General features: G+C 35.9%; 6 protein-coding genes across 16 annotated transcripts; 4 read left to right on the top strand and 2 right to left on the bottom strand.

Annotated features, from left to right (window-relative positions):
• The first annotated feature begins 24,289 nt into the window (after positions 1 to 24,289).
• LOC120091268 (zinc finger CCCH domain-containing protein 48-like) lies at positions 24,290 to 31,651 on the top strand. Of its 2 annotated transcripts, none has more exons than XM_039049223.1 (9): positions 24,290 to 25,110; positions 25,241 to 25,336; positions 27,340 to 27,429; positions 27,624 to 27,725; positions 29,798 to 29,989; positions 30,081 to 30,200; positions 30,308 to 30,367; positions 30,910 to 31,007; positions 31,161 to 31,651. In XM_039049223.1, the coding sequence occupies exons 1-9, from the start codon at positions 24,673 to 24,675 to the stop codon at positions 31,306 to 31,308; spliced, it is 1,344 nt and encodes a 447-aa protein (XP_038905151.1). In that variant the 5' UTR covers positions 24,290 to 24,672; the 3' UTR covers positions 31,309 to 31,651. The 2 variants fall into 2 exon arrangements, with proteins under 2 accessions (XP_038905151.1, XP_038905152.1); XM_039049224.1 differs by having other exon boundaries at positions 24,291 to 25,110; positions 29,843 to 29,989.
• Positions 31,652 to 33,150: 1,499 nt separating this feature from the next.
• LOC120091254 (syntaxin-132-like) lies at positions 33,151 to 67,318 on the top strand. Its single transcript, XM_039049203.1, has 13 exons — positions 33,151 to 33,384; positions 36,166 to 36,276; positions 36,408 to 36,464; positions 48,846 to 48,894; positions 51,645 to 51,733; positions 51,896 to 51,969; positions 65,129 to 65,171; positions 65,254 to 65,314; positions 65,404 to 65,429; positions 65,524 to 65,601; positions 65,807 to 65,887; positions 66,743 to 66,808; positions 66,925 to 67,318. The coding sequence occupies exons 1-13, from the start codon at positions 33,367 to 33,369 to the stop codon at positions 67,096 to 67,098; spliced, it is 927 nt and encodes a 308-aa protein (XP_038905131.1). The 5' UTR covers positions 33,151 to 33,366; the 3' UTR covers positions 67,099 to 67,318.
• Positions 67,319 to 74,276: 6,958 nt separating this feature from the next.
• Positions 74,277 to 74,774, bottom strand: LOC120090711. The gene has a single exon (XM_039048428.1). It carries the CDS (start codon positions 74,772 to 74,774, stop codon positions 74,277 to 74,279), a length of 498 nt encoding a protein of 165 aa, XP_038904356.1.
• A 1,000-nt stretch (positions 74,775 to 75,774) lies between these two features.
• Positions 75,775 to 78,031, top strand: LOC120091844 (transcription termination factor MTERF4, chloroplastic). 6 transcript variants are annotated; one of them, XM_039049992.1, is made up of 2 exons: positions 75,775 to 75,909; positions 76,305 to 78,031. In XM_039049992.1, exon 2 carries the CDS (start codon positions 76,334 to 76,336, stop codon positions 77,873 to 77,875), a length of 1,542 nt encoding a protein of 513 aa, XP_038905920.1. In that variant the 5' UTR covers positions 75,775 to 75,909; positions 76,305 to 76,333; the 3' UTR covers positions 77,876 to 78,031. The 6 variants fall into 6 exon arrangements, with proteins under 6 accessions (XP_038905920.1, XP_038905923.1, XP_038905921.1 ...); XM_039049995.1 differs by having other exon boundaries at positions 75,793 to 75,909; positions 75,982 to 78,031; XM_039049993.1 differs by having other exon boundaries at positions 75,794 to 76,151.
• Positions 78,032 to 79,900: 1,869 nt separating this feature from the next.
• Positions 79,901 to 94,544, bottom strand: LOC120091386 (protein EMBRYO SAC DEVELOPMENT ARREST 30). 5 transcript variants are annotated; one of them, XM_039049390.1, is made up of 12 exons: positions 94,424 to 94,498; positions 94,224 to 94,304; positions 93,719 to 94,040; positions 93,547 to 93,631; positions 89,284 to 89,354; positions 89,117 to 89,205; positions 88,769 to 89,012; positions 87,121 to 87,233; positions 86,779 to 86,869; positions 86,536 to 86,664; positions 84,001 to 84,554; positions 79,901 to 80,564 (listed from the first exon to the last, which is right to left on the bottom strand). In XM_039049390.1, the coding sequence occupies exons 3-12, from the start codon at positions 93,878 to 93,880 to the stop codon at positions 80,129 to 80,131; spliced, it is 1,974 nt and encodes a 657-aa protein (XP_038905318.1). In that variant the 5' UTR covers positions 93,881 to 94,040; positions 94,224 to 94,304; positions 94,424 to 94,498; the 3' UTR covers positions 79,901 to 80,128. The 5 variants fall into 5 exon arrangements, with proteins under 5 accessions (XP_038905318.1, XP_038905320.1, XP_038905321.1 ...); XM_039049392.1 differs by having other exon boundaries at positions 93,719 to 93,924; positions 94,424 to 94,464; XM_039049393.1 differs by lacking the exon at positions 94,224 to 94,304 and having other exon boundaries at positions 93,719 to 93,924; positions 94,424 to 94,544.
• Positions 94,545 to 119,985: 25,441 nt separating this feature from the next.
• On the top strand, positions 119,986 to 120,594 carry LOC120090710. The gene is made up of 3 exons (XM_039048427.1): positions 119,986 to 120,005; positions 120,114 to 120,198; positions 120,370 to 120,594. The coding sequence occupies exons 1-3, from the start codon at positions 119,986 to 119,988 to the stop codon at positions 120,592 to 120,594; spliced, it is 330 nt and encodes a 109-aa protein (XP_038904355.1).
• Positions 120,595 to 144,179: the final 23,585 nt, after the last annotated feature.

Below are 144,179 nucleotides of genomic sequence, written 5' to 3'. Positions count from 1 at the left end.
TATCCAACATAAAGATAAATACTCTTCTAGAAATTTCATGGCATCGTAGATGTTGAATGAAACTACATCACCATCAAATTCTACAGATAGAGAACCTTTATCAACATCTATTTTAGTCTTTGCAGTTTTCATAAAGGGACTACCAAGCAAAATAGTAGAAGACAATGTCGAACATACTTCATCCATTTTAAGAATGTAAAAGTCCACAAGAAAGATTAAGTCTTTAACTCTGAGCAAAATATCTTTAACAATGCCTAGGGATTGAATATATGATCTATCTGCTAATTGTATGCATACATTTGTTCTTTGCCAATCATTTAGCTTAAGGTCCTCGTAGACATGATAATGCATCACATTTATCGAGGCACCTAAGTCTAACATAGCTTGTGAGTTAATCCTATCCCCTATAATACATGGCAAAGTGAACATACCTAGATGCCTACACTTCTCTGGCATGTTCTTTTTCAATAAAGAAAAAACGTTTTGACTAACTGTCACCCTTTCTTTTTTCCTTACCCTTACTCTTCTTTGTGCACAAATCATTTAAAAATTTTGCATACCTCAAAACTTGTTGAATTGTGTTAAGTAGAGGAATATATATCTAGACTTTCTGAAATATTTTCATAAGCTCCTCGTTTTTATTCTCTTCCTTCAGTCTAGCTAAACTACTAAGAAAAGGTGCCTTAAGAATATAGGGCTCAATAATAAATGGAGTATAGATACATGCCTTGGGAAAAATAGGTGATTCTTTTTAGTCTTTTGCTTTACCTTTTTTTTCTTCCTTTACCTTTTCTTGTGTTTTCTTACGAGGTTGAATGAGAGGATCGACCGTGGTGAAGGGTGAGATGGGGATCTCCTTCCCACTCCTCAAAGTAATGGCACTTACATTAACATGGTCTGGTTGAGCTAGTAACCTGCCGGATGCTTTGCTTTCTAATCTACTCATTACTGTCATCAATTGGGTGATTTGAGTTCCCAAATTGGACAAGCTCGTTCTTGTTTATTGTTGAAGAGACTTTATTTCTTGTTGCAAAGACTTGGTTTCTTGTGAAAGTTGAATTGAATCCTTTTGTAATTGATGGATGTCCATTTGGAATTTAAGAGAGTGGTCAGCAAGAGTTTTAACTATATACTCTAGTGACATACTTGAGGATGAGGAAGATGATAATTGATTCCTATTATCAAATTGCCCTTATGTTCCCCACTTAAAATTAGGGTGATCCCACCATTCTTTGTTGTAAGTTTAACCATGAGGGTCATATTTTCTTTGAAAACCATCAACCGCATCGACTTGAGCTTGGGAATAAGCATCAGATGAGTGTCCAATCGCACTACAAGCTTCGCATGTCTTTATTTGAAGAACTCCACCTTGGGCAAGCTATGTAAAACGAAAGACGAGGTTAAAAACTTGAGATTGTAATTCACTTACTTCTTTAGAATTTGAAGATTTAGAGTCAAGAGTTCTAGATCCAAAGTTTTGGGAGTTTTCCGCCATGGTCGAAATCAACTAGCTTACCTCGGTGGGTGTTTTGTCGACCAATGCACCTCCCACTACTGCATCTATATTGCTTTTATCAAAAGGAAGCAAACCTAAGCAAAAGTATTAAATCAAATATTGATCACTAATTTGGTGATGCAAGAAAGAAGCACAAAGTTGTTTACAACGCTCTCAGTATTTGTATAAAGACTCATACAATTTGTTTAATCTCATAAATTTCTTTCATAATATTATGAGCTCTAGAAGCCGAAAAAAAATTCTCTAGAAACTTTTTCTTCAAACCGTTCCACGTGGTTATCGAACTAGCGGGCAAGTAATAGAGTCAATCCTTAGCCATATCATTCAAAAAGAAAGGAAATACTCTAAGGTTAAGTTGCTCTTGGGTGGCTCTGTGGGGGCCCATCTCATCGCATACAATGGAAATCTTTGATATGCTTGTGGGGATCCTCATTAGGGTTGCCCTTAAAAATAAGTAACAAATGTATTAGCCTGGGTTTTAATTTGAAAGGCACGGTTATATTCGGATATATAATACAAAATCGGTTATTGGGTATAATTCGGCTCCCGCTAACTCTTTAAGAGTACGTTCCCTACCTTCTTCACCCATATTAGCTTCTTGTGCTAGGACTTCCTCTTCTTCTTGTTAATTATCTTGCTCTTGTTGATTCTCCTCTTCTTGAACTTGCTCCTCAAACTCTTCCTCTCCTTGTCTTCTTCTTCTCTCCCTTCAAAGTCACCGTTCTTCACGATCGATATCTACAACAAAGTAAAGCAAGCAACACCTGGAGGAGCGGGTCATATGACAGAGGAATTAAATCACAAATGATCTTTTTTTTTGTAACATCCCAAGTTTTAGGAAATTTTAAGTTAATTATCGCAAATTATTGAGTTAAAGATTTTCTCTAATCTTTGGAATTTGGGATCAAACTGTTATAATTGAAGAAGCTTAATTGGTTAATGTGGATTCTTATGTGTAGAGATTTAAATTAATTGGAAGGGATAATTGAATTATTTGGATAAGAAATGTTGAGTTTTGTGAAATTTGAAAGGGAAAAAAGGGAAATTGTAGTTTTAAAATTTTACTCTCTTTAATTTTGGAGTTTGGATCCAAAATTTAATTAAAGAATTAGGAGAAGATAATTGGTTATTTAGATCAAGTATCTAAAAAAATCTGTTAATTTGAATTTAAGTTAATTTGGAAAGTTTGAATTTAATTTTTGGGATTTAGAATTTTTGGAAATAAGTGATTTAAAGTTGATGAATTTATTTTGAGGTTTATTTAATTAATTGGAGAAGAGGGGAAAGATTTGAATTTGATGTGATATATTTATCAAGGAAAGAATATATATGCGTTTTGAAATTTAAGAAAAGAAAAGGAAAGTTTTTTGGTGGGTTATGGAGGAAAGGAAAATAAATATATCTATATATATATGGAATTGGAGTTGGCTAAAGGGTTAAAGAAAGAGAAAAGAAGAATATATATATATATATATATTAAAGATCTTTGGAAAGCATGCATTGAAACCCTCTCACCCCCATTTTCTTCGCGCATAAAGACCCCTCAGACCAATCGGACACTAGTTTGAGAGATTGAAGGTAGTTTTGGAACAAACTATACTTTGGGCTTGATTCAAGATTCATCTAAGCTAAGAGAAAGATAAAGCCACTTAGGTGTAGTTTGAGGTAAGTAATCTTACTATTGGAACTGCCTTTGTGTCGGGCGATAAACTTAAGATTTATTTTGAAGATTTTAAGGCTGTTTATAGAGATAATTTTGATTGTTCTGAGATTGAATGGACTACCTAGAAAAGATATATGAGCATGTGATAATATGTCTGAAGCATGTTAATGTATGAGCATGATATAGAACTTTATGAGACATATTAAAAGGATGATTGAGCATGACCCTAAATTATGAGTTAAGCGACAGTACTACCGGAATGTCTTGAAGCTAGGCGAAAGTTGGAGCATTTGTTTATGTACATATTTATGTGATTTATTATGTATGCTATATGATGTATTATGAAATTCCGAACGTGTGATTGCTTACATGATTTAGTGCATGAGAGTGATGTGTTACAGTTGATCCATTTAAAACTAGATTTAATATGTATGTTGAGGTTAATTAACATGAGGTTGATGAGGAGATTTTAGAGGACTCGGGATTAAGTGAATGTTATATGTAATATGAAGTTAGATGCAATCTCCTTTCCTTTCCAGACTATGTGACCGCATAAAAGTGATGCATGCCTGAGGGCGTACATGAAAGAGATGTTCTAGGGCTGGTATGTATGAAAGTGATACATACCTAGAGGGTACTGGAGGTGTACATAAGAGGTGCATGCTCAGTGGGTTATGTGTATAGGAAAGAGGTGTATACATAACCATGTGTACAAAAGAGGTATGCATCCCTACATTCATAGAGATGATATGGGGTGTACGAAAGAGGTACACACTCAGTGGATTATGTGTATACGGAAAAGGTGTATACATAACCATGTATACAAAAGAGGTACACACTCAGTGGGTTATGTGTATACGAAAGAGGTGTATACATAATCATGTGTACAAAAGAGGTACACATTAAGTGGGTTATGTGAATACGAAAGAGGTGTATGCATGACCATGTGTACGAAAGAGGTATACGTCCCTACAATCATAGAAAGGACCTGGGGTGTACATAAGAGGTGCACTCTAGAGGGAAAAAAAAAAGAGTAACCCATGTAAGGGAAATTTTGAGGTCCCACTAGTAGAGAGTTTCAGTTATGTTGCATTTATTGGACATAAATGCTTAGCCTAATCCCGGTAGTGGGGTTACTTACTGAGTATTTTATACTCACCCTTTCTCATGTTTATGTTTTAGGTAAGAGTAGGGACGTGCCGGCGAATGACAAGCGGAATCCGTGATCGAGTCACTGGGACCAGTTTTATGCTTCCGCTCATGATGTTTAGATTTTTTTCATGTTTTTCCACTTTCAGTCTTCATGTTTGAAACTTACTGATTAGTATTCGTTTCCAAACTTTTACAGTTTTCTAGACTCATTAAATTTCTAATTATGATTTATGGGTACCCTTTCATTTGACTTTTATTTAGTTTTAATGAAAATCTTTTATTTGACTTTATTTATTTAGCATTTATTTCGCTATAAAAATGCATCATTTTAAATTTCATGCATGCATGTGTATAGTAACGGCCTAGCTCGAGTCCTAGGGAGTCGGGTCGTTACATTTTTTTTCTTAGATTTTTTTTAAAAAAATTGAAATTTTACTAATTAGTTGCGTTGGTTCCTCGACAACGTCAATTTGTTAGGCGAAATTTAATGTCACTCTTAAACCCCTAACGTAAGCAAATAAAATTTGTAATTCACTGGACCTACTTCTTATACTAACTAGTAGCATAAACGATAAGTTTGGGGTCTAACCTCAGAGAACCTAATGACTAATTATCTCAATTTAAGAATTCCTTGGATAAAAGAGGTTTTTTGGTTTGTAAAGAAATTAAAAGAAAGAAAGATGCAAGATTTGATTATCGTGAGACATAAAATTGAGCACAAGATTAAATTTAAAATTCTCTATGTAAAAGTTCTTGGGAAATAGGTTCATTAGGGTCAATTCTATCATTGAATTCAAAAAGATTATGAAAATTACATAATTCCACAACCTATTAGGCTAAAGATTTAATAGCCCAATTTGCCAACAGAAATTACGATCTTTATTAACCGTAAATTATTCAAAATCACTTCCTTGACAGCAGTTTTCATGATTTATCCTAAGCATTAATCTAGACTTTTCTTTATTATGACATTCTTTAAATCAGAAAGCCTAGACTTAAAGAACAATTTGTTGGATGAAACTAAATTAGATTACTCATGCAAGAATTTAGAAAAAGTCTTTATTCATTACAAGAAAACCTAATTTGTGTAACTTTATCTACCATTATGCAAAGTAGCCAAGTAGAATTTGCAAACAAGAAATCAATAGATCTGAGTTTTCAATTCATTTATATCAATTTCTATTAAGAATACATTCAAGAATCATCTAAGAATCATCCAAGAATCATGAATTTCATAAGGAAAAATACAAAATTCTTAAGAAAAAACCCTAACTTTCTAATTTCCAAGATATGGCTTACCTTAGCCTTCCATGGTCTTGATTATTCAATCAATCAAAGAGAATTTATAAGAATTGAATGAAAGTATTGAAAAATAGATGAAAAAATAGTGAAAATTTGACAAAGTTCTCTTAAGGTGCTATGAAAATCTCCCTAATTTCGTCTCTCTCTCGTGCAAAAACTAGAAAAATCTACGCAGCGTCACGACTCTAATGATAGCGTTGCAATGCTCTTGCCACATTCAAAACTCGAGCATAAGGTAGGGTAGCAATGCTCTCATTACGTTGGCTTGCGATAAAGCCCCTGTGTATATTTCTTGAATTTCTATCAATATATGTAGCATCGCGACACTGGGTCTTATTTTATATCTCCACATAAAGTTCAAGTACTCATACAACAGTCATGGGTCTTATTTTATTAGATTTAGACTATCATACAATTTATGAGATCAATAAAAAGTATATTGATAATAGAAAATATTTATCATTTTACAAACTGTGAGTTTTTAGGACATAAAACCCAACAATACTCCCACTTGGACTAAAACTCCAATGGATCAATATATATAAATATATACAATGTTGAGTTTACATGGAGAGAATAAAATGTACAAATACAATAAACTAGGGCATCACAATACCCATCAATTCTCCCACATGCCCTAGTGATACAAAACTCGTAGACCTAGTCCTACTAGGTGACCCTCGAACACTTTTGCCGAGAGGGCCTTCGTAAATAGATCAGCTAAGTTATCTTGGGAAGCAATTTGAGTGATAATGACGTCTCCTCTGTGTACAATCTCCCTGATGAGATGGTACTTCCGTTCGATATGCTTCCCCACTGTGTACTTCTGTTCGATATCGTGGTTCCTTTGAATTTGCAACTGCTCCACTATTGTCACAATAGAGAATGACAGGTAGGTGCATGTTAGGAACTACTTCCAGATCTGTCAGGAACTTTCTGAGCCATACTGCTTCTTTTGCTGCTTCGCTTGCAGCTACATACTCAGCTTCCATTGTGGAGTCCACAATACAACTTTGCTTGATGTTCCTCCACACAACTGCTCCTTCGTTAAAAGTGAATACTGACCTCGAAGTTGATTTCCTCGAATCAATATCGGTCTAAAAGTCAGAATTAGTGTATCCAGTACGGATCAGATCCTTAGGACCATACATGAGCATATAATCTCTCGTTCTCCGAAGATACTTGAGAATATTTTTAACAGCAGTCCAATGGTCATGACCAGGATTGGACAGAAATCTGCTGACAATTCCTACGACATAGCATATGTCGGAATGAGTACACAATATTGCATACATCAAACTCCCAACTGCAGATGCATATGGAACTCGATTCATCTCCTCAACTTCTTGAGGTGTCTTAGGACTCTGCTCCTTAGACAAGTGAATTCCATGCCTAAAAGGTAAAGATCCTTTCTTGGAATTTTGCATTTTATACCTAGACAACATCTTTTTCTATATAAGATGCTTGAGATAATGCCAATGTTCTGTTCTTGTGATTCCGAACTATTTGGATTCCAAGAATATACTATGCTTCTCCCAAATCTTTCATTTGGAATTGTGAAGCCAGCCATCTCTTAACGTCAGCTAGATATTCTACCTCATTCCAATGAGTAGAATATCATCAACATACAACACCAGAAAAGCGACAGTTTTGTTGATGATCTTCTTATATACACAAGGTTCGTCAACATTTTGTTCAAAGCCATAAGATTTGATCGTAGCGTCAAATATCATATTCCAGGATCTAGAAGCTTATTTTAATCCATAAATGGATCGATTAAGCTTGAAAACTTTCTGCTCTTGACCCTACAGTATAAACCCTTCTGGTTGAGACATATAGATACTCTCTTCAAGATAGCCATTCAGAAAAGCTGTCTTGACATCTATTTGCCATATTTCATAATCATAAAATGTGGCTATGGACAAGAGTATTCTAATAGATTTTATCATGGCAACTGGAGAGAAGGTTTCTTCAAAATCTAACCCCTCTCTTTAAGTAAACCCTTTTGCCACTAGTCTAGCTTTGTAGGTCTGTACCTTACCAGCTTGGTTTCGTTTTCTCTTGTAGATCCACTTGCAACCGATGGGTTTTACCCCTTCCGGTTGATCTACAAGATCCCAAACAAAATTGAAATACATAGATTCCATTTCAAGGTCCATAGCTTTAATCCATTGGTCTTTGTTCACATCGTTCATTGCTTGATTAAAAGACAATGGATCCTCTAGACCATCATCTGGTATGATGACTTGAGTTTCAGTTAAACCCATGTACCGGTCAGGCTGTTGCACAACTCTCCCACTACGACGAGGCATTCTCAACTCTTGAGAAGGATGTGAAGTATCAGTTTCATCAACAACTCTTGTTGACAGACCTACTCGATCAACAGCTCTTATTGATACATTTTTTGTTTCTCTGGACGTTTCTTCTATTACTAGCTTATTGCAAGGTTGATGGTTCTTTATATAATCTTCCTCTAGGAAGGTTGCATTTGTCGATATAAATACTTTATCTTCCTGAGGATCATAAAAGAGATCACCTTTTGTTTCTTTTGGGTAGCCTACAAATAGGCATACTTTTGAACGGTGTTCCAGCTTTTTAGGATTCTACACCAACACATGTGTTGGACAACCCCAAATCCTAAAGTGACATAGATTTTCTTTACGTCCCATCAAGAGCTCGTAAGGTGTTTCAGAAACGCTTTTCGAGGGAACTATGTTCACAATATACACCACAGTCTCATCTGTGTGTCTCCAAAAAGAATTTGGTAACTGAGCGTAACTCATCATGGAACGAACCATGTCCAACAAGGTTCTGTTTTTCCACTCTGCCACACCATTCTGCTGGGGTGTGCTAGGGGCTGTGAGTTGAGACTGAATTCCATGTTCTATTAAATACTTCTGGAATTGTGTGTTCATATACTCACAACCTCGATCCGATCAAAGTACTTTAATCTTTTTGCCTAATTAGTTCTGAACCTCAGCTTTATACTCTTTGAACTTTTCAAAAGTTTCATACTTTTGGTGCATTAGGTAAATATGCCCATACCTTGAATAATCATCTATAAAACAGATGAAATATTCAAGCCCTCCTCTTGCTCTAACATTTAGAGGCCCACAAAGGTTTGAGTGAATCAGCTCTAGGGGTTCTTTGGCTCTAAGACCTTCTCTAGAAAAAAGATCTTTTTGACATTTTACCCGGACTCACATGGTGTTAATGAATTGTCTTCCAACGTGTTTAAAAGACCGTTCTTAACCAATCTCTCAATCCTGTTGAGATTTATGGGTCCTAGTCTCAAGTGCCAAAGATAGGCATTTGGGGAAATCTTCCTCTTCTTATGAATCCCAGCCGTTTAAAACATCTCTATGTTCAAAACAGCTTTGACCTTAGTTGGTTTTAACATGTACAAGTTATTTTCTAATTTTGCAGAGCAAATTTGTTTATTTCCCATTTTGATGAACACTTCACCATTTTCGAAATAAACTTTATAATTTTGTTCTAGCAAACAAGAGACAGAAGTTAGATTCCTTTTCATAGAAGGAATATAATATATATTTTTCAAATAAATGTACTTATCTCCTATAAATAACTTCATATCTCCTACTGCTTTGGCTGAAACAATCCCCGGTCCCTACCTTAAAGATTGTTTCACCTTCTATCAACTGTTTCCAAGAACATGTTTCCTATGAGATAGTAAATACATGATTAGCGGCACCTAAATCAATTATCCAGATTTTATCGTTTTCGACTAAACATGCTTCAATAACAAGTAAATCATATTTATCTTGCTATTCGAATTCAGCATTCTCATCTACATAATTCATAATTTCATATGAGTTAGGAGATAGAGGACAATCCTCTATTTAAACTCTTTTGGTATAATCAACCGCTAGTAATTTGTTTGTTGATTTGATTTTACTGTTATGTACATCGGAAGCGAGTATTACAGAATTCGACATGCTGATAAAATTCAAACAAATTCTAATTAGCAAATTGTAACTAAATCCAAAGTCAAGTTTTAGCAAAAATTAATAGCGTACCCATAACCATTATTTATTTGCAATGATATTTTAGTGAGTCAGAATATGTGCTACTGTGGGGGAGTCGAATACTCCTTCACTAAAACAAACAATTTTGACCAAACACAATCCGGAATAACTCTTATTCCTATTGTCTCCGGAATAACTCTTATTCCTATTGTCTCCGGAATAACTCTTATTCCTACAGTCGTTTAGTTATCGTTTTCAGTCAAGATCTTTATTAACAACTTAGTAATTCTTGTAAGTGTGACCCGCCATTTTCAGATCCTATAAAACACTATGAATTTGCCTTCGAAATAGAAGATAACATCCAAGATGGAACTATAAGACCCTATTCATTTTACTAAAGTTTGGGTTGTTCTGAATCCTATGTTACAACCCTCCGTGGGGATAGCCGTCGCTAAATGACTAGTAAAGGGCCGCTTAAAGCTAACCAGCAGGCGCAACATAGGAATCTCACGGTTCAAACTAATGGAGGAGACCACGGGATATATTGACACATATCCTTCACTCACTTACTATGAACTACTTCCTCTGTTTACCTTGATATTGACTCATACAAAACACTTTCCGTAGGGAGGTCACTCCCAGGGTGACACGAAGCATCATATGAATCTCACGATGTAAACTATATGGGGATGTGGCAGCTGAAATCTATTAATCGTATAATAGACTTATATTTGAACAACTTCCTCTTATTCACCAAAATCTAGATTTAAGCTAAAAAAAACTCTCCGTAGGGAGGTCACTCCCAGGGTGACACGAAGTACCACTTAAATCTGGATTGTGAACTCTTAGAGATGTGAGAGTTAAAAATAACGTATCGTATATGTTATTAATCTCCCACTGAAGTTTTCGAATAACTCTATCATATAGAAGTTATTAAACTGCCACTGAAGTGTTCTATTTTGGGTAGATTTATACTTAGATTCTTTTCGGCTAATAAAACAACCCTAAGTCTATGTGGTTTATCCTAGTATAACTCTTATAATTGGATTTTAACCTACGATGTCTAGGTGATAAACCATTTTATTACCTCACATCACTCACGTATGCTCATAAAATTGATTACCAACGCTCAATAATTCAGCCATAATCCCCAGGTAGGAGGTGTTCCGTAAACCGTCAACTTAAGAACCCCTAGACTTAGACGGGATTATATACCGGTTAAGTTGGTAAACTTGGTTTTATAAGTTTTAACAATTAAAACAGGTGGTCAACCTACGTGAGCATGCAGCTGTTATTTATGGATTTTAAATGTCTAACCCAATTTTATAACAACTTATAAAACTTTAGACATGCTAAACATCCACAACATACATGAGGCATTCAATATTTAATATAACATTTATATTAAATACGAGAAACCCTAACATGCATACTATATATTATAACAATTATAACATACTTTCAATGCATGTTACATGCTTCCTATGGTGGGATTTTAAATCAAAATGGCATACTATATGCACATACAAGATTTATTAAATTATAACATACATCAAATGCATAAATAATTAAACACCGACTGATATGGTTTTAGTTTTGACAAAAAAACAAGCAAACAGAATCCTAACTATTACAAAACAGCTCCCGGACTGCTCGAACTGCTCCAAAACGAACTCAGGTAGCTTGAACCGGACCTGACTGTCTGAACCGGACCAGCCAAGTCTGAACCAGACCAACCAAGAACCATTCAAAGCTGAACCGGACCAGACCACAAGAGAACCGGTCGAACCGGCAGCCCTTGCACATGTTCAACATCTTGCTAAGTCTCATCGTTTAGAAATGACGACTATCGTCTAGCATTTTTCCAGATCGTTTAGTAAATGCTTGATCGTTTAGCGCGCGTAAAAAGGTAAACGATCGTTTAATGTCATCGTATAGCATTCAATGCATCGCCCAGCTACCGCACAAAGGTATGCGATCGCATAGCAACTCAACACATCGCTTAGTTGCTGCATAGAAGTAAACGATCGCATAGTGCTATCGCATAGCAATTCAATGCATCGTTTATCTCCCAATCAAATATAAATGATCGCAGTAAGCGATCGCTCAGGGCTATCGTATAGCTCTTCATAACTATCGCTTAGTTATATCGTATAGAACCAAACGATCGCTTAACACCATCATCTAGCGGTACATGTCATCATTCAATATCCGTTGTGTAGCTAAACGATCACTTAGCTCCATCGTATAGAACATCATCGCGTCGTTCAACATCGTAGGTAAGCAATTTGTTTAGTTTCATCGCATAGAAACTTCAACGCATCGTTTAGCACTTCGTCTACACAATCGCTTAGCTCCGCATCTAAACGATTGCTCAGTACAATCACGTAGCACTTCATCGCATTTTTTAGCACGCATCATTGCTAAACGATCGATAGTACTATCATATAGTAAATTCAACGTATCGTATAGCAAATTGAATGCATCGTTTAGCTCCCGCAGGTACACGATCGTCTAGCGTTTAACATCACAACGACCAGCGTCCATTGCTATACATTCGTCTAGAATTTCTTTACATCGTGTAGCGTCTGAAGCTAGACAATCGTTTAGCAACTGGAACCTCAGCGAAGACAAGAACAGAGGCTGATTTTTTGGAGCTGCAACTCGGCCCCTTCGCTTGTTTCTTCGATTTACAGCTTAATTTCAATTCTAATGACTCCAAATAAATTACAGACTCTTGGGAACACATTAAACCTCATCAAGCAAGAGCCAATTACAAATTTAAATGAGAAATTAAAGAGAATTAAACAGCCAAAACTCATAAAACTATATCAGTGTATCAGTTTCATATTTCTCATATAAAACACCCACCAAACCAAAATTAAACTGAATTGAATGCTTATTTGATGCTCTGATACCAATTGTAAGATTGTATCAATTGTAGCGGAAGCTCAAGGATCATCTAAGCATTCAAATTCACTAATTTTGATAAAATATAAAACATGCTTTTACAGAAAAATGGGTTTCAAGACATACCTCTTGTAGAACTTCTTCAAAGCTCCATCTCCAGCTGCTATCTTCTCCATATCTTGTTGTAGACCACCTCAAGATCTTCCCCACTATTCCTCTTGGTAACTCCTAGATTTGAGTTGTGGGACTCAAAACAAGCTTGCAATCAAAGGATGAAAGAGAAAAAGCTCATTGCCAGCAACGTTTTTTTTCTTTTGTTGAAGAACCTTTCTTCAAAACCGAATTTTCTCTCAAATCTGTAGATTGCATGCCGATTTTACTTCCAATCTTCATTCAATATATTGCAGATCAACATGCCAAAGAGAAGAGCTGCCATGAGTTTACAGCTCCATGCTTGGAGAAGATAAGGCAAAATATGTTTAGCTTCATGAGTGAGCTAGTTCAGATGGATAATGGAAAAAACATTTTTTACATTTAAGTGTTTTAGTTTTTCCAAATTTTTTCAATTTTATCTTAAAAATCAAAAATGATTTAAAAATCTATTTGCATTTTAAAAATGAAATTTAATTAATTCATAAATTAATTAATAAATAAAACTTAATTCATTTTATATCAAATATTAATTAATTTTAACAACATATCCATTTTTTATATTTAAATCATATTTAAATATATAAATTCTCCTATTCTATTTAATTCTAAAATTAAACATAATTATATCTCATATAATTACTAATTTCCTTAATTCTAATTTGAACGTTTCAAATTAACTTATCACGCTATTCTAGAGCTAGTCCATTACGAGCTAGTAGAGGGACCTCGGGGACCTACAAATCATGGGCTCCAACGATCCGAGATTAATTGGCTAAACTCATTAGACCAAATGAATCGCCATTCATTAATTAATGGGTCATTCCACTAAAACCCATAATTGCACTCCCTTCACTATAGATATATTATGTCCACATGATTTAACCATAATTAGCAAGTCGACCCTTCGCAGGTTGCTTGTAATAACGGCTAGATCAAATATCTATTTTACCCCCGAGATTACGTCTTTTTCCTCAAGTCCCTACTGATCCTCTAATGAATAACTGGTTTGTGATCCAATCACCAAATCAAACTCTCTCAACCCAGTGAAAGGGTGAGGCCCCTTGTTCAAGATATGGATTTAGTACTTGAGAGAATAACCTTTCTCCTATCCCTAAATCGGGTAGGTGTGAACTTCTTCTTGCACCCTATGTCCCCAGCTATCTATCCGGTCTTACCCCTGAAATAAGAGTCTTATTGAGTCGGCGTTGTTGAGCCAACCCTCAACTATACAAATCTAAGAGCAATCCCGAATAAACAGGAGTTCATAGTTAGCACAGGATTAAGATCGAGTTACCTAGGTCATCTAGGTGAAATAGTCAGTCTTAAATAGTAAACAACGTTATAAAGTAAGAGTGACTTATTTCTTGGTCCTGATCTTATGCAAACTCATTGCATAGGATGCCCCCACTCCTCATGTCATAACATGTACGAATTAGGATCACATCGTATGTAGAACTTTACAACTATTTGTAACAACTACAGAGTAGGCCGCATCCAATGGTGTTACCAGAATAAGGTACCCAACCTCATTCATGTACCATAGATCATTTTGACTATTTACTCGAACCCGATCCACTCTTATGTCTCCACATAAAGTTCAAGTACTCATACAATAGTCATGGGTCTTAGTTTATTGGATTTAGACTTTCATACAATTTATGAGATCAATAACAAGTATATTGATAATAGAAAATGTTTATCATTTTACAAACTGTGAGTTTTTAGGATATAAAACCCAACACTTACTATAAACACTTTCTCCATTCACCTTGATATTGACCTATTCAAACACATTCTTTAGGGGAGCACAAGCAAACGGTACCATGAGGCCGAACATAGATCTCACGGTGTGAATTATTAGAGAGTATGTAAAAAGAAATTAGCATATCATATATATCATTTTCTTCCCAATGAGTGTTTTAAACTTAGGTGTTCGTTACTTAGGATATTTTGGCTAACAATTTATCTAAGTTTGTTGTTAAATTGGCCTAATATAACTTTTGGATAGTTTAACGACATATGATTTTTATTTATTAAACACTTTAATAAACTAAACTATTTATTGCATGCTTATAAAATACTTGTCTAATTCACTTTCCAGGTCGGTTTCAAGTAGAGGTGTTCCGTTTTCGTCAGCTTAAATATCCCAGCCTTAAACAGAACCTTCCTTAGACAAAGGTCCCTTATAGACAATTATTTTATAAATGTTAATCTTTTATTATTTCCAATTTAACCCTATTAAAAAGAAAATAAAAGATTAACATATCTCTAATCACATTAGAAATATTTTAACATAGGTCTAGATGGATTAATTTTAAACCATTTAAAATTAACTTTAAACCTAACTCTTGATTATAGATTTTAATTCTAATCATTAAACTTATAACACTTATAAAATTAATGAAATAATTAAAACCTATAATCATGCTTCTACTAACATTAATTAAATATAACACTTATATTTACTAGGTAATGTCATACTCAATGCAATTCCATTTTCATTATATAATATAACACTTATATTATAAACTAATGAAAATAAACACATCCATCATACAAACCATATAATATAACTTTTACACTATAGTATGACGCATGGACATGTTAAGTATACATGCAATCATATAATATAACATTTATATTCAATGTGATGCATGAACATGCTTAGGATATATCATGCAACTATATAATATAACAATTATATTAAATATAATGCATGATATAAAATGTTTATTCTATGGTGGGATTTTAAACTATATGACATACATTATGCTATATAATAAAAATAATCTTACATCAACAAGTAAAATCAATTAAACAACAAAATTGGACAAAAAATTGGCACTCCTAAGAATTAATTAAATTAATAAATAATTCTATTAATTTAATTAATTAAAAATAATTAAATTACATAAAATAAAGAAAAACAAGTAAAAAAAAACTTCTCTGCTCCACGTCGACCTCAAATCCACAACCTCTAGAAGGTTGGGTGCACGCGCATAAACACCTCTCTCTGGCCTTTGTTTCCGGAGCGCAGCAGTGCTACGATAAGAATGCAGCGGTGCTCGGTGGAAACCCATGCAGTGTCGCTGTGCTCTATGACAAGCATCATGACGTTCTACACGATTTTTCCCAAGCGTCGTTGCGCTTTGGGCCAGAATGCTACTGATTTGCTTTGTTTTTCACCAATTTTGCTTCGTATTGAAGTCTCCTTCATGGTAACTCTTCACTACGAATGACACGGACTTACAAACTTGATAGTAATAATTTAAACACCCAAAACAACGAGCCCTTACATCTTTAAATGGATTAAAGCAGTAAAACTAAGTGTCAATTTTTTAAAACATCCAACTTGCAAACCACATCCACAATGTAGTGCAAAAATCCCACCATCTCTATAATTTTAATTTCCAAAAAAAAAAAAATCAGAGACATGATTTGGCTTTGATACCAATTGAAGGAATTTAATTCCCACAGCGAAAGCGGGTGATTTCTTTGTGTCAATGAATTCATTTTTTGGAACTATTTAAAATATAGAGAAGAAACAGTGCAGAGGACAAACAGTAAACTAAGCATGCTTTCTTAATTCACATAGAGGAAAGGGAAAGAGAGAACACTTACCCTTGAAGAAAATATTCTTCACATTTTTCCTCTCACTAGAAGATCACGAACTTCTCTACCAAAACTCATGAGCACAGCAAGCACGAACACAGTAGAGTCTCCAAAGATGAACACCACCACAAGAGACTTCCTCAATGTTCTCAAGGTGAGAAATCAAGGCAAAGGTGTGGGCTTGCCTTCTTAATTTTGATGAGGGGAAAAATGGGATTTCTTAGATAAATCTTACCGAGAGGAAGAAAATGGAATTATGCAAAGAGAACTCAATTGTGTTTCATGTAATCAACTACTTCCAATTCCTTCTTCTTTTTCCTGTATATGAGAGATTAGGGGAGTTATAAAATAACTCCCTTCACAACGTGAAATAACTTCCAAGGGAATTATTTTACAATTTAATTATATTACATTAATATAATTAATAAAACTATATATTATATCATATATAATACATAATCTATAGTTTATATTATATTATATATAATATAAACTAACTTTGTATTCTTTCTTATAACCTATAGTTTTGATATGAATCATATTCACATTAATGTTAACCTATAGTTTTTTATGAATCTTATTCATATAATTAATATTTGAATCATATTCAAATATTTATCTCTCTCGTTAAATTTTATATTATAATATATCCAAATACATTATATTAATTGTATCTCATACAATTAATTTCTTTTAATTAATTTAAACAATTAAAATTAATCCAAAATTAATTGATTCTCATTAACCCTTATTGAGCTAGCAAAGGGACCTTATGGACCTACAATTGATCACTTCACTAAAGACCAACAGTTGCACTCTTCACTAAAGACCAACAGTTGCACTCTTCCCGCTGTAGATATATTTCTATGTCCATTGGATATAACCAATCAACAGTAAATCGACCATTCACAAATTGCTCATAACTAAAGCTAAATCAAATTTATCCATTTACTACAGACATTTCAAGCTGTCATCGTATGTGCCCAGTACCCCGCCAGTTCCGAAAGGTTAAAGATGACGCGCTTGATTGACGTCGTGACCGGGTGCCGGAATTCATTAGTCAAAACCAAATTGTCTTGCAAGGGGGATTTTACGGTTCTTCCGGAAGCACGTACGTTGCCCGTAACATCAGAATGTCACATCGCATGGGGATCAGATCAGACACTATCTTTGATGCTATGAACCCTGAATCCCAATTTTACACTTAAGTATGTTTTCTTATTTAAATTGTCTTAATTTTCACTTAATTGTGTGTCTTTATTTAAATTTGTATAAATAAATTGAGTAGGTTGATGAGAAAGTTAGTGTGGAATGGTGAAGAAGGAATGGGGATTTGAAAAAGAGAAATATGGAAATAAAGTTTGGGAAATTTGGGAAATTTGGTAAAAATTGGCTAAGTATGGAAATTTTGTGTGAAATGTGTGTTGTGCACAAAACACTGGAAGGCAAGTGACTGGTGGCACAATCGTGTAGAAATTACACGGAGACAAACAATGTTCGCAGTAGCTAAGAGCGAGATCGTTGAGAATGAGATCAGCGAGATCGTTGAGAGCGAGATCATTGAGATCGAGACCAGCGAGATTGGAGAAGAAATGGGAGAGAGCAAGATTGGATAGAAGATGAGAGAGAGCGAGACCAGCGAGAAAGCTGGAGAGAGCGAGAGTGGAGAGAAAAGTTGGAGAGAAAGCTGGAGAGAGCGAGAGTGAAGAGAGCGAGATTTTGAGCGAGAAAGGGGGAAAGAGCGAGAGTGGAGAGAGTGAGACTAGCGAGAAAGTGGGAGAGAGTGACACTGCTAAGAGTGGAGAGAGTGACACTGCCGAGAGCGGAAAGAGCGAGAGCGCCTATGCGTTAGCCTTGTTTCGTCCGATTCGAACGTCACGCCCACGCCTCGCCTATGCATTGAACGGCCAAGCAAGCTTCTGGACGATATATTTAGACACGTTGGGGTGGATTATGCATGTAAAAACCCTAATTTGAATACAAACAAAGCTTGAAGACGTAAGGGCAAATGTCAATTAAAATTTAAGTCTCCGATTAAGAGAAATTCTTAAACCCTAAGAAATTGTGTTGGATGCGTTTGGGAAGAACACATTGAACCAAGGTGAAGTCAGCTTACGTTGATAAAGGAAGGATTAAACATTTGGCTATGCAGCCAAGTAGGTGCTGTCAAATCCTTTAAAGACAGCTCAGTATCTGCTCTGCCACTCAAGGACCAAAAGACTTGTAACCGTTTGCTATGTGGTTACTGTTAATATTGTACACATGTTACTATTGTTCATATAGAGACTAGGGTTTGTGGGTTTTGGGACTTGTAAATCTAATGTTGTAAATACTCTAAACATATTAAGTTTCTAAGTTAATAAATTGTGGTTCTAAAGACGTCTTGTTGCATATAATTTGTATTTGGTATTAGAGTTATTCCGCAAGAGTTTTTAGGTAGTAAGTGTCAGCCTAAGGGTTGATAACTGCTGCAGTCACGCCCTTCTCTAAGCTAAGAGGGTGATCTGGGGCGGGGTGTGACAGATGCATTTTCACAACAACAATAAGTAGCAAGGGCCCTTTTCATCGACCTTGTCGACCAATCATACAAGATTTAGGGCATCTCTTAAATACCATGCTTGTAGGGCTGCCACATTTCAAACATGATCTACTTATATGTCACCACATACATGTTTGAACTACATTAAATAATCTAGGATCTTAGTTTATTGATTTTGGGTTAACCAACTAAGTGTCAAATAAAATAACACTTTATTTTATTAAATAAATAATTTGTTCATACAAATAATTTACAAACTACGAAACCACGAGATTTAAAGCATCAACCAAATGAGTTGTAAGGGTTCAAGGATTAGAGGAACTTTCGTTATTGACACAAGAGTTGATATTTCTAATATAAAAAACTTTTAAGTTTTCTAAAAAAAGGAATTTAGTATAAAAAAAAACTAGTTTTCTATAAATAAAAAAAAGACAATAATAAAAAACAAATTTAGGTTTTCGTAAAAAACAACTCTTAACATAAATTTTCTAGTCGTCGCCTCAATAAAAAAAATTAAAAAATCAACAACATTTTCTTTTGATAATTGATATTTTTTCAACCTAAATTTTCATTCTCAAATCTCAATAACATTCTATTGAAAAGATGTTAACTTTTATTTTTTAACCTAATTTTTTATTTGTATTATTTAGTATATATTTATTTTAATTAATTTCAAAGTTAAAGCTACAAGATAATATTCATACCATTCACAAGTAAGTTTCAATTTTTCTCAATCTTTTTAATTTCATACTTTTAAATCTATCTAAATCAAAATAATTTTATTTGATAATACTTTTGTAGGGTTAACTTTATATCAATATGAAGAGATATTTTAAAAGAAAAATAACAATAGAAATTATAGAACCATCATCTTAAAAAAGAAAGCATACCTTTGATTATGATATATCTTATATAGTTCAAGTTCATAGGGCATATTTACAACAATGTCCTTATCACCTCATAATCATGTTTTTCAATTCAAGAAATTTGGATCGATTTCAAAACATGAAAACTCATATAGGATAATTGTAATATGTATTAAAATTAGTTCATCTACGGAGCTATGAATGTTTTTTTACATTTTTTTTATGGTTTTTAATTACATAGTGCCCCCTATAAAAAATTCCTGGCTCCAATACTCTACTCGATCTTCTCACAACATATGCAATAATAAGTCTAGTATAGTTCATAAAAAACATATACTTCCTATAATCTTTGCATATTCAGATCGAGAAACACTATCGTCCTTATTCTTAAGACTCATACTAGTATCATAAGATGTTCTTACAACAGCGTCAACAAGCTATCAAACCTCTTTAACAATTTTCAATGTGTGATCGATATAAAGAAAATTCATTCTCAGTAACATAAGCATCACATTAGTCTCACATAATTCTTTCATTTCAAATTATACGGACATAAATAACTTAGTATCATTAATTACATTTATGTTACCAAAGATCAAATCAACATACAAAAAAAATCACACAATCTACTCAAATAAATTTGAGTAAACACGTGTATCAAAGGATATTTACTAATGTACTGTTAAGATTCTCACACTATTATTTGGTAGCTCGTCCATTTGAAGTATTATTCAAATGCTATTAAAATATTTTATTGTAGTTATTTTAAATATTTAGTCATATGAAAATATGCATCAAAATATTTGAAGATCCATTAAAATCTAACCAGTTTATTTCCTTTAACAAATTCTACTAAATCCATAAAGATCAATTTTCAAGATCCTAGATAGGCTCAATAAAATAAAGACTTTATACTTTCAATCAATTAAAATTATATATATATACCTATGTACCCATTATCACTTCCTTATTTTAACCAATGTGGAACTTTGGTCACATTTCTAACAATCCTCCCTTTGAACAAAGAACCAATTGAGCCTCCCTTAATGTAGCCACTATTCCATAGAGTTTAGCCATGGATCACACTATGACTACTTAGAAGCTTCCATTACATCTTTGTTCGATACCTGAGGATTATATCAACATGGCTAAACTAGGGACACGACTCTGATACTATTTATTAGGGACAACAACTCTCCAAATATCTTCAAAATAGTATGTTATTGTATCTACTTTGGACATAAGCCCTCATGTCTTATAAAATATCACATATTTTATAGGTCATGCAATATTTCAAATTACTATCAAATTCTACAAGCTCCCTAAATAATGAATTTTCATATTTTCATGTTACGAACAAATAATGTTACATGGCCAAACTAAATTATAAGTAATTATAATACTTTTCAGCTTCAAGGAAATTAATGACCAAACATAATATTTTTTTAACATGAATCATGCATAAACTTTGTAAAAATAACACATGTAGCTAGCATTATTTAGACTTGATCACAATACCATTAACTATAAACCAATATGTTTGCAAATGAAATATTCAAATATATACTTATCAAATATATATTGAATGTCATGCTCAAATATAGCAATGAAATAGATTACTAAATTCTTATGTCATATATTTTAAGATTGAGATATCTTTAAGCTTAAAAAGAAAATAAAACGTCTCTCTATTACAAACACATATGAAAATCACCATAAATTAGTCCACTAAAAGTGAAAATTCAATATGTTGAGTTCTCCCCAAAATTCTCAAACCATGTCTTCAATTGGACGATTTAGTCGACACACCATAAAAAAAGTTCAAAATAAAATTCATTCACGAGGATCAATGAAAGTATTATCACATTCTGGTTTCTGGGAGATTCATTATAAAAATCTCTTGTTCAAGCTAAATTGGAGACAAAATCATCTAGAGAAAATTTAATAGTTTTACGTTACACTTATGTAAAAAATTACCAACCAAAATATTTTTAATACATTTGAAAATTTTATTTGATTCAAATTTGAATCAAATCAAGAAAACCAAAAGACCCTCATATACAACAATTTATTTGGGTTATTATTTCCTTAATTTATTCTACCAAAAATTTCTTTCCTAAACATAACTAAATTTGAAAACAATAATCTTCAAATGCGTAGAAAACTCACAGATAAACAATAACAATCATAATTTCTATTTGCAAAAATTATTTCCAAATTAATACCGACAAAAATCCATGTCATTTAGTTGATTCCCAGAAGTATTTGTGTAAATGAATTCTGCTCAATTATGTTTTTGAGCTACATGTATCTTAATAAATTGTAAAAGAAAATTAAATTAGTACCTTGTCAACACTAGTATCCATGGTGAGAGGTCTAGAAAGAAACCATCTCCAACACCTTTGGTCAATCATGGAATGCAAAGATATAATGGTCAGCCCCATTTATTTTATTCCAAAGATTCATCAAGGTTTAAGTCTCAACATCGAATTGGAAATCAAATTTCCAATCGGAATTATTAAAATAAATTTAATTTTCAGAACAGAAGAAGTTCACAAATGATAAACCAAGTAGACCCACAACAAATTTGAAAATTGCCCATGAGTATATCTGAACAAAGTATCACCTTCATAAGTAGGAATTCATAACTTACTTAAGAGTCAAGTCATGTCACCTATGATCACTTATTTTGGATAGTTAAACAATTTTTTTTATTAATGTTCATTAAATATTCTAATAAACTTTAATCAATAATTGTATACTTGTAGCAAATCTATCTAATTCACCTTCTGAGTCAATTTTTAGGTAGGGGTGTTCTGTTTCCATCAGCTTAAATACCCTAACCTAGACAGAAGTAGCCTTAGACAAAGGCTCCTTATTGATACATTTATTACAATTTTAATCTTTTGTTAAAACCAATTTAATCCTATTAAATTGATTAAAATGATTAAATTAATTTCTAATCATATTAGAAATATTATGAACTTAGGTCTATGTGAATCACATTTTAAACTATTTAAAAAATGATTTTAACCTAAGTTTGCATGCAATCCATTGATTTTAATTTCTAATTTCATTTAATTATAACAATTATAAAGTCAAATGAAATAAATTAAAACCATACATTGCATAAAATGACGTACTTAGTAAAATTATAACATTTATAAAATTACTTGAAGTATTGTCATGCTTCATGCAATCTCAATTTTAAATTTCATTACTTAATCATACATAACGATTATATACGAAAGTAATGAAATTATTAATAACATACATACATTCATATATCAAAACTATATATTATAACTCTTATAATATAAATGATGCATAACTATGTTGTTAATACATGCAAATATATATTATAACATTTATAAGATTTGATGCATGGGCATGAAATTAAATCATGCAAAATATATTATAATATTTATAATATTTATGGTGTATGAAATAATGCATTACCTATGGTTGGATTTTTCTATATGACATATTATGACATATATAACAAAAATAAATCATACATCCAATACATAATTTAAAATTAAATAAACAACACATTAATGGATCGAGATTGACTTTCAACAAAGTTAATTAAATTAATATAACTTTTATATTAATTTAATTAATTAAACCTAAAAAATTACATTAAAAAATGAAAAAAATTGCAAAAACCGTCGGGACCGGACCAAATCTCCCACTAAAAAATTGTTTGCTCCGAAAATGGCCTGTCTCTTCCAGATCGCAAGTTTTATAATATGCCTAAAAACAACGGGCCCTAACAAAACAATTTGTAAAATATAAAGCGGTAAACAGAAATCAATCCCGAAAACATTCAATATGTGCAAAAACCACATTCATTAACATAAATTCAGAATTTAAACCGTACACACCATAAACTATGTTATTTCATTCCGAAAAATTGAAAAGTTGGGAACAAAAAAACCTGAATCTGATACCAATTGAAGGACTGTGAAGTTTTAAGTGGAAGCCGGAATCGGTCCCAATTCAAAATTTTATATAGTGTCTCTACATGCAGGTTTAAGTTCTTGGATGTTTGTTTATTGATTTTGTAGGTAAATGCTACTAAATGTCGAATAAAATACCTTAGATTTTATTAAAAAAAATAAATTGTTTGTACAATACAATTACAAACGACAAGATTCATGAGATTTAGGGCATCCCAACCGTTTGTGTCGTGGATAAACCCACTATCAAATTTAAATCTTTCAAGATGGGACAACTTCTACCTCTTTCTCTCAAACTATTTTTTCCTTTTGGTATAGCTAAAAATCCAAAGTCATTTCCAATATGAAGTCATTGAAAATATTGGAAGAAGGAATAATTGATTATTTTAACTACAAATTGCAAATAATGATACTTAAGCAAAATGAAAGGCTTAAATAATGACCCTAATTCCCCATTTGCTTAACACACTCCCAAACTGGCCATTAAACTTATTCTAAATTAGAACTCTAAACACCCTACCTTTAAAAAAACTAAAATTAGATATAAATAAAGTGAAAATACATATAATTTTGTTCCCTTTAAATGACAAATATAACCTTATCGTACATCTTACGCATTCTTCTTATACACCGCGTCATCTCAGCTTCAATGTCCATCTCCATCTCCATCTCCATCTCCATCTCCATTAAACCCCCACTGTACTTCCCAATTTCAATCTCTGCTCCAATTTCTATTCTAGGGTTTCTCTGACACTTCCAAATTTATCCCTCCCCTCTTTCCATCTCAATCTCCCAATTCCTCTCTTGATTTTCCCCAAATCCCCAACTTCATGATCGTACTCGACATTCTCTCTTCTCTGCCTTGCCAGCGCCTGCTACGTCCTTGAAGTCGAAGATTCCTCTTCTTTGATCCCTACTGTTCCAGATTGTTTCACGTCCGATTGGTACTTCGAGTTTTGGAGGATACCCATTTTTGTGATCTGGGCTGACTGGGGTTTTCGATTTTGAGGTATGGATGTCGATGGAGGCGGTAAGCGCGTTTTTCAGAGGCTGGGCGCACCTTCCGGAGATTCTAGGAATCAGAAGGTCTGTTACCATTGGAGGGCGGGTAAATGTAATCGCTATCCATGTCCTTTTCTTCACCGAGAGTTAAATGGCCCTCCACATGCGGCTTCGAATGGAGCTGCTAATGCTGCCCCGAAGAGGGGTCATGGATTCGCCTCTGATGATTCGAGTTTTTCTGTTCCCCGACGGAGTCCCAATTTTAGCGGCGGCTCGACGTGGGGACGAGTTCATGGTGGTGGCAATAAAATAGTTAGAAAGACAGAGAAGCTTTGTAATTTTTGGGTTCAGGGGAACTGTGGTTATGGTGATAAGTGTAGATACTTGCATTCTTGGAGTTTGGGGGAAAGTTTTTCGCATCTAACGCAGCTCGATGGGCATCAGAAGGCAAGTGATATGTGTCGAAAACAAACTTGAATTCCCATTTATGCGGAGAATTGTGATTGTCTTGTCCTAGATTTCTTTTATTGACTGCAAGTATGGGACTTAATATTTCCTTCACTTATACTTTTTATAGGTTATAACTGGGATTGCTTTTCCATCTGGTTCTGATAAGCTTTATACTGGTAGTAAAGATGAGACCGTCAGGGTCTGGGACTGCCAGTCCGGGCAGGTTCGTTGCCGACCTACACTTAAGTTGTCCCTGTTCTTATATCCTCCTCCCTCTCTCACACACACGTCTTTATTAGAAATATTATATCACTTAGAGTACTGTTTACTGTGAACATTGATGTACGCTAGTTCTGTTTCTATTCAGATCCGAGAGCAATTTTATTGATGAGAGATTACATGAACATTAACGTGATAATACTATATTTGGAAAGCTAAATCGCAATAAGCTTCTTAGGAACTACTGAAGGCTTAGTTCTTGATGTTTGTTAATTGGATGTCAGAGGTAGGCTGTGAGCTAAGAGTGACTAGATAGGTCATGTAAATTGACCCTTTCTCTGCATGCATTTTTATCATACTTTTTTTTAGTAGATTACTTGGTTGGGGAGTAGACAAGTAACTTGGTGGAAGGGTTTGGAGTGGGAAGGTAAATATCCACGTTTACTCATCAGTTTCACCATTATATTTTGCTAGTAAATAGGAGTCTTTCATTAATACTAATAGAACTCTTTCCAATTTTTAGGAGTCCTTTTGGGGCGTTGGCTCCTGTCTTGCCCTATTACCATTTTTCTCACGACTGATTTGGCTTTATCTTTAACATTAAATTTTTGGCATGTGTTTTTCTACACTTGGGCATTGAAAAGATTAATAAGTGCATGTTTGTGAATGATTTTAAAATCATTAAAATCACTTTTGCCATTTTTAAAATCACTCTAGAGTACACTTTTAATTACTAAAGTTAATTTAATATATTGAATTTTACACTTTTAAATGCAATTTTTATATCATCAAAATTAGTTTTGAAGAATTAAAAACATGTTTCATAGTCATTTTGAAAATGACAAAAGTGATTTTAACTATTTTTAAATTACTCCCGTACGTACCCTAAGTGGGTGTCTCATGAGAAACAAGAGGTTCTTTATTCAATGATGAAAGTGGCATACCTAACCTTTTTAATATATCATTGCACCGCCCCTTTGTTTTGTCCATGTTTAGAATGCTGGTTGTTTTAAAAAATATCACGAGGCTCATAAGAAGCTCCATGTAAGAGGGTTTCCAATGACATTCATTTGAGGATTTGTTTCCCATTTTGCAAATCCATCAAAGTGATTTCGCTAAAACCATCTAGGGTTTCATGTTGTCTTCAACTATCGTTGTTGTGAATTGTCTCTTTGGAGACATCTGATAAAATTGGAATTATTGTCTCATGATTTGCCAGAGGAAATGCTCTAGTTCTTGTTTTGTGAGGAAAGAAAGTAGTGTCATATTATTTGTTATATTATATATTTAGGTTTTTTTATCAAAATAATATTATAATCATTTTATCTTTTCCTATATAGAAGATTTATGTATATATTTCTTTGTTCTGTGTATACAAAAAATTATTGCCAATTTTTGTGCCTTGTGTTTAAGCCTCAAGGAACTACTGCACTTCAGTGTATTGTGAGCTTTAGAAAACACCGAAAGGGAGAATTCTTTGCCTAGGCAGTGCTAAGGCAAATGTACCCTAAGGAATTTTTATTATTGTTAAAGTATAGTGGATTGCTTTATCAAGAACTTTGAGGTTGGGGTTAGCACACGTAAGACGTAACTCTGGGTCTCAGTTACTGTTGTTCTTCATTTTTGATTTGGGGCAATTGTGCCTTACATTTAGATGTTCCATCTAGTTTTTTTGTCTTTATTTTTCCATCCAAATTCATGTCTTTTAGAATGTGGAGTAAGACATTATATAATAAAATTTGACGTGGAATTTTAGTTTTGAAACAAAAATGCAAATACTAGAAATTTGAACTTCCAACACCAGTTACCATTATCACCAATTATAAGGCTTCAAGTCAAGTTGGTGATGCTTTTATTTTTTTATTTTTAATTTTTTATTTACAGTTGAGTAGATTACTTCATTAGTAACTTTAGGGCTGGCAAACGCTACTTTTCTGTTGATCACTAATTTTCTGACGTGTTAGTATTTGACTTGTGTTTTCTGAAATATTTTGCATTTCTTTGCAGTGCATGGCCGTTATTAATCTTGGCGGAGAAGTTGGTTCCATGATTGCTGAAGGCCCTTGGGTATTTGTAGGCATACCTAATTTTGTTAAAGTGAGTTGGAATGAATCTGATATGAAATTTTATTTTCTGCTGTGCTGTTACTGTGTTATTTTACACAACTGATGAAGTGTATGTCTGTAACTGTGTTTTAGCCTATTGGATGTACATATCTTGCTCATTCAGGATATCCTTTAATACCAATGTATGGTGACGTGAACTAACTCGGAATTTTATATGATTTGAAGGCATGGAACATTCAGACTTCAGCTGATCTGAGTCTTAGTGGACCCGTTGGCCTAGTTTATGCCCTTGTTGTGGGCAATGATTTACTCTTTGCTGGTACACAGGTATTCTCATTACTTTTGAATTGCATCTGTGAGAATTTTAGCGATGAGCTCTCTTGTTTATTAACTCATCCCCAGACTGTAACAATGAGACAGCTGTCTCTTACTACCCTGACCATATGATACAGCTGTCTTTTGCTACCCTGAGTAATGATATTGATCGATAAGTTTGTTGTTTTTTATCTGCGGTAATCCTGTTTGAGGAAGAAAGTAAATTCTGTGGTTTGATGCTATTAAAGCTCATATTCGGGATGGGAATTGTGAATGAAAAGAAATAGAAGAACATTTCAGGATTCTTTTGTAGATGATAGTGTCCTATGCGGAGGGTCAATATTGTTTCAAAATGGAGCTTCATTTATAATTTTTTCCCCAAAAAATTTTCCTCCTTTTTAAAATTGTGCTTATTAGAATAGTTTTATGAAAAACTCCTTGATTTCTTTGAGGATGTTATAAAGTTATATAAACAAGGGAGACAATCAATTTATACCTCTAAACTTAGGGGTTGTATGATGTCAGTGAATCAATGTAGACCCTCCGTGATTAGTTTATAACTATTTAAGTTGATTTTATCTAAAATCAACGAAATCACCTAAATAAAATTATTCTTCCTGAATCCTACCAAAGTAATAAAAATTAGGGAAAATATCAAATTATACTCCTCAACTTTGGGGTTGTATCAATTAAAACCCCAAACTAATAATTGTATCAACTTAAACTCTAAACTTTCATACGTGAATCAATTTAGACTCTTTGGTCGTGATTTGTAGCAATTTTTGTTTGGTTCTATCCAAATTCAGCTCATAATCACCTAAATAAAATTATTCTTCTCCAAAATTTCCATCAAAGTAGTAAGAAAAATTATCACGTAATTCTTTCAAAATAAGTGAAGAAAAATAGAGGAAGATGAGTAAATGACAAATCACTTAAATATGATGAAAAACTGCTAATATTTATTTGATTCTTGCATTTCTTTCTAATTTACATTAACTATTTCGTGTAAAGAAGTCTTATACCCTTGTAAAGTTTATGTATTAATGGGCATGAATCAGAATTCTAATGGAGGGTCTAAGTTTATCCACTTTATGAAAGTTTAGAGTTTAAATTGACCATTTACTTTGGGTCTGTGCGTTTGTTGCCTCCCATGTGGAACAGGTTCTTTAGGATCTTTGGGATTGCGTTTGCTCATTATAGAGATTGTTGTTCGATGTTTGAGGATGTGCTTTTGAATCCTCCCTTTCTTGACAAAGGAACGGTTCTTTGGCAGTCGTCTCTTTTTTTTTTTTTTTTACTATGTGTGGGGCATTTGGCTGGAGAGGAATAATATAAATTTTTGGGAGGTCAAGCACTCTGGAGAGGACCTTTGGAATGTGATTAGGTTTAACTTATCCCTGGGAGTCTGTTAATATGCTTTTTTGTAATTAATTAGCATAGTATTGTTAATATTTTCTTTGGATTGGAGACCTTTCTTGTAACTGGGTGTGTCGGTTGTTTTGTTTTTTGGGCTTGTTTTTGTTTGCCCTTGTATGTTGTTTCATCCATCTCATTGAAGGTTAGTTTCTTATGGAAAAAAAATTGATACAATTCTTAGTTTGGAGTTTTAATTAATGCAACCCTTTAAGGTATAAAATTGATTTTTTTGCTAAAAAATATCAAAGGAAGACAGAGAAGATAGAAAAAACCACTAATATCCTTTTGGTTTTAGTTGTTCTCTTTAAAAATATGTTAGTCCCTTCATTTGAAAAAGTATACAAGTGTGAAAATTATGTATTAGCGGCTTTGAAATAGACTTCTGATTAGGGTCAAAATTGATTCATTTGTAAGCAATCAATGTTCTAATTGATACAATCAATAGTTTGAGGTGTTAATTGATACTATCTCCAATGTTTAGAAGGTATAAATTGAAATTTTCTCAAAATAATATAAAAATGTCATGAACTTGTGGCTTTTGAATTTTGGTGGCTATGCTTGCTTTGAAGATTGTACCATTTCTTATTTTCTCATGCGTCTCATTTTTGTATGGAAATGATTCCTTCTGATTGTTGTACATCCATGGATTTCACCTGGATATTTTTTAGGTTAAGTCTTCCAAGTTTAATCATAATGCTTACCCTTCCACACAGGATGGGTCCATATTGGCATGGAAATTTAATGTAGCAACCAACTGCTTTGAGCCAGCTGCATCACTCAATGGCCACACCCTTCCTGTTGTTTCTTTAGTCGTGGGAGCTAATAGGCTCTACTCTGGTTCCATGGACCATTCTATTAAAGTGAGTTGAATTCGAGTATGTCATCTTTTCTCTAGTTACAGTTTGTTTTCCTCTATCAATTTGATTCTTATTCTTATTCTTTTTCTTTTAGGTATGGAGTTTGGAATCTTTACAATGTCTACAGACACTGTCAGATCATACATCAGTTGTAATGTCTGTACTTTGCTGGGAGCAATTTCTTTTGTCGTGTTCACTAGATAAAACTATAAAGGTTTGTCTCATTTACATGCTGAGTTTCTAATACATGAGGTGGTAGCACTGTTCATGTTCAGCTACGACTAGAAAATAATGTAATGGTTCAACTTGTCTTACCCGCAGGTTTGGGCTGCTACAGAAAGTGGAAACTTGGAAGTAACTTACACGCAAAAAGAAGACCATGTACGTGTGGTTTTCTGTTTTCTTCGCTGTTATCAAAATTATTATTATTATTATTATTATTATTATTATTTTTGGATAATACACAACTTTATTAAAGAAAGTGTATAAAGGATGAGAATAAGTTACGCTTAGATGCTTTATTATTGCTGCCATTGCATATTTATTTGATCTAAAAAAGGCTGTCATCATTGGTGTGCACGTCACTGCCAGGATTGTCCTCAAATTCAGATGCATCTTCTTGGAATTAGATGGTGATCTAATTATATGAGTGCTTTTTTAGAACCAGTGTAAGGCATAGGATCAACTGATAGTATGGATCTGAAATGGCTCCTACTGAAACTGAGAAATGAATGACTCCTTTATCCTCTTTCCTTCATTAAAGGGGAAACTTTTTGCATTTTTAGAAATTTTGGCTTCATTAGTGATTATAGTTCCAACTCAGTTTATTTTGGTGTCTGGGACAGCCATTTGGAAACAGTGGGATGATACCCTCATTCAACATGTTCAATTCACTTACATGACGTGATGATGATCTTTTTCAGGGCCTGCTTACTCTCTGTGGGATGCATGATTTAGATGGGAAGCCTATTTTGTTATGTTCGAGCAACGACAACTCTGTTCGCCTTTATGATCTGCCATCGTGAGCATCTTTACCCATGTTTATTATGTTTCTTGTTTTGATTCTAGGGTCTTGATTTTCTCTCTGTTTTTTGTTCTTTTTTTTTCAAATGTATATTGAAAACAGTGTTTTGTTAAAATCCATACCAATTAGCGCCTGTCTTCTTGGTGATAGGTTCTCTGAGAGGGGTAAAATATATTCCAAGGAAGAAATTAGATCAATTCAAGCTGGTCCAGGAGGCATCTTCTTTACCGGTGATGGGACCGGGCAAGTGAAAGTATGGACGTGGTTGGCTGAACAAGCTGCGGCAGCGAGCATGTAACATGTTATGAGCAAAACATAACATAGTGTAATGTAATTTGGTCTTGGTCTTCATCAGCTTGGTCCGATAAGTTTATACCTTTTTTTTGGGGAGGGGATAGTTCTTTTCTAGTGTACAAGTTGCAGAGGCAGTTGAGGTTGAGAATGCAATTTTTTATTTGTTAGTTTTAAGTGAGAAGCAGCAGACCATTAAGAGGAAATTGCTACACAATGATCGAAGTGTCTGTATTTGCAGAGTGATGAAAAGTTGTATGTGGCGCATCAAGAAATATAGCGCTGAATAAGTTCCACAGCTTGCTTGCTAAAGAAAATTATTCCCCAATTCAATCCCTGCCTTTTTGTTTTGTTTTTATGTTGTCTTTGGGCTGGGGCATGGCTTGTCAAATATCAAGTGAAGGTAGAAAGAGGTTGAACAATTTTGGCCTTTTGCCATCTTTTTTAGGTTAGTTGCAAGCAATTAGGTCCCCATATAACACAATTTAAAAGAATAGATTTAGGGGATGTCATTCACAAAACCCTCAGATCTGGATTTTAATAGAAAAAGGGGTAATAAGTAGGGGGCAAAAATATTCTTAAATTTGCAAATTTTGCAAATTTGAGCAAAAAAAAAAAAAAAAAAAAAAGGTTCATTTCTGTATTTTTTATTATTCCAATTTTGTCCCGATTAGTGAATCAGCATGTAATCTGTAATAAACCTGTTATATGTGTACTTGACATGTCTTATGTATATTTTTAAGGTGTTAGGTGCTGTACTTTATGGAATTTTAATGCTGATTTTAGATTCCGTTTGCTATCTGATGGTGTGCTGCAACACACTACAGTAAGAGATAACCTGGAATACATTCCTAAAAGAGCTTTTATAATTTCCAAACTCCAGTTCTTAAGTAGGATCTAACATATGTTTATGAAAGTTTGAAGCATGTAATTAGCTCAAAATTTCCATGTTTAACTATAAGTCAAAAAGCTAAAAAGAGCATTATTCGACTGGTATAGTATTTGTATTATCAATCTTGAAGTCAGATATTTTATTCTTTTACCCCATATATTGTCCAAAAAAATGTCAAAAGCAAGCCAAAAGTGTAGGTATACACTCTTGTCCTTAAGATATGAGGTTACCTATTTCTATCATCTTTTTAGAACCAAAACTGATAACCCTCCTGAGGAGAGGCTTATTGTCTAGAAAGTTGAAGAATTTAACTATGGGGAATCTGACCCCTTTTTTCGCATTAAATAAAGTCTCTACTCTTACTTGTGTTTATTGCAATGAAGATCATCTCTTCAAAAATTATCCTTACAATCTGGCTTTATAATTTATGAGGAGATACAACAACAAGAGAGAGAAAAAAAGGAAAATATTTTCCATGTCACTTTGTCATATTAATAATTTAACATCCACGATTTTATTCAATATTAAATTTAAAAGTTTTTTTTAAGGGGAATAAACTGATTCTCAATAATTCAAGATCAAAAGAGTCAATATATTGACTAAATGTACCTATTCTTTAAAACTGAGGATACAAAGGATGTTTTTTTTCCTACATTTTAATTAAAGGCATTATAAGAAAGAAGAGACTAAGAGTCCCAATTGGAACTCCCCCATTAAATTTAATTTCGGTAAAAGCGAAAACAGCGGGAAGGTTACTTTAGTCAATTCAGTTACCAAAAAACATAGTTTAATTAATACGTAAAGATGACTTACTTGATAAGAAAATCGTATATTGATTATTGACTTCCTTGAGCTTGAACCATTTTTCACTATTATCCGATTTTTATAATATTCAATTATTATAATCATATAATAAAATATCTATATTTATAATTTCATTTGTAAAGAAGAAAAAAAGAATGTATATTAAAAGGGGAAGGACCTTCGCTTCCGCTCTGTCTCTGATCTGTCGCTCTCTCTCTCTCTCTGTTGCTGTTCCAAGTTTTGAACCTCTACGTCGGATTCTCTCTGTTTCAGGAGCATTGAAAGCTCTGTTCCTGTAGCCATTTCTTTCCCTCTTGGAGCTTTCATTCTCACACATTTCTCCGCCTGACTTCCGAGCTCGCTTTCATAATGAACGATCTTCTTTCGGTAATTTCTCCCCTGCCCAATTTTTCAATTTCTTTTTCTTTGTATTGAATTTTGTTGTTTTACAGATTGTTTTCTTTTTGCTCGATGATTTTGGAAGGTTTGATTTGTGGGTTTCGTCTTGAATTTGATCCAAGCTTCGTTTCGCTTTTCCGATTTGTTCGATCCACTTTGCTTTTCTTTACAAGATAAAGGAATTAGACGTGTTTTTGGTTGAATTTCGCTTGTGGTTGCTAAGTATAGTTTAGAGCTTGTGGAGCTTATGGGCGAGTTCAATTTGTGTATTCTAGACACTGCTCGAGGGCTTGGCAAAACATAATTCTATCTCTGGCGACCAACTACCCTGTTATCTTTTGTTTATCTACTGGTTAGGGAAAGGAGACGATGACATCGTAGCTCTTTAGTTCGCTACTTAATTTCCAATTTCTCTGTTGCTAGAAGTGATTTTTGACTTGTTACTATGTGTTTGTTGACTCCTCACTTCTCCTTTCACAAAAAAATTTCGTATTGTTCGTACACTGATTTATTTGGACGATTCTGTATGATAAAAATTAGATGGCTAGGTCAGGACATATAATTGAGAGCTTTTGGACTGAACCAAAGGGCGCAGAAAATGATTGGATGTTTTTGGTGTGACATTATCCTTTATCCAGTGTGTCCAATGTAGCCGTTGGTTCTGCTGGTTAACCACATTATGTGGTCATCAGGAGTGTCAGTATTTTGATTCTCAAAAGTTTATCAAGAATTGCCCGTTGATTTTAGTTTAGAATTGAGTAAAAGGAATTCTTCCATAAGATACCCATTTTCAGTTCGGGGCAAGAGCTTAGAATAGCATGGTCGCATGAGTGGATCGTTTAATACCTTGCATCATCATGGAAACTTTCTATAATGAACTTGCTTGATTAATTATTGTCTCCATTTCCAATTCTTTGTCTGTTGTTGTCTATATGGGGATGGTGAAGGAGAAAAATCTGAAAGTCTAAGTGCTAATGGTTGCTTCTTGGTTCTAGTTACCATTATCTCAGCTTTTTGTTCCCAGCCAAGCAAGAGTGAAGAAACAGGTTCAGGATACAATGCTTAGCTCCTTTCAAAATCTGATTTCAGGATGGAACTTTTTTTCTTTTTTTCCCTCCCTGCGGGGGTTCGGTTTCAAACTGATCTTGAGAACTCACACCTCCAGAGAAGGTGATTTAGGTTTTCCTCTGCCTTCCAACAAAGAATACAACAGAAAGTCCCACTAACAGAAGCAACATCCTCGTAAGCAGATCCAATGTGTTTAGGCGGCCAAGTAAGACTTGCCAAACAAAGAGCTTGACAAGGTGTTGTTAGAAGTTGGGAACTTGAAGGCTCATAACAAGGTGGTGTTAGCTAAATGGCTTTGGCGTTTCTCCCTTAAATCAGCTCTCTATGGCATAGGATCATTGTTAGCAAATTTGGTTGAGTTAGGTTCTTAGCTCTATTTGAAACTTAGAAGGCAATTTCTAAGAGCTTCCTTCGTTTGCTCATTTGGTTCATTGTGTAGGGTACATATGTACTTTTGGGAAGATCACTAGGTGGGAAATAGACCTCTTTGCTCTTTATTTCCTTGTCTTTACCACTTGTATTCCTTTAAAAATCATTTGGCTTCTGAGATTGTTGTTTGGTCAGGAAGCTCCCATTCTTTCTCTTTTAGGTTTCGTCGCCCTTTATCCGAGTGGGTTGTTCAAAGTGGGTAGTTTGAAACAAAGAGGAATTATTTGCTCTTTCGGGCTTGAGATTTCTCTTTGGCTTACTTATTTTGGTTTTCCATGTCCATCTAGTTTTCTTTAAATCAATGAAAAGTGTTACTCATTTCTTGGGGAAAAACAGATCTGGAGGTGGGAAGGGGTGTAGGATTTAACTAAATGTTTAGTTCCTAGTTGGTGCATCCTTTTTGAGGATTTTGGTTCTTTAATTCTTTTATTATTTATTTCAATTGGAGCACTTTCTTGTTTGCTTCATTGGTCTCTGATGCATCATTGTGCTGAATCAATTATGGGAAAGTTCAGTATAAAATGAAAGTTAACTGAAGACTTAAGTAAAAGGATATGTTTGAGCTTCACAGTGGAATTTTTATTTTGCTATGATATTTTATCCTTCATTGATGATTTGATATTGTATCTCAACATTTATTTCATTTTAGGATGTATTTACCTTATCCTTCTCATTTTAGGATGAATCAATTATGGGAAAGTTCAGTATAAAATGAAAGTTAGCTGAAGACTTAAGTACGAGGATGTGTTTGAGCTTCCCAGTGGAATTTTTATTTTGCTATGATATTTTATCCTTCACTGATGCTTTCATATTGTATCTCAACATTTATTTCATTTTAGGATGTATTTACTTTATCGTTTTCATTTTAGGATGAATCAATTATGGGAAAGTTCAGTATAAAATGAAAGTTAACTGAGGACTTAAGTACGAGGATGTGTTTGAGCTTCCCAGTGGAATTTTTATTTTACTATGATATTTTATCCTTCACTGATGCTTTGATATTGTATCTCATCATTTATTTCATTTTAGGATGTATTTACTTTATCATTTTCATTTTAGGATATATTTACTTTATCCTCTAATCAGATGTACCTGTTAAATCAAAGTTATAACTTTTTGCGGTTTTGGGAGAGATTTTGAATTAATTTATAAATGACCAAAATACAAACAAGGAAATTAGCTATTAAAATCTAAACTGAACAAAGATAAAATATTTTGCAAAGAAGGAATGAATCTACACTTTCATTAACTGAACTTGATAATGTTTTGCAGGATTCCTTTGAGATCCCTCGGGGTCGTCAACCTTCTAGAGGTGGAGACATTGAGCTAGGGTCAAATGTTCCGGCAAGTGGAGGGGATGGCTTGGAGGATTTCTTTAAAAAGGTATTTGAATAATCTCTTTTGCCTCTTATTGTTGAGCAAATAGTAATTTTGATGTTGCTATATAAGAATGTTTTCAATAACTCAACAGTTAAAGTGGATATGTTGTACTTGTGTTCTTTCATCTTTTCCAGGTCCAAGAAATTGAAAAACAGAATGAGAAGCTGGATAGGCTATTGAGAAAGCTCCAGGTATGAATGTCTATTATTCTACCTTTTGGCAATATTTGTTGTTGTTATTAGTATTATTATTATTATGAAAAAACCATTTTCATTAAGAAAAAAATGAAAGAATACAAAAGCAACAAAAAACCAGTCCATGAAAAGGTGGGAAACCCTCCACAAAAGGGACTCCAACTATGCAAAATAATACATATAGAATAATTACAAAAAGTCTTCGAATTAGAAGCCCACAAAGAAACATGATAATGTACAAGGGACCAAATCTTACAAGGATACCTCTCCGGACCTCTAAAAACCCTATTGTTCTGCACACCCCCACTGCCCACAAAATAGCACACACCCTTGCAAGCCAAAGAAATCGACCCTTCTCCCCTCCGAGCAGGTTGAGAAGGGACTCCTCAAGCAACGCTCCCACTTCTCTGTGTCGAGCCCCCGAAACTCCAAACGTTTGAAACAGAGTCCCAAACTGATCTAAAGCTAAATTTTTGTAGTATTTAGCGGGACTCGGTCAAACCACAGGGAGCCTAGTGATAGTTTCTTGCGAGCTAATTTTCGAGTGCCTAGTGATAGTTTGTCGCAAGCTAATTTTCAGGTTAAAGAGGTGGGGGGGGGGAGTGGTTTGGAAATGAAATAGAAGACTGTAGGATAAAGGCAAGAAAAGTAAAGAATAAAAGAGCGATCTCACTAAATGCTCTAGAAGAATAGATTAATCCAATTGTAATTTGATCATAGGAACTCAAAATAAAGCTATTTGAAATGCAAGCACACGAACGACATACTCAACTAAGGCAACTTATTCGAAAAGTCAACTTATTGGAAAAGCTAAACGATTGACCAATTATTAATTAAGACTAGTGCCTCAATTAAACTAAATGCCGACCTACTGGGCACGATGGTGTTCCATGTAAATCTAACATTTGCATTACGCTCAAAGGGTACTATACCATGACAATTTTTTTTTATGAGAAATATGAATCATAATTTTGTTGATAGTATGAAATTACAAAAGGGCAAAAGATGCCGTGAAGAGTTACATAATGCTATTCGAATGTGTAATGGAAGATGTAAGGTCGTAATCACAAAAGAAAGGAGTGAATTTACACCAAGTTGAAGATGTATACAAAAGGAGATCCAAGAATTGTGGAAAACCCTTCATTTTTTTTTGTTCGAATATGCGATGGTTACATTCATTCCAAACAAGCCAAAAGAAGACTTTGATGATGAAGGTCCATAGAGTTGCTTTCTCATTCTTGAAAGGATGACCAATGAGCGTCATATTCAAGAGAGTGGTTAGGTTGTTGGGAAACACCATAGGATAATTGAAGTATGTAAGGATTTTTCCCCAAAAATCGCTAGCAAAATCACAATACACCAGCTTGTGCATAATGGTTTCATAGCTACGGTGGCAAAGAACACACCAATTAGGAGCAAACATGATCCATGGGGCCGTTTTGATGAGGATGGCAGCTGTATTGATGCTTCCATGGCCGACTTCCCATAAAAAGAACTGGATTTTTTTTGGAATAGGGCCTTTCCAAATATTTTTATAAAGTGCAGCATTCGTACATTACCATTTGATGCAAGATGAATTGAGGGAGATTTTGTGGTGAACTTGGCAGATTTATCAAGGATCCATCTCCACGAATCCTTTACTGTATGGCTGTTGGGTGGCACAAGATGAGTGGATAAGACAGACCATTCAATAATCTCACTATCAATGAGGTTTCTTCTAAGACCAAGGTCCCACGCTTCATAGCTATTGTTCCAACATTGGGCTATGGTAGCTTCTTTTTTCATTGAGAGAGCATGAAGTCTAGGAAAGGCGTCCTTGAGTGGTGTGGAGCCAACCCAAGTGACATTAAAAAAGATGTACATTCATCGTTGCTAACAATGTGATTTGTATTATTGTGAATGAGGTCGCTCTGCCTAGCAATGTACTTCCATGAACTTTTAGCCAATCGAAACCGACTGCTGTGGTTAGAGAGAGACCATTTTTAATATCAATTAGGATTCTCCAAAGGGCATCTTCCTCAATATGATGTCTCCAAATCCACTTGGCTAAGAGACTCTTGTTTCTCTTTTTCAGTTCAATCAAATTGAGGCCTCCTTCAGCAGTAAGGAGCTGTACCTTTTGCCAATTAATTGAGTGAACACCTCCCTTGTCTTCGTGCCAATTCTAAAGGAAATTCCTGTGCATACATAGAGCAGTCCTTGTCACCAATCCTTCCACATGCCCATGAAATCTACAATCAATCGAGACAGGGAAAGAACCCTATCGAATCGACATCTATTTAGTTCTCTTTCCACATCGTGAGAATTCCACCAGCCGAGCAAATTGCATCTAAAGCTAGCCAATCCATCTGTCTTGAAATCGAAATTTCACCAACCTCTAATCAAGATAGTCAATCCTTATTTCCTACAAAATGACTATGCCCAAATTAGCTTTACTCAGAAGATCTTTAACAAGAGCTCTTTTATAGGCAATCCCTGAAGCCCCTCACCTTCCAAAGATGATCTTTATACTATGCCATGACAATCAATCAATTGGATAGCTGAATTTAATTAATGACTTCTTTTTATTCCTAAATTGGTCATGCAAATATGAATCCTGGAGTAACCAGCAAAGGCACATACATGATTCAATTCTAGCTACTTGGCAATCACAATATGAAATTGCAGATTATGCAACGGTTTTTAGCTATTAGACATGCATTTATGACTAGCGTCAATGCATTTATCCTCCTTAGAACGTGGGAAAATGAAACAGAGGAAGAAAATGCGGAAATGGAGTTAAAGGGCAACATTGGAGTAAAGGGTAGTGATGAAAGGGCCAATGAGATGACGTTACAAAGATCATCTCTGGAAGGTGAGGGGCTTGAGGGATTGCCTATAAAAGAGCTCTTGTTAAAGATTGATGATGGGAAATTAGATGTCAATTACTCAACAACTAAAATTCCGTGGACGCAATATGCGATGCATGTCCTTAATGTATGTGTTGATTATCATGCATCGTGGTCATGCATTTGAATGACTTTGGGTTAACAAATGTATGCGATGACCATGCGTCCTGTCACAAGTTTTCTTACGCTCACATCAAGTATAACGCGAACGCAAGTTTTTCGGGTGATCCGAGGTCGAACTCAGGGACTTGTAGCTAGATGAATGTGGTAATGTGCATGCGACGGTTGAATAAAAGAATGATGGAGGGGTTGCTAAGCTAACACTACTCCTACTCCTAACTAACAGACAATGCAATGAGAATATGAATGAGAGGTAGAAACACGACAACTCTTGACATGAAACAAATGAATGGGAAAACAGATAAAATGTGAGGACGTATTCATCGCAACCCTAAGCTTGACCTCAAGGGCAACCTCAGCCAACACAAGCTATGCGATCATGCTACACACACTTGAGCCTAATTCTAGGACGTATGCGATGTATATACGATAGTGTCGATAAGCCTATGCCAGCCTAAACCCCTATAACCCGCTCACGTGCTCTCGCCGCATGAGCATGATGGCCGCATGTCTCCACCATATCCTACTTCCTGGACGCATGCAATATCCTATCCGTAGGGTGCATACACTGTGTGATGGCAAACAGAGTTTATTCCTAAGTCTCCATTCTTGCTTATGCAAATCTAATCTAGCTCTTCCGAGCATCAATTCTAATCTAGCTCTCTTGAGTCTTAGGTTCTTTCTTTAGACTCTCCCGAGTAGCTCTAAAGGTACAGTGGACGCATACATAAGACAAGTTAACCACAAAAACTTGGCTGATGCAAGATTATTCCTATCTCTAGTGAACACTAACTTACATTACTTAATGCGACCAACCACTTACCCTCCCGGGTAGTTAGTTGTTGCGGACTTTACTCATAGACAAGCGCTGTGTTAGCTTCACACTAAGCAAATAAGGTTTTCTCACACACTCACTCAATGCACACCTCTCGGTGGTTTGCTACATGCTTCATATCTCTAATCCACATGACTAAGTGTGCGATACTCTAGCAATCTCACTAAGTGATGCAATGAAAGTTAAGAGTTGCTAAGTAAAGAAGATGGAGATGGAATCGAAGGAAACACAGAAATGCATTGAACATATAATGTATTAATTCCTTAATCACAAAATGTAATACAAGTCAAGGCTGCCGGTGGTGCTATGGATGGGCGGTGGAGCTGACTCTCCCGAGATCTAGCTCCGATCGAAGGCTCCGGTCGTCACTCGGAATGGAGGAAGGAGATGAAGGACTCTCAAGCTTTCTTCTCACGCATTAATCTGGATCGCAGGGGAAAACCCTGGATGAGTTGAAATTCTACTCATCGGCTTCTTTATATAGAGCTTGGATCGCCGACAGCATTAATGGACTGCTCTGATTCTGACATTCACGGCGCATTAGTCCTTTCTGAATCTCTGCGGCTAACGGCGTGGTAGGTGAAATGTCAACATCAGCTTTTGATTTTTCCAAGATGTACGTTGATGCGTTCATTCCACCAACCTTGTGTTAATTCCTCTATTATGCGTTATCGTGTAGCTACAATCGTTTAGTGACCGTATTCGCTTAATATCGCAACTTCGCCACGATGACCGCAATCGCTTGACGAGCGCAACTCCCATGTGATGGACGCATACGGCTGATTACTGCAACACCCATGCGTTGATCGAACGCGTTCGCCTTTGCGATGGAGAGTTTTTCCGCATGCGGTTGTCTATGCGATAGTCCGGTTTCCGCGTTTGCGTCCACTTCCTGCGTTAGCTACAAAAATAGACCATTGAACGCATAATGATGCATAATAGTGGGTTAGCCGAGATTCATCATGCTGATCAACGCAAACTCATTTTCTCATGAATTCCTAACATAATTGCCGCATATTTTGCTTAACAGCCTTTATAATTCTAAATAAAAGGCCTAAGATAACATGCGTTTCTGCATGTCATCAAAGATCTTCCGAGTAAAGCTAATTTGGGCATAGTCACTTTGTAGGAAATGAGGACTGACTACCTTGATTAGAGGTTGGTGAAATTTCGATCTCAAGACAGATGGGTTGGCTAGCTTTAGATGCAATTTGCTCGGCTGGTGGAATTCTCATGATATGGATAGAGAACTGTATAGATGTTGTTGATTAGACAGGGTTCTTTCTTTGATTGTAGATTTCATGGGCATGTGGAAGGATGGGTGGCAGGGGTTTATGAATCGAGCTCTATGTATGGTAGAAAGGACTTTTGGTGGGAACTTAATGACTTGGCGTGGCTATGTCAAGGCTGATTGTGCTTGGCAAGTGATTTCAACATGGTTAGATAGATAAGAGGCTAAATGATACCAGAACCAATAGATGTTTGAAAAAGTTCAATCATTATACTTTAGAGAATAACCTGATGGCCCCTTCTACCAAAGCGAACATAGCTTAACTAGCTTAACCAGCATACAAATGTGTTAGTGACCAATGGGTTTGTGATTCGAATCCCTGTTCCCCAATTGTACTAAAAAAAACTTGATTGACCGTCCCATGGTTAATGTTGCCTTTCCCTAGGCTAGAATGGGTGAACGAGTGGCGGCTTTGAGGATGGATAGATTCTTACTTTCAAGGAATTTGGTTGCGACCTTTAAGGATTATAGATTGGAAAGACTACACCAAACCCAGATCACTTTTTGTTAGCTTTATATATGGGGTGTTTAGATGGTCCCTGTCCCTTTAGATTTGAAAACATCTAGTTGGAGGATCCAAATTTTAGGGAAAAATAGAGGAGTGGTGGGCCGAACAAATTCTGAATGGATGGACAGGCTTTCGGTTCATGAAATAGCTCAAAATCTTGAAACAAAGTGTACGGAGATGGAATAAAGGAACTTTTGGGAATGTCTTTGATAGAGAACAAATCTCATCCATCAAATTGAGCAAATTGATTTAACAGGAACCATCCAGATGCATCTTAGGAGTGACTGAAAGCTTATATTCTTGAGTTAACTTTGAGTGAATGGAGATTGATGAGCCAAAAAGACAAAATCAAGTGGTTAAAGTGGGCCTCGGCCATGAAAAATAGAGCATGCATACTCTTGTAAGTGAGGTTGAAATACTCCTATTGACGGAGGAAGAAATTATAGAAGAGATTCTACACTTCTGTAAGAAAGTTTACATGATTGATGAGGGCTCTCAGTTTATAATTAATGGGATTGACTGGGTTCGGATCGACTCAGGGAAGATCGAGATTAGAAAGACCTTTTAGTGAGGAGGCAATCTTCAAAGCCATCCACAAGATTGGCAGGCTTGAATCCCCATGCCTCAATAGTATGACAGGGGAATTCTATAGAAAATGTTGGAACTTCTTGAAGCTCGGTATTGTAGAAGTATTGTTTGATTCCTAAAAAGAAGAAAGCCTCCAAAGTTGGAGACTTTAGGCCCATAAGTCTGATTTCCTCTCTTTAGAAGGTGATTGCAAAGGTCCTTGTGAAAAATTGAAAGAAGTGCTTCCCTACACCATTTGTGACTTGTCAATCCCTAAGAAGCATAGACACCAATACGGATACGATCAGATACGACAATTCGTTAATTTCTAAAAAACTAAGATATGGATACGTCTAAGGATACGTCATTTTTATTTTTATTTTTTCATATATATAAATTTAACCATAAAGAAAGATACTAAAATGTAGTCCAAAACATAAGATATCAAATTAATAACATAAAAGTTCTTAGTACAAAGACAAACTAAAGAAACTTGAAATATTATCACTTTGTCCTACCACAAAGTTCTTAGTATAAACCAAATTAGTAACATAAAGACTAGAAAATAGAAAAACTTGAAACACTCAAATCTTAAATCACCATAACATCATCATCATCAACATCATTATCACTTTCACCAACACCATGATCTCCCAAAACATCAGCCTCTAACTCTGGTTCATCTAAAGATAAATTGGCTACTTCCAACATACCAACATCTTCAAAAGAATCAAAACTATCTCCAGCAATGTCCCATGCTTTAGTCTCTCCTCTTGAATATTCTGGAGTACCCCTTGACAAAAGGCATAGATTGCTGTGAATATATACCAAATCTTCTGCACGTTGAGGTGTCAACTTGTTCCTTTTGAGAGAGAGAATAAAAGAGTATGTGCTCCAATTTCTCTCACAACAGGAAGAGGAAGAAGGTTGCCTGAGTACTTTCAATGCAATTGGTTGAAGCATTGGGGCATAGACACCATGAGTGGCCCACCAACTTATAGGATCAATTATACATCTTTGAGATATGGAATCAGGGTCACTGAAATCTTTAGATTTGGTAGAAAAGTTTGCAAACTCTATGTTCACTTTTGCACGATCCTCAAGGTCACTAAAATATTTCTTAAAATACTTCATCCTCTCTCGAGATAGTTCGATATCTTGGTGTGGGGCCACTCGATTAGGGGACTCTAAAAGCCATTCTTCACTATAGTACCTAAAATAGATTCAGGTTAGAATATAATATAGATAATATATATATATATATAAAGAAAAGATAAACAAGATAGTGTAATTAAGTACCTCAGATTCAAGGAGTGTGCTAAACAATGAAGTGGAGTATTGTTTTTATTCTAGCAATCAATGAGAATATTATAAACCACGTCATAAAAAGAGGAAAAGTCACTAGGTTCAGATCCTTCATGCTTATAAATAGTTGCCTTCACCTTTACAATCATTTCATCCCACATATCATACACCAAATGTAGACAAGGTGCATCTGTATCACAAGCTCTAATCATGTCATAGATAGGTATAGTGAAGGCAAGAATATAATCAATTTTGTCCCACCATAAGTCGTTAAGCACCAAATCCTTCACACGCCTTGCCTTTACCACATCATCTTCCCTATAATTTGCCCATTTATCACTGATGACCATGGCTTGTAAACCACTTGTAATAAGTTTAAACCTCTTAAGCATGATGATACTAAATGCAAAGCGTGTTTCAGCCACAGAAAGAAATTTCAGATATACAAATTCATTAAACATGGCAAGCTGCATCGAATGATTCATAATAAAATTTTTCACAAACATGACTTCACTAGCATTATCAGAGATCCAACTGCACTCCTTATACACAAGTTGGTTGTTTTCAACATTTTTAGCAGCACATATATTCTTCAAAGCAAGGTTCAAGGTATGCACTACACATGGTGTCCATACAATCATGGGAAATTGTGATTCGATAATTTGTCTTGCAGCTTTGTAATTAGGAGCATTGTCAGTTATCACTTGAATCACTTACTCATGCCCAACTTCATTAATAACTTCTTTAATCAAATTTGCAATGAAATACTTGTCTTTCCAGAACAATCCATTGACTTTAGAAACATAGGTTGTCGTTCTGAAATTGCCATAAAATTGATCAAAGGCCTCCTTTGTGAGTCACTCCATCCATCACTCACAATACTCACCCCTTTAGTACGCCATCCATCTCGAATTGAAATTAATAACCGCTCAATATTTGTCTTTTCTCCTTGAAGAAGAGTCGTCCTCAACATATTATTATATCCAGGAGGCAAATATCCTGACAACAAATGATTTGCTGCATAAGAAAATGCTCCTCTAAAGTGTGGATTTCTCGCTAAATGAAATGGCAAATCAACGGAATAAAACATTCTGGCAATTATGAATGTAATTGGTCTCGTGATGCATTGTTGAATGATTTTTCAATTGCACTTGCATCACTACTACTATACTTTCTCTTCTTCTCAAAGTCCAATTTGCTTGTAATAGGAGAATTACTAACATTAACACCACTAATTGTTATGACTGGAGGTGGTAAGGGAACATTCTTTGGACCTTTTTTTTCTAGCCGAGTCTTTACTTCTTCCAATTTTTGCATTTCACTCAAAATGGAAGAAGTGACTTTGAAACAAGGTCCAATTCCTTGACCACTTATCTTCAATAAATGAGCTCTAACCCGTGTATAAGAGCTCCTCTTTGAAATATTACAAAGGTTACATTGCCAAAAGAAATTTCCACCCCTTCGCCTAATTTTTGAATTTTGGTCACATATTTCCAAAGAGGTTTTGTATCATCTTCAACAATGGAAGAGGATGAGTTTATGGAAGGATTTGATGATTGACTTTGGCTTGATGAAGATGCCATTTAAACAAGAATAGTGCCAGTATAAACAAGAACTGAGAAGAAATGGAAATGGAAAATTAAATTTTAACTTACTACTGTTAAAAATTAAAATTAAACACCTAAAAATTAAAATCAAAGATTCAGATTTCAGACCAAAGGAAACTTACTACTGTTAAAAATTAAAATTAAACACCTAAAATCAAAGATTCAATCCAAAAGAAATGGAAATTTCAGAGATTGAAAATGAAAAGTTGAAAACTTAAAAAAGAAATGGAAATCAAAACATGAACAGAAGGATTAAGGAAGAACGAACGTTTATGGTATCCATAGTGAGTTGATGATGCACTAAACGAACGAGATGAAGTCGTTGTCGTCTGGGCTGACCTGAGACGAATCTGGACTCTGCTGGCTGGAGCGGTCGAAGTCGTCGTCGGTGGTTGGGTTGATGAAGAAGAACTGAAGAAGAAGAAGTGAACTGGACCAACTGGTGAAGTGAAGAGGAAGAGTCGAAGACGAAGGGAAGAAGAAGAATTGGACTGGAAGGAACTTGAGTGCCGACTGCTGTTGCCCGTCAAACAACAGATGAGATGAGAATTTGAGAGTTTAAGTTTACAGTTGACTCTTAGTTTTAGCTTTTAGGGTTTTTTTTTTTACTTTTTTTTTTTAGTTTTAGTTTTAACTTTTACTTTTGTTTTAGGAATTTGATTTTAGACTTTTGTTTTTAATAATTATATTAATAAAAATAGAAAACTAAGTAGTAAGTGGATTATTTCTGGGTTAATGGGATATTGGGCTAAAGAGGAAAAATTAACAAATTTTAGCTTGCCGTATCCCCTTCACGTATCTTGAAGGGGATACGCGTATCCGAAATTAAGAAAAAAAAAAAAAAATCAGATACTCCATTTCACGTATCTGACACGTATCTGGACGTATCAGTATCAGATACGTATCTGATACCGATTCTCTGCACCTTAGGTCAATCCGCTTTTATTCAAGGAGGTCAAACTCTAGATGCCATCCTTGTTGCCTTGAAAACAATCGAAGATTGAAAAGCTCTTCTAAAGAACAGGGCTTTTGTTGAGACTTGATTTAGAGAAGGCTATGACAAAGTAAAGTGAGAATTCCTAAACAAGATTCTTTGGTTAATGGTAGACCTAGAGGTAAATCCATAGTAGTAAGAGGCTTAAAGCAAGATGATTCCTTGTCCTCTTTCCTATTCGTGATTGTGGATGATGCCTTTAGCCACATTGTTCATTTCTGCCTGGATAAGAAAGTTCTGGAAGGTTTATGTGGTAGGAATGATAAGGATGAAGTTTCTATGTTGCAATATGCCGATGACACGATAGTTTTTTGCCCCAATGAAGCCCCCGTCCTAAAGAAGTGGTGGGATAAATTGAATCTCTTTATGGAAGGCTTGGGCTTATCACTAAATCGTTAAAGACCTCGCTGATTAGGATTGACACGGCCAATGAGGAAGTTAGGGCTTGGGCGGATAATTTCAATTGCCAAGTAGAAGTGCTGCCTTTAAACTACCTTCATTTTGGGACCCATTGATTGAGAAAATTAACACTAAGCTAGATATTTGGAGATGCCTCCTCCTCTCCAAAGGTGGGAGGGTGACTCTTGCCTAATCCATCCTCAATATTTAGCCCGTTTATTAACTTTTGCTCTTAAAGGCTCCTAAGTTAGTGATAAAAAAGAGGGAGAAAATCGTTAAGGAATTCATTCAGAGTGGAGGTTCTTATAAACCTGGTTGCAACTCAGTCAAATGGAAGTGGATTGCTCTTCCTATTTCCATTGGCGGTCTTGAAGTGGGTTAATTATCCCATCGGAATACGTTCTTACTAAATGGCTATGGAGATTTGCACAAGAAGACAAGCCTTTTTGGAAGAAAGTCATTATTAGCATCAATGGTGTCTCCCCATTTGGGTGGAAGACAAATAAGCTGAAGAAGAAACAAGGAAATAGGATGTGGGTTGATATCTCAAAAAAATTACCCTTTCTTTGAGAAGTTTACACAAGGTTCAAAACCAGCTGTGGAAGGAAGGTGAGATTCTTGGAGGATGTGTAGACCCCCTTGAAGGCTGTCCAAATCACCCAGCTGGACTCTCAAAGGATTTACCCAGCTGGTGCTTATGGAAGAGGAGGTTGAAGCAACTTCCTAGACCTTTTTGCTACTTGAAACAAAAAGGAAGATTCTATTCATGATTGTTGGAATTATGAAAACCAATCTTGGAATCTTGGCTTCAGAAGCTGCCTTTTGACAAAGAATTCAAGAATTGGGTGGTGTTAGTGGAGAAATTAGGCTCAGTCCAAATCAGAAATGACCTTGACAAGATCCGTTGGAATTTAGAAGGTTCGAGGAACTATTCCAGCAGGCCAACCTTCCAAAAGCTCTCCTTTCGCTCGACCAAGATTGTTATGGACTTAACTAGCTTGATTTGGAAGCATCACAGCCCAAGAAAGTTAAAGATGATCCTCTGGTATTTGGTGTTTTGAAGTCTAAATACTGATGATAGACTGCAAAGAAATTCAAAAGATTGGACACTCTCACTCTCTGGTTGCAGACTCTGCTTAAGGGAGGGTGACTCTCTTGATCACCTCTTTCTTCGTTATAATTTTGACTCTCATGCTTGGGATTACTTTGCTGGTTTGCTGGGCATCTCTTTTTCTCACCCTAAAAGGTGGAGGACTGGCTTTTAGAAGGACTATATGGTTGGAATTTGACAAAACGAGGGTGATTAATAGTTGCATCTTCAGGGCTCTTTCTTCATTGTGATTTTGCCTCTGTGCTTGAAATTACTTTGCTGTTTGCTGGGATTTTTTTTGTCTCCCTAAAAAGGTGGACTGGCTTTTAGAAGGGCTTTATGGTTGGAATTTGAATAGTAAAGTAAGGATTATTAGTAGTTGCGTGTTCAGGGCTCTTGATGGATTGCCTTCTGGGCTTGCATTTTATGTGAATTTTGATTTATTTTTTAATAACTGCAACAGTGGGCATACTCAAGTATTTATTTTGAGCACTTCTCTCTCTTGTATGTGGTAGGGGCAGGGGCATCATTTGTATACAATTCTGTAGTTTTTATATAAAAATGGAATATTTTGGGGATATTATGATGCTACTCAATGCAATGTATAAAGAGAGCCTTGAGGTATAAATTTCTATCATGATGTTAGTTTATTTCCAAACTGCATGAAACCTTAGCATAAGAACAGATGAAAAATGTAACGTTTTGGTTTTTAGTATTCATCATAATATCGTGAATACTCCTTTATTGGCATGTTGTCCCAAAACTTGGTTCCAGGATTCACACGAGAAGTCAAAAGCTGTGACTAAAGCTCCAGCAATGAAAGGTAATCTTTATAACCACTCATAATTCATGTATCCTACTTTTTCTTTAAAACTTATGTTTGATTGTGATCTCTGGAAACTTATTTGCATTACCTTGTTTTTGGTTTCTGTTGCATATACCCAATGGTCTCGCATATTGACGGTTCACAAAACTATGCAATAATTTGTGTGGTGGATGAATAAGGTGAAATGGAGGTTAAGAAATGACTGAATTTTCGCTAACACACAAAGCTTTATCACCAAACGTACCTTGCCCAAGTATAAGTAGATGCGTCAGCAAATAGTATTGGTTTCTATTTGAGGCTCGAGTCCTTAGGGAATTCTATCCTCAAGATGTGTTTGATGAAATAAACCATGCAATGCTCACACAAGGCAAGTAGGTAACCAATTTTTCAAAATAGTTGAGGTGATTATGCAATAAAAATTAAAAGAATGCAAGAATCACATGCAGCTATATATGGATGCAGTTGACTATACGGTGGTGATACAAGACTGGACTCCTAGGCTACCTTATGTTACTTGTATCCCTAACACTTTTTCATTGACTTCACTTTCTTTCATCTTTGTGATTTTATGCTGAGGGAGTCTACTGTGCTACCTTTCCAGTGCAACACCTTGCAGACACAACTAGTTATATTTCTATGTGTTAGCCATGTTTCTTAAGCAATGCCCTCTGTGCACTTGCAAATGGTTTAATTATCCTTAAAACAACCTAGTGAAATTATGCTGATTCTTCCTCTACTTGAGTTTGCCTTTCCGGAACCTAGATATGATAATACTTCTGTTGGTTGGCCAAATGGACGAAAACAACTTAAATGAGATCTCTCAAATAGAAGAACATTAAGATGATCCAAGGAAGTCTTTGAATTAACTTTAAAGAGAGAGTTACAAACATAAAGGCCGTGGGCCCATGAGTCAAGCCTTGAATGAGAGTCAGTTCATGCTTTTTATCAAAAAAAAGTCAAAAGGAAAAAGAAAAGTAGTAGTAGTTCATGCTAGTAAAAAGGAACGATAGAAAATAGAAAATGTAAGCCATAATAGCAATAGAAAGGAATGAAGTTGCGTTGGGAAGTTGAGAGGACTTAGTACTGTGTTGGTGAAGCTTGGAGGGAATGACAATGGTGGAGTCGTCACTTCCACCTTGAGAGATTTGTCTTTGAAGTTCCTTCCTAGGCTTTGTTTCCCTGTTTCTTCTCTTCCCTATCAAATTTTGTCTGGTTCTCCAAATGGAGGGAGAGGCTTGATTTTATATCAAATGGAAATGTTTCACGCGGCTGGAGGGGACAGAGGTACAGCAGCAAGCCTGCTAGGCAGGTGCGTGCAGGTTGTATAGTTGGGCATGGCCGGAGGTGGTCCCTTGTCCTTTTTGTTGGCCACCTTGTTTTCAGAAGACTTTCATTGGCATGTTGGTGTTTCTTTCTGTTCAAGCAGATTGCCCTCGAATGCTTCATAGATAACAACACGATAGTCTCAGTGTACAGCCTGTCATATTACCTTGATGCAACAATCATGCGTTAGTAAGGGGCAAGTTTTCTTAAATAACAAATGAGTTTCATTCTAAACATGTTAAATAGCATCATTCATGCATTTTTGGAAATATAACATGGAAGTGATCATCTTTTTATAAAAGAGGGGTCAAATAAGGGGGTTAACTAACTTGTTATCACATATAGTTGTTTCTTCTCATGGGATTTACATGCAAAAGAGACTTATTAACTTTAGAGATTGTTTTTCTCTTTCCTTTTCTTTGGGGCAAGAAATTGAGCTCTCATCGAGAAAATGAATGAATACAAAGGTATACAGAAAGCAAGCTCGAATAATAGTAGCCTAAAACAACTTATATAAATTGACTAATGCAAAAGTACAAGGCCAAGATCATAGTTATATAAAGGTCAAGTGACCAAGGCCCAAAGAGATCCTAAACCTTCTCACCCGATCTCTTGACCTCTCTATTATTCATTATCAACTACATACCCCTCAGAAAACAGCAAAAAACTAGCTTTCCACCGGACTTTGCCCCCTTCTAAGGAAGAGGGATTTGAAAGCACCTCCTCCAATTCTATCATTCCTTTGCATAATATTGTCGTTTCTATTGCATGTACCCAACTGCCTGGAATATTGACTTGTCTTGTCATGGGATGCAATATTGCTAGAGCAATACGTCAATTATACCACTTTTTTAGTGTAGCATGATGGCTTAGTAAGATACATAGAGGAGCGACATTTAAAAGATTCTTCTATTTGGCATTTAAGAGGCTCTTCAAAATTTGTAATGGTTTAAACCTTGGAGGACACTTCTTTTGTTCATTTTTCTCTTTTATTTCTTCCTCTGGTTTTTTAATATGTATGCATATGTACAATTCTTTAGCTGGAGAAAGGCTAGTTGAAGTAGTTCTACTCAAGCTTTCAAGAAATGTTATGTACTGTCTTTCGAATTATGGTAGTGGATTGTGCATGTTGAGATCACGGCCATGCATATCAACTAATAAAAATGCTCAAGAATTTCATTATATGTTGCATAAATATATGGGTGCATGTCATTCTATTAAAATTCTTTATCAGTTTCGGAGGCTAGTATAATTTGGTTTCATTTTCAAAGGTCAATATTATCTGATTCTTTTAGCTAAAGCAAGATTTTTTCTTTTAATCTAAATTTTAGTTTATGCTTAGCAGCTGCATGGCCAGTTTATGCGTTATATATGTAGTTTCTAATGACTATTCATCTAAGTTACCAATGTGTCTTGTACTCCAGCAATCAAGCAGCGGATGGAAAAAGATGTTGATGAAGTTGGGAAAGTTGCACGTTTTGTGAAGACCAAAGTCGAAGAACTCGACAGAGAGGTGAGTCCTTTTGCTGCATCACCTGATCTTGAATGTTCCAATAATCTATTGTGTCACTCTTTCTGTCTAGTAGTAATTTCTAAATGACCATGTTTTCGAAGAAAGGATTGCTAAGGCACCCTTCCTCCCATATTTATCAATTTTGGGGTATTGTTGTTACAGAATCTGGCAAATAGGCAGAGGCTCGGGTGTGGAAAAGGATCAGGTGTAGATAGATCAAGAACAGCAACTACTCTGTATGTTACATCCCAACTCTGAAGAGTTCTTTTTCTTTTTTATGATTGTTCCCTACGTTCATTGAGTAATTGTATCATAATTAAAGGGAAATTTACGAGCTACTAAGTTTAAGGTGTGTTTGTTTTTACTATTACCATATGGGCCAAGTTTTGTAGGTGAGATAAAACTAATAGGTGCATTCAACTGCTAAATAGGAATATTTTAGACTCCATTTGATAATCATTTGGCTTTTGCCTTTGATTTTTATTTTTGAAAATTAAGACTATTAACATTACTTCCAAAAGCACAAATATCTTGTTATTGGCAAAGTGTCTGTGTTAGGCACGAATACATTTGGACATGTTCTGGACACGTCCGAGAAACTAAAAATTGTGTAAAAAATATATATACTTTTTTTAATTTCGAAGATAGCTTGGACATGATTTAGACACGACTCTAGAAAATATTTAACTTAAAAATTAGGAAAATCCTCTTATAGATTGAATCCTTATATATGGATCAATCCTAAACTATTAGGACAACATCTTCATCCAGTAGTCATAGTCAACTAAATTTTTTTAATATCCTTTAAAGATTTCAATTATCGTTAATTTACTTAACTTTGTAGGTATTTAGTGATTTTTTTTTTTAGATTAAACTTACATGTTTTATCTATAAAGAAGTATAACTATATCAATATTGAGACATATATTTTATATAAAAAATGTGTCCCCAGTGTGTCCATATCCTACTTTCTAAGAAATTGACGTGTCGCCATGTCCGTATCGTGCTTTTTAGCTTCCACCTATGAGTTTCGTTGTTTTGTTAATTTTTAGGGATGTTTCAAAATCCAAGCTAAGTTTTGAAAACTAAAAAATGTATTATTTTAAGAAAGTTTTTGTTTTTGAAATTTAACTATGAGATGAAAATCATTTTAAAGAAATTGTGAGAACACAATCACAATTTTCAAAAGCCAAAAACTAAAAACCAATTGATTATCAAATGAGCTTTATCTGTCTTTGAGATGTGAATACCAGGCTAGATATTTGACCTTGAGTATTAGACCTATTAAAGGTGTCCTTTCAGAAAATGGACCAAAAATAATTTCCTTTAAGCAATTCCAATATGGTCTGGTTAGAGAGGAGGTTATAAAGCAATAGACAGATGGTTTTCCCAGTCTTTTCTTCTCCTTTTTTCTCCTTTTGTTTTCTACAGAATTGTTGGGATAATATGGAAGGATGGACTAATAATCTGGATTTGACAGAGATGTGACAAAATTGTGTCTAGGAGAGCATGATGCCTCTTGTTTTGTATGAATTCGAGTTGTGTTTTACGCGAGCTTGTTAGGGTGGAGAGTAAATTATTATTTATTATTTTGTTTTCTGCATGCCTATGTCATTACTTAAAAATTTTATGAGAAAATGTTGAGCAAAATGTTTTAAGTGCAAGACGCACTCTAAGGTGACTAGTCTCTTCATTGCCTTAGGGCAAGAGGCGACAAAATTACATTGCCTAAATGAATAAAATAAATTAATAATAAATTAAAATCTTTAGTAACATTTTTATGTAAAATATACTCAACCTAAAAATATCAATAAAACTATTTAATTTAAAAAATAATAATAATAAATAATAAAGAAAAATATAATTGTAATTTTTTTTAAAATTTTTCTTTTAACAAAATTTCTTTTTCGTTACGAAACTGATAAGAGACTAATACTCAAGGATACAAAACTTCAAAAGAAGTAAAAAGTAACTATACGAGACAACAAAATACGACCTCTAATAGAGAACAGATCAGAAACATAAAGAAAAAAATAATGGAGGACAAATAGAAGAACATAACTGAGAAAACTAGTCCAAACACTAAATAGGAAAAATAAGCATTTTAGATTTTGTAGATATCCTGAATGGAGAGTTCAACAAAGTTCTTCGATAATGAGCACTAAGAAGAAGATTTTAATAAAGCTGCATCAAAGCTAGCATACCTCGATGGACATTTTGAAAAGTAAGTTGATTTCTTTCCCGCCACAATTTAGAAAGAAGGGATTTAACTGCATTAATCCAAAAAAACACCGGTAAAACAGTGGCATCACAGCAATAAGGAAGAATTAAAACAGAAAGAGGAGAGGCTGCTAGCAGAAATAAAAAATTGGGATACATTTGCTGAGAATTCCCCACTTTCCAGCACTGATTATGCAGCTTGGTCTTCTTCAAAATCAGAACTAATGGCCTTATATAGGTTGGAAGAAATTAACCTATTGCAGAAGAGTAAACTAAACTGGCTCAAGCAGGGAGATGAGAATACAAACTTTTTTCACAGATTCTTAGCAGCAAAAAAGAGGAGAAATTTTATAAACGAGTTAGTTGATGAGCAAGGGGTCCCAACAAAGTCGAGTGCAGAAATTGAAACCCTAATACTCAACTTTTACAGCAGCCTTTATCTAAAATCTCCAGGGCAGAGGCATCTCCCTTTAAATTTAGACTGGCCTTGTGTGAACCCGAATCAGAATCTTCTCCTGTAAAATAATTTTTCAGCCACAGAAATCCTCTCAGCCATAAAAACCCTTGGCAAAAGTAAAGCCCCAGGCCCCGATGGCTTCACCACAAAATTTTTGCTGAAATTTTGGTCTATTCTCAAGGCAAGCTTCCAAGATACCCTTAATGACTTCTACAAGAATGGCAAGATCCATGCGTGTATAAAAGAGAATTTCATTTGCTTAATTCAAAAGAAGAAAGTAGCAATCAAGGTAAGTGATTACAGACCCATTAGCTTAACCTCATTAATCTACAAAGTCATTGCTAAGGTGTTAGCCGAGAGATTGAAAGGGGTAATGTCCGACATCATTGCTCCCTCCCAATGTGCTTTCATAGAAGGAAGGCAAATTTTGGATCCCATACTTATAGCCAAGGAAGCGGTGGAAGAGTATAGAGCAAAAAAGAAGAAGGATTGGATCCTTAAACTTGATATCGTGAAAGCCTTCGACCGAGTTGATTGGGATTTTCTAGAAAAAGTGCCTCGGGCCAAGAACTTCAATTAGAAATGGATAGAATGGATCTTGGGATGTGTCAAAAACCCACTTTACTCGGTCTTCATTAACGGGAGACCAAGGGGAAGAGTGGCCGCTTCAAGAGGGCTAAGACAAGGTGATCCTCTCTCCCCTTTTCTTTATCTTTTAGGTAGCAAAGTTTTGAGTGTATTAATTTCCAAACTCAACCAATCCGGCATCATTGAAGGTTTTTTAGTAGGCAAAGAGCAAGTTCAAGTCTCTATACTCCAATTTGCGGATGAAACCTTATTGTTTTGCAAATATGACAGAACTATGTTGTCAAAACTTAAGCATATAGTGGAGCTTTTTGAATGGTGTTCAGGGTAGAAGGTAAATTGGGATAAATCAGCACTCTATGGCATTAATGTGGATGATAGTGAACTTTATACTACTGCAGCTTCATTGAATGTTTCGGCTGATCACCTCTCTTTCTATTATCTAGGGTTGCCTTTAGGGGGCTACCCGAAAAGAGCCTCCTTTTGGCAGTCGGTCCTAGATAAAGTACATGGTAAACTCGACAAATGGAGAAGATTCAATCTATCTAGGGGTGGAAGAGCCACTCTTTGCACCTCAGTCCTTTCAAACCTTCCAACCCATTACTTGGCCATCTTCCTTATGCCCGAAGGGGTAGCAACTAAAATGGAAAGGTTAATATGAAGCTTCTTTTGGGAAGGCAATAAGGGCAGCAAGCAAAATCACTTAGTTAAATGGGAATTGGTTCAAACACCAATAGCAGATGGTGGTCTAGGTCTTGGAGGGCTCAAAGCTATGAACATTGCACTCTTTGCTAAATGGGGTTGGAGGTTCTTCAATGAGGAAAACTCTCTTTGGGGCAAAGTTGTTAGAAGTATTCATGGTAAGGATGCTTTTGATTGGCACACGGCAGGGAAAGGCGGTAGAAGTTTGAAAAGTCCATGGATTAGCATCTCAAAGACATGACTTAAGGTAGAATCCTTGGCCACTTTCAAACTTGGTAATGACAGTCAAATTGCCTTCTGGTTAGACACTTAGGAAGGACCCTTCCCCTTTAGTATCCTTTTTCCTAGCTTATTCATAATCACCATGCTCCCCAATGGCTCAATTGTCGATCATTGGGACAATAGTATAGTTTCGTGGTCCATTACTTTCCGAAGATCGCTCAAAGATGAAGAAGTGTTGGCCTTCCAAGACTTGTTGAGGAAAATTGTAAGTAGAAGCCCTTCTCTCTTTTGATAAAAGAGTGTGGTCCATCTCAACCACTGGCCAGTACACCGTTAAATCCCTCAAAAGCCACCTAACACCATTCTCCCCCTTGGAAAAGCCCATCTTCTCAGCTATTTGGAAAACAAAAAGTCCAAGAAGAGTCAACATCCTTATTTGGATTATGCTTTTCGATCAGCTGAATGTAGCTGAAGTCCTCCAGAGAAAGCAACCAGTATCCTCCCTTTCCCCCACAATTTGCCCATTCTGCCTACATCATAGTGAGGACTCCCTTCACCTTTTCTTCACATGCCCTTATTCAAATTGGTGTTGGAAAAAGCTGCTGTGTTTTTTCAATCTTTCATGTATCTTGTGCAATGATTTCAAAAGTAACGTGTTTCAGCTCCTTGCCGGCCCCATTTCCCACAAATCTATCCGTTTGTTATGGTGTAATACTGTAAAAGCCTTATTGGCAGACCTTTGGTTTGAAAGAAATCAAAGGATTTTCCATAACAAAGCCACTAGATGCCAAGACCGCTTTGAAGCCGCCCGTCGTCAAGCCTCCTCTTGGTGCCTCCTTTTCGATCCTTTCCGTGCCTATAGCCTTTCAGATTTCAACCTCAATTGGGGGGCCTTTATCTCAACCCCTCCCATCGGACAACACTAAACATTTCCAGATTTCCAGATTTCAGCACCACTTATTGAACTTTTTATATATTTCCATAAGTTTCAGGCCACTGTTTTGGCTTTATCTTTAGTTTTTCACTTTTGATGTTTCTTTAGGCTTTGTCCTCATTTTGTAATCTTGTTATTATATCTCCCAGTTATGGGTTAGTATTGGAGATGATGAGGGTGCTAAGGGAGTGTCAACCTAGTTGAGACGTCCGGGTGCATCTCCTGATCCTTTTACAAGCACTTGTATTTTCTCTTTGCTCTTTGTATAACTCTCTTGTACTTAGAGCCTTCGCTCCTCTCTATTTATTAATAAAATGAATCGTTTCCTTTTAAAAAAAAAAACTGCATTATTCCAAAGCAATGGTGACGAGCCTTCAAGTAGGAGGTGGATGGCATTATCCTTTGGCTTGAATGAGAAAACCCATCGAGGATTGAAAATAGCTAATAATTGGGCCCAACACATTTGTGAATATGGACATTAAAAAAGAATGTGATCAAGAGAATCCCCCGCCTGTGGACAAAGAATACAAATTGAAGGCAAGGATAGTGGCAAAGGAAGCTTTTTCTGCAGTACATCAGAGGAATCGAGACTGCTGTCGATCATTATCCACATAAGGATATTAGTTTTCTTTTCTTAGGCCTTTTTGACTCCCAGATTGCAGCAAACAAATCTTTGTCCATATTGATTTATGAAGCCAAGTGGTTAAACTAGGATTTGGCTGAAAATGAGCCTGAAGATTCAGTCGTGAGTCTTCCAAAGATGTAAGTTTTACCGACAAAAGACCCGACAAATGATTTTGAAATCAACTCTCTTCATCTTTAAAAAATCTTCTAAAAACAATATTCTGTGATGACACTGAGGAATCCCAAAAAGATGAAACTGTGCCTTCTGGAACTGAGACAACTGCAAATAAGCAAGGAAACTGATCCCTCAAAGTAGAACTGTTAAGCCAAGGATCGTAGCAAAATTGAGTTCTTCTCTCATTTCTCACATTGAGGTGCAATAAGGATTCATTTTTCTTCTACATCTTAGAAATACTTACCCAGGGGCCACGGAGACTTGAATGTCCCTTGCCTTTTATATGCCAATTGAAATTGTCTGATCCATTACCTTTTTCCACAATGCATTAGATTCTTAAGTAAACCTCCAACCCCATTTTACAATGAGAGACACATCTCTGTGATTTAAAGCTCCAATATCAATACCACCATAAGCTTTAGACATGGAAGCTAAATTCCATCTTACCAAGTTGTTCAACTCACTGCCATTCTTGCCTTCTCAAGATCACAAAGACGTGTTTCCAAACTAACTGATAAAGGCATTAGAAAAATGGATATGTAGTACAAAGGTACATGATGGCTTAGCAAAAAGCAGTGTAGTAGCCAGGAGTAGTGCAGAAGCAGAATTTAGAGTATTGGCTCTTGGAATTTGTGAAGGTATGTGGGTCAATATGATATATGAACTAAAATTGTCACAAAAGGTGCATATACGGTCTATTCTGATTACAAGACTGCTGTTGCTATAACTCATTATCCAACTGTACATGATAGGACAAAACATTATTGAAGTTGGAAGCATTTCATAAAGGAGAAGATTGGGAGTTTGGGGTTTATCATAAAGTTCATGAGCCAATTGTGACTTCCCCTCAGGTGACTGCCCCTTTTCCAATCAGCAACCATACACTTCACAACATAAAGTTCATGAGCCAATTGTGACTTCTCCTCTCTCCTCTCTCCTCTCTCCACACCTTCTCGTTTTACGACCATAGCTCCGGTGACTGCCCCTTTTCCAATCAGCAACCATACACTTCACAACATCTTCGACTCTTCCATATTTAATCTTCCCAAATACCACGTTCGTTTTATCAATTATGGAAATCAAAAGTTGCAATATCAGCAACTGGTACTTCTGTGTTTGGCTCGAAGATTCAGGTTTTTGGTAGAGGACTTGGAAAGAAAGCAAATTGTTACAATTTCTTCTCAGATGATGGATTGGCTCTTAGAAGGTTGGAGCACCATGCTTAAGGATCAGATGCAAGTTTTTCTTCTTAGAAAAATAACAGAATCGATCGAGGTATCACTCAACTTGCCAAATTTCGATTTGAGGAAGGTTGGTTCGTGGAATATGCTTTTTGGCATTCTTTGGGAGGAAGAACGAATATTCATATTCCAGCTGGGAGGAATAATAACAAGGTTGTCATTCGTTCTTTTCAATGCTCAAGGAATGTATGATGCTACACATGCAGATTCCTCAAGTTTACAATGAAGACCTGGCTGGGGAATTGAAGAACGGTGACTTTACAAATTCCTTTGCAGAAACCGTTCGATCAGAATTTGGAAAAAAAAAAAAAAAAACAATCAAGACAGAATGGAAAGCTTGAAGAAAAACTAGGTCCATTCCACACCTCCTCTGTCTGGGTCAAAAAAGAAAAAGATATGTCAAATATGGACTTTAATTCTTTGCTCGTGGTGACAAAATTAATGGAGTTCTACTCTTTGAGTGATATTAAATCCCTGCTTGAGGATTTCTTTCAAGCTTCCACCTCAATTAATCCCTTTTTAGCAGGTAAGTCCTTGATCAAGATTGACAAGGAGATTGATTCAGATTTTTTGGAAGGCAAATGGCTCGAGTATGGTAGATTCTACCTCAAGATAGAGCGCTGGTCAGAAATGAATCATAGTCTGCCAGAAGTTATCAAATGCTATGGGGGGCTGGATTTCTATTAAGAATGACTTTGCCTTTTTCGAAAAAATCAATTTTTGAAACTATTGGTGATCACGAGGGTGGATTGGTGGAAATTTCTTCACAAACTTCAAATTTTTTGGACTGTTCTTCAGCATATATTAAAGTTCAAAATAATTTATATGGATTCATCCCAGCATCCTTATCTATTGAGGACTTAAATTTGGGGAAGTTTTTTATACAATTTGAAGGTAGGGATCCCATGGATGATCAGAGCAATCATCTCCTCAACAAAAATAGTTCTATGGAAAATGACTTTTCAAATATTTTGGATATTATCTGAATTAAAGAAACTATGTTAGGTGAAGGATTCACAGTGGATATGTTTGAAGAAGCTGAAAAGGCACCCCTAGTGGTGTAATATCAAAAGACTAATTTTGAATGAAATGATTTTCTCTTTCTAAATGAGGAAGGAGGTATTTATTTATAGGGAAAAGTGAATACAAGATGCTAACAGAATAACAACTACTAACTAACTCCTTTGTTAGTTTTACAAAAAGGCCCCTTGGCACACCATATTCCATCCCCCTAAAATCAAACTCGTCCTCGACGATGACAATTAGGACACCAAACGGAAGTCATCAGAAGCAACATAAGGTTTGAGATTAGCCATTGAATATTGGATTAATATGTGGGTCACAAGGCAACTCAATGCGATAACTTGGTTTGGCTATCGATCTGTGAATGAGAAGTAGGGCTTAAATGCAGTCCTCCATTCATCCCTCAGCCTTATTTGAATTTGGTGGTATTCACTCTTCAAGTCCACTTTTGAGAATATTAACGCTCCTCCAAGTTGATCAAGTAAATCATCTATTCTAGGATTAGGAAGTTATACTTCACTATAATCCAGTTGATAGCTCTACTATCAAAGTACATCCTCCAACTGCCATCTTTTTTAGGCGTGAGAGTAGGGCTAGCACCGCACATAGGCTAAGTCAATATGGTGTTGGATGTTTTGCAGGGGAGGTAGCCTCTTGGGTTCCTCTTTAAGTTGAGGGAATTAATCAAATAACTTTTGCACCTCCGGAGGAACTCCAACTTCTTGTATATCTTTGGACTGACAAGTCTTAAAATTTCAGCTTCCCTTTCCTTCATCAATGTTTTGCCACTTATTGTAATAAACAAGTACCTGCTGTCTTTTTTCTTCATCTTTACTCCCTCATCATTCTTCTTGTTCAATGGGAGTAATGCAATCTTCTTGTCCATCCATTGGAACTTGTATGTATTTTCTCTCCCCCTGTGCAAGGCTCGAGTGTCAAATTACCACGGTCTCCCCAAGAGGATATGGCATACATCCATCTCCAATACGTCACGTATAATTTGATCTTTTGCATCCACTGCCAATTGAGAGGGGAACTGTACAAATTTCATTGACTTCAACCTCTCCACCTTTCTTCACCCAACCAATCTTGTATGCATTTAGGTGAGGTTTCACCTTGAGGTTCAATGCTGTCATAAGCTTCTTGGACACGAAGTTCTCGCTACTTCCACTGTCTATAATCACGTTGCACATCTTCCCATTGATCGTGCATCTTGTCTTAAAGAGACAATGTCGTTGAGGGTTGGATTCTCATTTAGGAGTAATTAGTACCTTTGGAGAACACAAGATGCTCTTTCTCCTTTATACGGCTCAATCAATTCAGCTTTCTCTTCATGTTTTTCACTGTTTTCAGTCAACATTTCTTCTTCTTCTTCCATATAAGCTACTGCTTTTCGTTGAGGACACGCATTGGATAGGTGGCCAGCTTGGCCACATCGAAAACACTTGTCCAATGAGGGCCAATTGTAGGTGTTTTGAGTTCTTTTCTCGAAAACTGCCTCTGTTTTTTTTTTTTTTTTTTTTGGTCGGCCCCTTCTTGAATTTCTTTCTTTTTTCCTTTGGTTGAAGATGATGGGTGTGGCTGGTCAGATTCTTATTAACAAGTCTTGTTTTCTTACTTGTGGATGCTTCCCATGCGGCTGTTCTTGATGAATTCTTAGAGCGAATTTCATTCAATTCCTCCACGGTTTTTAGCAAAAGAAATGGCCTCGGATAATAAGTGAAAAGGTTGTACTTTTACCTTATCTTTGATGTCCATGTGTAGCATCCCACAAATCTTGCTATTAAATGTTGCTTATTTTCCATCAAGTTCGTTCTTGCTCCTAGCCTGTGGAGTTCTTCAATATAATCAGCCACCGACTGTGCCCCTTGCCTACAATTTTGATATTGATTGTACAATGTTTGTTCATAGTTGGGAGGAAGAAACCGTTCTCTCATAAATCTTTTCATCTTTTCCCACGAGTGAAACGATTGCTTGCGATTCCTTCTCCTATTGATTTCAAGTTGATCCCACCAAGCCAAGGCACTGACTTTTAGCTTCGAGGCTACTAAATGCACCTTCTTGTGATAAGGAGTATTCATGTAGGTAAAGAAATTCTTCTTATTCTTGATCCAATCAAGGAATGATTCAATATCACGCTTCCCATTGAAAGTCGACAAGTCTTCATTTTGTAATCATGCGAGTCACTCCATATCTCTCTTCTCGTTGCCTTCTTGGAGCATAGAACTCCACTTCTTGATCATATTCACTTGATGAGTACCAATCTTGGTCTTCTTGAAGCCTTTCTTGAACAGTTGGTTGTCTACTTGGGTTTTCTTGGAGCTGTCTTTGAAATCTTGGAGTCTTTCTTGATGAATTTCTTTCTGATTTTGGACAAACCTCGGTTGCCCCGCTCCACGCCTTCCTCTCCTTCCCAAATGTTGATTGAAAACCAGGTCATCTTTATTATTTTGAGGAGGGTCTGCTAGCCGATCCACCCTCCTAGTAAGTGCTTCTATTGATTCTTGAATGCTACTGAAAGTTCCATGAATTCCCTCCAAAGAATCTTCAATGGATAGCAAGCATATCGTTGTAGTTCTTGGAGAGAAGACGGGTGTGTCTTCCGCCTCTTGTTCTTGCTTAGGCCGCTCATCCGTGTTCGGGTTGGCAGCTCGTTGGTTGGCCATCAGTCCAAGGATCTCTTGGAATGCTCTGATACCAACATTTGGTATAACACCAAAAAACTAACTTTGAATGAAATGGTTATCTCCATATAAATGAGGGAGGAGGTCATTATTTATAGGGAAAAGTGATTACAAGATCCAAACAAAATAATAACTACTAACTAACTCACTCCTTGGTTAGTTTTACAAAAATGCCCCTTGCTACACCACTCAGACATGCATACGACTTTCTCAAAAGACTTTACACTGGAAAATGGAATTTGCGGCTTGGAAAAGGAAAAGGCAGCTCATACCTCGGACATTGAAAGGGCTGATGTAATGACATCTGGTGCATTTATTAAGTTACCTTCTCTCTCTGCAGATTTATTGAGGATCCACAGGATGCATCATTTAAGGAAGAAGGACTAACTAAATTACTATGGGAAAGTTTAAAAGACACATCGTTTCGACCAACATTTGAAGAAGAATAAAAAACTGAAAAGTCTCCATCTCAACCATGCCCGGATCAGGCTACTTCTTCAAAGTCACATTTGAAAAACATACTTTCAGAGGGGGAAGGGTCAGCTCAAGATTATCAAAAGGACCTTAATGAGATTTTGAGTCCTCAAGTTTTCACAGATTCGCCCACGAATTCCAAAGATCAAAAGCTAAAGTCATCGGTTGATTCACTGTTAAATCATTCAACCCATCCAGATTCTTTGGAGGACATTTGTGTTCGTGCTCTGATCCCTCAAAGCAAAAGTTCCCCAGGGAAAATACATTCTTCAGCAACTAATGTACAATCCAATTTCATTGTTCCAGGCTCAAAAGTGTCTTTTGTCCAAGAAACTTTTTCTCAAGACTAAAAGAAGCAAGTGATCCATGACTCTGATGATGAGTCTAATGTTAGTGTGAAGAGTGAAGACCTTGATGAAGACTCTCCAGTAGTTCAAGCTGAGGAAGAATCCACACCGTATCATTTGGGGGAAGCTTACAGATCTCTATTCCTACAACAACCACCTTCTGTAAGAGCTCCACATTTATCTCCTTCTCAAATCCCCTCTAAATATTCATCTTTAGTTGCTGCTTGTTGTTTTCAACCATTGGAAATTGCATCTCCATAAGAGATGTTTCGAGTATGAAGATCATTTCTTGGAACATCAGGACAATGTGAAAAGAGAAGGGGGTCATCTAGGAAGACCTTTCAATAGTACAGGCCATTGTTTTTTCTTTTTCCCTCCTTCCTTGGCAAATAATTTTGGTAGTTGCTCTCTAAACAGGGAAGTGGAGAAGTTAGGTATTTCTTGAAGATGGAAGAGGAATGATCGGTCTTAAGCCTTGGTTGAAGGGGAAGCAGACTTCAATTTCCAAACTCCCAATTAAAATCTTGAGAAAAATTCATCTCCAATTTTTACTAAGCTCTAGAAGGTTATCCATGACGTAGTGAAATTGGTTGTGTGAATCGGTTGCTATTATCATAGCTCAAGGATGGGTTGGTTTTATTATTGTTGCTAAACTTAAAAGGATGCAAGATGAAGTCTCGGTTTGCTGTTTTTGAGAATGAAAGGAAGTGAACAGTGGGAAGAAGTCTTTGAAATTTTTGGATAATATCTATCATGCTTGGTTCAAGTTGAAATTTAGCTTCTTATAATCTTGATCGAGACTTTTAAGTGTTGAAGGTCTGAAAGGATTCAATGCATTTTTTAGACGCGTCACTTCATTGGCTGTTTTGAGATGACTCCAGTCAATTCCTTCCCTTGGTGCTCTCTTTCAATCTTTTATAGACTATTCAATTCAAGTCATTGTTAAAGATGTAGTGCTTTGTTTGTTCTTCTTTAGTTAGCCTCTACTCTATTGCTAAGTGTTTGCATTGTACTTGATTTCGTTTCTTGTTGGTTATTTCTCTTTCGTCTCCATTATTGTATTTTAAACATTAGTCTCATTTCATTACTTCAATGAAGAGGCTCGTTTCTGTTTCCATAAAGGAGAAGATTGGTGTGGTAGTCAATTGTAAATTGTAATTTGTATATATCTTATATTCCGACTACCGATGAAACATCTAATATGCTAATTAAAGGCCTTTCGAAAAGACACTTGGATAAACTTCTTAACAAACTGGATATGGAAGACATCTAAGAACCAGCTTGGAGAGTGTTGGATTTTTGGATGTCTTTTTATATCTCTGTGATTTTAGATGTGTACTACGGGTAAATTTATACTTTATTTCTACAAGAGTCTTTCCTTAATGGTAGATGGGCTTTCTTCTAACATAGAAGGCCTTGCATTTTCTCACAAATATAGAGAAAAAAATATAATAATATTTCCATCCCAAATTCAAGTAAAATGGTGTTTTCTTGGATCTTGTTGTAGTTTGGCTATAATGTCAATTGTCTAGTTAAAGTTCAGTTTTTCCTTTTTATTTCTTTTCCCTCTTTTCTTTCAAATTTGTTATAATTCATATAGCTTCCTGAGTTTATAAATTTCATGATGTCTTGATAAATGTATTTTTTATGAATGGAATGTTTCACTCATTATTATTTTTTTTTTTTTTAAAAAAAAAAAAAAATTAGTTCCTTAAAAAAGAAGTTAAAAGACAAGATGACTGAATTCCAGGTAAATTTTATGATCTCTTTGTTGGATTAGAGTCATTATTGCCTAAGATCATGGGTTGAATGGATTGCAATATTAATTGTAGATTTTACGGGAAAAAATCCATCAAGAATACCGGGAGGTTGTTGAGAGACGGGTTTTCACAGGTTTGATCCCTCAGCCATAAAAATTATGGTGCTCAAACTGTTATTATTTTGGAGTTATAGTTTTTACTGTTGGCTTCTATGATTTTCAGTCACAGGCGCTAGGGCTGACGAAGAGGTAGTACTTCCACTATTCTTAGAATTCTTGTGGATCCCATTGATAATGTTTTAACGTGCGGTGGCCGTGTTTCCATCATCATATGAACATGCAGACCATCGAGAAGTTAATTGAAACTGGGGATAGTGAACAAATTTTTCAGAAGGCAATTCAAGAACAAGGGCGAGGACAGGTATATTTGCTTCTACCTTATCATCACTTCCCCTTCTTCCTTTCCCCAGCCGTGTTATTTGCATTGAAGTTTTAGCTTTGAAAGTTTATGCTTTCGAGTCTTTACTGGTGTACATGGACTGCGTTATTATTATCTCAGTACACTTTTTGTGCCTTGATTTATGTATGTTATATTTTTCTTTCCATATGTTTATAATACTTCGTAGGTAATGGACACACTAGCTGAAATTCAAGAGCGTCATAGTGCAGTTAGAGAACTGGAGAGGAAGTTACTCGAGCTACAGCAGGTACATTATTAGATTTTATGCATACAGTATCTTCATTCCCTAGAAGTGATAGTTATGTAAAGTCAAAAATTAAGAAGAAAAGTTTTCTATTGTCGGCAGTATAATGGAAATTGTGTTTGGTCATGCTGGCATACATTATTCTTTCACTCTTAGCTTTTGCCTATAGTTGAATATCCAACTTAGGACCTGTTTGGATTGACCGACCAGAGAAAAAAGTTTTTTTAAAAAGTCATTTTTATTTAAATTCTTTTGATAAAAACTATTTAAAATAAACTTTGAAAGCATTCCAAAAGCTATTTTTAGTGATTGCTAGATACTTTAATTTTTTCTAAAATGATTTATTTTCTAAATTAAACATTTGAAAAGTTAAACCAAACACACCGTTAATTTGATTTCCTTTATGCAACTGCCAAGTCAATCGGGAGGTTTGGATATTTAGTCAGAAGTTGGTTTAAGATTTGTTTTTGTGGCTGCTAAAGAGAATAAATCCAATCATTTTTATTCGACTGGTTAAGGAAAGCATTGGATGGAACAAAAATAAGCAGTTTTAATTACTGTCTATTTCAAACATTTAAAATTTTGAATGACATTTTATCTACGAATTGGTCATAAATCCTTGGGGAACTTATGAAGTACATTAATTTAAACTTTTGCATTTCTTGTTAGAGCTCTTCTGAGAGTGGTATCTTAGGAAAATTTGCATGGAATTAGAATAGTTGTTCAGCTTGAATGTTCAGACGGCAATCGGGAGAGTCCCTCCGTTTCATCTTTCCTTTATTTTGGGTGTCTCTCTGACTCTCTTATAATGACTACATAACAAAACATAACATCTACCAAGTACCTTTAACTTTGCAGGTATTTCTCGACATGGCAGTATTGGTGGAGGCACAAGGGGATATGCTCGACAATATTGAATCACATGTAATATTTATAGTTTGATCTTGAAATATCTTCATTTTGGAGTTGTAGGTGTGAAGTGTAACTAAATGTAAAATGAATTTGTAACTGAGGTATTCATTCTGCTGTGCTCCTTCCAGGTTACAAGTGCAGTAGATCATGTGCAACAAGGGAATACTGCTCTTCAAAAGGCAAAGAAGCTGCAAAAGAATTCTAGGAAATGGATGTGCATTGCCATCATAATCCTTCTAATCATTGTTGTGGTCATAGTAGTGGGAGTCCTTAAGCCATGGAATAATGGTAAGGGTGCCTAAGTGCCCATCATCTGTCTGTATAAATATCACTTTAAAGGATTTGTACCTCTGCCTGGACCTACAATTTGTGTTGATTTTTTGATCCATTTTTGGAACAAAGAAAGATGCTAGGTATGTGTCATATTGCTTTCAAGATGAAGTATATATAAATATATATGAGTATATTCTTTATATCTTCAACAAAATGCCCATCTGCTTGAGCATTCTGTGAAATTAAACACTTCTTCTCCCAATCAAGAGGTCTCAGCTTGAGCTGTTTGTGAAATAACTGTACCTTCATGGTTATGCAGCATGTGGTGGCAATATTATGATGCATTTTAACTTTTATGACATCTCTGGGAGTGATTTTAAAATTGTTAAAATCATTTTTATTGCTTTCAAAATTAATCCAAAAATATTTTTAATCATTCAAAATCAATTAGTAGTTTAAAATTTGCGTTTACAAATTGGTTTAGAAATATAACCTAATAATAATAATAATGTATTTGTTATGACGGTTTGGTCTTTACTTTAGCCTAGCTAGATTGATCCTACGTCCATGTTATAAGTATTTTGAGAAGTTGATAAAGAGCTTGAATGAAAATGAAAAGTTCGATAGCAACTTTAATGGAAAAGGACGAAATTTTAAATTTGCCCGATTCTCATATTTTGAAAAATAATCAATATTTTCATTTCTATAATATTATATTGCAAACGAAGAAGTGGATTTGAAGGAAGTTTGGCCATTTTTAACCCAGAAGCTAAAACTAATCATGAACTTGCCATATCTGCTCTAAAATAAAAGGTGTTAGCTTTAAATAATCGACATTTTTTTTGTTTAAAAAAAAAAGAGATTTTTTTTTTTTAAATGGGTGGGAATCAGTCGTGTTTGTAAATATACCAGGAGGATTATGAATTGACAAATAGAACTACTTTCTTTTTAATAAAATTTTCGAACAACTTTAGATAATTTTACATAATTCCTTTCACCTGTGTATAAACAATGATAAACATCATCCTTGATACTTGATAGAGGTTTGTAACCAACAGACAGTTGATAGATTAATAGACACATACCATAAAAGATAGATGTTGATAGATATAATAGACATAATTGAAAGACGTATAAAACTTTAGATATACCAAGAAAAATTTGTTTGGTGGTAAGATTCTCATGGGATACTCCATTAATTTTGTAGTAATGTGAAATATGAAGTATCTGACCATCTTGAGATGTCCGGGTATCCTAGAATGCAAATATAGGAGACAATTATTTAATTTTAGATCCCCTCTTACAATTTGGATTTTTAAGATGTCTATGACGACGACATTCTCCAATGACATCTTTGTTTTTCACAGTTTTCTTTGTTTTATATTTTTTAAATTTACAATTCAAAATAAAACAATGTATTTTTTAATATAATCAATTTTGAATTCATGTACTAACAAAGTCAAGTCCTCATTCTTCAAAAGTATTTGAAATGGGAGATTTATTTTCTAGGTATTTAGGATCAACAAGATCAAGTCCTCATTCTTCAAAAGACCATGGAGCTACGATTGGGTGGAGGGGCTTTGATGGCTAATGAATAAAGTTTGTATGGAATTGACAACCTTCATACTTCTTTGCATACTCCATTCAATTTTGGATCATCTTGGGCTAATAGTAACTCATCCTCTTTAGTTGAAACTAAAGTTTTGGTCCAAACTGATGTGCACCACAAATACCTGAAAGTGTCACTGATCTTCTAATGAACAATTTGTTCATGATATAATCATAAACTAAATCTCTATTGAGCTAGTGAGAGAGTGGAGCTTGATTTTTTAAATCCTGAAATTAACACTTAAGGGAATTATTACTAATCTGGTTTCCTTATATGTGAAAGATTGAATTGTATGTTATGAAACTTATGATCGAGCTTCGTATTTCGTCAAGTGCTCCAAAATAGTAGGCTTATCAAAGTGACAACAAAGGCAGGAGTTCATGCAAATCAAAGGAAAAACATTCACAGGACAGAAGTTCATAAATCACTCAGGATTAAGATAAAGTCATGACCATCGTGTGAAATATTAATTTTCTCAGTTAACACATTTATAAAGAGATATTTAATTTTTGGTGATCTAGTCTTATACAAATTCATTGTATAGGAAACTCCTACTTACGTGTTTCTACATGAAAGAATTAGATCTAATCATTTGTAGTAATTACAAAGTGACTTGTAACCATAGTGTTATCAAGATAAGACACCTTTTTCGTATACTATAGATCTTTTAGGTTATTTCTTGAATATGATCCTATTGTATGTCAACTACATATTGTATAAGATTATAATGATGATATTGGACATTAACATGTAATGGATAATATAATGTTGTAAAAATAATTAAATAGTCATTTGTAAATACTTGAAAGATTAATTATGAGGCTTGAAGCCATAAAATCATAATAGATCTTGCCTCGAGGCGATTTATCATATGTTTACATATTCTCTTAGTGAAGATAGGAATTTGTTCTTGCTCCTGTGAGCTCTCTTTTGAGCAACTGCATGTAACAAAATCCCATGGAAGGAGTCGTTTGCAACGGTAGTTTTAGATGCAATCTCCTTTGCCATTATTATTTACCTTGAATTAGAGAGATGAAAGGTAGAAAGTTTCATTTGGCGTGCCGATTTGTTCAAACGAGATTTCTTGAGAAACATAGTTTATAAATTGAACTTGAGTTTATATAGATTTCTGAAGTGTGGTTCAATCTCTAACACTTGATCTTATGATTCTCTCTCTTAGAAGTACGTTTTACTCTAGATAAGTACGACAATGTTCTTGAAATGGAAAACATAGAAGAATGTTTACTATTTTCGAAAACATTAGTCTTCAAAGATCGTTTAGTTTTCAAGATCTTAGGAGATCTTTTGATAGTTGATGATTCCTTTTTAAGTTCTTCCTAAAACTTTACTTTCTGAACCCCAAAATGAATGACTCATTTATTTATAGAATACTCATAAGACAATATGGATTTGAGGCTTGGATGATCGCCCAATCAATTAAATTTTGGGATCGATTGACCTTTGAATCAAAAGAACCTATTTTTGGTCTTGACTTGACTCAAATTCAAATGTTATGATCCAATTGGACCAAACTAGACTATGCAATTAAAAATCATGATGATGTTGCTTGGCATTATCAAGTTTTATCACTTTTATGTCTTCAGTTTTAATTTGGGACACATATCAATATGTAATTAGTTCCAAATTCAGTAATTGATATTTTTGTCACTAATTTGAGAAATAACATGACAACTTGAGAAACTTCTTACTAATTATTCACAGTTTAAATAATATAAATTTAACATTTTTTTGCCATAATATAATCAATAAATAATCAAATGATCATGTTGCTTTTCTAATTAGTCAACCAATTGTTTCTTAAAAAAGTTATGTTATTTTCATAGTTTAAATTTTTCATCAAAATCTCGAAATTTTGAGATTTTGAAGGGCTCGAAATTTTGATTGAAGAAAACTTTTTTTCCCCTAATTTCGACGAAATTTCGAGATTTCTTGGAATTTGAAATTTCGAGAATATTCCGATTCTTCCCGAAGAAATATAGAGATTTCTAGAAAATTTTGAGAAATTTTGATATTTCGAGGAAATTTCAATATTTCGAGATAATTTTGACTTCTTTTTTAATTAACTACGTGAGCCCGATACAAGTTTTTCAATTTTGTGATCCTAATTACACACAATTTTATAGTTTCACAATTTTCAACAAAGGATTTAAATTGATGTTAGTTTTTTTTTTTTTTACCATCCAAAACTTTCATAATTTTCTCATAAAATTTTCATAATTTTCACCATCATTTCAGCACCTTGGTTATCGAGAAATTTCACAAAATGATTCAAATACCAAAACATTTCTACCCAATGACTACTTCCTAAAAGCTTTTCTACCACTTACCTTTTGTCCATGCAAAATTCCAAAATTACCCTTAGATTTAAAAAGCCTTCAGACCAAAGCCATCCATCTTCTTCCTTCAACGATTCAATGTGTATGCAATACAACACCAACATTCCACCAAAGCATTTATTTCCAACTAATATTCTACCAATAACATTGAATAACATTGGTATGAACAAAATGGAAGGTCATTCTCTGTATTCACTTTTTGTTGAACTCCCCACGAAATTCTCCCATTGTTCTTTCAGAGTTTCAGTCCAATATCTTTGTTGATCGCTGCATCGTCAGATTCAGAAACAGAGAGAATGTAAGTGATATTCTATAATATTTCTTATCCTAGATCGCTTTCATAATAAGTGTTGTTTAGCATTAAATGAACGATTGTATAGTAATATATACATAATAATTCATTACAATATAAACGGTCGGTCATAAATTACTAGACGATCGTATACTAAGTTATAAACAATCGTGTAGTAATTTATAAACGATCGTGTAGTAATTTATAAAGGATCGTATACTTAGTATTGTATATGCGATTGTATATAAATTTCTGAACGATCGTTTATACTATACTACACGATCGTGTAGTATTGTATAAATGATCGTTCAAAACCTTATATGTGTTTGCATATACAATACTAAGCGAGCACTTATAAATAGTTGGACGTTTACTTATCAATTACTGTGCGATTTCTTAAACTTTTATGGGACATTGCTTAAGATTTTCTTATCCCATTGTAGATTAATGATGCTACTTCACATCTTTGTACGATTTGGTGGGGATTGAGATAAGTCCGGAAGAAATTATGTTGGAGGTCATAAGAAAGGTCTGAAAGTCAGAAATGATATAACAATCAGTGAATTAATGAGTATGATGCACCAACGACTGAATATCGATCCGGATATGTTTGATATACACATCAAATGTTGTTACAATATATTAGTCCCAGCTCCCCCGATCAACATAATCGACGATGAAGACCTTAGCTTGGTTTGGTCACAACAATGAACCTAGATGTACTTCACAGTTCGATACTGAACATGGATATGAGCAATCTTCAGGACCATAATCTTCTCCAACACCTTACATCAATGTTTCCAACTTTACTTGCTTTTGTCCCACCAATTGTGATGCCTTTGGTCCAAATACATTTCACCATTCCAACCTAACCATTTATAGATATACCCAGACCATCAGAGGGTCCATCGTATGACGACCTCATCACAATACCTCATGTTTGTTTGAATGACGAGGATATAAAGGTCAGACAAATTTTCTTTTCGAAATATAATTTGTTAATTAAATTATTGATGCTTGCAATAAGAAAGAACTTTGACTACCGTGTAAAAAAAGTCAATAAAGAGCTTGCTAACTATCCGATGTTCGGTGGAACAATGCATGTGGAGGGTCCATGAGAAAAAAATGAAAGAAAGTGATTCCTTCAAAGTGACGAAATATCCAAACGAACAAGTTGGTCGAACATACCGCCCGAGGGATATAATTAAGGACGTCCAACGAGATTATGGAATGAACATAAGTTACGGGTGGTTTACCGTGCTAGAGAGTACGGATTGGTATTTGCACGAGGGTCGCTGGAAGGATCATATGCTATTGTTAGGGCATATGACGAGGCACTTAAGTTTGCAAATCCAAGTACGATATTTGAGGTTGAAGTAGAGGACAGGCAATACTTTAAGCATGTCTTCATGGCACTTGGTCCCTGTATCAGGGGTGTACCTCAACTTCAGTAGCATCCTTCTGAGTTGATGTCCCCACAATCTTTGTTGAATCCGCAATGAAATGACCCCTAAGACTGAACGCTTAAGTGGAGAGTTCATTGACTTCATTGATCATCCCAATTGGCTGTTTATTGACTAGTCGTTCACTGACATGTTCATTGACATGTTTTTTCTACATCAGTCTGAAGGGGATCTTCTACACTGTAGGTTTCTTGATGGGTACGAGGGGATCTTCTGCATCGGTCTGAGGGGGGTCATCATTATTATGAGGTCCCTTATTATTGTTACCATCACCATTATTATCATCACGGGGCCCCTCATTATTGTACCTCTCATCATGATGAGTCCTTGTATTATTACTATCCTAAACAAATCAAACGAACTATTCTGTCAAGGGAGGTAATTGATCGTTTAAGAATATGTAAATGGTCCTTTAGAAAATCTAAATGACCGTCTAGAAAATTTAAACCATCGTTTAAGATTTTCTAAACGATCGTCTATTTGAGAATATTTAAATGACTGTACAAAAATGCATACCTTATTTAGATGATGGACCATCATCTTTATTTTGTTCAATTATTGGCCTATCAGATGATGTTGGACAGTAATGTATCTCCCATCTGACGGACCATGGTAGTCAAGTTCATCAAATCTTTGCAAATTTCTTTAATTTCCTCCCTGAGAATCTTGTATGATTTGAAATGACGGTGTCGTGAGGACTTCTGTTGCCTACATGGTTCTGGCTCTATTGGGTTAGTCTGAACCAACATACATGGTTTCGGCTCTATTGGGTTAGCCTGAATCGACATACGTGGTTCTGGCTCTATACCTTGCACATTTACAGAGTTTTCTACATAGGGTTCATGCTCTTCGTACCCACCAAAGGACTCGTGAGAATCGATGGAGTGTTCACCCTTTCAATCCTTCTTTCTCCAATAATAGGAACCACATTAAGTCCTTCCAGTCGGTCCTCCTTGTATCTTATCTCCTCTGTGCTAGGTACAAACCTTGACACAACAATAGTCTGTACATAAACAAATGAGCAAGTCATAATGCATGAAACTATAAACAAATGAACTAGTCAAAAGTGATCTGTTACTTGCTTTTTTTGGGTGGAAAACTTTATTGCTCAATAATTTATAAGATAGAGCACAAGAACAAGTCCATTTAAGAATTCTAGGAATTTCAACCTTGCTGACTTTGGTGGGTATGGACTTACTTGATGTGGATAAAATTTCATAAGCCCAAATATACGATATGGAAACTTTGTTACACGTACATAACACACAGGTTCAATGTTTATTAAAATGAATCAGAAACAAAAGTACATACCTGGAAAGAAAGTATGAATCCCTTTATACAGTAATGTAAGACATGGTGATCACGTTCTGCTTTCTTTGAATCATATCCCTTTATACAGTAATGTACATCGATAAAAGAGAGAAGACCAGTCGTAATGTACAAAGACGTCGTGGTCATCGACAATCCCAAATATATTAACATTGAACTAGATTTTTTTGTCTCTTCCAATCATCACCGTTTTAATAAATAGTGCTAATGCAACCTTGACAACATCTTTGTCATTAGTAAAACTGAACTTCTCGAATGTGGTCTCCACATCCTTGTAAGAACTATCCTTTTCATTTGGGTCCTTCGGTCCAAGAATGAGTTTTTGCAGCCTTTCACCACTTGTTTCTCTTTCTATTGTTTCCCTGGTTGGCCACAACCCAGTTATCAAGTTAAAATCCTCTTGGGAGAATGTTACCTTCTTCCCTAGAATATTGAATGTTATAACGTCTGGGTTCGCATCTGCTACCTCCCTTAACAGAAAGTGGTGCAAAAGTTGTCCATTAAAAACAATATTTATATCCAACAGTGGACCAAAGAACGTTTTCCTATACAACCTCATCTGTTCTTCTGTCAACTTATTCTTAATCACAAGGGCAATTTTGTGGACTTGGCAAGCAACTGTAGCACGGAAATATTTCTTAGCAGGGACGACCATCTTACCAATCTGACAATCATGTACATTACAAGAAAATCTAAAAGATCGTCTAGAAAATCTAAACGATCGTCTAAAATATCTAAATGATCGTCTATAAAACTTAAATGATCGCATAACAAAAACTAAACGATCGCATAATGAAAACTAAATGATCGCATAACAAAAACTAACCGATTGCATAACAGATATCTAAACGATCGTGTAACAGTTAGCTAAACGATCGCATAACAGATATCTAAATGATCGCGTAACAATTAGCTAAACAATCGCACGATATAAACCTAAACGATCATACTATAAAAATCTAAACGATCGCATAACAGTTAGCTAAACTATTGCACGATATAAACCTAAGCAATCACATAAGAAATATCTAAACGACCGCTTAACAGTTAGCTAAACGATTACACGATATAAACCTAAATGATCACACGATATAAACCTAAATTATCACACAATAAATATCTAAATGGTCGCTTAGTATTCTCTATTCGATCACTTAGTAATCTCTATCCAAGCACTTGGTAATATCTAAATGCTTGCTTAGTATTCTCTAAACGCTCGCTTAGTATTCTCTATTTGATCGCTTAGTATTCTCTCAACGATCGATTATGAACGAATATGCGATTAAACCCTAAAAGATAATTAACCCTCGAATATCAACATGCATTCTTCAAGGAGAAGAGTCTCATACCTTTCAAATCACAATGACAAGTGCATAGAGACGATCGACGAGAAACCTACGAGGAGTTCTTGACTGAAGTTCAGAGAGAAAATGGGAGCAAATTTGAGAGAATTTTTCAAAGAAAAATGCTTTGAGAAGGAAATGAAGGGTCCTATTGTTGTAAAGTATTCGTAGGGAGCGCAGATACCAAACCATCTGAAGGCTTTTAAAATTGAAGTAATTTTAGAATTTTGTATGGGCAAAAGGTCAATAGTAAAAAGGTTTCTTGTCACGAGTAGAGAAGTTTTTTTTTTTTTTTTTTTTTTCATTTGGTGAAATTTTCATTGTTAATTCATTCAAAGCGAGAGTCGCCCCCTGCTATCCCTCTCCTTCCCCTGTTTCTCCCAAAGTCCAAATCCCATCGCCCGCCGCCGTTCACAGCTCGCCGTTCCTCCACCTGAAAGGATACCGGTATGTCTCTCTCCATCTCTCAACCCAACTCACTAGCTTGTACTCACACTTCATATCTTGATTCTCGTCCAGTTTAGGTTTCCATTGTTACACTCTCATCGTCGTCCACTTTGGGTTTTTGATACTTTCCGTTTCCACTGCGATTGCATTCATGAGAACTGGACTGAACTCTAACCTTCAATGACCACCTGTAAACATTGATCTTACAAACTAACCCCTTTTAAGATTGGGAATATTATTATGTAAGTGAATTCCGTTTTAGGGTTTATTATCTTCCTTGCCCTTACAGCTTTCTAATAGGAGATTGGGAGGATTCTATGGAGTTAGATGCTGTTTTTTCTGTTTCTGTTTCAGTTACTCTGTCTGATTGGCGCTGCTTGTTCTCTCTTTGGCAGTTTTGATTCAAATTACTGCATTATCATTTATGAGGCCAAGAAAATCTGCTAAGTTCTCCCTGGTTTTGGGCATTGCCCATCAAATTTACGAGAAATTTGGCTTATTCTGCCCCAAGATTACCAAATCCTACCTGAATCCATGTGCCCACCAATCGCATATTCAAAGCTTTTGGAGGGTTTTTCCATTAGGTGTACTGTATTCGACTCAATCCTCAAAACTTCCTGAATATGAAATGCCTACGGTCACCTGGGGAGCTGTTCAAGGGCGCAAAGAAAAACTTGTTTCCCGAGTCATAATCTGTGACTACTTAAAGAGTTTGGGGATTGTTCCTGATGAATTAGAACACTTGGAGCTGCCTTCTACGGTTGAAGTCATGAGAGAGCGTGTCGAGTTTCTTCAGAAGTTAGGATTGACGATCGATGACATTAACGAGTTCCCATTAATGCTAGGTTGTAGTGTTCGCAAAAATATAATACCTGTTCTAGGTTACTTGGAGAAAATTGGGATTCCAAGGCCAAAACTTGGAGAATTTATTAAGAATTATCCACAGGTCTTGCATGCCAGTGTCATTGTTGAGCTTGCTCCCGTCATTAAGCTTCTTCGTGGGCTCGATGTGGAGAAAGAAGATATTGGATATGTCCTCCAGAAATACCCTGAGCTTCTGGGTTTCAAGCTTGAGGGGACAATGAGTACATCTGTTGCATATCTTGTGAGTATAGGTGTTAATCCAAGAGATATTGGACCAATGGTCACACAATACCCGTACTTTTTGGGGATGAGAGTTGGAACCATGATCAAGCCCCTCGTTGAGTTTATTGTTTCTTTAGGTTTGCCAAAGAAGATAGTAGCAAGAATGCTCGAGAAGCGAGCATACATACTTGGTTATGATCTTGAAGAGACCGTGAAGCCCAATATAGATTGCTTGCTAAGCTTCGGGATTAGGAAGGAGCTGCTTCCTTCGGTGATTGCACAATATCCACAAATTCTTGGGCTGCCTCTGAAAGCGAAGTTGTCTTCTCAGCAATTTTTCTTTGACCTAAAGCTCAAGATTGATCCTGCAGGGTTTGCACAAGTGATAGAAAAAATGCCACAGATAGTCAGCCTTCACCAACACGTGATAATTAAACCGGCAGAGTTCTTTCTTGGACGCGGTATTCCGTCCTCTGATGTAGCTAAGATGATCATTAAATGTCCTCAGCTGGTCGCCTGTCGTGTAGAACTCATGAAAAACAGTTACTACTTCTTCAAGTCTGAGATGGGCAGGCCAATTAAAGAACTTGTCAACTTCCCCGAATATTTTACGTACAGTTTGGAATCGAGGATAAAACCAAGGTATGAGAGGCTGCAGAGCAAGGGAATCAGATGTTCATTAAATTGGTTTCTCAACTGCAGTGATCAAAGGTTTGAGGAGAGATTGAAGGGTGAATTCATTGAAACAGAGAGTTTGAGGCCATCATTTTGTATGGGAGGGAGATTAGAACTACCAGGGAATGAGATTATTGTGTCAGATGATGAGGTTGAGGAGGATGAGTGTGATGAAAAACTTCACAGACGTATTGTTTCTCTTTAGAAAGTTCCCCCTTTTATTTATTCAAATTTTCTTTTGCTCTGTCTGTTTGGTCTGTGAGCTATTTTTGGTTTGATATTTTTTAGAACCTAAAAGACGAAAAAAAATGGTGAAAATACACATTGTATACTTATTCTGAAAAAAGGATTTTCAAAAAAACTCTTAAAATAGTGTACTTTGATACACTTGCAAAACTTTTCGTTAATGGGACTTTTGTTTAAAACCGTAGACGGATTTTCACAAAGATATAACAAGCACATGGAACCATCTCTTTTTCTTTCTGTCAAGAAAAAATATGGTAGACTAACTTACTTATACTTATATTTATAGCTGTTAATGAAAGAGCCCAATGCAAAACATTATTTTCTCATTTCCAAGAGAGAGAATCCTATAGGGTAGTGCGTGTCAATGAAATTATTCCACCCAAGATCTACATGCAGAAAAATTATTTTAACATTCAACTGCTCCAATTGAAGATTATAAGCAGCTGTCAATGAAATGATCAGAACTCTGATTTGGGGTGTCTTAACTGGAAGGAAGATCCGAGTGTACCCCTTTGGAGGTTGGAACTAGTCTCGCGTTATTCCGACTATGATGTCCATGCTTTCCTTAAGTTTTATAGATTCACTTGCAGCCTAACCAACTTTTGGTTAATGTTCGATGCACTCGATCCCAAAGTTTCATTGATATTATTATTTTGTCAACATGAGCATATCTAAATGCCATGAAATATGTGCCATAACTAAGAAGTCAAAGGTAAACTCGTCATTTTTTAATCAAAGAGGTGATCTACCTATTTAGTTTGCTTTTTTTTTTTTTTAAATAAAGAGGCGATCTACCTACTTAGGTTACTTTTTTTGAGAGAATAGTGCAATACACAAAATCTGTATTTGCATACTTGGAAGGGAGGTTATATTTCTCTCCTTTCACAATCATTTGCTAGTTGATAGTTTTGGGAAAAAAAAATAAAAAATAAAAAAAATAAAACCTCCTTGGTGTTGGGATGAACCTTCCTGATTAAGTAGCTGATGTCCCTATTTTTGTTGTAGAATATTAACAACTTCATCGACTGATTGAGCCTCCACCTTGAATGATAGCTTTGTTTTGTGTTTCAGTCTCAACAAACTAGTTTGTTTTGTAGTTGACATGATCCACTCGTGTTTGGCTCATCCTGATGTTTATTTTATCAAATGTTGTTACATCTTCTAATTAGGTAACTTGTATAATTCAACTCCTAGAGAATATCTGAAAAATAAATATTTTTGATTCCGTGGATGTGAAATCTAGCTATGTAAGGAAATGTTTGTATTTGTTGAGTTCATGAATAAAATTAATTTTTTTTTTTTGGCTGATGGAGTCTATTTATACTCTGGTTATTAAATTCACTTTCTCAAATTTGACATCCAAATTTGTCTATGGAGTCCATGTTAGTAGAAACTCTCTATTTCATCTAGAGAAATTACATTTTCAGGTAGTTTTTGAGAGTCGATGAAATCAATCAAAGTAAAAACATATTTTCAATGGCTTTTGTATGAACGTTTGAGTGGAAGCAATCGTTTGAACACCTTGTGAGGGAGTAGACCAATTTGTTAAATGAAAGCTAAGTTTCTGATGTGTCGGCAGTAACTGTCGGCTTAATGTTTGAATTCTTTTTTTCATTTTAGTCCCTACTGTATTAAATTGTTAATTGTCCTTCTATGTATTAACATTTTTCCAATTTATACTTCAGTGTTGATAGATGTTAAAATTGGTTGGTGAATTAGTAAAATTTAAAAGAGAGAAAAAAAACAGAAATTGTTAATACCAAAGGACTAAATAGAAAACTTTTAAACAATAAAGACTGAATCATAATTTTTTTTAAGACATATCTGGAGTAAACACATTTATTTAGCCCAAGAAGTAAATTACAATAAAGAGGAAAGAAATCAACTAAGCAGTATCATTTTTGGCCAAGTTCAAAAGAAAAAAAAATGTTAGATGAGAAACACCATCCCAATCAAGTTTTTCTATTATTTAAACGTCAAAAAATTTAAAGAATTATATACTATCTGTATATGATGTTTTTTATAACATACTACAACTCACTTTTAAATTTCTTCTGAGGAAAAAATGATACAACTATACTTTTCTTGATTTCAATGTTTGAGAAAAATGTTTATGAATCGCATGCACTATATTTCCTATAAAGCTATCCTCTACACAAAAGAGAAAAAAAATCTTCATTCCGAAGCCAATATCATGTCTACTTACCCAATTTTAGTCGTTGGGATCCATTTCCTCATCCTGATCAATGAGATTATCCAAATAGCTTTTCCCACTGTTGTAATTAGACTCTGCTTGTTCTGATGATTCAATATCTTCATCCCATTTACTATCCCCTTCCTCGGCCGAGTCCAACGATTCGATTTGTTGACCATTTGACATCCAGTCAGGGCATTTCTCTTCGTCTCCATAAACAGTTTTGCCATTCTCCTTCACAAGATGAACAGGTGCTTCACCAGAAGATATTCTACAGAAGCATTCAGGAAGTGGATGCGACAGAAACGACGTAGGCTTCGAGAAGATGGCCTGTTTTATCAGGCCTTCCTCACCCAAGCTCTTGTTGAGATGCTCCTGCACTTTAAGTGTCCAGTTGTGCATTGGATGATACAAATTTTCACGGGTAATATTCAAAAGATTTGCCAGGAACTTCCTGTTAAGGAAAAGGAAACTGTAAGAAAAGGAAAAAAAGAAAAAGTAATCGCATATCTGCTCCAACAATACGTTCAACAATAACAAGAGAATAATCCTAAATTTTCTTACCACGAGATTTAATGGATGGGGAAAAAACTGTAGTGCATATTGATTAACCAATAATTAAATTCAATCATTCAGTACACAAACATCAATACACAATGCATCTTATTCTCGTTTGTTGGAGTGTAAACTCCTTGAACATAGCCAACTAGAGCTAGCTCAATTGGATAACCATCGATTAAGAGGCCAAAGGTTCCATAGGTTCCGTCTACAACCCCATGTTGTTGAACTAAAAAGGAACTAAAAAGAATGGACTCCTTGAACGTACAATAGCAAGCAAACATTCACTCATACCAATAGATTAAATTCCAGAGAGAATCCACAACCCATATAACACTGGACATAGGACTGTTGGCTTTTGGAACATCCAAACATAGGAATCAAACACTCCACATCCAAATATGGTGCCTTAATGTACCAAAAATATATCATTTTCATTGATTCCTCTGAGCTGGATGTTTTTCTTCTTCCTTTTTTTTAAAAATAAACTTTCATAAAACTAACTTGCTCAAATAATGATTTCTTTCGTAAAATAAAGAGTTAAGTTAATAATGTATCCTTTGTGTTTTCAACATAGTACTTTTGCTTGTTTTTGTATCTTTGTATTTTGAGCATTAGTCTCTTTCCATTATTCAATGAAAAGTTTTGTATCCTTCTTAAAAATAATTGATAATAATTAAGAGTTAATTTATGTATATATAGGATTTATAAAAATGAGGAATTATTCGTCAACTGTGCAAGACCAATTATAAATTTAAGAGCAAATATCAAATATCCATGAACTTTGGGGATTGTATCAATTTAAACCTTAAACTAATAATTGTATCAACTTAAATCTTGAATTTTAGTGCTTGTATCAATTTAAACCCTAAACTAGTAATTGTATCAATTTAAACCCTGGATTTTTATAAGTGTTTTAATTTAAACTTTAACTTTCATAATTATATCAATTTAAACCCTCCATTATGTTGTATTTGGATACACTTATGAAAGTTCGAGATTCAAATTGATATAGTTATGAAAGTTTATGGTTTAAATTGATACACTTATGAAATTCTGGGTTCTAAATTAATACAATTATTAATTTGAGGTTTAAATACAAACCCCAAAGTTCGTGGGTATAAAGTGATATGATGTGGTAGGATTAGAGTAAATTAGGATATCTTGGTTAAATCCTTAATTGGTTAGGATTAGGATTAGTTTTCTTGATTGATTAGGATTATGATTAGTTCCCTTAGTTTATTAGGATTAGGATTAGTTTCTTTAATAAATTAGGATTCAGATTAGTTTGTTTTCAAATTCTCTATAAATAGAGAGATTATCTTCTTGTATGGGCAACTTTTGATTCATAATAAAGATTTTGATTTTATTATTAGAGATTTCTCTCCTTTTATCTTTTAAGTTACATCAGTCTGGTATCAGAGCAATCGTCTGGGCCAAAGTTGACTGCCACCGGTGGAAAACCAGGAAACTCTTAGTGACGCCGATCGCAAGAGAGAACTTCGTGAGTTATGCTCGTTGTTGAACAGTCCACATCTATATAAAGGGAACCTTCAAATTATAGGAAAGAAAGAACATACTGGTTTTTTTTTCCAAAATTTTGCAAGAATGAACTATTACCAATCAAGAAAATGCTGAAGAAAAAACATGGCAGTTGACATAGGCAAGAAAATCAAATTTACTCCCAAAAGCAATGCTGGAATTCTGACTCAAGTGATTCAGAAAAAGAATTCCAATATAATAACTTCGCCCGTACTCAATTTTTTGAAAGAACCTATCATTACCCACATTTGAAATTTGATTATAGTGATTCTAGCGATTTTGATGAAGATTCTAATGGTGTTTGGAACAAAATAACAAGGCGACATTATCAACAAAGAGCCAAACGATCCAATCGAACTGGTTTCTCAAGAAATCGATGTAAGAATTGGGAGTTAGATGATTCAGAAAATGATTCAAAGTGTGAAATAAATTATTATGACCAACATCAAAGAACATTGATAAATCATTCCAACACCAATACGGAGGTCGAAACATTTTCAAGAAAATAGAAATATTCAAATAAGAGCATCTATCAAGGGAATGGATGAAATTTGGGGTCTTTAGAAATAAATTCAAGGCATAATTATAATCTTCAAGATTTTTCAAGAAACCATCAAAAATTACATTTAATTACTCAAGAAGAACAAGAACTCATCCAAATGTGCTGTGAAATTGAGCAAAAAAATGAACGGAATAGAAGAATAAAAAATCAATTGAAGACGAGTCAAATAAGGTAGAGGTAGAAAGAATGAAGAGGAGCTAGCGTTGGAAGAAGAAAAAAATCAATAGAACTAACACGGAGGTTGCTCAATTCGAACCAGATGATGAAGAACAATTAATCGATGAAATCAACAATGAAGGTGTAAAAGAAGATGAAGCCACGGCAAAGAATGTGTCCATTTTAGATCAATTAACTGAGGCACACAACCAACCACAACTACCTCCACCGCGAGAGAATAGAGCAAAACTAGCCTTGGCCACCAAGAAAGACAAGAATCAACAACACTAATGGTATGCAAGAAATATCCAAGATCTACCAAAAATCGTTCAAGAACAACCAAGATCAAGGTAATATTTGAGGAAATATTGGGAGTGAATTCTTCAAGTGTGGAAGAAAAAGATACTCACAGACAACCTAATTCGAAGATAATTGAAAATCTTTTTCCTCAATTCTTTGAAGAGTCTGCATACATTTTAGCAGCAAAGGATTTTTTCAACAACTTAATTCTTGGGTTCATCGTTGATAATATTGGTGGAAGTAATCTTCCCTTTCAAGAATCAAATATCCAATATATTGGTGTGGCAAGTGAAAATTAGTTGTTACTGATGCTTGATGTTCAGAGATGTGTCTGTTCGAGTGTCTTACATTTTTATTTTTATCTTGATTTTCGTTTTAAAACTCCAGGACAGTTTTTTTAGGAGGGATAGAATGATGTGGTAGGATTAGAGTAAATTAGGATATCTTGGTTAAATCCTTAATTGGTTAGGATCAGGATTAGTTTTCTTGATTGATTAGGATTATGATCAGTTCCCTTAGTTTATTAGGATTAGGATTAGTTTCTTTAATTGATTAGGATTAGTTTCTTTAATTAATTAGGATTGGGATTAGTTTGCTTTCTAATTCTCTATAAATAGAGAGATTATCTTCTTGTATGGGCAACTTTTGATTCATATTAAAGACTTTGATTTTATTATTGGAGATTTCTCTCCTTTTATCTCTTAGGCTCCATCATGATTTTGCCCTAAATTTAAACTAATAACTAATGAGTGGTGGTTCATCATTAATATACCTGTCAGGCCGATATGTCCTAGATGAAGAACTCTCATATAGTCGTTGTCCCATGACCAAGCTTGAAAAATCTGGCCAACTGCTACCATCATTGTTAAAACCCGGAAAGAATGCATCAGCTTCAAGACAAACCATGTAATCAAGAGCATCCAAAAGTAACCGATGGGCTTGTAACCTCATATCCATTGGTGAAGGGTCAGGTTCTTTATCTGTTTCTGTAATCCAACCATACCAACCTTCTTTCTCATGACGATAGATAGGTCTATCTGGAGGTGGAGGAAGAGGTCTTGGCCGAGGACCAGCCTTGTTCCACTCATCTTTCAGTTGTTGCTCACTTCTAGAAGGAGGCGGTTGGTAAAGATCAAGAGGAAGAGCGGATTCGGGTCCAAATAAGGAATCTAACTCCTCCTTGCTGCAAAAAGAAGTGCGATCAACCAAATTGTTAAATATTGCACGCAGAGGGATCAGCATGCGCTGGCCACCAAAATTTTCAGACCCTGCTACATAAACAATTGTTTTAGGAGGATATCCCGTTGCCTGAAGGAGAACCCCAACCTGCAAAAATTTTAACAGAAATAAGTCGTCAAAATGTACCTCTTTTCCTGCTCTTTGCAGTTTGAAAAATTTAGTGTAATCACTAAGGAAAAAATTACAGAGGCAAACATAAATCAACGTTGTGGCCTCTAAACCACTATTTCTTTAGCACAGGCCAGGGGACCATTCAAATGTTTTGTAGATTTGAGGAACGGGAATCTACAGTGAAATAACAGAGATGCAATCAGTATTCCCCTACAAACAGACTAAGACTAAACTTCACAAATTAGATCAATAGAGAATCACAATCATTTCTTCAATGAAAAAGCAAAACTTCCATTAAAATAGATAAAAGTATGAAGTAGGGTGAAACCAAAGATGGAGCGCAATGGGGAAAAGCACCCACCCTCAAAGCCAAACAGAAAATCTACATGCCCCTAGTTATGTGAATCCACATTCTAACATATTGTTTTTAGTATAACAACACGCAATGAGGGATTTGAATCTCTAACCTCAACCTCAATTGAGTTGTCCTCATGTTGGCTATCCCTTTCATAGATTACAACGTACAAATTCTTACACAATTGTCTCAATTTCTAAAAGTACACTAAAGTGCTACACATAGTGTGCTAGAAGTACAAATTTCATGGATAATATTGTATAATAAGAAACATTAGAAGCATCAAATACAATGAATCGCCTATAGCAATTTAAAGTGCATGCTAACCTTTATGTCTACACTTAAATGCTCGAGCTAAATCCTAGTTGAATGCATCACTAAAGGATGTTACTGCTGTGGCAAGCGAACAAAATTCCTAATGGCTATACAATTAAAAATAAAAATACCAACTCTAAGAATGAAAACGGAATAAATGCAGCCAATCATAAAATAGCACACTTTCTTTATGCTAGAACTATATTTTAAAATACAAAAATTTAATCTGACACCACATCAAGATCCAAATGTGATACTACCATCAGAAAGCTTAAGCACATAACTTCAAGAAGCATCCATGTTAATTCTTAAGAAAAATGAAAAGCCTATTATGTGGATAAGAAGATCCTTTCACTTATTTATATCCCAAATAACTAGGTGAAATGATATCAATCCTTTATCTTATCATTCTTCAGGTATTATATTTATACCTACCCCTTCACCCCAAAACAATGTTTCTAGAAACTGTTCATCAGTTAAATTTAGGAAACACAAAAATTTAAACTAGAAAAAATTCATAACCAATTGGAAGTTTGAACTTCCAATCACATGTTAAAGCAGCTAAATTTAGAAGTTATGACATTCTAGACCTAAAATATCCTTTCTTCAGGTATTATATTTATATTTATACCTACCCCTTCACTCCAAAACATTGTTTCTAGAAATGTTCATCATTTAAATGTAGGACACACAAAAATTTAAACTAGAAGAGATCCATAACCATTTGAAAGTTTGAAGTTCTCATAAGTCATAACAAGTTAAAGCAGATAATCTAAAACCCATGACATACTAGAGACAAATTAGAACTAAAACACCCAGCCTTCATAATCATGTGTATCCGATTTGTTTCTACACAGTTTACTTATCCCATGGTCAATTATCTATACTTATAAAATTTAGCATAAAAAGATTTATGATATTAAGATATTTAGCATCTTCAGTAAGTAATAATCATAATTTGAACCAATTATTTCAAAGACTTCAACATTAACTACTTAGCCCATTCAACTACCGAACTAACTCGAGGTGGTCATGATCATTCAAATATCAGATTACAATCTTTATTTGGAAGCCTAGGATTTCTCTAGCTGGTTTATCCCTTATTTGGTAATCAGAGTATCAGTCAGCAATTAGAGAGGATACTTAACTACAATAGTAGGCTGTGCTGAAAAAGTGAGTGCTTTCATGAACAGAAAGAACTAGATGTACAAAAAGAAAAGTTCAGATAAATAACACATCATAGAAGATTTGCATACAGTTAATAAAAGTGATCAATCAAGCTCAAACCTCTTCAGGCATTAGAGGGCAGGCACCGTTATCTCTCCGTTTGCGGGAATCTACACTAAGTTCTTCCCTGATAATCCCTTTTTTTATCATCTGCTCCCTTCGATACTGTATGAGTTCAGTGTGCACATCCTAAAAAAATACAATAGACCTCAACAAAAATGATAAATAGCACAAAACTCATTGAGAATCAAATGCTATTTCCATTGTTAAATATTATGCAGAAAAACAGCCTCAAACAGCTACCTGAAAGAGTTCAGCACACCCATGGTATGCTAGAATTTCTCTGACTAATCCAGGATGAAAAGCAAGGAAAGGTTGGCCCCAAGCTCGTAACCTGTAAATTGTAGAAGAAAATGTCAAGGTTCATCAGGTGCATGCACAGATCAGGACTCAGTACATGCACAGTTCAGGACTCCAGTATACACGTCTATGATATTAGATCATAATCCACACAGCATTGTGGAGCCATATATATGCAGAGATTATCTTCTCTGTTTTTTCTTTGCCGTCAACCATAAGCATACTTATAGTGCAAATAATAATAATAATAATAAATCAAATTCCAGAGCACTAGTCAGAAAATACCTCTGCACTATTTTCTTTCCAAGCATCTGAACTTCTGGCCGGAAATTGAGTGCATGGAAGGCGACCCTGCATCTGAGTCTTTGTAGTTCGGACATGCCAGAAGGAAGGACCGACTGGAGACAGAAAATATGAACAATGAAATTCCTCAATCCATAAGTATATTGTCAACATCCAAAGAAAATGTAAAGCAACAAAATGAGTGAAACATGCAGGGAATTTGCACCAGTAAGGAAAGCTCACGAAACTTCAGTCCGCCGGATGGATGACCCAAAAATTAGGCAAAAAATGTGAAGTGACCCGGTTTTTTTGAAAAAAATGCTGAATGATCCTTTGCTCACGTTAAATTTGGGTAAAATTACCAAAATATACTCACTCGCACGCGGAAAAATAGTCTCGCTCTCATTCTCGCTCGTCTTGTTCTCTCTTCTTTTTTCACTCACAAATTACTATGTCTCTCGTTCTCGCTCGTCTCGCGCTCTTTTCTTTTTTTCACTTACAAATCACTATGTTTCTTGCTCTAGCTCGTCTCGCTCTCTCTTCGTTTCCTCACTCACAAAATCACTTCTCTCTCTCATCTCTTGCTCACCAAAGTTGGTTGCATTAGAGCTACTCATGTGGACTCATTGTGCCAGAGAAGAAGAAGAAGACGACATACAGATAAGAAGCCAAAGAAGAAGAAGAAGATAACATGCAGAGGAAGATTTCTCACACCAGAGAAGAAGAAGAAAAAGAAAAAAGAAGGGCAATACCATAACTTTACGTGATCATGACATCAGCAAATGGGCATTTGACATTTTTTCAAAAACTGAGTCATTTGCTATTTTGGACCTTTAAAATGGGTCTTTTGGGCAAATCTCTGAAACTTCCCCTAAAAAATTATCAGATCACAATAAAAATAAGAAAGCGCTCTTAGTTCAGTTTGGTAGAACGTGGGTCTCCAAAAGCCGATGGGTGGCAGGTTTCGAACCTATGGCCGGCCCACCCCTAACCAATGGGGTTGGGTAGGCAGAGTTGATCCCGCAACTAAGATAGTTGCGCCAGAGGTCGTGCAGCACGATCTATGCCAGAATTGATTAAAAAAAACCACTTTCCAACTCTTTTGACGGGACGAGTAGGACCTTCCATATAGGTTACCCGATCCCTAACTCAAAAAGTGGGGGTCGAAGAAAATGCGTATCATATAGAAAGAAAGATGATTCACTTTTCTTTTATCTTCCTTTAGCCTTTTCATGTGTTTGGTCTATTGGCTTAATTAAGGTGGATATCTTATTTTAACCAACCCAAGAACCGAAGTTTATAATAGGAATCATACATATCCTGAAGTTCCCTAGAATTCTGTAAGGGAATTAATAGGGGTTTATGGGTAGGAGTCCTATGGTATTAGTAAGGGCATAAGGGTAGTTAGTTAATTCAAGCCCTACATCACTCAACAACACTCTACCTTCTCTTTATTTATAACCAAATATACTAACTCCCTAACTAATTAACCTTATGGCCTTACTACTTATTAGCTCGCTTACAATTTCCACCCTTGGTAGACAAGTTGAACATCAAAGAGGCAGAAAATAATGCAGACAAATTTAAACCATTTTGTTATCTTAATATCAACACAGAAACTTGGAAGCTTAGAAGTTAGAAGTAAAGCTACCTGCAGACATCCGCCATCATTCAGAACCAAGCCAATGACCTTGGCATTCTTCAAGCTTGGAAGAACTTTTTGAAGATAATAGCTAGGAGATGCTGAACTTTTGGGTTTAAATGTAGGTAACTCATTTCTTTTCCTTGAAGCCTTCAAATTATCGGGCAAACTTCTCACGACAAGTACATCATTTTTGAGATAAGATATGAACTGTTCTTCGTTGTAAAGATAAGAAAAGCTCTTGAATCTGTCGCTGAACAGTTATTAGCAAGTGTAAGCAGTAAGATGTAGATCACTCCCATATGGAGCCTAAAAAGGAAAAGACAAGTAATGACTAGCATATTAATTAATATACACCTGATGCCTTTTGCGCGAGTACTTTCTTGAATCTCAGGGAGGACAAGAGTTGCATTCAGTAGCCTGGATATAGCGACCAGATCACAGATCTAGAAAATTAAAAGAAATATTATATTAATAATTAAAAATTGAAGTAAAAAAAGGCATATTTTTCACATATATCTTACCGAAGATCTTATATTTGCGAAACCACCAAATATTTTTGCATAAATGAAACCATTACTCTGTTCACTTGGGGCTGCAAGGAAAAGAGATGATTAGTAATTCTCTAAATCTACTCATGCTTGCAGCAGTTCAACGAGAAAAGAAAAAGGCAGAAAAGGTTAAAACTAAAGGAAACAAAGAAGAAGAAATTTAAGTTCAAAATAGAAAGTCTCGATCACATAGTGGGAAGTATATGATGTGCACACATGTATAGAGGAAAAGATGCCACCATATCTATCAAAACAACTATGTCAATGATAACTCAATTACACAGAATTATTTTTTTAGGAAAATCATACGATACTTTTTATAAAGAAGATGAAAAGAGTCTAATGCTAGAAGATACAAGAGGACAAAAAGAAACAATTACAAAGAATTATTAATTTATTCTGTAATGCAAATGATTAAAAGAAGCAAGATTTTGGTATAGCACGACAGAATTTTCTAGAATTCTTTTTGAAAAGGATATGAATATTTTCATTAAGAAAATGAAAAGAGATTAATCCCCAAGAATACAACAAGAGACTATAAATTGAAACATAGAAACTGCATAGAAGGAATCATAAAATAACTAAGATATGTCTAGGCTAAGGATTAATAGGAGTAAATGTCTTGTGATGGGGATAAATTGCGAGCTTGAGAAGTTGGAGAGGTGGGTGACATGGCGGGGTGTGAAGTGGGAAGCCTTCCCTCTTCTTACCTTGGCCTTCCCCTCGGAAGTAACCCCAAATCCTGTTCTTTTTGGAGTCCTGTGGTGGATAAAGTTGGGAAAAGGCTTGCTTCTTGGTAAAAAGGTTTCTTTTCTAAAGCTAGTAGACTAACCTCAATCCAGTCTGTTCTGAGTGGCATACTCATTATTTTTCCCTTTTTTAGAGCTCCAAGGGAGGTTTTAAGAGCTTAGAAAAGCTTATGCGTAACTTCCTTTGGGAAGGGATGGGCAAGAGGAGAGGAAAAGGTGTGCATCTGGTTAAATGGGAGATTCTTGAGAGGCCTATTAATTCGAGGGGTCAGAAATTGGGAATTTAAAGGCTTGTAACCAGGCGTTGTTAGCTAAATAGCTTTGGCATTTCCCCCTTGAATCCAACTCTCTTTGGCATAGGATCATTGTTAGCAAGTTTGGTCCTCATCCTTATGAGTGGCTGTTGAGTAGGGTTTGTGGCTCTATTTGGTAAGGAGATTCCTTCGTTTGCTCATTTGGTTCAGTGTGTGGAGGGTGACGGGTGGAGTACGTATCTTTGGGAAGATCAATGGGTGGGGGTAGACCCAGTTGCTCTTTATTTTCTTGTCTTTAGCACTTGTCTTCCTTTAAAAATCGTTGTTTCTGAATTTGTTGTTTGGTGAAGAAGCTCCTATTCTTTCTCTTTTGGGTTTCGCCGCTCTTTATTTGATAGGGGAGCAGTGGACATGGCCTCTCTTTTGTCGTTGCACGAAGGACACAATTTTAGGCTTGGGAGGAGGGACCTAAGAATGTGGAATCCCTATCCGGAGTGGAATTTTCATGTAATTCCTTCTTTCATTGTCTGATTGACCCTTCTCCCATAGACGATTTGGTCTTCTCGATACTCTGGAGGATCAAGATTCCAAGGAAAGTGAAGTTTTACATGACAAGTTCTACATGGGCGTGCTAACACAATGAATCGGCTTATGAGGAAGTTGCCCTTGTTAGTTAGGCCTTTTTGTTGCATACTTTGTTAGAAGGCAAGGAAAAACTTGGACCATATTCTCTAGGGTTGCTAGTTCGTGAGATCCATTTGGGATTTCTTCTTTAAGTCGTTATGATTTTTCACATGCTCGTCACAAGGATTGTAGTGATATGATTGTGGAGGTCCTGCTCCATCTGCTCTTGCAAGAGAGGGGCTGTTTTTTATGGCTTGTTGGGGTGTGCGCTTTATTGTGGATGATTTAGGGGGAGTGGAATGGTAAGGTGTTTAAAAGGGTGGATAGGGATCCAAGTGATTTTTGATTCCTTGTTGGATTTCATGTTTCCCTTTAGACTTTGATTTCGAAAACCTTTTTGTAATTATTTTTTAGGCATGTATAGTTGGAGTTAAGTCCCTTTCATTTGTAGAAAGAAATAACTTCTTGTCCTAGAAAGAAATACCTCTAACACAAGCAATAGTATGTTCTTGTTGATGTTTTCCAAAGAGATAAAACATTAATTATGAGGAAACAGACTCATTTACTTCCTTGATTGACGATTAGCAAACTATGGATAGGGCACTAGACTTGGAGCATTGATAACTTAAAGGCCTTCTTTATCTATTTCTTGCTCAACTATATTAATGATAGATTGCAAGCTTTTCCCGATTCCCGAAATAATTTTATAATTTACTTGAATGTAGAAGTTTCTGATGAAGAGTTTCTTTTTTCATTTTCTCTTTCTTTTGGGACTTCTACGTAATAACATCAAATACTTTGGCTAGAATTCAGAGAAAGTATGCAAACTTAGAAAGGAGAATCCAAGATTCTTTGTAGGAAGGTGGTGATAGAAGTAATGCGAGTAATCCTGTTAGACAGGCGTTAGGGTCTTTTTAGGGGGAAGATGGAAGCTGGAAAAGAAAGAATTGGCAAAATGATTGGAGATTTCGCTTGGAAACTTTGAAGTTGAGGAGAATTGTAATCAAAAGTATCTCTAGAAAGGATAAGCCGGTAATTTTCAAAATTACTTAAATATTGGAGAGGTAAAAGCCTGTGGACCCACATTGCAACATTAGATCATTTTTGGAAACCATATGAACTTCATATTGTCATCTGTTCAAGGATTCTTTCTCATATTTTGATAGTTTCTTTTATACAGTTTTGTCTACCGCTTTCTATTGGTGCGATAAGAACCCTTTTAACCATTTCAGTTTATCTTACCTAGTCTCCAATTGGACATATTTCTTATAATTGCCTTTTGGCTTTTAGGGTTTCCACTATTTCATTAATCAATGAAATGTTTCTCATAAAAAAAAAAAAAAAAAAAAAAAAAAAAACATATGAACTTCAAAGTGGGCTCAAGCGAAAATGATAAAACGAGGATAAGACGAGCCCTTAAATTTCCTAATAATTAAAGGTCTTGCCAAAGTAACCCTCCAATTGCTACTAGAGTGATTTGAACAGTCATAGGCCTTTTTTTATATTGTCTCTCTTTTATTTTTAATTGTTTTTATTCACTCCCTTGTGGAGTTTGAATCTTTTGAGCATTAGTTGGAGAAACGGTTCCATTCTCCCAATAGTTCCACAGGAGAATGGAGCCAAAAGCTTGTGTTGAATTGAACCCATTGCCAAGACACTCTTAAAAAGTTTTCCTGATCAACCATATTCAAATAAAGGCGATTTGAGATTTGCTGATTGTTCATAAACCAGCCTCCTTTATTCTCCCCGTGAGGATTTAGAATAACTACATATCAAACCTCCGCACCCATTGTGAGATCAAAGCAGAACCTCACTGACCTGAACATCCCACCCCCTCTTATGACAAGAGACTATTTTCCCAACCAGATAAATGACTACTCAAATCAATACTCTCACAGGTCCAAAGAAATTCTTTTTCTTTCAAGAATTTTAGAAACCTTAGTTGGGTTCTTGAACGAATAAAGAAAACTTTTGGTTAGGATTCATTAAACCTTTGTTCTCAAAGTTCAACTGTTGGTTGATGCAATCCCTCGTTGATGTGCAATTTGTTCATGAAAGCAAATTTTGAATTATGTTTCATCGATGAAAAGGGATATTTTTAGGAGGTGTTGGTGGCAGCTGTTTTTTCACCATTGGGTTGGAAAGGAATCGCCAGATTTTGAGACACCTTCTTAGACACTATCCACTGTTGACATTACAACCCCTTTGGCTAGTTTCGGAAGTTTCCTCTTCCTCACTGTTTATCTTTTGAAAACATTTTTTATTAGAATTAACACCTTTGTTTCTCTACCCACAAGCACACACACTCAAAATTAAATGCTTAAGCTCTAATCCAGTAATCAAATTTTTGCCTTTTGAACTCTAAATAAAAGGACAATTTACAATCTAAACTGGCTTTTTGGATGAAATTATGTGAAACAAGCTTGAAATAGACATACTGAAACTCAGTGAAACTTATAAAAATAGTAGAGTGATTGATAAGATCTAGTAAAAAGGCTAAATTCTCTAACCATTTCACAGTAAGATCTTTTTTTATCAAACCTTAACAATATAACTCGGTAGATCCAATCACAAAAACAATACATATAAAGACATCAAAATTCCATTACCATGATAGCTACTTCTGGAGTTGGTATAGGGTTGCAACGAAGCTAATGGTCTTACAGCTCCCCACAACTTCTTGCTCCTATAACCCTGCGGTAATTGAGGCATATTAAACTTAGCACGTGGTCACAAAAAACACTCAGAGAATAATAACTGAAGTAAGCCGTTGATATATACCTGCCCACCAATAATTGAAGTATTCAGCATACTAGCCATCTGCGTGTAATATACCAAACTTACGCTCGACGATTTAGCGATAGAGAGATGAAGCAGCAGAGATGCCAAAGACAAGACAAGAACGAAAAGAGCAATCCATTTGATCTTTGATCTGAACACCATCTTTGTTCATCAAGGACCAATAGCGGTTACAGTTCCATTATATCCTAATACCACATGCAACGCAATAATAATTGCAATTCAAATCCAAATCCAAGATCCATTTGCCGTACTCATTAAGAAGTAAGAATCAACGCAAATGCGAGCGTCCAATGTATAATCCCTAAGGAATAAAAAGTAAAATCCACAAGCATTTTCAGTTGGGGTACCGTGAAACATACAGAAAACCAAACCGACAGCAAAACTGATGCAGAGCAACAGCAGTTACATCAGAAAGAGAATACAAAATTCCACGATCTGGAAATGTAAGCATGGATTTGAAGAAAGAAAAGGGTATGAAACTAACCGTGAAATCAGTGAGAATGGATTCAAGCACAAACAATCAAATCGGAAACCAAGCAGGAAATGAAAGAAGAAACGCGTATTGCTGAAGTAACGGAGAGAATGGAAGAAGTAAAAGAAATTACAGAATAATAAAGAGTGATCAGATGAAGAAGAGAAATGGAGAATCGAGAATCTGTGGCGAAAAGGGGAAGATTGGATTACCTAAAATTGAAGAAAGAAACAAAGAAATGGGAGTTTTTCAAATCAGTATCGTTAGCAAACTGTAAGACATGTCCGTTCTATTATTCTCTAAGCCATATAATGCCTACTGTTCACTATTTACACTAACTCCACTGATTTTTTTTTTTTCCCTTTTTCTTTTTCTTTTTTCCATTTTCTTCAATAGAAAAAATACAATAAATTATGAACTTACTTATTTGAAAATGGAAGGTCTGTTAAGACATATATTATGTTCTCGAATCAATGGTTAAATTTTCATTTCTTATATTGTTGAGCTTTGACGGTCAACCTGAATTAATTTGTAGAAAGTCAAGCATAATGTGCATCTCGGAGCATTATGGAAAATTCAAGGTTAATTCAAAGCTTTTGGAAGCTTATTTGAGCAATTCAGGCTTTCAGATTGCAAAATGACCAAAATATCCCTAAGAGTAATATTGTAATGATAGACGGTGCTACAACTCAACACTTGAAAACAGAAACACAGTATTGGGATGCTGCTAGTGTCGAGAAAACAAGATGTATAACATGGGTCGATACTGTAAGGCACTAGGACATTTCCTAACAACATCACAATGTTGTCTAGTAGTCTCGTGACGGTCTTGCGATTCTTAGCTTCTTTCATCTTTTAGGGTTGGTGTGGAGCGTTTAGAGTTCTTTGGGTATAGTTTTGACCATTTTGGCCAAAAGCCTTGAGATTTTCATGTATTTGCCTGTAATTGACTATTTTGCCATCAAAGATCGAGGTTCGGTGTCGGGCTACACCAAACTCAAATTTAGAGGTTGTTTGGACTTGTACATATGGTTTTATGAGATTTTGAATGGAATGTTGGTGGGTTTCATTGATTTAATTTATAGAGCAATCATGCTAGTAGATTAAATTGACACCTCAATCGCACCTTGTATGATTTGTTCATCTATGCTACACATGCGGGGATTACCAATAATTGGAAGACATGCTTCATTTTTGGATAATCGATAAGTATGGAATGCTATCTTCCTATCTAGCTTGTTGGTTAGTTTAGAATTAATTAAGTTGTCTATGTCTAATTAATTGGATTAGGGGAATCTGTCCGATGTCTTTGGATCAATCAATTGGGTTGTAAATTAATTATCCTTATTCCTATGATTAGTCAATGAAATAAACCATAGGCTGACCATCTTCAAATTGGTAACCATTTGTTATCTTTCTTTTTCTCACTGTTATCTTACTTTTTTCGTATCTTAGTTTACCTATCAATTCAATCCCTTAATCCTTCCTTCTTTGCTGCTTTTCATAAATAAATTTACCTTAGAAAAGTTAAATGTCGACTTTTTATGGTTTGACCTGGTCTTCTGCTAATACTACCTAGTAGTAGCTTTAGATCGGTATATTCTAAATATATTTGATCCATTGAAGGTTTCGACAACCTTTTGACCCATCAACAGCACAACATGAGAAGAATTTCATACTACTTATTAATTGCATTAAGTTTGAGGGGATTGGTATGGTTAAAACATCCTAATTGATTCAGTCAGAGCATTCTTCTAATTTTTAGGCTTATCATGCAACCAAGAAAAAGCCTAAACAACACATACGTGAGTCAACCTAATGCTACTTGTTGGGAATGTCCTAAACTCACAGTTCATAAATATTGTTAACATATACTATTTATCAATAAAAGTATTATTGAGTAATTATTCAATAAATTATTGTTGATGTTGCATTCTTTTATGAAAATCCAATAAACAAATTCATGGCTATAATATGAATACTTTAACTTTATGTGGCGACATAAAAGAGGATCAAGTTTTAGTATATAGCCAAAATGGTCTGTAAGTATACAATTCACTTAGGATTTAGGTCATATCACCTATTGTCATCCTCGTAAAATGTAAGTCTCTATTATTAACGGCGTTATATAATTAGACTAGTCATTTCGTGGTGAGGTCTTATACAAACACCTTGTATAGGATACCCCCCACTCACATGTCTTGATATGAATGATCAGGATTAGATCATTTGTAGCACTTTACAACACTTGTAATATCTAGTGTCACAAGGATAAAGTACCTAGTTTTATCCATCTACTATAGACCAGGTTATCATTTAAACATGATCCACCTGTATGTCTCTACATACATGTTTAAATTACATAAAATAACCTAGGATCTTAGTTTATTGGATTTAGTGTATGCTCATAAAATAAAAATTATTTTAGTAATAACAATTTATTTATACAGATTTACAAACTACAAGAATACAGGAGAGATTTAGGACTTCAATCCCAATATGGGCATCCCTAAATCCTAAAGTGACGTAAACTATCTTTACGTCCTCTCCATAAGTCATAAGGTGTTTCAGAAATACTTTTTGTGGAAACCATGTTCAAAATATAAACAGCAGTCTTTACTGCATGTCCCTAAAATGAATTAAACAATTGAGCATAACTCATCATCGAACAAACCATGTCCAATAGGGTTCTATTTCTCCTTTCTGTTACACCATTCTATTGAGGTGTACTGGGTGTTGTGAGTTGAGACTGAATTCTATGTTCTATCAAATAGTCCTGGAATCTCAAGTCTATATACTCTCCACCTTGATCTGATCAAAGTATTTTAATCTTTTTACCTAACTGGTTCTCAACCTCTGCCTTATACTCCTTGAACTTTTCAAGAGTTTCAAACTTATGATGCATTAGGTAAATATAGCCAAATCTAGAATAATCATCAACAAAACTGATGAAATATTCATAACCTCCTCGTGCTTGACATTCATCGGACCATAGAGATCTGAATGCACAAGCTCTAAGAATTCTTTTCTCGTAAAAGATCTTTTGGTTATCTTCCCTCAAGACAAGACTCACTGGAGGTAAAGCGTTGCCTTCAAACTAATTTATGAGTCCACTCTTAACCAATCTCCTAATCCTATTCAGATTTATGTGGTCAAGTCTTAAGTGCCAAAGATAGGTATTAGGAGAAATTTTTCGCCTCTTATTTTGAGTTTCAGTTGTTTTAAACATCTCTATGTTTAAAACAGTTTTTGCCTCAGTTGGTTTTAATGCATATAAGTTGTTTTATGGTTTTTCATAACATATTTTAATAACTTTTGAAATAATGAACACATCATTAATTTCAAAAGAAAATTTATACTTTTGTTCTAGAAAACATGAGATAGATATTAAATTTCTCCTTATAGTAGGAACATAAAATACATTTTTAAGCAAAATGAATCTATCTTCAACAAACAACTTCATATCTCCCACTACTTAGCTGAGACAACCTTTTCGGTCCCAACCTTAAAGGTTGTCTCACCTTCTGTACGCTGTCTCCAGGAACTAGTTTCCTGAGTGAAAACACAAATATGATTAGTGGCCCCTAATCTAATATCCAGGCTATTTTATCATTTTCCATTAAACATGTTTCAACAATGAGTAAATCATATTTACTTTGTTTTGTTCTTTCAACTTTCTCATCTATGATAGTATTGTTTACTTTCAACATATCTAGAACATGTTTTCTAATAGAGGTTTTATCCTTTATGTTGTAGTCATAAACATTATTGAGAATATCGTTCCTAATAGATTGACCAAACAACGTCTGTAACAAATCCATGATCTCTTTAGCTGAAACCTTGTTCTCAAATTTCTTAGCTAGTATATTGGACATGCTTGCTAAGATATGGATTCGAGCCTTATCATTTGCCTCAATCCATTTGTCATAAGAATTCCAAACATTTTGGTTTGCATATGAGTTGAGAGTTAGAGGACATTCCTCTGATAAAACAAACCTAAGATCATTATCCACTCGTATTGTGTTTATGTTGAATAATTTTTACCGTTAAATTTATTGGAAGTTAGTATTTGAAAAGATGAATTCGATATTTTGATCTATAAATAATTTCTATTAGTAAATTATTTTTAAACCCAATCAAAATTTTAGCAAAAGTAATAATGTACCCAATTTTCATTATTTATTTGCAACAATACTTTAATGAGTCAAAATAGATACTATCGAGGGATAGTCAAATACTCATTCACTGAAGCAAGACATTCTTGACTAAATACTAGTGCTAGAATAATTCTTTATTCCTATAGTCATTTAGTTACCTTCGATCGAGAACTTACTAACACTTAGTAACTCTTGTAAGTGTAACCCTCAATTTTCAGATCCCAGAGATCAATATCACAAGCTCTCGAATTGGAAGACAATTGTTGATAATATACCTAAAAGTCCTTATTCATTTCTGAATTTTGTTGTGTTTCGATCCCCATGAAATAACCCTCCAAATGGGTGGTCGCTCCAAGGATGACCCGCAGGCAAAATATGAGAATCTCACGGTGCAACCTAGTGGAAGAGACCATTGGATACATTGACACGCATCCTTCATCCATTTACTATGAACTACTTCCCCTATTCACCTTACTATTGACCCATGTAAACATTTTTCGAATGGAGGTCACTTCCAAGGTTACTCAAAGTTGAGCATGAATCTCATGGTGTGAACTCTTAGGAACGTGAGAGCTAAAAATAATATATCGTATATCTCCCACTAAAATGTTCTATTTGTTTTGAGTGAATATTTATTTAGGTATAATCTGGCTAATAAATACAACCTAAGTCTAGATGTTTATCCAAGTATAACGTTTATATTTGGATTTAACCTATGTTGTCTAAGTGATAAACCAATTTATTACCTTATATCACTCACACATGCTTATAAAACTGGGTTAACAACACTAAAAAACCGGCTAAAATCTCCAGGCAGTTTTCGTACCTCTAGACAGGATTTAGCCCGAATGAGTTTGTAATCAAAGTTTTACAAGATAACGACCTATTTTAACTACTTAAAACAAGTTGCCATTTGTTACCCCTAGGTGAGCATGCATGTTATCTTTGTTATATATTTTTTAAAAATCTAATTGATTTTATAACTTTTATAACTTAGACATTCATCCATAACATATATCATGCATTTCAAAATTTAATATAATAACTTATATTGAGACTCGTGAAATTCTAAGCATGCAAATTATATTATAACACTTATAACATACAACATACATTTCATATATTAATACTCATGAAATTCTAAGCATACAAATTATAATACAACACTTATAACATACTTTTTAATGCATGCAACATGTTATCCTATGGTGGGGTTTTAAATTTACATGGCATACTTTATCCACAATCAAGATTATTATAATTAATACATACATTCATAATTCATAATTAATAAAACACACTAAAGTAGACCGGTTTTGGCATCTTTGGCAAACAAACAACTAAATTGTTACAATAATATTTCAAAAACAGCTTCGAACCAATCCCGAGCACTTCGAACTGGCTTGAACCAGCTTAAAACTTGAACCAAATCCTCCAAAGATTAACAATCAGGCTGAATCGGCTAGAAAAATCAAACTGACCCAAACCGGTCTGCACAATCCAAAAAATTGCTTCAAACAATAGCTTGCGCCTTGCTCCGATTTCTTCAAATTACAACCTAATATCAACTCTAATGGCTATAGAAAAATTATAGACTCTTCACACACTAAAACTCGTAAACAACGGGAAAATTACAATAGTTACAAACAAATCAAAGCTTAAAAAAAATGCAAAATCGTAATATATCCACTTTAGCTACCACACTTTCATCTCATGAAATAACACCCACCAAGCTAAAATTAATGTAAATTGAGTGCTTAAAACATGCTCTGATACCATTTGTAAGAATAAACAACGTGCATGCAGAAACAATTTAGAACTTAAGCACTCTAAATTTCATTAATCTTAAAGATCAAATATGCATGCAAATAACTTTGAAATTAGGGTTTCAGTTACAACCTTTGTAGCTGCAATTGACCACCAATTTCGTTCCAATCTTTTCATGAACCGACTGTGAACCACCACAAGGGTCTTTCCAACTATTCTCCAACCATAGAACGGGATGGTGGGATCCAATGAGTGACTAAATTAAAGATAAATTTAGAATAGAAGTTGAGAGAGAATTGAGGACTTAATCTAAAACTCTTTTATAATCCCTGAGTTGTTGAGAAGAATTTTGTTTTTCAACTAACTTGAAAATCACTAAATCACCAAGATATTTAATCTTTTATCAAATCATCCTATTTATAGAGCAATTACATGCAATTCATGTTGAGTTAACCAAATTTTGATACTTCAAAATGCACTCAATTTAGTGGGATAAGTGGCATTTTGTGGAATCAACACTTTGCCAAATGAATTAACTAAAAGTTGGATTTTTCCATTAAAATTCATTTTTGGATCTTTCCACTAAGTGAAGTCAACATTTTGACTTTTGATTATTTTGAATTTAAGATATGACTTTAGTCAAATTTTAATTAAATACAATTTTGATTCAAAATTAATTCAAAACTAATTTTGGAATTTCCCACTTAGTGAAGTCAACTTTTGACCTTTGCCCTTCAAAGCTTGGTGAAGTCAACATTTGACTTTGACCAACTTTGATTTCTTCCATTTAATTCAAAAAATTAATTCTAAATTAAATTAATATTAAATAATTAATTCTAAATTAAATTTATTTTAAATGATTAATTAAATAATTTAATTAATTTAATTTAATATTCAATTATTAAATCCAACACTAATCCTGATGAATCCTTATTCATAGTTTTGATATTTAAATCTTAGTTAAATATCTTCAACTCTCTCTTTATCATTCAATTCCCAATTGAATGATACATCATTAAATATATTGCATACATTTAACACTTATTCCCTAAGTCGAATATGAACACTTAAAACTCACTCGTCACACTGGTCTAAGATTTAGTTCGATATGAGCTAGCAGAGAGACCTAATGGATCTACAAATCATGAGCACCAACGATCTGAGATTAATTGGCTAAACTCTTTTAACCGAATTAACCAACATTCGTTAACTACCGGGACACTCCGCTAAAGCCCAGTAGTTACATTCTCCTCACTGTAGATATATTTCTGTCTACTTGATTTAACCATGATCAGTTGTCGATCTTTAACATGTTGTTCATATTTACATCTAAGTTAAAATTACCGTTTTATCCCTATAATACATCTTGCTCCTTAAGTCTCCACTGATCCACTAATGAACAATTGGTTTATGGTTCTACCAATAAACCGAGTCCCTCTCAGTCATAGAGAAGGTGGGGCCCCATGTTCAGGACTAGAAGTTAGTACTTAAGGGAACAACCTATTTACTAACTCTGAAATCGGGTAAGAGTGAATTTCATCTCACAGGACTATATTCCCAGCTATTTACTTAGTCTTACCCTTAAAATGGGAGGCTTATTTAGCGGTGATTTTGAGCCACTCTCACCCATGCTGATTAAAGGATAATCCCAAATAAACAAGAGTTCATAGTTAGCTCAGGATTAAGATCGAGTTACCTTAGATCATCAAAATGAAATAGTCGGTTTTAACAGTAAACAACGTCATAAAGAAAAGTGACTATTTCATGATCCGGTCTTATGCAAACATCTTTTGCATAGGATGCCTCCACTCACATGTCTCTACATGAACGATTTTAGGATCACATCGTTTGTATCATATACAAAGTGGGTCGCATCCATAGTGTCCCCAGGATAAGGTACCTATACCTATCCATACACTTGTAGACCGTTTTTACTATATACTCGAACTTGATCCACTTTTATATCTCTAAATAAAGTTCAAGTATTCATGCTATAGCCAGGGGTTCGTTAGTTTATTAGATTTAGGCTTTTAACAAGTGCAATTCTCACATTCAATAATAACTTTATTAAATAAACCTCAATAACATCTTTATTGCAAATAGAATATGTTTAATGTTTACAAACTGTGAGTTTTAGAACATATAACCCAATAGATTAGAAGCTTGTTTCAGTCCATAAATGGACCGATTAAGCTTGTAAACCTTTTACTCTTGACTTTGGGTTATGAATCCCTCTGACTACTATATATAAATGGTCTTCTCAAGATTAACAATAATAAAAAAAAAAGCAGTCTTAATGTCCATTTGCCAGATCTCATAGTCATAATATGCAGCAATAGATAGGAGTATCAGATAGATTTTAACATGGCAACAGGTGAGAAAGTCTCCCTCAACTTGGATATAATCTTTTGCCACTAGTTTAGCCTTGAAAGTTTGCACCTTACCATCTGTACCCCTTTTTATCTTGTATATCCATTCGCAACCTAGAGGTTTTACCCCCAACAAGTTGATCTACAAGATCCCGAACTGAATTGAAGTACATAGGCTCCATTTCGAGAATCATAGCTTTGATCCATTCATCATTGACAACACCCTCAATCGCTTTCTTATACGACAATGGATCCTCAACTTCACCATCAGATATGACGACTAGAGCTTTTGTTAAACCTATATAACGAACAGGTGGGTTCGCAACCCTCTCACTACATCGAGGTTTCCACAACGTTTGAGGTGGATGTGACTTTCTAGATGAACTGACATCAACAACTCTTGTTGATGTACTTGCCTCTTCAACAACTCTTTTTGAAGGTTCAGTAATTTCGTTGGAAAGTTCATTCAATACTATTTTACTGCGTGGTTTGTGCTCCCTTATGTGTTCCTCTTCTAAGAATGTAGTATTTGTCGACATAAACACTTTATTATCTTTTGGTTCGTAGAAGTAACTACCTCCCATTCCTTTGGGATAGCCTATAAATAGACATAATTTTGAAGAGATTCCAATTTCTTAGGATTAACCTCAAGCACGTGTGATGGGCAACCCCAGATTATGAAATAGCATAAACTACCTTTGTGGTCATTCCATAATTCCAAAGGTGTTTCAGAAAAACTCTTGAATGAAACACAATTCAAAATATAAGTTGCAGTCTATACTGCATATCCTCAGAATGAGTCAGGTAAGGAAGCGTAACTCATCATGGACTGAACCATGTCCAACAAGTTTCGGTTTCTCCTTTTTGCTACACCATTTTGCTGAGGTGTATCAGATGCTAAAAGTTGGGATACAATTCCATGTTCCATCAAATAGTTCTGGAATTTTAAATCCATATACTCTCTGCCTCGATCAGATTGAAGTGTTTTTATTGTTTTACTTAGTGCATTTTCAACTTCAGCCTTGTACTTTTTGAACTTTTCAAAAGCTTCAGACTTATGTTGCAATAAATAAGCATACTCATACCTTTAATAATCATCTGTAAGGATGATGATAAATTCAACCCTCCTCTTGCTTTAACATTCATAGAACCACAGAGATTCGAATGTACAAGCTCTAAGGGTTTTATGGCTTTATGACCTTTTCCAGTAAAAGATCTCTTAGTCATTTTGCCTTCAAGGCATGACTCACATACTGGTATTAAATCATTTTCTAACTCACTTAGAAGTCCATTCTTAACCAATCTCTCAATCCTGTTGAGATTAATGTAACCTAATCTTAAATGCAAAAGATGGTTATTTTCTTTAGGAGATTTTTTTTTCTTTTGTTTTGAGTTATCGCAGTTCTAAATAATTTAGTATTAAGGAGGGACTTTGCTGCTAACGGCCTTAGCACATAAAGATTACTCTCTAACTTTGCAGAACAAATCACAATACTATTTTTGTAAATAAATACTTTTTCACATTAAAATTTAGAGTGTATGACTGTTATAATAAGCATTTTACAGAAATTAAGTTTCTTTTTAAGTCAAGAACTATATAAATGTTTTCTAATAAAAGGTAAGATTTCTGTAAACAAAGTCGAAGTCCTCCCATTGCCACAACTGAGACGACGTGTCCAGTTCCAACCCGCATCGTCATTTCACCAGTTTTCAGCTGCTGCCATAAACTAATTTCCTAAAATGAAGAAAAAAAACATGGTTAGTGGCGCTTGAATCAATTATCCAAGCATCATTATCATTCTCACTAAACAAGTTTTCAACACTAGTAAATCACATTTACCTTGTTTGGCTTTCTTCTTTTTTGCCAAATATTTGGGACAATTCCTGCTCCAGTGATCCTTTTCATTGCAATGGAAAGAAATAGATTCCCTTTGCAGCTTTGGTCTTCCTCCCTTTTTGCGCAGCAGAGGGGTAGCTTTCCACTACTCCCCTTTTTCTTCTTCCACTTTCTGGTGTTGAAAGAAGAAGGTGCAGACTTTGTTCTAGAAATTGAACCTCTATAGAACTTTTTGGAGGACGAGGTTGTTGAGGATAATGCCTTGAATCTCATAGGATTCTATAATTTGTAATTGTATTGTACAAATAATTTATTTATATAATAAAATATGAGATGTTTTATTTGACATTTAGTAGCATTAAACCTACAAACCAATAAACTAACATCCAAGATTATCATTTGTAGCTTAAACATGTATGTAGAGACATACAGGTGGATCATGTTTAAGTGATAACCTAAATGGTATGTAGTAGATGGATAAGGTTGGATATCTTATCTTGGTGATACTACGAATACAACCTGCTTTGTAGATGTTACATTATTGTAAAGTGCTACAAATGATCTGATCATGATCATTCATGTGGAGACATGTGAGCGGGAGTATTCTATACAAAGGAGTTTGTATAAGACCAGACCACGAAATGACTAGTCTCATTGTATAACGTCGTTCATAATAGAGACTTACATTTCACTAGGATGACCATAAGTGACATGATCTGAATCCTAAGTGAGTTGTGAACTACTGCTTATGAAGGCGGTCCTTTGATTTATATGGGTGAGAGTGACCAGATCACCAACTCAATAAGTCTACCATTTTGTGGATTCATCTAATTTGGGAGCTGAACACACAACTATACAAGACAGAATTCACTCATTCCCTGAGGTCGGGGTAAGTAGATAAATTGCTCCCTTAAGGACTGATTTCGGAGCTTGAAAAATGTGGTGCCACACCCTTTCTTTGCTCGAGAGGGGTTTGGTCATAGTTGGATTATGACTTATTGTTCATTAGAGGGATTAGTGGTACTTAAAGAGTTAGATGTAATTACAAAGGCAAAACGATAATTTTGGTCCAGCTGTACTTATGAGCAATTTGTGAAGGGTCATCGTATTGTTCACTGGTTATATCCAATGGACATAGAAATATATCTGTAGTGCAAAGAGTATAGTTGTCGGTCTTTAATGGAGTGTCCAACAGTTAATGGATGTTAACTAATAATTAAAAAAGTTTAATTAATTATTGAAGTACCATTGGAGCTTTAAACTATAGGTCCATGAGGTCCCTTCTATAGCGGGATTTAATGAGAATCAATTTTGGATTAATTTGAATTGTTTAAGTTAATTGAGGGAATTAATTATATGTGATATAATTAATTTAATTTATGTATATATGATATAATTACTATAATATATTTGATACATTGTAATATAAAGTTTATTTGAGAGGAAACAAATATTTAGATATGATTCAAATATTAATTATATGAATTTGATTCATATAAGTAAATTTGATATAAATGAAATTTATATGAAATGCCAGTGATGAGAGAAGTAAAACTATAAATTATATTATATGTGATACAATATTAAACCATAGGTTATGATAGGGTTAGCAAGCAATTAGCAGAAGAATTTTGGATCATTAAGCACTCTAATTCATCAATTTTAGCATCAAAGTAAGCATGTTCATATTAGAAAAGAGGGTTTCATATTGAAGACTTAGAACTTCAAATCCAGCTTCAATCTCCTCTGCAGCAAGTTATAGACCACTAATAGATCTTTTCTACTATTCTTTTTGGACCTTAGATTGAGTTGTGGGACTCAAAATGAATTGAATTGAGGGAATTTTGAAACGAGAAGCTCACTGGTTTTCCTCTTAATTGTTAGCATTAAAGCTTGAATCTTGTACACACACCTCATGCAATCTAATTGCATCTCAAATAGACAGCTCTACTTGAATTGTGAGCGGGATTTTGGAGTTCAAGCAAGTGGAAAAATCCTACTTTTAGTAGATTTCTCCAAAATCCATTTTTCTATTAATTTTGAATTTCTTTTTCAAAATTAACATCAAATTTTAGTTTTTAATTCTTTAGTTAAATTGAAATTTCATAAATTAATTCAATAATTAATTTTTCAAATAAAATTAATAATTAATTAAATAATTTAATTAATTCTATTAATTTAATATCAAATATTAAATTAACTAAACACCAATTTCACAACCATGAATCTCCATTCACGTGATTAATATTTAAACCATATTTAAATATTATCCGATTCTACAATCTCATTTAATTCAATAATTAAACGTGTAATTATATCGTATATAATTACTAATTCTCTTAAATCGAATTTGAACGTTTCAAATTAAACTCATCACTCTATTCTAAGGTTTATTCCGTTTGTGAACTAGTAGGGGACTGAATGGACTTATAGATCATGGACTCCAACAATCCGAGATTAATCGGCTAAACTCTTTCAATTGAACTAATCAACATTCTTAACTATTGGATCACTCCACTAAAACTCAATAACCGCGCTCGCACAAAAAAAGGATCTAATTTTTACTACATTTCCATTTAAAGTTTTACCTTTTTTTTTTATTTTTTTTATTAAAACGTTTATATATAATTCAGATCTATATTTATTGAATCTAATTAGTTCTTTTTTCCTATTTTACATCCGTTGGAATTCTTCCCATTGCCCTAGCCGCCGCTTTTTCTTCTTCATCATCATCTTCATATACAGTGAGTTTTACAGGAAAAATATAAATACATTTTTCTACCTGATTTCTTCTTTCACATGTATCTGAGCATAAGTTTCCAATAATTATATACCTTCCTCCAACAAGTTCATGCTTGAGTTAGGAAGATGTGTTAACCTTGGAAAGCAACTGCATTCGCGATTTAACGCCGTAGTCACGTCAAATTTTGCTTTCAAGGTAGTGGTTCTTCCATGGCACAACAACGTTCGGCATTTAGTTGCAACAGTCATGAGTTAGTTAATTACTAATTTATATGTGCTTTATTAGGCCAATCAAATGAAGTGCTAAGATCACAAAGATTTTCTATCGTCATTTTTTTCACTCTCAACCAAAAGAAGCAAGTACAAGATATATCAATGTGGTTTGTACTTTTGTCTTCTTTTCTCTCTTTTTGTTGTTTAGCATGAAAATTGTGATCAAATGATAGTGTGAACTTCTAGTGATAGAGTGAGTCCCAATTACCTTTTAGCTAAGTCCACTTTTTTAGAGTACAATTCACATAATTACAATTCTAATCCTTTGATAGTGTGGTAAGATAATTAGATTTAAGAAAAATTAGTAATATTGCATTTAGATAGTACTTCACATCCTTAAAAAAATGTCTTTTGTTGTTCATTATTAACTTAACATGTAAAGTCAATCATGTATCTTCTAAAATTTAACTTGCCTACTAAACAATTATTATAGCTTTAACAAGATAAGAAGCAGGCTATGAACAAACTTTCAACAATTGTTTTTAAATAATTTTCTCAATTTATATTTATTTATTTATTATTATTATTTGAATAGAAGATTGTTGATTTGGTTGAACGACATCAGTAGTTTTGTTTCATTCCTTGTTATACGATATTAGTGGATTTGCTTGGTTTTTCTTTTTATTGTTTCTCTCTTTCCCTTCTCTTTGTCCGAAATACTTTTCTTAACCATTTATTTAAAATATTTTTTTCTCCAGTTCTTTTTATCTTTTTTCCTTCTCATAATTTAAATTCATTTCATACACACTAAAACTAGATGCATAATTATGCATTTCAGTAGTAAGAAAAACTGAATTATTTGTCCCAGTGTTGTTATAAATTCTTGTAATTATATGACATGCACTAGCAACCCACGTGTAATAATTAGTATTCATTAGCAATATCTTCCTAATTTAAACATTCTTCCCATTGAGATGTTAGCAAGTAGTTTTTGGAAACTAAATTAACAAGATCAATTTAGAATTTTAATGGCATATTTAACACCATGTCGTTTTCGAGTTGTTGCGAAGACACACTATAAATAAGTTCTCCTCGAATTTATCTAGACTCATCTTTCTCAATTGATAATCTCTTAGAAGCAAAATGATTAAGATCTAACAGACATGACAAATTAGAAACTTTTAATAGTTTCCATTTTTATCTTGATGATCTTCCCATGTTTTGTTTTATCAAATATGCTCTTATCTTGTAACCCTTCTAATCTCATAATTTTATGTTCTTTCGGGTAAAAAATATTATTAATAATCTTGATATTTTGTCACATGGCAGCAAAAGGAGATTTGATAAATATGAATTGTATAGAGCCATGTTCAGACCAAAACGATGGTGTTTCATGTAATAACGAATGCCTCAAACAGAACAAATCTGGTGGGCTTTGCTATCCCAAGATGCCTGGGCTTTCGAATGAAAAAGATTGTTGTTGTTATACTTGATCATGGAAATGAAAATAAAAGAGTATCTCAATAGCATTATATAACCTTAATTTCCAAGTTTTAAACAATGATATACCAAAATATTTAATTTTATTTTGTCAACTTCCATACTTTTCTGTCTTTTTTAAAAACATTGATTATTACATGTAAGAAATTTCTTGTCATTATATAAAAAAGATGTATGCATTTGTTTAGTAAGTTACAATAATGTTGTAATGAATAGTTGTAATGGCACAATGATACAGTAATTATAATGTAGAACTTCCTTGATAAAATTGTATGAATAAAATATTACATTATAACTCAATAATTTTAAAAACTTATGTGGACAAAAGTTCACTACGAAAGAATAGATATGTGTAGGTTAGCCAAGAAAATTAATTCGATTTGCGGTATGCTTTGAAAATAGAGATAAAAATGCGACATAACAGAAGAAAACAATAGAGGGAATTCTTTGTCAAGCATAGGAAAATGTGAGCTGGGAATCATTTCATACCCATTAAAGTTGAATGCATACCTATCCATTCCAGTAGTTTAAAAAAGTGAATCATTTTTTGCGGTGTTGTTTCAAATTCTCATAATTATATATGTAATCGTTTACTAATCTCTTTCTATTATTAACATCCTTTCTATAGAGAAGTTAGTTTTTGGAAACTAAATTAACAAGATCAATTTAGGATTTTAATGGCATGTTTAACACCATGTCGTTTTCGAGTTGTTGCGAAGACACACTATAAATAAGTTCTCCTCGAATTTGTCTAGACTCATCTTTCTCAATTGATAATCTCTTAGAAGCAAAATCATTAAGATGTAACAGGCATGACAAATCAGAAACTTTCTACAATGTCCATTTTTGTCTTGGTGATCTTCACATGTTTTGTTTTATCAAATATGCTCTTATCTTGTAATCCTTCTAATCTCATAATTTTATGTTCTTTCGGGAAAAAATATTATTAATAATCTTGATATTTTATCACATGGCAGCAAAAGGAGATTTGATAAATATTAATTGTATAAGGCCATGTTCAGACCCAGACGATGGTGTTTCATGTAATAACGAATGCCTCAAACAGAATAAACCTAGTGGGCTTTGCTATCCTAAGTTGCCTCAACTTTTGAACGAAAAAGATTGTTGTTGTTATACTTGATCATGGAAATGAAAATAAAAGAGTATCTCAATAACATTACATAACACCTTAATTTCAATGTTTTAAACAATGGTATGCCAAATTATTTGTTTTTATTTTCTCATCTTCCATACTTTTCTGTATTTGTTAAAAATTGATTATTACATGTATAAATTTTTTTTTTTATTCATTTGTTTAGTAAGTTACAATAATGTTGTAATGAATAGTTGTAATGGCACAACGATACAGTAATTATAATGTAGAACTTCCTTGATAAAATTATATCAATAGAATATTACATTATAACTCGATAATTTTAATAACTTATATGTACAAATATTCACTACGGAAGCATAAGTAATTGTAGGTTAGCCAAGAAAATTGATTTAATTTGTGGTATGCTTTGAAAATAGATAAAAAAAAAAAAAAGAAAGAAAAGAAAACATAATATAACAGTAAGAAAATAATAGAGGGAATTGTGCTGCAAAAATACATAAAAGAAAGATGGGATTCAAAAGAAAATTTTCTACCAATAGAGTGGATCGCCAATTACTTCACTCAACTAGATTCAAACACAACCTAACATGAAACCCAATTGTGCCCACATCTTTGGTCTTTCAAGCCAACAAGGGTTAAGTCATAAGCAATTAGATTGCTCTCACAATGGACCCTAATCGACACTTAGCTACACGAATCGACTTTAACTCATATTTAGCTCCCCTAGAGAATCTCCTTTAGAAGAAAAACAATTGAACACTTATTTCTATTACTATTCTAACTTAGATAGCTAAGCATGCAGTTCAATGAAAGTATTAGCATTAACCTATTTCTAGAGTGTCAAACGAAATTTTATCATAAGCGTTTCTCCTAAATTGTTTATGTGAAAATGGATTTATTTTCTAACTCTTTTTATATTAGAACCAAGATTATAGGTCAACCTATGTGATCAATCGAAATTAACCATATGCATATAATCAAGAAGAAGACAAAAACTAAATATTGAGCAAGATATAATGGGACACATATGGAGCGTTTACTTAATCATTAGGGTATCCACATCTTCGAATCCAAAAAGGATTTTTCGCTCATGATGAAAATTGAGGAGCACAAAGAATAAATAATTGAAGAACTCATATTATTCGTGGATAGAAACGAATGTAAAACTTGTTCAATGTAAGGAACGAAAAATAGTAGCTACATAATTGAATACTAAATTACTGCAAATAAACTTAAAGATACAATAAGATGGAAAGGAGGGACTAGTATTGTCCTCAACTTGCCTCTCAATCTAGCTAAGTCCTCTGTTTCCAGATGAACAATAGAACTTGTGTTTGTTCTTTCATAGAAAGCACCGAGAAGAAAATTACAAGGATGAAGAGGATTAAAACAACAACCTTTATCGATATGTTTGCAGTAAAATCAAAACAGAAAAGCAGTAGAGTTTCTTGTTAGCTTGAGCTTGTTGTTCGATGCTTTGGAAAGTAAAAGCAGCATCTTTAATTATAGACTTCCAAATGGATAAGGTTTCCTTAGAACACATGCAGCTCTTTCCTAATGAACATGGGTTGAATAAATACAGATTGGATATGATTTGGATTGAACTTGAGAAGAAACAATAAATCTCGAAAAATATGGAACTTTTTGTTTTTGCAAGTTGCAAAAGTAATTCAAACGCAACTTTGATAGTTTTGTGCATATGACATCAAAACACAAGAAGTATGCAAAGTTTGATTGTTTTTGTACAAAATTTATGTCACATCCCCTCCCACATCTCCCCCTCCCAGATTACCTATTTAACCTAAGAGGAGATGTGAAGACAGTAGATGCCAACCCGCTTATGACATCTTCTACCAGCTAAACCTGTAAAACATCATAACCATTATAGAACTCAACATGTTATTTTCACATCTTTACTTAAGAGGTATTTCATTATAGTCCAAATTATTAGTCTAACTATGTAGAGCCGAACTAATTATTGTCTACTTCCAGATACACAACTGACTATCAAATTTTTTTTACAACGGGGGCAGACTGAACCATCTTTGTCAAGCAACCTACAACCCTAAAATCCTGGAACTCTTCTGCTACCTGGGGGGAAAACAAAAACATGAGAAAATGTGAGCTAGGAAGGGTTGTGACACTTTACATTATTTCGCTAATCAAGGCTCAAACACATGCATGACTTATTTTTGTATCAAATTACTTATAAAGTCATCAAATGTGAAGTGACATACATGATTTTTCCACAATAACTTACGCCTTTTAAGGCTTAATCACTCACATTAGGGGGAGTTATAAATGACATTTTTTATTTAGTTTTGATAGTTTATTATACAACATTAGTGGGTTTGTCTCATTTTTCTCTTTTTTTTCCCTTGTTCCCTTCTCTTTGCCCAAAATATTTTTTTCACTCCATTTATTCTTTTTCCTTTTTCCTCTTCACAATTTACATTCATTTCATACACATTAAAAGTGAATGCATACCTATCCATTCCAGTAGTTTGAAAAAATGAATTGTTTTTTGCGGTGTTGTTTCAAATTCTCATAACTATATGTAATCATTTCAAGATTTTATCAATATAGTATCAGTTACCAATCTCTTTGTATTATTAACATTCTTCCTATAGAGAAGTTAGTTTTTGGAAACTAAATTAACAAGATAAATTTAAGATTTTAATGGCATGTTTAACACCATGTTGTTTTCGAGTTGTTGTGAAGACACACTATAAATAAGTTCTCCTCGAATTTGTCTAGACTCATTTTTTAGAATTGATAATCTCTTAGAAGCAAAATCATTAAGATCTAACAGTCATTGCAAATCAGAAACTTTCTATAGTGTCCATTTTTATCTTAGTGATCTTTGCATGTTTTGTTTTATCAATATGCTCTTCTCTTGTAACCCTTCTAATCTCATAATGTTATGTTCTTTTAGGTAAGAAAACATTATTAACAATGTCGATATTTTGTCACATGGCAGCAAAAGGAGATTTGATAACTATAAATTGTATAGAGCCATATTTAAACCCAAACGATGATGTTTCATGTAATAACGAATGCCTCAAACAGAACAAACCCGATGGATTTTGCTATCCCAAGTTGTCTGAGCTTTCAAACGAAAAAGATCGTTGTTGTTATACTTGATCATGGAAATGAAAATAAAAAAGTATCTCAATAATATTATATAACCTTAGTTTCAAAGATTTAAACAATGGTATACCAAAATATTTGTTTTTATTTTCTCATCTTCCATACTTTTCTGTCTTTGTTAAAAAAATTGATTATTACATGTAAGAAATTTCTTGTCATTGTATAAAAAAGATATTATGCAGTTGTTTAGAAAGTTACAGGAATGTTGTAATGAATAGTTGTAATGGCACAATGATACAGTAATTATAATGTAGAACTTCCTTGATAAAGTTTTATCAATAGAGTATTACATTATAACTCGATAATTTTAAAACTTATATGTAACAAAATTTACTACGGAAGCATATGTAATTGTAGGTTAGCAAAGAAAATTGATTTGAGTTGTGGTAGGCTTTGAAAATAGACATAAAAAATGTAAACCCCGAACTTAGGTTCCTTAGATAAGCATATTTAGCTAAAGGGATGTTATATTACATATTTATTAAGTAGAAATTCATGTTGTTTATAGGGATTATGAAGGAAGGGAAGGAAAATATATTTAATGAAGAAACTCAATCATTAGTCTGGTTGGAGGCACTAAGTGAGGGGTGATGTGACAATCTACTCCTTAAATTCAGGAAGCGATAGAAAGATTAAAAGAGGAAGTGAAACTTCAAAAGCATGGTTTCAGTAATTGACAAGAGAAGATCTAGCAAATTCGATGCCATTTAAAAGCTGGGAGAATCTAGTTTTCAAAGTTGTCCTGCTGGAGAAAGATTACAAGAGGAGAAGAACAAAAGTGGATAATTTGCAGAAGAGGTAAAACCACAGATTAATCAGGGCCTGGGGTGAAATTTGGAAGTTCCAAGAGAAACTATAAGGAATTCTGGGCTGAAATTTTAAGGTAAGGAAGCTAACTCAAATCTAAAAGGGTTTGTAGAAGAAAGTTTCTTGAAAAGAGCTCTGGATTTTGAGTTATGAATTTTTGAAGTTATAATAGGGGATTGGTGCACAAGTAGACAGCTGCTTGTGAAGAGCAAGCAAGCAGTTCATCGTGGAGAATTATAGCGAGATTTGGGCATGAGGATCTCGCTTATAAAGGAAATCTCGCTGATTTTGCAAGGAGGATCTCACTCTAAGGGGAAATCTTGCTAGGAATTGAGGTGAGTATCACTAAGAATTTCATAGGAAAAGCTTGATCTCTCTCTAAAGGATCTCACTGGCATCGCTCTAGAGGATCTCGCTGGCATCACTCTAGAGGATCTTGCTAGCATCGCTCAGGGGGATCTCGTTGACCTCGCTTAGGGGGATCTCGCTAGTAAAGCTGTTTGTATTGATGGAAGTTCCTTTAATAAATGAATTATTTGAAGTATTTTATTCGGAATTCTAAGTAGTTTAATCGGGAATTATATCTTTCCAGGCCAAGAAGAGCTAGGGGAAGCGTATAAACCAATAAGAGCCTGACGAACTATGAGTGACTAAGTAAACTTAAGATTTCTAATACTCATGCACATATGATCAAGTAAAGCATAGTGGCATTAATGATGTATTTATACTTCCTCAAGCAACATGGTTGGAGAATAACTTAATGCATGTTTCTCAGCTTGTATATGTATAGCACAGGCCAAGGTATGTCATGTAACCATTACAAAATTTATGTTCTGATTTTGATATATGCTTCCTAGAGGAAGGTTATAAGAGAATGAGTTCTTGTGTAAATGAGTGATAATGGAACAACTCTTGTGTAAATACTAGGCAATGGAACTTAAGTTGATGTTACAAAATACACATTTGATACCGAAGGACGTTGAGAAGGTATCTAACCAATTAGATACTGAAGGACATTTGAGAAGGTACCTGGCCAATTTGATACCGAAGGACATTTAAGAAGGTATCTAGCTAATTTGATACCAAAGGACATATGAGAAGGTATCATAGTAGCTCAATACTAAAGGATAAATTTGAGAAGGTATCTGAGCGGAAGTACCTAAAATATGATGGTACTTAGTGTGGCCACGTGCACGTAGGAAGTTATGGATGAGAGACCAAAGTATGGGTCTCTTGGTCGGTAATAAATGTTTGGGACCTAGAGCGTTTAGGCTCGTTCTCAACTAGGAATAATCATGTTTAATGATGTCTGAGAATGGTTTATAGCTACATGTAGAGACATTTGCTTGAGTTTATTCATTGGCATATTTACATGTTTATAGTCATGCTACGCTTATTGCTTTACGATTCTATAGTCACTCACTGAGCTTTTAGCTCACAGAATTTCCGTGTTTTCCCTTTTCAGGTAGCGGTCAGTTTCCTCAAAGTTGATCCTGCTGTTGCTTCCCACCGAAAGACTCGGCTTATCAAAAGACTTAGGTTGATGATCTGTTTATGTACACATGTTTTGAGAGGGACTAGGGCTTCTGTAGGAATGTTTGGGCCACCTGTGAATATATATATTTTTTATTCTATAAAAGTAATGTCTTAGCTGTATGCATGTATTTATGTAACCTTTGTAGAACCTTAAGAGAGGTTAGTTGTTTGCGTATATTACTAATAAGATGAGTAGGTTATTATTTAGATTAGAAGGCTTGGGTGGTGAGATCGGGCAGTAGGTCTAGTAACTACCACGGTCATATCCTCTTCCAGAATAAAAGGGTAATCTGGGAGGGGGTTGTGACAAGTTGGTATCAGAGCATAAGGTTTTGAGATGAGAGGGAAGTATATGCATAAGTCTAAGTCCTTAAGTGTGAGTCCCTAACATGTGTACATTGTACTAGGTGAAATGCCGAGGCAACGTGGCAGACCGAGTAAGCAGACAGGTGGCAGGAACACTGACTCTACCAATAGGGGCCCAAAGGTTGGAGAGAATCCGTCGGGTGGCAAAAAAAAAGGTGAATGATCTAGTGGGTCAGGAAACGATGTCCGAGGGAGAGTCCAGTACTCCCCAAGCAAGGGCAGATTCACAACTAGAAGATGTAGTGTTTGACAGAATAGTGCAGAGGTTAGCAACCAGTGTGGGCTTTGCAAGAGCCGACCCAGAAAAGAAATATGGTATTGAGAGGTTTAAAGCCCTAGGGGCTGTGACATTTGAAGGTACAACAGATCTAGCTGAAGCTGAGTTGTGGCTGGATGTAGTTGGAAAAATGTTTCAATGTTATGAGTTGTTCAGAGGACAGAAAAGTGAGATTAGCCACCTTTTTACTACAGAAAAGAGCAGAGAAATGGTGGAAAGTGATATCCGCCAGACGAGCCAGTACAGATGTGATGTTATGGCCTGAGTTCAGGAAGGCCTTTGAAGATAAATATTACCCCAGCTCATTTCAGGATGCAAAAAGGGATGAGTTCCTTAGATTAACACAGGGAACGATGTCGGTGGCAGAATATAAGTAGAAATTTACAGAGTTATCACAGTATGCCTTGCCAATTATTGCTGAGGAAAGAGATAGATGCAGGAAATTTGAACAAGGTTTGAGGAAGGAAATCAGAACTCCGGTGACGTCTACGGCTAATTGGCTAGATTTTAACCAGTTAGTAGAAACAACAATACGAGTCGAGCGGAGTTTGGCAGATGTTGAGCAGTTGCTAAGAGGCAATGAGGCCGTAGTAGGGCCTAGAGACAGGGGATTTCGATCCCCAGTGGCAACCCAGATTAGTGGAAGCCATTCCAGGGAAACTAGTTGGCAGGGATCCAAGAAAAGGAAAACGAGACTCTCGGTCGGTGCAGCAAGTCGATCAGAGATGCCATGAGCTGATGAGTCAGTAGCCAGCACAGATAGGAGACCGACATGCCCTAGTTGTTACAAGAGGCATTCTAGGGCATGCTATAGTGGCAGAGGTGTATGTTTCTAGTGCGGACAAACAGGGCATTTCAAGAGGGACTGTCCCCAGATGAACAGGGACGTTCCAACAGAACAACAGCTGACATCCCAGACAGTTAACCAACAAAGAGTGCTGGAAATCGAGGCGAAGGGTCAAGTGGTGCCAAGTAGAAGAATGTCGTAGGTCGACCCCAGTAGCAGAGGCGAGTGTATGCCATGACACACTAGAAGGCAGCGGAATCTCCAGATTTTGTGACCGGTAATGTTATGTTATGTGGGCAGTCTGCTTATGTTTTATTTGATCCTGGTGCCACACATTCATTTATATCTAGCATGTATACACCTAGTATAGGTAGGCTGGTTAAACCTATGCCTGAAGAGTTATTTATCTTTACCCCTTTGGATGATGTGTTTGTAGTAGATAGATGCTATAATCATTGTGAGATACTGATCAATGGTCAAAACTTCTATGCTGATTTACTTTTTTTAGAACTTTTGGAGTTTGATGCTATCTTGAGGATGGATTTTCTAAGTAAGTATCATGCTTCAGTAGACTGTTACAAGAAAAAGGTAGTGCTAAAAAAATCAAATGGCCAAGATGCAATGCTGACAGGAAGTAAACGATTAGTCGCGGGGAATTTGATATTGACAGTGAAAGCTCAGAAGCTATTGAGCAAGGGATGTAAAGCCTATCTGGCTCATGTGATGGTTACTCAAGGGAAAAAGTTGAACCCAGAAGATGTCCCAGTGGTAAATGAATTTCGGGATGTATTTCCTGAAGAACTATCGGGATTACCACCTGACAGGGAGGTGGAGTTTACTATTGATTTAGTTCCAGGGACAACTCCCATATCGCAGGCACCGTATAGAATGGCGTTGGCTGAGTTGAAAGAATTAAAGGTTCAACTGTAGGAGTAAATTGACAAGGGATACATTCGACCTAGTGTATCGCCTTGGGGAGCTCCGGTATTGTTTGTGAGGAAGAAAGACGATACACTTAGATTGTGTATCGACTATAGGCAGCTGAATAAGGTAACGATTAAGAATAAATATCCGTTACCATGCATTGATGATTTGTTTGATCAGCTAAGAGGAGCCATGGTGTTCTCAAAGATAGACCTGAGATCGGGTTATCATCAACTGAAAGTGAGAGAGGTCGATATTCTTAAAACCGCATTTAGAATAAGATATGAACATTATGAATTCCTGGTAATGCCTTTTGGATTGACAAATGCCCATGCGGTATTCATGGATCTCATGAACAGGATATTTCATCCCTACTTGGACCAGTTCGTGATAGTATTTATTGATGATACACTAGTGTATTTTGGTAGTAGGAAGGATCATATTACCCACCTGAGGATAGTATTGCAGACATTGCGAGATAGGCAGTTGTATGCTAAATTTAGTAAATGCGAATTTTGGTTAGATCGGGTAGTATTTCTTGGGCATGTTGTTTTAGCAAAGGGCATTAATGTAAATACTCAGAAGACAGAAGCAATAGTTAATTGGGAACGACCCACAACCATTTTAGAAATACGCAGTTTCCTAGGATTGACAGGTTATTATCGGAGGTTCGTGGAAGGTTTCTCTAAGATAGCCCTTCCATTGACGAACCTGACCAAGAAAGGCATGAGGTTTGAATGGTCGTTGGAGTGTGAACATAGTTTCCAGGAGCTGAAACGGAGACTAGTATCAGCATCAGTGCTTACCTTTCCTATTCTAGTCAAGGAATTTGAGATTTATTGTGACGCATCCCGACAAGGATTGAGATGTGTGTTGATGCAGGATGGAAAGGTGATTGCATATGCCTCTCGTCAACTTAAGAAACACGAGGGCATTTATCCCACGTATGATCTGGAGTTGGCAGCAGTTGTTTTGGCTCTGAAGTTGTGGAGACATTACCTATTTGGAGAGCGCTGTAGGATATTTACAGATCACAAAAGCTTAAAATATATATTTGATCAAAAGGAATTGAACCTAAGACAACGAAGATAGATTGAATTGATTAAAGATTACGACTGTTCCATCGAGTACCACCCTGGTAAGGCTAATGTTGTGGCAAATGCACTAAGTAGGAAATCCTTGGGACCCAAGGCCATTATTGGTTCAATAAGAGGAATGCTATTGCAGGAGTTTAGGAATTCCAGAACCGCCTTATCAGTGGAACCGTCAGGAGGAATGATAGCTACTTTTCAGGGCCGACCTTAATAGAAAACCTTAAGCGAGATTAGTTAGAAGAACCTGATTTTCAGAAGATTGCCAATGATGTGAATAAGGGCATCGGGTTGACTTTCAAATGAGAACAGATAGTGTACTAGAAAAGGAGGGGAGAATGTGTGTGCCTAACAAGCTACAACTTAAATAAGCCATTCTAGAGGAAGCACATAGTTCCGCTTATGCCATGCATCCAGGTAGCACCAAGATGTATAGAACTTTGAAGAAATCTTACTGGTGGCCTGGGATGAAGAGAGACATAGTAGAATATGTGGACCGATGTATAGTCTGTCAACAAGTAAAACCTGAGAGACAAAGACCAGCAGGATTACTCAATCCACTTCCAGTGCCTAAGTGGAAGTGGGAGCATGTGACAATGGACTTTCTATTTTGTTTGCCTAAGACACCTTCAGAGCTGTCTCTTATACACATCTAGATGTGTATAAGAGACAGATCCACTCCCAGTGCCTAAGTGGAAGTGGGAGCATGTGACAATGGACTTTCTATTTTGTTTGCCTAAGACACCCTCAAAATTTGATGGCATTTGGGTAATAGTCGATAGACTAACTAAGACGGCTAAGTTCATACCAGTAAAAGTTACTTTTACACTAGACCGTCTAGCTAAGATTTATATGGATTGGATAATCAGTCAATATGGAGCTTCAGTGTCAATAGTTTCGAATCGAGACTTGAGGTTCACTTCAAAATTTCTGCCTAGTTTACAGAAGGCTATGGGCACTAAATTGCATTTCAGTACGACTTTTCATCCGCTAACAGAGGGATAGTTGGAAAGAACTATACATACATTGGAAGACATGTTAAGAGCTTGTGTACTACAATCCAAAGGAAGTTGGGATACACACCTACCGTTGATTGAATTTGCCTATAACAATAGCTACCATTCTAGTATCGAAATGGCTCCTTATGAAGCATTGTACGGCCGACCTTGCAGGACTCTAGTATGTTGGAACGAAGTCAGAGAATGACAATTACTGGGTTTAGAATTAGTTCAACAAACAACGGAGAATGTGAAACTTATCAGGGATAATCTTAAAGTGGCTCGTGATAGACAGAAGCGCCACGCTGATAAACGAAGAAGAGAACTAGAATTTGAAGTTGGAGAACGGGTATTTCTCCGACTATCTCCATGGAAAGGAATTCTCTAGTTTAAGAGGAAAGGGAAGTTAAGTCCACGATACATCGGACCATATGAAATTGTGGAACGAGTTGGTCCAGCAGCTTATAGGTTGCAGTTGCCGATGGAGCTAGCTCGTATTCACGACGTATTTCATGTGTAGATGCTAAGGAAATATGTGCCTGATCCTATGCACATACTAGCAACACAACCGGTACAGCTCAAAGAAGATTTATCTTACGAGAAAAAGGCCATCGAGATTTTGGACAGGAAAGATCAGGTACTCAGAAATAAGACGATTCCTTTTGTGAAAGTGTTATGGCGTAATCATGGGATCGAGGAAGCAACCTGGGAACCTGAAGAGCACATGAGGAAGAGATACCCTTAACTTTTTAAATGACATATCAGGTAAATTTCGAGGACAAAATTTCTTTTAAGGGGGAGATGACTGTAAACCCCAAACTTAGGTTCCTTAGATAAACATGTTTAGCCAAAGGGATGTTATATTACATATTTATTAAGTAGAAATTCATGTTGTTTATAGGGATTATGAAGGAAGGGAAGGAAAATATATTAATGAAGAAACTCAATCATTAGTCTGGTTAGAGGCACTAAGTAAGGGGTGATATGGTAATCTACTCCTTGAATTCAGGAAGCGGCAGAAAGATTAAAAGGGGAAATGAAATTTCAAAAGCATGGTTTCGGCAATTGACAAGAGAAGATCTAGCAAATTTGAGCCATTTGAAAGCTGGGAGAATCTAGTTCTCAAGGTTGTCCTGCTGAAGAAAGATTGCAAGAGGAGAAGAACAAAAGTAAGAATTTGCAGAAGAGGCAGAACAACGGATTAATCAGGGCCTAAGGTGAAGTTTGGAAGTTCCAAGCCAAACTATAAGGAATTCTGGGCTGAAATTTTAAGGTAAGATATTAACTCAAATCTAAACAAGTTTGTAGAAGGAATTTTCTTGAAAAGTGCTCTGGATTTTGAGTTATGAATTTTTGAATTTATAATAGGGGATTGGTGCATAAGTAGACAGTTGCTTGTGAAGAGCAAGCAAGTAGTTCATCGTGGAGAATTTTAGCGAGATTTGTGCATGAGGATCTCGCTTATAAAGGAAATCTCGCTGATTTTGCAAGGAGGATCTCACTCTAAGGGGAAATCTCACTAGGAATTGAGGTGAGTATCGCTAAAAATTTCATAGAAAAAGCTTGATGTCACTTTAAAGGATCTCGCTGGTATCGCTCTAGAGGATCTCGCTGGCATCGCTTTAGAGACATTTGCTTGAGTTTATTCATTGTCATATTTACATGTTTATAGTGATGCTACGCTTGTTGCTTTATGATTCTATAGTCACTCACTGAGCTTTTAGCTCACAGAATTTCTGTGTTTTCCCTTTTCTGGTAGCGGTTAGTTTCCTCAAGGTTGATCCTGCTACTGCTTGCCACCGAAAGACTCGACTTTTCAAAAGACTTATGTTGATTATCTGTTTATGTACACATGTTTTGAGAGGGACTAGGGCTTCTGTAGGAATGTTTGGTCCACCTGTGAATATATATATGTATATATATATTTATCCTATAAAAGTAATGTCTTGGCTGTATGCATGTATTTATGTAACCTTTGTAGAACCTTAAGAGAGGTTAGTTGTTTGCGTATATTACTAATCAGATGAATGGTTAGTATTTAGATTTGAAGGCTTGGGTGGTGAGTGTTGGCAGTAGGGCTAATAAATACCACGGTCATATCCTCTTCCAGAATAAAAGGGTAATTTGGGAGGGGGTTGTGACAAAAGCTTTCCTCTCCACTACATCCATACGCCGACAAACACAAGTCTCCGATCGGGATCTATGTCAAGACGTTGACACTCTTTCCGTATTTGTTTCTATTCTTTAATTCATCTTCTGTGTTCATCTTCTTTAATCCCTCATTCACAATCATATATCAAACGATTATATTTAGAATTAAATGTTATCATCGTCATCATTATCGTCTCTCTATCCCTTTCCGTACATTTATCATCCATTTTCTCCATGATGTGTTCTTAATCCCCTATGTAAAAAGGGAGAATTAAGCGAGTGAGTTAATCTGTGTTAAGGTAATCAATTAAGTTTAGCTAAAGCATGCTCGACGACATCTTCACCTGTGAGAGCAGAAGTGAAGATGTTATTCCGCCTATCGAGAGAAGGTTGGAAGAATGCGTTAACTAAAGCGAGAAGTATTTTCAGAGATGGAAACAACCTTGCGTTCATCACATTTATCTCTGTTTCACCATAGACGTATGGGAACACGGCCGATCATTGAAAGGTGTACGCCAAGGGAAAATCTTAGTTGCGTCCTCAACGTGATTGATGAACTTGCGATGTTTTTACTCTTTACTCATTCTTTTTTTGCCTCATTCATAAGACTTGCCATCGTATTCATAGATTCTTTTGTACAACTTCACAGCCAGTCCTCGACTCCCGTATCATAGTAGTTTAGAAATTTACTTTATCAACACATTTTACTTTCAACGTATGTTATATTTCTGCAAAACCAAAATTCTTTATTCTTTATTATAACCGGTCACATATATCATATTAGTATCGCATTTAATGACAACAATCCCCGTGTTCGACCTCGGATCATTATGAGAAACTTGTGTTGGAATTATACTTGGTTTCAGCACAAGGAAACTTGTGACACACACTACTTCATCGCATACTACGAGCATATCACTATCAACGCATACACTTAGAACGTAGTATCGCATAATATCTTTATCGCAAAGCACTTGAGCGCATATAGAGCACTTTCATTCATTCATTAGTGCAATAGTTGGGGACATGAACTTGCATTACATTCATATTCATCATTGTCCATATGCTTAAAGATTAAAGATAAAGAAAGAATAATTTTTTTTTCGTTACAAGTTTATGGCAACATGAGCTTGTATGATTCATCCATCAGTAGTGTGCATAAGCGATACAAAACATACACAACATAAAACAAAAAAAGCATACATATTCGTATCCGCACAGAACCCTTTTGCTCAATCTCTGACTTAGTCAAGAGAGCTACCCTTTTGCTCAATCTCTGACTTTAAATACCTACATGCACGTAGTTATAACTAAGTACTATCATACCTTAGGTGCTTCTGCTCAGATACCTTCTTAAATGTCCCTCAGTATCGAGCTACTCGGATACCTTCTCAAATGTCCCTTAGTATCGAGCTTCAAGTAAAACTAGTCATACTATGACTTCCTCTTTAAAGCATGTAAAGCAATACACACAGAAAACATGTCTTTAAAGATACTAATGCATGCTTTTTGTATTTAAACACACATAAATAGTTTTTCAATAAACTTTCATACATTGCATGCATTTAAAACATAACTCATGGTTTACTTGGAATTTACTTTGTAAAACTAGCTAGCATGAGAATAATCTTTCTTAAAACATGGTTTCTTTAAAACATTGTAAATATTTAGTCACTCACAACTTTTAAAACTACTCCTCAAGGGTCGATATGCTTCTAACGCTAGTGTCAATCCTGTGGACACAAAAGCATATATTAGCTACTAGCATCAGTCTCCCTTTTGAGACTAACCCTTAAGTAAGCCTTGCATTTAGCCTTCCTCTAAAAGACTTTCACTCAACGCATACCTTGCTGTAGGTTTAAAACTTAGGAATTTCCTTGAGACTTTGGCTCATGCAATGCTTCCAACCGCTCCTCAAAAATGCATCACCACTTATGCAACCAACACTTTTCTCTAAGTGTTCCTTCAACTGCACATGGTCATCCCCAAGGCTGCTATTTTTGGGGTTGATGCCCTAAAGTCTCATGTCCTGTAGTTTGTAAACAGTTTGTACGAACGCTTGTGTTGTTAATATATGATATTTACTTCACATCTTGTATTTTGCTCAGTTGCTTGTTTTATTTGCTTTACCACAAACCAATAAACATAAAAGCCCTGGTTATCTGTATGTGACTCAAACATGTATGTGGTGACATACAAGTGGATCATGTCTTGAGTGATAACCGAAATGGTCTGTAGTATATGGATATAGGAGGGAAACCTTATCCTGGTAATGCTACGGACGCAACCCGCTTTGTGGAATGGTCACAAATGTTGTGACTTGTCACAGATGGTCTGATCCTAATCATTCAGTGTTTGGGATATGTGAGCGGGGGCGTCCTTATATACAAAGATTTGTATAAGACCTGACCACGAAGTATTAACGTTTCGTTATATAACATCATTCATGACCAAGACTTCACTTCACTAGGATGACCATAGGTAACATGACCTGAATTCTGATTGAGTTGGGAAAATCCTGCCATTGAGGACGGTCCTTTGATTTGTATGGGTGCGAATGGCCAGGTTAACGAATCAAAACCTACCATTTTGGGGATTCGTCTGATTGAGAGATGGAACTTAACTACACAAGAAGATGGATACTTCCTTCCCCGAGGCAGGGGTAAGTAGATAGATAACTCTCTTAAAGACTTTGATTCTGGGCTTGAACGATGTGGCGCCACCACACTTTCTCTTGGTGTTGAGAGATGTTCACACATAGTTTGGACTATGATTGTATGTTCATTAGAGTATCAATGGTACTTAAGAAGTGAGATGTAACTATAGGGGAAAAACAGTAATTTGGCCTAGCTGTACTTACGAGATCTGTGAAGGGTCATCGTACTCATGATTGGTTATATCCGATGGACACAGAAATATATTTGTGGGTAAGAAGAGTTCAGTTGTTGGTCTTTAGTGGAATGCCTGACAGTTAAACAGATGGTGGATCTCGTAGCTAAAGAGTTTATTGTCAGCATATTCACGAAATGTTGGAGCTTCGAGCCACAGCTCCATTAGGTCCCCTGGGTAGCTTAGATAAAGTCAGAGAACCACTGTATGGGTTAATTTGAAATGTTCAAAATTGACAAGAAGAAGTTCGATTATATATGATATAATTGTCTAAATGTATGAGATACATTAATTGTGAGGAATTAGATATAATATGAATTTATATCAAGTAGAGGAGAAAATACTAAAGTAGATATGTGATATCAAACTATAGGATAAAAATATAATATGATTATATTTATTAATTAATTAGTTGATTAATTATATGATAATTAATCCAAATTTCACGTTCGGACGTGGGTTAGTGGGGCAATGTCGGTTATTGCAACCGATGAATTAAAATGAAAATAGTTTTCATTTTGTTCGATCGCCCAAAAGAATTCATGAGCGCGCGTTGGAGAATCGAGAACGATCACTTAAAGAATCGAGAGCCTATACAATAGTCACCTTGCGCCTGAACGATCGTCCTCCTCGCACCTAAACGATCGCACACTATTTCCGACACGATCACATAGCTTCTCTAAACAATCGTATAGTGTGCCGATTTTGCTAAAAAATCGTATACCTTTTCCTAAACGATTGTTTAGTAAAACCTACACGATCGTGTAGCTCCTCCTAAACGATAAGCATTTCTGCTATGCGATAGCATCTTTTTCCGTCCCACTTGCTTATCGCCTACACGATTCGTATTTCCTCCTTCTTCTACCAAATTCACCAAAGACCATGCTTTAGGTTCTCACTCCGAGAATACCCGAGGCTCTTTACTGGTGGTGTCGTCCCCATGGTGTTCGTGTTCATGCGGTTGTTCGTGCTGCTATTGTTGATGCTGCTGCTGGGTGTTGGTAGATCGCTTGGAGGGTTCCGCTGCATTGAGTTTCGAAGATTGAAGGTTGTCTTCAATTGGTATGGAACTCTCTCTCTTGTTATTTTGTTGTTTATAGCATGCTGATAATTAGTGTTTGTTTGCATAACTATTCGTATGAATGTATAATGTTGGTCGGTCATTGTGAGATCGGAGCGATCTGAACGCGCTCATGGAACTCTTTGGTAAGATATCCTTCAATTGGTATTAAAGTTAGGTTCTGATACTCCGATTTCATCTGTTGCAACGAAATGAGATTTACATTCATGGTGGGTGCATTTCTACACTGATTTAATGGTTAAACTTGTTGTGGATGTGCGGATTAATGGATGTTTTCGGGATTATTAGCCTCAGTTTGATTTAGGTCCTTTTACATTTGCGATTATTTGTAAAGGCCCCTGTGTTTTTGGGCATTAATAATCGTTATCGAGTCTGTATTCAAAGTTTTTTTTGAAGTTTTGAGTCGTTCATCGTCGAAGGGCAAGTGTTGCGGTTCTTTGAAGAAGGAGGCGATCTAGGGTTGATCGCATCATGCAGAAGATGTGCTACGCGATCACTGTTGATCGCATCGTAAAGATGATGGAGTACGTGATTGCTGATGAATGCATTGGTTAAACGATGGGGGTATGGGATCAAGAGTTGATCGCATCGTGTTTGACGATCGGGTACGCGATCGCTGAGTATCGTGTCGTGTAGACGATGAGATACTCACGGATCATTTAAAGCACGCACGCTAAACGATCGTTTAGGTCAGAAAGCTTCATCGCTTAGTAACTGACTAAACAATCACTTAGTAATGCACAGTAAATCGTTTACCTGTCGTCGCACTACGCGATCGCATAGACGATCAGGCTTCGCAACCTCGTCATCGTCTACGCAATCGTTTAATTATGCTTCTATCGTCTAGTGCACGCTGAACGATTGTCTACCTACTGGAGTTTACTACACAATGAAGACCACCTGGAGGTTCAAGACCCGGTTCGCTTATGAACCAGCTTACTCGATAAAAAATGTAATAGATAGGGGTTTTTCAATCCAGTTTTTGTAAAGGTTCATCCTGGTCCATTAATCCTTTATTTATTACATGTGATGTACGTTTTTTATATGTCATATGGTATGCACATGTAGTAAATCCCACCTTAGGTTATGCAATGGTCATGTATCATCTCTTTATTGTAACTGTTATAATTTAGAGAAGTATGAGTTAATTCTGTAAGAGCATGCTCATGTATCGTGTAATATAAGAGTCATATTTATGCATGCATAAAAAGCATTGACATGCATCATCTTTATATTATAATTGTTATAGTATAAGGGTGAATGATAGCATGTTTGTTTGGTTGTTACGCGTTATATAAAAGTTATATATAGTAATGACCGAACAATGCATGAAGCATGACACATAGGTTACTTTATAATTGTTATAAACACCTCATTGTGCACAATGTTTTTAGTTGTTTCTTTTTAAAAGTTAAAAAGAAATTAGAACTAAGAGAAATAAGAAAGACATGCATGCTTACTTAGGTTTAATTCATGGTTTTAAAGTGTTTAAACTTGGATCACATAGACCTAAGATCACAGTTCTAATACGATTAGTAACCCTAAGGCTTTAATCTTTTAATCAGTTTAATAGGATTAAATTGGCTAATAAAAGGTTAAAGTGTAGTAAATCTATCTATAAGGGACCTTTTATCTAAGGCGGGTTCTGTCTAGGTTGGGGTATTTAAGCTGACGGAAATGTAACACCCCTACCTAGGAACTTACCTGGAAAGGTGAATTAGATAGATTTGATGCATGCATGCAAGTTAAGGACAATCCATTAATGTGTTTAAATGTGACTACTTGAACTGATATTTCATAGACAAACGTTGTTTATGAGTAGAGTTTAAAATGACGACTTAGAGTAAAAGCCAGATTGTCTAGGTTAATGAATCCCTAGGTAGAACATTCAGTGGGAGGTACTTGGGGCATAAAATGCTTCACTTAAACCTTTCACGTTTCTCCTAAATAGTCCACACCGTGAGATCTTCCCTCGGCCTTGCGACACCTTTGGCGTGTCCCCTCAACAGATGGTGTTTGGGTATGTCAATAGCAAGGTGGATGGAGAGAGTGTTCATAGTAAGTGGGAGCGGGAAGTGCGACAACATATCCCTCGGTCTCCCTCGTTAGGTTGAATAAAGTTACTGCGCATCGCCTCGAGGCACCCTGGGAGTGTCCCCCTAAAGGATGGCAGTTTTGCGCGTTTCTTTATTTGATCTCCTGTAAGAGGATAAGGTAACTTAGTCTTTTCTCCTAATCTGCTTCTTCCTTACGGTGGGCTCATTAGGGCGGGACTCTGGCACAAAAAATGAGGGGTTACACTTACGCAAAATAGTTAAAGGTTAACGATTTTGGACCGAAAAATGGTGGCTGTTGGGTTCAGTTTCAAGAGGTTGTTCTGCCTAATGGTTGAGAATGTCTCATCGCACCAAAAGGGCAACTGATCACCCCACCGGTGATGTTTGTCCTGCCTTACTGGGGCATCATTGCAAAATAGAAGTCTATAACTTAGGGTACTTGAAACTGTTTTGCAAAACTAATTGGTTTAAAAGTGGTTTAGCAAAAACTAATAAAGTTTTGTTCGTATTTTCAGCAACATTTTCAAAATGGCAAAAGCCATATTAGCATTGCTAAGCACTGAAAAACTTACTGGCGATAATTTCGCAACATGGAAACACATGATCACGACGATCCTGATCTTCGAGGATCTCATGCTCGCTCTCACGGAGGCTTGTCCTCCTATTCCGACTCCGAATGTCGCTCAAAATGTTTAGGAGGAACGATGGACAAGGGCGAATGAGAAGGCCCGAGCCTACATATTGGCAAGTATTTTAGAAGCCTTGGCCAAGAAACATGAGCCTATGGTCTCAACGCGTGAGATTATGGAGTCCCTGTAGAGGATGTTTAGACAACCGTCTGAACAGCTTATGCACGAGGCTCTTAAATGCATATTCAACTCCAAAATGGAAGAAGGCACCTCTGTTCATGAACATGTGCTAAACATGATGGTCCACTTTAATGTGGCGGAGTTGAATGGGTCTACCATCGATGAGGGCAACCGGGTTAGCATAATCCTGCATTCTTTGCCGGAGAGCATCCTGCACTTTGTTAGCAATGTGATTCTTAACAAAGTGAAATACAACCTTACAACTCTCCTCAACGAGTTGCAGACATACCAATCTTTACTGAAAAGTAAGGAGAGGCAGAAGGGTGAGGCAAATGTTGCTTCATCCTCCAGGACGTTTCATAGAGGTTCGACCTCAGGAACGAAGTCTACATTTTCCACTTCTAACTCTGCAAAGGGGAAGAAGAAGAAAGGTGGTAAGGGAAAAGGGAAGGCACCTGCTAACCCACCACCTGTCGCCCCAAGGAGGCGTCCACAGGTTGCTAAGGAAAAGTGTTCCACTACAACCAAGATGAACACTGGAAGAAGAACTGTCCTCAGTATCTGAAAGAGAAGAAAGTAGCCAAGGCTAAGGCCTTAACCGATAAAGGTAAATGTGATTTACTTGTGCTTGAAACTTGTTTAGTGGAGAATGATGATTCTGCCTGGATAATTGATTCAGGTGCCACTAACCATGTTTGTTCTTCTTTTCAGGAGATTAGATCTTGACGATAGCTGGAGGCTGGTGAGATGACAATTCGAGTAGGCACTGGGCACGCCGTCTCAGCTGTGGCAGTGGGAGGACTCCAGTTAGCTTTACAGAATAGGTTTCTTGTTTTAAATGATGTATATATTGTTCCTGAACTAAAGAGGAACCTTATTTCTTCAAAGTGTTTATTGCAATGTAAATATACTATCTCTTTTAATGTGGATAAAGCGTTTATTCATAAAGATGGTGTTTTTATTTGCACAGAAATTCTGGAATCAAATTTATATGTGCTAAGGTCGTTAGCCATTAATTCCCTCCATTATACTGAATTGTTCAGAACTGTCGTAACTCAATCAAAACGTCGACGAATTTCTCCAAAAGAAAATACTCAACTTTAGCATCTTCATTTAGGGTACATCAATCTCAATAGGATTGAGAGATTGGTGAAGAATGGACTTCTAAGTGAGTTAGAAGAAAATTCATTACCAGTGTGCGAATCTTGCCTTGAGGGTAAGATGACTAAACGACCTTTTATTGGAAAAGTTTATAAAGCCAAGGAGCCTCTTAAGTTAGTACATTCTGACCTTTATGGTCCTATGAATGTGCGAGCCCGAGGTGGCTATGAGTATTTTATCAGTTTTACTAATGATTACTCTAGGTACGGGTATGTTTATCTTATGCAACGGAAGTCTGAATCCTTTGAAAAGTTCAAAAAGTTCAAGGTTGAAGTTGAAAACGATTAGGTAGACGGATTAAAACACTTCGATCAGATCGAGGTGGAGAGTTTTTGGACTCGACATTCCAGGACTATTTGATAGAACATGGAATCATTTCCCAACTTTCAGCACTGGGTACACCTCAGCAGAATGGTGTAGCGAAGAGGAGAAATAGGACCTTGTTTAACATGGTTTGCTCGATGATGAGTTACGCTTCCTTATCGGAGTCGTTTTGGGGTTTCGCAGTGGAGACTGCGGTATATATACTCAATTGTGTTCCCTCCAAGAGTGTTGCAAGAACACCTCTAGAGTTGTCGAACGGGCGTAAAGCTAGTTTACGTCACTTCCGCTTGTGGGGTTGCCCTGCACATGTGCTTGAGGCTAATCCTAAGAAGTTGGAACCATGGTCGAGGTTATGCCTCTTTGTAGCTACTTTAAAGGTACACGAGGGGTTTATTTTTATGATCCGATGGAAAATAGGGTGTTTGTTTCAACAAATGCTACTTTCCTGGAGGAGGATCATATAAGGGAGCATAGTCCACAAAGCAAAGTCGTGTTGCGTGACCTTTCCAATGAAACTACTAAAACTTCAACAAGAGTTGTTGAAGAGCCTGTAACATCAACAAAAGTTGTTGATGGGAGTTCATCCAGTAGGTCGGTTTTACCTCAAGAGTTGAGGGAACGTGGACGTAGTGAGAGGGTTGTGAACCCACTCGTTTGCTATCTGGGTTTCATGAAAATCCTTGTTATGGTAGCAAATGGCGACGTTGAGGATCCGTTGTCTTATAAGAAGGTAATGGAGGATGTTGACCGGCATGAATGGGTCAAGGCCATGGATCTGGAGATGGAGTCGATGTATGATGACTAAAATTAGGGTGAACGCAATTATACGATGCATGTCTTAGGTTATGCATTAGTTCTCATGCGTCGGTGGTCATGCGTTGGACTATGTAATATGCGATTACGAATGTATGCGATGACCATATGTTCCTGTCACAAGTTTTCTTGCGCTCACGCCAAGTATAACGTGAATGCAAGTTTCTCGGGTGATCCGAGGTCAAACTCAGGGACTTGTAGTTAAATGTATACAGTGATGTGTTTACGGCGGATGAATAAAAGAATGCATAGTAAAATGCATGGAAAAATAGATAAAATGTGAGGATGTCTTCATCGCAACTTTAAGCTTGATCGCAAGGGCAACCCCAGCCAACATAAGCTATGCGATCATACTACACACACTTGAGCCTAATTCTAGGACGCATGCGATGTATATGCGATAGTGCCGAGAAGCCTATTTCTAAGCCTCCATAACCCGCTCCCGTGCTCTTGTCGCATAAGCATGATAGCCACATACCACCGTATCCTACTTCTGGACGCATGCAATATCCTATCCATAGGGTGCATATGCTGTGTAATAGCAAACAGAGCTTACCTCTAAGTTTCCTGATAACTTGTAGAAATACAAGTTATTTATACTGCTTTATTTAGATATTACGGTTAAAAAAGAAGAAAGTTACATCAATTGTATAGAAATGGGCTAAGAAATACAATAATTATAAGTTGTCGTCAATACACCCACTTAAACATTGCGATGGTAAAAAGAATATTTCAAGTCTCTTTTGCAGGAAATCCAGTCACCGTATGCGTTCATGGCTCAAGAGAAAAAGATTAACGCATTTACGTCGCATTGTGCCCATAATTCAGGAATGAATGGACGATCAGCGCAATGACGGCACATGCGACAATCGATCCAGAGCTGAACTTCAATTGCATGCGGTAATAAAAACAACACCGCATGCGAGCACACGATCGAAAGATGCAAATGAGCAACGCAATCGCAGAGGATTTTGACACGTGTACAACTAACCATTGTGCATTTTCGACGGACTGATTGCATAACAGAACGAATATTTATTCCATCATTTTCGGAATTTCCATAACAATAAAGTGGGGACCACAACTCAGAGAGTCAAAGCTTTCATCTATAAATAACCTCAAAGAATTCACTGAAGGATATACTTAATACGGGGGATAATTGATACGAGGCTATTGAGAGAGAGGCTGATCTGAGTGCTGATCGGAGAAGATTCGGGAAGAAAAGAGGCAAGGCCGAGAGGTGAGTCTCAGGGCGAATCATTCTAAATCCCCGCCATGAAGCTCTGTACCTAGATCAACTCTACCGGTTGAGCAAGCTTGAGAGGAAAACTCATCCTTCCGTTCACTTCATCTATGCCGGCAAGCAACCTCTCCATCCAGATCGGTGTTAAGACATTGGCACTCTTCTGTATCTGTTTCTAACTTTTATTCATCAATTGTACTTCATATTCTTAGTCTAAATCATTCACAACCATTTATCAGACGCTTGATTTTATAATTAATTGTCATGATCATTCTCATTTCCACATTTCTGTCTATTTCTGTTCCTCCATTAATCTCTCTTTCCACGATGTTTTCTTAATCCCTTGGTAATTAATATGAATTAAACAAGTAACTTAATCTATGCTAAAGAAATAAAGATGTTTAGCTAAAGCTTGCTAGACGACATCTTCATCTGTGAGAGCAGAAGTGAAGATGCCATTCTGATCTGTCGAGAGAAGGTTAGAAGAATGCGTTAACTAAGAGAAGTACTTCCAGAGATGGAAGCAACCTTGCGTTCACTACGTTCATCCCTGTTTCACCACAGAGATGTGGGAAATGCGGACGATCACCGAGAGGTGTACGCCAAGGGAAAGCGGAACCGTACTTATATCTTTGACGCAATTAAGGAACTTGCGATGTTTATGTTAATTATCCTTTCTCTTTCTTCTTCGCACATAAGCCTTGCCACCGCATAACACGATCTTTGTATATTCTTCACAATCAGTCTCAACCTCGGTATTTTGTATCATGTAACCTGCATCTTGTATCATCATAGCTTAGGTTTATTTTACCGCACTTTACTTTTATCACAATTTAATTCATTATCGCATTTTTATCGCTTATCTTTACTTTACTACATAATTTACTATATCGCATTTTTAAATACCTGTACACACAACTTTTATTAAATTGAAAAACCCTTGATCGCATATATCACGAATATAATGCAATTAACCTAAAAAAATCTCTGTGTTCGACCTCGGATCACACCGAGAAACTTGTGGTGGAATTATACTTGGTTCCAACGCAAGGAAACTTGTGACAATGCATAGTATACTACAAGATTCTCATAAATAATGCATATCTAGAAGTAGTATCACATAAATAAAGTGTGTCTAAATAAGCATAACATAGCATCCACATTCCATTTCCATGAGCTTGTATGATCCATCATTCATCACAATCCATATGCATATTTAGAATCGCTGCATCTTAAGTGTTGTATGACATAAGAAGATAAATTTTATGCTTATAAGTTTATGGCATCATCGCATTTTATGTCATCAAGTTTATGACATCATCGCATTCTTAAAGACTAAAATTATGTCATCAAGTTTATGGCGCCGTTGTTGGGGATTGGTTAACAGTTATTGTTTAGTATGTTTGTGGTATTTTTCAGGACAAATCTCTTTATACTGGCTGTTCAACGTAGAGAGCAATCTGACGGCTTATGAGTACTGAAGTAATCCAGAAATTCTAAGCAGACCCATAGATCAAGTGTATTATTCGCGTAAAATCACATCAAGGCCGAATTAAGCGGTGAAAAGGCATGGCTAATCATAATGAGGCACTCGCAGGGAATCAAAGGGAAAATTGGCCAGTGCAAGATTCCATATTTCTTGCTGTTGACCGCAACGTTCCAATGAGAGAATATGCGGTGCTGGATTTCTACAACTTCTCACCAGGGATCTCAAGACCAGCGGTTGAGGAGAATGTAAGCTTTGAAATCAGACCAATTGTGTTGCAGATGATTCAGAATGTGGGACAATTCAGAGGATTGCAAGGAGAAGACCCACATATGCATTTAACGAATTTCATAGACCTGTGCAGCGCATTCTCCATGCCTGGTGTGACTCAAGAAAGACTTAGGTTATATCTTTTTCCGTATACATTACGGGACAAAGCAAAGAGGTGGGCTCAGTCGTTAGAGCCGGATGAGATTAAAGCATGGGAACAGTTGGTTGATAGGTTTATGAAAAGATTCTTCCCTCCAGCCATCAACGCAAGAAGATGGAGGGATGTGTTGAATTTTGAGCAAAAGGGTTATGAAACTTTGAGCACCGCTTGGGTGCGTTTCAAACAATTAGTGAAGAGTTGTCCGCATATCAGAGTTCCCGATAGCATTCTAATGGAGACATTTTACAATGGCTTAGATCAATCAATGCAAGCAGTAGTTGATGCCACCGCAGTAGGAGGATTAATAGATAGATCATAACGGAAGCCAAGAGCATATTAGATCGCATCTTGTGACATTCTGATGAGTGGATTGATACCGGGTTTGAGGAAAGTGGTCTAGAACAAGNCAAGAGCATATTAGATCGCATCTTGTGACATTCTGATGAGTGGATTGATACCGGGTTTGAGGAAAGTGGTCTAGAACAAGAAAGAGTAGAAAGTGCCGATGTGTCAACTGATACAATGAGCACACTGGTAGATCAAACGACCACGATGACCTCTCTCCTTCAGACGGTGGCTAATCAACAGAGAAATCTCTCTCAAGGTTCAACGCAAGTTAATGCGTTGACGCATGTGGCCGCAATGAATTGCGTTCAATGTGGAGAGGGACATCCAATAGAAGTCTGCCCGTGGAATCAACAGGCCGTATATTCTGTCTATTGAGTCATTTGGCAACATCTACAACTCTGGTTGGTGGGATCACCTAACTTTAAGTAAGGATGGGAATCACAACCAGAGGAACCATAGTTTCTATCAGAATAGTTATTAAGGGGATCGAGGCAACCTTCTAGTCTTCATTAATCCGGACTGTAGCCCAAGTAACTCTCAAAATATACCACCCTATGACCAACCGTTCTTATATGATACCTCTTGCAGTACCTCGTCTCTGGAGACTTCACTGAAGCATTATATCGAAAAGAGTGAGGCAATTAGACAATCGCAAGCTGACTCCCTTAGAGGTTTGGAAGAGCAAATTGAATAGCTTACAATTGAGTTGAAAAATAAAATGGCTGGTACGCTGCCTAGCAGTTCAAAAGTATCGGGGCCACGAGGTAAAGAGCAATGTCATGCAGTGACATTGAGGAGTGGTAAAACAACAGCCCTTGTGCTACCAGTACCAGACCAAACAACAAGGCTAGTAGATCTAACTGTCGATGATGACCAATCAGCCAGTAGTGGATTACCAGTTCAAAAGTACACCTACAAAAGATGAAGCTCCTCAAGACTTGAATTCTGAATCAACGCAACCCCCAGCTAACAAAACACAACAAGAACAAGACCTCACCAAACAACCAACTCAACAAGAAGTAAGGTGGGATCCTCCACCTTTCCCATACAGGCTGAAGAAGAAAGATGATAGCAAGTAATTCCAGAGGTTCCTGGACGTTCTTCGACAGCTACACAGCAATATTCCCTTAATAGAAGCTCTGGAACAGATGCCGAGCTATGTAAAATTTCTCAAGGATATTCTTGCTAATAAAAGAAAGATCGGGGAAAATGAAACGGTTGCACTAACATATGAATGTAGTGCACTGTTTCAAAACAATATCCCCACCAAAATGAAGAACCCTAGGAGTTTTACATTGCTCTGCTCAATAGAAGGGAAGAAGGTCGGGAACGCGCGGTGCGATTTAGGGGCGAGCATAAATTTAATGCCCTTATCGATCTTTAAGAAGCTCAATATCAGCAACGCAAGACCAACCACGATCACACTACAGTTGGCCGATAGATCGATAACACATCCTGAGGGAAAGATAGAGGATGTACTCGTGCAAGTGGATAAGTTTATCTTCCCGATGGACTTTATCATATTGGATTACGAAGCTGACAGAGAAGTACCTATCATCTTGGGTCGCCCATTTCTCGCAACACGGCGAGCATTGATTGATGTGCAAAAAGGAGAACTCACCATCAAAGTTGACGATCAGGAAGTGAAGTTCAACATTTTCAATGCGTTGAAGTACCCAAGTGATATGGAGAATTGCCAATATATTGAGGAACTACGGAAAGAACCTTGGCACGAGCCCCCGAAAGAATTGGAGGAAGAAGAATTTGAAATCGATGCAATATGGGAGGAGGATTGCGCTGCAATTCAAGTTGAATCAAATTTTGAACCACTCAAGTTATCTGAACGAACTTCACAACACATTAAGCCATCTTTGGAAGAACCATCCGTGCTAGAGTTGAAGCTGTTTCCTATGCACCTCAATTATGCTTACTTAGGAGGTAACAATACGTTACTGGTTATCATTTCTGCATTGCTGAGTAAGGAGAAAGAAGACGCACTTATACAGATCCTGAGGAATAACGCAAAGACTTTAGGATGAACCTTGGTAGACATTCGAGGAATCAGCCCCTCGTACTGCATGACAAGATTCGTCTGGAAGAAGAAAAGACAGGATCGATAGAAAGGCAACGATGCTTGAACCTTGCTATGAGGGAGGTAGTGACGAAGGAAATAATGAAGTGGCTGGATGCAGGTGTGATCTACCTGATATCTGATAGCAGCTGGGTGAGCCCAGTGCAATGTGTTCCGAAGAAAGGGAGGTTGACAGTCGTCACTAATGACAAGAATGAATTAATTCCCACAAGAATGACCACGGGGTGGAGAATCTGCATGGATTATCGCAAGTTAAATTTGGCCACTAAAAAGTACCACTTCGCACTCCCGTTCATTGATCAGATGTTAGACAGACTTGCTGGGAATGAATTCTTCTGTTTTCTGGATGGCTATTCAGGGTACAACCAAATATCAATTGTGAACCTCGAATCCCAATTTCTCTACTTGAGTATGTTCCCTATTGAGATTAGTGTGATGAGTAGGTTGATGTGGAAACTAGGGTGAAATGGTAGAGAAAAGAGTTGAAATTAGAAGAAAATGAAAATTTGGAAGGTTAATTTTTGGGGAGAATTTTGGAAATTTGGCCAAGTATAGAATTTTGTGTGTTAGAGTGGTGTTGATGCGTTGGAAGAGTTGTAGGTGAAGGCATGCGGTTGAAGAAGGAAAAAGAAGATGATGTGTTGGAAGGCACACAAGTAGACGAGGCATGCATGGAAAGAAAACCATGCGTCGAGCAACCTCGGCCAGCGCCCAGGCCATGCATCGAGCAGCCTCGGCCAGCGCCCAGTAGCCCCGGCCGGACGCATGCGTCGAGTGAATATGCCCATGCATTGAGTGCAGTATCGAGCGGCCACGGCCGTGCATTGAGCGCACTACTGAGCGGCCACGCCCATGCGATGAGCACCCTGTCGAGCAGCCATGCCCTGCATCGAGGTGCCCTGCCATGCAGCCAAGCGCGAAGCCCATGCCATGTGCCCATGCAGCCGAGCGAGCGAGCGATGGCCAGCACACGCCGTACACCCATGCATCGAAGCAGCACCCCCATGCACCTAAGCCCCCAACCAAGCGTCAAGGCGTCGCGCGCAGCCCATGCAGCAAAGCACGCCCATGCGTCAAGTGGCCAGCACCCCATGCGTCGAGCGGCCAGCCCATGCAGCGCGCCTATGCGTTGGTGGCCAACACCATGCGCCCATGCCAAGCAAGCCGTGCGAGTGAGCTATGCGTCAAGAATGGACGGTCACCCTTTGCGTTGGTGATGGTTAGCTCCTTGCGATGGCTAAGTTGAATTTTCATGATAGTGGATTGGCTTGCTATGCATTGAGTAGAGGCTATGCGTTGCTTATGGACTAGGCGTTGAGCAACCAAGAGTTGGACGCATACAAGGATGAAATCATCAGGATAACATCATCAAAACCATGTGTCTTCTTGGAAGGAAAGCCTTAAGCCTTAAGAATTTGAGGTGGTGGCATCAGATTGGAGGCCCATGCATTGGCAACATGGGAAGAAGACACTTAGCTTTCGATGACCACAACATTGCGTTGATGAGATGAGAAGGAGACACTTGGCCATGCAACCAAGTAGGTGGTGTCAACTCCGAAGAAGGTTTGGATGCCTATAAATAGTGCCATGAGACTTCATTTTTAGATCACAATTCAGAATACTGTAAAAAGAGTGGGAGAGTGAAGCAAACCTTTCGTTAGAGCCAAATCCATGCGTTAGTCATAGAGGACGCATTGGACAGTGAGGTCTGAAGAGGATGCATCAACTTGGGACGAAGAGTTCTCCCAATTTACTTGTGAGTTTGGAGTGATTCTAAAGCCACCTGAAATCTCTAAAAGTCTAGTTTTCAGGGTAGGGCTGCCGGAAGAAAATCTCGAAGGGATCGGGCTAGAAACTGAGAAGAAGATAGAAGGGTCAGGTTGTCGGATCAGTCTGGGCCAGTCTTGAAGATCTTGTGATTCCGGCCAAACCATGAGAAGTTCTGAGCTGACATTTTAGAGTAAGCTTCCCGAGACATGTTAAAATATGTTTGTAGAAGGAAGTATCTCAAAATAAGGTCCAGAACTATGAGTAATATAAGCTGAAAATTGAATCTGGATTCTAGGGGTGAAAAGGGAGCCCGAGGTAGAAAATGGAGCCACTAGAGTGAAAAGCTCCTAAGCAATCAAGGTGAGTGGCTAAAACGTTTTGACTAAAACATTTGCTTAAAATGTTTGATTACAAAGTGTTATAGAAAGTATGTTTTAAAGAAGATTATTCTCATGACAGCTAGTTTTACAAAGTGATTTCCAAGCAAGCTATGAATTATGTTTTAAATGCATGCATGAGTGAGAAGTTTGTTAAAAAGCTATTTATATGCGCAACATGCATTAGTACCTTTAAAGCCATGTATTTATATGTGTTATACTTTATATGCTTTAAAGAGAAAGTCATTTATGACTAGTTTTACTTAAAACGCGATACCGAAGGATATTTAAGAAGGTATCCACCCAACTAGATACTGATAGACATTTGAGAAGGTATCTATTGGTACTGAAGATGTTTGAGAAGGTACAAACCAACCAGATACTGAAGGACGTTTGAGAAGGTACAAACCAACCAGATACTGAAGGACGTTTGAGAAGGTATCTGAGCAGAAGTACCTAAGGTATGACGGTACTTAGTATGGCCACGTGCACGTAGGTAGAGTTAGAGATTGAGCAAAAGGGTTCTCTCTTGACTAGTAGTAGGTGTTGGGATTGTTTTTACCCACAATAGGGTTATCCTCAACTGAGAAATAGTTTTACTGTTTTATGATTAAAACAACTTTATATGTTCATGCTTAGAAAATGTTTATACTACAGTACAAGTACTGTAGAAGCTTATATTTAAGTTAAACTCTTTATTGAGATTTTGCATGAGAATTAATTATCTTTCTTAAGTCACTCACTGGGTGCAAGCTCACCTCGTTTTCAAATGTTGTTCTCTCCCCCCCTCCCCCCCCCCCCCAGGTAGCGGTCAAATCCTCTGAAGATAACTCTGTATCTGCTTGCCACTAAAGGAATTAAGATATTTGTAACCCGTCAGTCTTAGGTGGTTATTGTTAATATTGTACAACAATGTTATTGTTTATATAGAGACTAGGGTTTTTGGGGTTTTTGGGACTTGTGAATCTAGTATTGTAATGACTCTAAATTGTATGTAATAAATTTTGGACCTTATATGAGTTTTTATATTGGTATCAGAGTTATTCTGCAATAGTTAGTAAGTATAAGTGTTAGCCACAGAGTTGATAACTGCTGCAGTCACGCCTTTTCCTAGGCTAAGAGGGTGGTCTGGGCGGGTGTGACAGCCTTAGGGTAAAATTTTTTCAAGGGAAAGGGGGGGGGGCAAAAAAAGGTTTTTTATGGTAAAAACCTGGGCAGAAGGGTTGAGTATAAAAGTTGAGGTTGATACTCAGCTTGGTATCAGAACATAAGTTTCTTGGAAGGTTAAAGAGTTAGCTGATACCAGCTGGTATCAGAGCAAAGGTTATACGGTGAACTTTGGAAAGGTTTGAGCTAGCATAAGGTTAATTGGGTGAAGGAAAGGAGTTCATGCATTAGATAAAGTCCCATAGATAAGTCCTAACATTGTGTACACCTAATTAATGTAGGCAAAGATGCTGAGAAAGTGGCAAACGAACCAAGCAGACTGAGAGGAGAGGAATATATGACTTTACCAGCGGAGGTTCTGAGTGAGATGAACCCAGACCCGAAAAGGGGAAAAAGAGTTAAAGACTTATGATAGCAGTAGGAAGTAACTTTCTGCAAACGAGTCGAGTACACCAAGGGTAGGTGTAGAACCCCGGATGGGGGATCGAGTATTCGATAGAATCACTCAAAGATTGGCGGTGAGTGTAGGATCGATTCAAAACGATCCAGAAAAGAAATTCGACGTCGAGAGGCTGAAAGCTTTAGAAGCACAACGTTCGATGGAGCCACAAATCCTGTAGATGTCGAGATCTGGTTAGATTTGATTGAGAAATGTTTTAAGGGTATGAGGTGCCCTGAGGACCATAAGGTCGAGTTAGCGGCATTCTTACTACAAAAAGAGGCTGAGAAATGGTGGAAAGTGATAGAGGCTAGAAGGGGTAGTTCAGAAACTATGACTTGGTCTGAGTTCAGACAAGTATTTGAGGATAAATACTACCCTAGTTCTTTTAAAGAAGTGAAGAGGGAGGAATTCCTTAGGCTAACTCAGAGAGTGATGACGGTTGCTGAGTATGAACAAAGATTTACTGAGTTATCTCAGTATTCCCTTCCGATCATCGTGGAAGAGAAGGAGAGGTGTAGGAGATTTGAGAATGACCTAAGAAGAAAAATACGTACACCCGTTACCTCTGCATCCAATTGGGTGAATTTCACTCAGTTAGTTGAGACTGCTATCCGAGTAGAGTAGAGTGTAGCGAGGGAAGATGTACTCTAGCCAGGTGAAAGATAGTTTAGAATGCCTAGAGAAACGAGAAGTAAGAGATTTAGATCCCCGTTCTCTGGACAGTCGGGTAAAACCAGCTTTGGAGGCATGAGCCAGCAAAGTTCAAGTTGAAGGAGGTCAAGACCTGCAGCTGGATCGAGTGATAGATTGGTATCAGGTCGCGCTAGCGAGTCAGTAGCTAGTATAGGGAGGAAACCACCTTGTGTAAACTGTGGTAGATCTCATATAGGAGTATGTTATGGTAATAGGAATGTGTGCTTCTAGTGCAGACAAGCGGGGCATTTCAAGAGAGATTGTCCTCAACTAGGTCATGGAGCACAGAGTGAGCAAAGAAGAGTTACACAGATTGTAAACCAACCTAGAGCGACCGGAACTAGAGGTGATGGATTCGGTATAGCTAAGCAGAAAGGAGTAGCTGGACGACCCCAACAGCAGCAACAGCAGGGTAGAGTGTACGCTATGACACACCAGGAAGCGGAAGAGGCTTCAGATGTCGTAACTGTACGATAATTTTATGTAATCAATCCGCTTATGCATTATTTGATCCTGGTGCTACGCACTCATTCATATCTAGCATATGTGCATTACATATAGATAGAGTGACTGAGCGTATGAATGACGATTTGTTTATCTCTACGCCTATAGGAGATACTCTAGTGGTACATGAGTATTATAGGAATTGTGAAGTAATTCTTGGAAATCAAAGTTTATGGGTTGACTTGATTACATTAGAATTACTAGAATTTGATGTTATCTTAGGTATGGATTTCCTAAGTAAACAGTATGCCACTATGGATTGTTTTAAGAGAGAAATAGTGTATAGGAAACCAGGTGAAAAAGAAATAACCCTGATAGGAAGTAAAAGAATACTTCCAGGAAATTTAATATCAGTAGTGAAGGCTAGGAAGCTGTTGAGTAAAGGATGTAAAGCCTATTTAGCCTATGTAGCAGTTTCACAGGATAAGAAACTGAAACCTGAAGATGTACCTATGGTACAAGAATTCTTAGATGTGTTCCCTGAAGAGTTACCAGGCTTACCACCTGACAGGGAAATAGATTTCACTATTGAGTTAGTTCCGGGTACAACACCTATATCCCAGGCACCATATAGGATGGCACCAACGAAACTGAAGGAGTTAAAAGTTTAGTTATAGGAATTTGTAGATAAGGGGTACATTAGACCAGTGTATCGCCTTGGGGAGCGTTAGTCTTGTTTGTTAAGAAGAAAGATGGTACTCTTAGATTATGCATAGACTATAGACAGTTGAATAAAGTGACCATTAGGAATAAATACCCATTGCCTCGTATAGATGATCTCTTCGATCAGTTAAAGGGAGCCACAGTGTTCTCTAAGATAGATTTGAGATCAGGCTATCACCAGTTGAAGGTGAAAGGCACAGATGTTCCAAAGACTGCATTCAGAACTAGATATGGACATTATGAGTTCCTAGTAATGCCATTTGGATTGACAAATGCTCCTGCGGTATTTATGGACTTGATGAATAGGATATTTCATCATTATCTGGATCAGTTTGTGATAGTTTTCATAGATGATATACTAGTGTATTCTAGTAGTGCGGAGAAACACAAAGAACATCTGAGGATGGTGTTACAAATCCTAATGGAAAAAGAGTTATATGCCAAATTTAGTAAGTGTGATTTTTGGTTAAATTAAGTCGTACTCCTTGGGCATATAGTTTTAACTGATGGAGTTAGCATTGATTCCCAAAAGATAGAAGTAATAGTCGACTGGGAACGACCCCTGAATATAACCGAAGTACGCAGTTTTTTGGGCTTAGCAAGTTATTATAGGAGATTCGTGGAGGGTTTTTCTAAGATAGCTCTACCATTGACAAACTTGACCAGAAAAGATACGAAGTTTGAATGGTCGCCAGAATGCAAGCACAATTTTCAGGTATTGAAATAAAAGTTAGTGTCAGCACCAGTATTAACTCTACCTACACCAGGTAAGAAATTTGAGGTTTATTGTGATGCATCCCGACAAGGGTTAGGATGTGTGTTGATGTAGGAGGGAAAGGTAGTAGCTTATGCTTCTCGATAGTTAAAGAAGCATGAATGTAACTACCCTACACATGATTTGGAGTTAACGGAAGTTGTGTTAGCTCTAAAGTTGTGGAGACATTACCTGTTGGTGAGCAGTGTCATATATTTACGGATCATAAAAGTCTAAAGCATATCTTTGATCAGAGGGAACTAAACTTGAGACAGAGAAGATGGCTCGAGTTGATCAAAGACTATGACTGTACCATTGACTATCACCCAGGTAAAGCAAATGTAGTAACTGATGCTTTAAGTCGAAAAACTAGATCAATTAGAGCTAGTATCAATTTAGTGAAGGGTACACTGATTCATGAGTTGTATAATGCTAGGGCAACATTATCAATCGGTCAAAAAGGAGGGTTATTAGCTTCATTTCATGTGTGTCCTACACTTGTAGAAGATATTCTACGTGAGCAGTTAAATGATTCCGATCTTCAGAAGTTAGCTGAAGAAGTAGATAAAGGATTGAGGACGGACTACCAATTAAGAGCTGATAAAGTGCTATTAAAAGAAGATAGGATATGCATACCTAAGGACTTAGTACTTAAACAAGCTATTTTAGAATAAGCACATAGTTTGGCCTATGCTATGCATCCGGCCAGTACAAAGATGTACAAAACATTTAAGAGATCGTACTGGTGGCTTGATTGAAAAGAGAGATAGCAGAGTATGTTGACAGGTGCCTAATATGTCGACAAGTTAAACCGAACAGACAGAGGCCAGCAGGATTACTTAATCCACTCCCAGTAACAGAGTGGAAATGGGAGCATATTACGATGGATTTCCTGTTTGGATTACCTAAGACACCGGCGAGCTATGATGGTATATGGGTAATTGAGGATAGATTGATGAAAACAACTAAGTTTTTACCTATTAAAGTTACTTATACCCTAGACCAATTAACTAAGCTGTATGTTGATCGAGTCGTGAGTCAGTTTGGAGCTCTAGTTTCAATTGTATCAGATCGAG

This window comes from Benincasa hispida, chromosome 11 (genome assembly GCF_009727055.1).
Source record: "Benincasa hispida cultivar B227 chromosome 11, ASM972705v1, whole genome shotgun sequence".
In the NCBI taxonomy this organism is placed as follows: domain Eukaryota; kingdom Viridiplantae; phylum Streptophyta; class Magnoliopsida; order Cucurbitales; family Cucurbitaceae; genus Benincasa; species Benincasa hispida.
Note: the sequence above shows the minus strand (reverse complement) of the source record. Positions and strands in the feature narration are given on the sequence as shown.

What these genes read in the sequence shown, in the direction of transcription:
- LOC120090710 (XM_039048427.1), top strand. Translation starts at nt 119,986, where the DNA reads ATGGCTCCTTATGAAGCATT. An exon ending in ATGGCTCCTTATGAAGCATT is followed by an intron (nt 120,006 to 120,113) that starts GTACGGCCGACC and finishes GAAACTTATCAG; the next exon opens with GGATAATCTTAAAGTGGCTC. An exon ending in AATTTGAAGTTGGAGAACGG is followed by an intron (nt 120,199 to 120,369) that starts GTATTTCTCCGA and finishes TTTCATGTGTAG; the next exon opens with ATGCTAAGGAAATATGTGCC.
- LOC120091844 (XM_039049992.1), top strand. Translation starts at nt 76,334, where the DNA reads ATGAGGCCAAGAAAATCTGCTAAGTTCTCCCTGGTTTTGGGCATTGCC.
- LOC120090711 (XM_039048428.1), bottom strand. Translation starts at nt 74,774, where the DNA reads ATGGTCGTCCCTGCTAAGAAATATTTCCGTGCTACAGTTGCTTGCCAA.
- LOC120091254 (XM_039049203.1), top strand. An exon ending in TGGAGGATTTCTTTAAAAAG is followed by an intron (nt 36,277 to 36,407) that starts GTATTTGAATAA and finishes CATCTTTTCCAG; the next exon opens with GTCCAAGAAATTGAAAAACA. An exon ending in GGCTATTGAGAAAGCTCCAG is followed by an intron (nt 36,465 to 48,845) that starts GTATGAATGTCT and finishes ACTTGGTTCCAG; the next exon opens with GATTCACACGAGAAGTCAAA.
- LOC120091268 (XM_039049223.1), top strand. Translation starts at nt 24,673, where the DNA reads ATGGATGTCGATGGAGGCGGTAAGCGCGTTTTTCAGAGGCTGGGCGCA. An exon ending in AGCTCGATGGGCATCAGAAG is followed by an intron (nt 25,111 to 25,240) that starts GCAAGTGATATG and finishes TACTTTTTATAG; the next exon opens with GTTATAACTGGGATTGCTTT. An exon ending in TACTCTTTGCTGGTACACAG is followed by an intron (nt 27,726 to 29,797) that starts GTATTCTCATTA and finishes GATATTTTTTAG; the next exon opens with GTTAAGTCTTCCAAGTTTAA.
- LOC120091386 (XM_039049393.1), bottom strand. Translation starts at nt 93,880, where the DNA reads ATGGTGTTCAGATCAAAGATCAAATGGATTGCTCTTTTCGTTCTTGTC. An exon ending in TCGCAAATATAAGATCTTCG is followed by an intron (nt 89,206 to 89,283) that starts GTAAGATATATG and finishes TTAATTTTCTAG; the next exon opens with ATCTGTGATCTGGTCGCTAT. An exon ending in ATGATGGCGGATGTCTGCAG is followed by an intron (nt 87,234 to 88,768) that starts GTAGCTTTACTT and finishes TTCTGTCTCCAG; the next exon opens with TCGGTCCTTCCTTCTGGCAT.